At 43.1% G+C, this 144,179-nt stretch overlaps 1 protein-coding gene and 1 pseudogene across 2 annotated transcripts; both read left to right on the forward strand.

Moving 5' to 3' along the window:
* The first annotated feature begins 32,711 nt into the window (after nt 1-32,711).
* LOC149441379 (U2 spliceosomal RNA) lies at nt 32,712-32,827 on the forward strand (annotated as a pseudogene).
* A 15,111-nt stretch (nt 32,828-47,938) lies between these two features.
* On the forward strand, nt 47,939-110,074 carry LOC149441380 (uncharacterized). 2 transcript variants are annotated; one of them, XM_089657414.1, is made up of 4 exons: nt 47,939-48,185; nt 73,992-74,107; nt 100,225-100,294; nt 109,346-110,074. In XM_089657414.1, the coding sequence occupies exons 2-4, from the start codon at nt 74,003-74,005 to the stop codon at nt 110,041-110,043; spliced, it is 873 nt and encodes a 290-aa protein (XP_089513540.1). In that variant the 5' UTR covers nt 47,939-48,185; nt 73,992-74,002; the 3' UTR covers nt 110,044-110,074. The 2 variants fall into 2 exon arrangements, with proteins under 2 accessions (XP_089513540.1, XP_089513541.1); XM_089657415.1 differs by lacking the exon at nt 73,992-74,107 and having other exon boundaries at nt 47,955-48,185.
* Nucleotides 110,075-144,179: the final 34,105 nt, after the last annotated feature.

The following is a 144,179-nucleotide window of genomic DNA, read 5'->3' on the forward strand; positions in this document are numbered from 1 at the left end:
CCTGTTTTGGGTTTACTGGTTTCAAGAAGCACTGTCTGATGTGAACCATGCCTCGCAGAAAAGAGCTCTCAGTAGACCTACGATCAAGAATTGTTGACTTGCATGAAGCTGGAAAGGGTTACAAAAGTATCTTCAAAAGCCCTGATGTACATGTGTCCACGGTAAGACAGACTGTCTACAAATGGAGAAAGTTTAGCACTGTTGCTACTCTCCCTAGGTGTGGTCGTCCTGTAAAAATGACTGCAAGAGCACAGCGCAGAATGCTGCATGAGGTAAAGAAGATTCCCAGAGTGTCAGCTAAAGACCTACAGAAATCTCTGGCACATGCTAACATTTTTGTTGACACATCTACAATAAGGAAAACATTAAACAAGAATGGAGTACATGGGAGGACACCACAGAGGAAGCCATTGCTGTCCAAAAAGAATATTGCAGCACGTTTGAAGTTTGCAAAAGAGCACCTGGATGTTCCACAGCACTACTGGCAAAATATACTGTGGACAGATGAAACCAAGATTGAGTTGTTTGGGGAGAGCACACAACACTATGTGTGGAGAAAAAAAGGCACAGCACACCAACATCAAAACCTCATCCCCACTGTAAAACATGGCGGAGGGTGCATCATGGTTTGGGGCTGCTTTGCTGCCTCAGGGCCTGGACGGATTGTTGTCATTGATGGGAAATGAATTCCAGAGTTTATCAAGACATTTTGCAGGAAAACGTACGACCATCTGTCCGCCAACTGAAGCTCCGCAGAGGATGGGTGATGCAACAGGACAATGACCCAAAGCATACAAGTAATTCAACAAAACAATGGCTGCAACAGCACAGAATACGCCTTCTGGAGTGGCCCAGTCAGAGTCCTGACCTCAACCCGATTGAAATGCTGTGGCATGACCTTAAGAGAGCGATTCACACCAGACATCCCAAGAATATTGCTACACCGAAACAGTTTTGTGAAGAGGCGTGGTCCAAAATGACTCCAGATTGTTGTGCAGGTCTGATCTGCAACTACAGGAAACGTTTGGTTGAGGTTATTGCTGCCAAAGGAGGGTCAACCAGTTATTAAGTCCAAAGGTTCACATACTTTTTCCTCCCTGCACTATGAATGTTTACATGTTATGTGCAATTAAACCATGGCAACATATAATGTTTATGTAGTATTAGGTTCAGCAGACTGTGTTCTTCTATTGTTGTGACTTAGATGACGTTCAGAGCACATTTTATGCAAAATTCATGCAAAACTCCATGTAATCCCAAGGGGTTCACATACTTTTTCTTGCAACTGTATATAGCGCCAATGGTTTGCTCAGTGCTTTACATTATAGTGGGAGACAATACAGTAACAATACAGTTCAATACAAGAGGGAATTGAGGGCCCTGCTCCTTGGAGCTTACAATCTAGGAGGGAGGGGTGAGTGGTACAATAGGTAAAACTGTGGGGGATGGAGTTGTTGGAAGCGTAGAGGATTCCAGTATTAGCAGGCGGCGGGATAGGCTTCCCTGAAGAGATATGTTTTTAATGATTGCCTAAAGGTAAGTAGAGTAGGTGATAGTCTGATAGATTGGGGTAGGGAATTCCAGAGGATGGGTGATGCCCTAGAGAAGTCTTGGAGACGAGCATGGGAGGAGGAGATAAGGGAGCTAGAGAGTAGGAAGTCTTGCGAGGAGCGGAGTGTACGGTTTCGCTGATATTTAGATATAAGAGCGGATATGTAAATTGGGGCAGTGTTGTGGATGGCTTTGTATGTCATAGTTAGTGTTTTGAATTTTATTTGTTGGGCAACTGGGAGCCAGTGGAGGGATTGGCAGAGAGGGGTGGCAGATACAGAGAGGTTAGTGAGGTGGATGAGTCTGGCAGCAGCGTTCATGATAGACTGAAGGGGGTATAGCCTGCAATGAGGTAGGCCAGTGAGGAGGGAGTTACAATAGTCGAGGCGTGATATGACAAAGGAGTGAATAAGTTGCTTAGTGGTTTCCGGGGTTAGGAATGGTCGTATCTTGGAGATGTTGTGGAGGTGAATACATGATTTTGTCAGCGATTGGATCTGGGGCTGGAAGGACAGATGGGAGTCTAGGATTACACCTAGTACCCTGGCATGAGGGGATGGACTAATGATTGTGTTATCAATATTTATGGTGAAGTCAGTGGAGGTGGCATGGGCAGGGGGGGAATACTAGGAGCTCAGTTTTGGAAAGGTTGAGTTTGAGGAAGTGGAGTGACATCCAAGTCGATATGTCACTTAGTAGGCTAGCAATGCGGGTGGAGACTAAAGGGGTGAGGTGAGGGGTAGACAGATAGATTTGCGTGTCATCAGCATAGAGATGGTAATTGAAGCCATGGGAGTTTATCAAGTGACCAAGGGAGGAGGTGTAGATGGAGAAGAGAAGGGGTCCAAGGACAGAACCTTGAGGGACCCCTACAGAGAGAGGGAGTGAAGAGGAGGTGGCAGCGTTATAGGTAACACTGAAGGAGCGCTGCCATAGATAGGAGGAGAACCAGGAGAGAGCAGAGTCTCTGAGGCCAAGAGAGTGTAGTTTTTTGAGGAGGAGGGGATGGTCACTGTGTCAAAAGCCACGGAGAGGTCAAGCAGTAGGAGTATTGAATAGTGGCCGTTGGTTTTTGCAGTTAGTAGGTCATTCGAGAGTTTTAGTAGGGCAGTTTTAGTGGAGTGTAGAGGACAAAAGCCAGACTGTAAAGGGTCAAGTTGTCAGTGAGGTGGGAGCTCAGACGATTGTAGACTAAGCATTCTAGGAGGTTAGAGGTAAATGGCAGCAGGGAGATGGGTCTTAGGTTGTTCAGGTTGGTGGGGTCTAGGGAGGATTTTTTAAGTATGGGAGTGATGTGCGCGTGCTTTAGAGGGGAAGGGAAGGCACCTGAAGAGAGGGAAAGATTGAAGATGTGAGTGAGGGAGCATAGGATGGAGGAGGAGGCTGACCGAAGGAGTTGTGAGGGGACAGGCTCCAGGGGGCAGGTGGTGAGGCAGGCTTCTGAGAAGACCTTGAGGACCTCTTCGGTGGTAGTGAGGTCAAAGGAGGAGAGTGTTGAGGGAGGTATGGTATGAGGAATGCTAAGTGGGGTGGTGTCTGTGAAGTGGCGATGTACCTATGAATTGCGTCAATCTTGTTTTGGAAGTGGTTTGCAATCTCGTGGGCAGTGAGTGAGGCGCTGGGTGGCGGTGGGGGGCGGAGAAAGTAGAGAGTTAAAGGTAGAGAAGAGCCGACAAGGACTTGAAGAGAAGGTATTAATGAGGGTGACAAAGTAGGCTTGTTTGGCAGTGTGAAGGGAGGAAGTGTATGTTAGGAAGGCAGATTTATAATGGGTGAACGCTTGGTGGGATTTGGTTTTACGCCATAATCGCTCCAGCGCGTGACTGTTATATTATATGTTATATTATATCACTATAGATAATTATATCACTTCATTAGTGCAGCAAATGATTCCTAAGTTTTGGCAGGCAAACGAGGGCCCTAAAATAGGAGACTGGTTAGATAGAATGGGAGATATTATGAGGATGGAGGAATTGTGACTTATGGAAGAGGACAAAATGAGAAAGTTTAAGAAAATATGGTATAGTTGGAGGAAATTTAAAACATCTGAGAAATATTTTGAATTAATTAAAACAAGGGGAATAGTGTAAAAATTAGAAGGGGGAAGCCTTATGTTGAGAAGGTATAGAAATTTTGATACAGATTGAAGAAGATCAGATAGAGAAGGGGGGGAGGAGGAAGGAAGGGGGGGAACTAGTTAGTTTTAATGGATTAAAGAGGAATAAAATTAAAAGGTTATTTATGAACTGGTTTATACATGCGATGTGTTTTTGTTCTTGTTATTTTTGTTTTGTACAATAACTAAATAAAAATAAAAAAAAAAGAAGCATCCAAAGGAAATTAATGATTCAAATTAATTCAGTAATAGCTGGCTATTAAGGAGCAGGGCGGCCTTCCAGCTTCAGTGCCCTTAACCAATTGCCCTCTGGAAGATGACCGGGCCATTTTTTTGCTATTCGGCACTGCGCTATTTCATCTGGTAATTGTGCGGTCATGTAATGTTATACTCAAACAAACTTTCTGTCCTTTTTTTCACACAAATAGAGCTTTCTTTTGGTGGTATTTGATCACCAATGGGTTGTTTATTTTTTGTGATATAAATAAATAAATAAAGACCGAAAATGTTGAAAAAAAAAAATGATATTTTTTACTTTCGGTTATAAAACATTCAGTAGACTCAAAGTTAGACATACATTTAGGCCAAAATGTACTCTGCTAGATGTCCTTGGTAAAAAAAAAATCCCAATACGTGTATATTAATTGGTTTGTGTGAAAGTTATAGCATCTACAAACTATGTTATACAGTTAGGTCCACATATATTTGAACACAGGCACAATTTTAGATTTTTTCAGGTATTTACCAAAACATATTCAAGCTATAATTATATAATGGGTATGGGATAAAAGTGCACACTCTCAGGTTTAATTTGAGGGTACGCATATCTAAATTGGAGGAAGGGTTTAGGAATTACAGCTCTTAAGAGTAGCCATCCCCCCTTTTTCAAGGCACCAAAAGTAATTGGACAGTTGAAACAAAAGCTGTTTCATGGCCAGGTGCGGGATACTCCTTCGTTATTTCTTCATCAATTAAGCAGGTAAAAGGTCTGGAGTTGATTCTAAGTGTGGTGTTTGCATTTGGAATCTATTGTTGTGAACCTACATCATGCGTTCAAAGGGGCTGTCCATGCAAGTGAAGCAGGCCATTGTAAGGCTTAAAAACAAATCCATCAGAGAGATAGCAGCAACATTAGGAGTGGCCAAATCAACAGTTTGGTACATTCTGAGGAAAGAAGAACACACTGGTGAGCTTAGCAACATAAAAAGGCATGGATGTCCATGGAAGACAACAGTGGTAGATGATAGCAGGATCCTCTCTATGGTAAAGAAAAACCCATTCACAACATTCAGACAAGTGATGGACACTCTCCAGGAGGTGGGCGTATCTGTCAAAGTCTACAATCAAGAGAAGACTTCACGAGAGCAAATACAGAAGGTTCACCACAAGATGCAAACCATTCATAAGCCTGAAGAGTAGAAAAGCCAGATTAGACTTTGCCAAAAAACATCTAAAAAAGTCAGACCAGTTCTGGAAAAGCATTCTTTGGATGGATGAAACTAAGATTAATCTGTACCAGAATGACGGGAAGAAAAAAGTGTGGAGAAGGCTTGGATCAGCTCATGATCCAAAGCACACAACGTCATCTGCAAAACATGGTGGAGGTAGTGTGATGGCATGGGTATGCATGGCTTCCAGTGGCACTGCGTCATTGGTGTTTATTGATAATGTGACAGAAGACAGAAGCAGCCGGATTAATTCTGCAGTGTTTAGAGTCAGCCCTGATTCAGCCAAATGCAGCAAAGTTGATTGGATGGCGCATCACAGTACAGATGGACAATGCTCCAAAACACACTGCAAAAGCAATCCAGGAGCTTTTAAAGGAAAAGAAGTGGGATATTCTGCAATGGTCGAGTCAATCACCTGATATCAATCCAATTGAGCATGCATTTCATTTGCTGAGGGCAAAACTAAAGGCAGAAAGACCCACAAACAAAGAACAACTGAAGACAGCTGCAGTTAGAGCCTGGCAAAGCATCAGAAAGGAGGAAACCCAGTCTTTGGTAATGTCCATGGGTTCTAGACGTCAGGCAGTCATTGCCAGTAAAGGATTCTCAACAAAATATTAAAAATGAACATTTTATTTATGATTATATTCAATTGTCCAATTACATTTGGTCCCTTAATAAAGGGGGATGGCTACTCTTAAGAGCTGTAATTCCTTAACCATTCCTCCAATGTGGATGTACATACCGTCAAATTAAACCTGAGAGTGTGCACTTTCACCCCATATCCATTATATAACTATAGCTTGAATATGTTTTGGTAAATACCTGAAAAAATCTAAAATTGTGCCTGTGCCCAATTATATATGGACCTAACTGTATATAATGGCATTTATGTAGCTTTTACTTTCTGACTGCCTATCACATTTCTTGAGGTGCTAAAATGCCAGGGCAGTACAAACACCCCCAAATTACCCTTCTTGGAAAGTAGACACCCCAAAGAATTTGGAAGTTGTCATTTAAATCATATATTGCTCACACATGCCATGGGTATATGTGGAATAACACCCCAAAACACATTCTGCTACTTCTCCCAAGTATGGGGATACCATATGTCAGAGACTTTTTGGCAGCCTTGCCAACTCCAGGTTTTCAAAGGGCATATTTCCTCATACCTATCAAAGTTGCGGAGGCCCTAAAATGCCAGGATAGTACAGACACCCCTCCAATTGAACCCTTTTTGGAAAGTAGATACCCCATGGAATCTGATAAGAGAGATGGTGAGTATTTTGCAGATATCATTTTTGTCACTGGATTTAGAAATTTAAAAAAAGAAAAGAAAATATACATTTTAATTTTCTTTCTTTGTTTTACAAAAACTTGTGGCAACAAATGAGATCTGCAAAATACTCACCATGCCTTTTAGCCAATACCTTGGAGTGTCTACTTTCTAAAAAGAAGTAATTTGGGGGGGGGGGTTGGGGGTGCTTCTACTATTTTGGCATTTCAGGGCCAACATTAGAAGCTGGTGCCACACATCACCCACTTTTCTAACCACTTGAAGAGCAAGCCTTTTTGGACACTTTTTGTTTACATGAAAAAAACAGTTTTTGCTAGAAAATTTTAACCCCCAAAAAGATATTATTTTTTCAGATTGATTCATAAAAACGTTGTTGTCATTGTGACACAGTGGACGTGGGGGGGGGGGAGAGTTGCGCGCCCCTCTATGTTGGTAAAGCACCAGTGAGGTGTGGGTACATCGCTTGTCCTGTAGCTGCTGCTTGTCCGCAGTACATTGCGGGTGGGTGCTCTAAAAGTGAGTGGTAATGGGATAGTTCACCTTTACCAGAAAACTGCCTAAGCAGATAAGGGGTGTTTGTAGATAAAAACAAACAGTGCAGCTCTGACTAAAGTTGAATAATACCCTCTCTATAGGTGTAGGCCATTTACATACCTCATGAACCTGACTGAAATAATGCCAAGACATTGCTAAGTGAGGTCTAGTCATTACTGCTCACCTCCTCCATCACCGGAGTGAGCTCTCAGATGCTGAATTCGGAGCTACTACATCAGAGGAGAAAAAGAGCCTATGAGGGGGTCTGAAACAGAGAAAAAACTCACTCCTGTGATGGTTGGGGTGAGCAGTAAATGACTAAACCTTACTTAGCAACATCCTGGAAGTACTTAGCAATGTCCTGGGAGCATCCCAGTCAGGCTTCATGAGTTACGTAAATGGCCTACACCCATAGCAAGGACATTATTCAACTTTAGTCAGAGACACACAGTTTGGCTTTATCCACAGACACCCCTTACCCGCATAGGCAGTTCTTTGATGAAGGTGAACTATCCCTTTAACAAACATGACTCATCTGCTGTCAGTGTGATTCCCCGCTGACAGCAGAATTTAAACAAAGCAGTGCCAGCATTTATACATTTTTTAAAATGTATGGATCTGGTATGGTATGGATTGTGAGGACACCCAAGTGCCAATTTTCCAAGCATGCAGCCCGGCAGGCCAGGAAATGGGGGGACAAGCAAGTGTACCCCCATCCTGAACCATACCAGAGCCCTACAAAACAGTATGCAGGAGCTGATAGGGGAGAGATCTGTGCTGTTTACACACAGGTCTCTCCCCTGTTGGTAACACTCGGTGATTACCAAGTGCCAGTGAGGAATCACCGTCTGGGACCTGGTGATTGACAGCTGAAGCCGCGAATGGCACACGCCCCCTAACCTACTCGGAACTGCAAAATCACATATTTATACATGATTTTGCGCATCCGTTCCGCCCTGTAGCAGTATTTCCGCTATAGGGTGGCGCGAAAGCAGTTGAAGTGTTAATAAACCCATGACCCTGCCTTCACTATATCCGGTCTCCCACAGTACGCAGAACATGGAAATGCAATTATTTTAGTAACTATAAACTGCTAAATATTTTTTCTCATCGGCAGTTAGAGCAGTCTTGTGACTTCTATCAGTGTCCAGCAGATCACTGGTTAAAGCTTGTAGGAGGAGTTTTCTTTCTGCCTTAGGAGGATGCAGAACCCTTGACCTCTGTCTAGACAGTGCTGATTGGCCCTGTGTTGATCACATGCACTCTCCCAAGAAAAAAAAAAACCTCTCTAGCAATACGCACCTAATTGAACATGTGCAGAGTGTCTCCACACAATATGTCTTATCAGGAGATAAGAGGGGGACACTGGAGGAAGGGGAGGATCAGAGAAGTCAGGATCAAAAAGCATTTTTACACAATGTAGAGGATTAACCCCTTAGGTTCCACAATGTGTATAACAAGCATGCTTTGCTGCATATACAGACTGATTTTACTGTTGTGGGTTTAGTAACACTTTAACTGAACATCCTCTCTAGAAGTGTTGCTAATGCTTTCTTTTTCTATCTGCCCTAATAAAAAAGAGGTGGTAATTGGTAATTGGTTGGTTGTTGTGTACATTCACAAGTTTTACTTCTTTCATTTGTATATAAAATTTGCTCTTGTTGGATTAAACTAAAAAGCAATATCATCTTTATTTGTATACACAGCAGTGCTCCCCTTGTGTATGTGCTATGTGAGCTGAATGCTCTTCAACCAGAGCTCAGCTGGCATTAGAAAAATGGTTCCATTAAAGATGCAATTACAGCAAAAAGGCAGGATAGCAAATTTAAACCAGTTAAAGGAGAAGTACAGGCAAATCTCTTTTGGCTGTACTTCTCCTGTGCATCACAGGAGTGCAGTTCATTCTGCACTCCTGTGAGCCGTTATCAGTTGACAGCGGACTGAAGCCCACTGTTGGCTGACATCACTCAGCCGGTCCAGGCTGGGGAAAAATCCTGACTTTAAAGTTAGGATCCACCCCATAGTTTGGAGCGGCACATGGCTCAGCCTCTCAGCGATCTGAGAGCCTGAGCCAGCCATTCCCTACCCCTCCACAGCCCAGTAAGCGATGGGGGGGGAGCAGTCACCGCAGTGGTGACAACTCAGCGATCAGCGGTCATGTGATCACTGTCCCCCCGGCAGGGGACAGATGCAGCATCGGACTAATGCTCCATCCACCTAGGTAAGTATAATTTTGCATTAAAAAAACTATCCCATACTTCTCTTTCAAGTGTTCACATCAATATATATATATATATATATATATGTACACATATACAGTATCTTCTTTTCTTTTTACTGTAAAAGCAAGGTACTGATGCATGATATTATTGGCATTATAGAAACCTCAATATAACTGCACATATAAGATCAGATGTGAGCATCAGATAATCCATATTCATTATTTAATATCTGTTTTATATTATTACATGCCCCTACATTATGATATGACTTGAGACTTCATCTCCTTGCCTGTTGTTGAAAATCTCAAGCTATGTCTTTATCCTGAGAAAGGAAATCAGGGATTGATATATAAGACCATTCACTGTATCCACAGTAATCAAGCACTGTATATAGACTAATATAGCTTGTTAGATTTAGAAAAAAGAGAGTTAGATTTGCAAAAAAGAATCTACCTCCGAATGATTTTTTTCTGAAATTAAAGCAGACCTTCACCCCCCAAATTGACTAAGACTCTGTGCATTACCACTATACTCCTCAATGTAAACTGCCAGGTTTTTCTTTGTGCTTTACATTTAGTTTTACAACTGGCCCTGCCCATCCACCGCCATTCTCACCTAGGTCAGAAAGACATGTCCCTTCTGCCTCAGCCTCCTGCGATTCTATGTCACATATCCCAGGAGGCTGCAGAAGTAGGGATTCACAGCAGCTGGTGGATGGAGCTGTGGTCATCTTCGGAGGCCAGCTGCCTAAACCCGGAAGAAGATCTAAGAAAGAATCCAGTCCTTTTTTTAAAGCAATACACTGAGCTGGCCAGAACCAACTCTTGAGGGAGTCTATTCCACATTTTCACAGCTCTCACTGTGAAGAAACCTTTCCGTGTTTGGAGATTACATTTCTTTTCTTCCAGACGTAAAGAGTGCCCCCTTGTCCTCTGTGATGACCTCAGGGTGAATAGCTCTACACCGAGTTCACTAGAGAGGATTTTGCTCGCTTTAGAATTCGCAGCTTGACATTGCATGCCATTATTAAGCTTGTGATCTACCAGAACTCCCAGATCACAAGCTTAATAATGACAGCTTCGGATTACTAAGGATGCATATCTCCACACACCAAATAAGTTCTGGCGATGCACGCCGGAATCGGCATGGTCTTCCATGAGGGGAGGAGGAGCCTTTCTGTCCCTATATAATCCAGGATGGGGCATGATTTAGAAGTGATGCTGATCCCTGTGAAAGAGGTCTATTTTGGAAAAGATAGAGGTGGGTTGTGTGCTCATGGATGTTAGCTTGGTGGAGTGGTGAACAGTCCTATATGCTGTGGTAATCTGAACAGGACTTGAGTATATGTGCCCTTGTGTTTTTTGGCTATATTGCCTACCTGAATTTGGCTTTTCATCTCCCCATGGAAGGTGAATTAATGTTTCACTAGGGTTCCAGTTACTGCAGGTATAGTTTTTGTTTTTTTTTTACTTGGTGCATGATTTTAATGCACACAGTTGATTGTTATAATGTCATGATAGCCATGAATTAAGAATATTTTTCCTCGGGCAGTGTGGTGTGCCTTGGCCCAGGAGATCCCAGCAATATACAGTCCCATTATACCTGTCTCTTTCTCTCGGAGTCGATCTTTGGTCTGGGCAACCGTCAGTATGGGTAATTTATATTATCATAATTATGTAGATTAATGTTGGTTATAACAAGGGTAACTTGTGTTGTTATCTAGATTGTGATGTGAAGAAAAGAATTAGTATTGTAATATACTGTATTTCATGATCCCTTCTGCATTCACAGTGTTTTCCCTTCCTCTGAACCCCTGAAGAAGCCAACTCGGTGAAACGCATTTGGATTTACCATCATATCACCTTCCCATATTGATGCTTGTTACACTGGTGACCTTTAGGTCATGGTTCGGTATTGTTAGTAAAGGGAAAGTGTGATATGGGACTCACTGAACTGAAGGGTTCATTTTCTTACCTGCTTTTATGGGAGGGTGTGTATGTTCCATTTTATTATGTGTAATAAACGTTCATAATTTTTATACATTTAGTGTGTCAAAGTTTTTCATCCTGAGGGTATACGAGCACCTTTAAAGTACTTCACTCCTCTGTTTCTATTTGTATATGTACCGTATGTACGTGAACGTGGTGCTGATGGATCTGACATACCATTTGTGAATATTGATTACTAAGGAGGACCAAGATGGCAGCACGAGATCTGGGCTGCAGCACCAGATCAGTGGATTGCAGCAGTGCAACACTGGATCTGCCAGGCAGGTGAATATCTGAATTCAGGACAAGTTAGGCTAAAAAAATCAGAGGAGCAACTGAAGTTTCCATCCTCTTCCTGCTGCCAAAATTACGGTGCTGAGGGGGCTGACCATCTGGAGAGTTAGAGTTAAAGACTATCTCTTTACAGCTGCTACACGAAGACATTTACCTATTGCTTATGCTCAGAGGTACCTCTCAGGGGACATTGAACCAATTCCTAGCCACTCTCTAAACTAGTTATAGTATTAATTTTTTACATTGCAGTTAATGCTTATATGCACTGTTTGTTGCTGACTTTGCTGACTGAGTTAATTCCAATCTAATGGTACAGAACTCTATTCTAAGTTATTTGGCATAGTGATTATACTATCAGACTGTGTCTGAACCTATCTCTGTATAGTCCTTTATGCTCAAACCTAGTGGCGTATCATTCATGGGTGCAAGGTATTCACTGCACATGGGCCCCAAGGAAGGGGGAGCACTATGCTCTGACCCTCAGTACACTAATGGATGAGCCGCACTTGTCACTCTGTGGCTCCTATCAGCAATGATGTGTCAATTTGCTTTTGCCTTCTCTTGGTGTTTCTCCCTGGGGGCTGATGGTGGGCATAATGAGACACACAGGATCGGCAAAGCAATGAGCATATGCGAAGGCTGAATCTGCTAAGCCCCAGACTCCACCCCCTGACATGCCATACCATCAGTGAAAGGATTGTGGAGGCAGCAGATTTGAGCAGTTCTAGATCCTGGCTGCTTGAACCTCTGGGCCATAAATGGTGAGTGCAGAAGGCACAGCTGTCCTAACTCAGGTAGACAAGAAGGAGAGTACAGAGCTAGCAGTGTCATCTATGGAACTGTCAGAGCAGAAAGACAGCAGCAGGCTAGGTGGGAGAGGCTCTACTGTCCAGTGGAGCAGGGGCCAGCCTTGGCAGAGCAGTGGATCACCTTCTTCTTTACTATCTGCATCTTCTATGGGCTCATGGGTAGGAGATTTCCCAGCACTCTCATTCTCTATGCCTGTCCTATCCATTCTGCTCCTGTCAGGAATGGACTCAGCACTGGTGGTGGGACTCACATGCCGTGTGGGCTGCAGTACCAGGGCTGACCAGCGGGTGCTCTCAGCAGCCAGAAGCTCACTCCTGCAATCAGCCAATCCTGGGGCTGATTGCAGAAGGTGTATTTAAGGCATGACCAGGCCTGTGATCAGGGCCTTGGTGTATGTTTTCCCATGAGCCCCTGTTCCTGGTATCCTGTGTTCCTGCTTCGTTGCTGACCCTGCTTGATCCTGACCTCTGCTGACCATCTCCTGTTGAACCCCTGGCTTGCCTGACCATCCTTCTGTCTGATCCCCTGTACCACGCTGCCCGTGAGTTGCTGAACCTGGCTTGTGACCCCGACCATTCTCTGCCTGCTCCTTTGGTACCTTGCTGCCCACACTTTGCTGACCTGGCCCGTCTGACCACGCTAACTACTCTGCCATCCATTCATCCTGCACGGATCCAGCCGTCCCTGCTCACACCTTCTGCCTCTTCACATCAGGCTTTCTACCTGCACATACCTCTGGCGGATCCCTCTACCACTAGCAGGTGTACTCAGGGGCCGCGACCTGGTTCCTGTCTGCTCCAAGTCCATCCCCACCATCAGGGGCCCTGGTGAATAAGCAGACTGGGACTTAGACTCCGCGCCCTGGGGAATCCTGTCCTGAGGACCGCTAGAGGTACCACCAAACGGTCATTACAGAACCCTACGGCCGGCCTGACCATTCCACCTCTCCAGCCCTGACTACGCCTGTGTGCACGTCCTAAGATTAGTGGAAGGTTGGTTTGTTCACTGTGAGTTATATATCTGGATGGCTAATCATAATTATACTATACCTGAAACCTGCGTTTCCCTGTGTCAGTCCACACCTTTCTGGTCACTCCTAGATTCCTGACACTGCTCCTCTCCACAAGGAGAATGTTTACTGCTAAGCTGAGTTCTGATGTACCATCCATTTTGTAGCACCCACCTAGGTAGCTAGGGGGAGCTCTAACTCTAATTGTCAGTCAGGAGGGCTGAGTAGCAGCCTGGGTGTAATAGCCAGGTGGGTCAAATTCAGGTCAGAGTTGAGGAGTGGCTAGTCTGTACTCTTAGAGGATTCCGGCCAATCCCCAACAGGAGGCTTGACAAGGGGTTAGGACAGCTTTTAAGAGTAAAAGAGCCTGCTCCGAAGCAGGAGATTTGTAGGAGAGTTCAGGTGGAAGAAGAGGATGTGAAGCTGGAGAGTAGGAGCCTGGGAGGGTGCCCAGATGAGAGGGGGGCTCACCTTCAGGCAGGAGGACCTTGGAAGGAGGAAAACTTGGAACTTCACCGGCCCCTAAGGTTGCCACCTCATCCCTTTAAAACCGAATGCATAATAATTACACGGGTTCTGGGGCTAATTTATTGCAGTTACGGCACTAGGTGAGTTTAATTACCACCTTAATCAATCACAGAACCTGTGTAATTAATATGTGTTCGGTTTTAAAGGGATGAGATGGCAACCCTACCGGCCCCCTGAGAGAGGACCACCTGTGTGTCAGGGAAGAAAGAAGTGGCCCAGCTAGAAGGCCTGCTAGCAGCCACTGGCCCACCAACAACACAGAAGAAGGACTAAGTGAGTAGACCTGCACCCTCTGGGCCAGATAGGGAAAGGAGCACTCTAATGGGAAACCAGTTTAGCAACTACTCAGGACTGTCTTACTCTAACTTGGCAAGCACTGGATCCTCTGCTCAGGGAGTTCCCTCAGATAGCTGGATGAGAGGAGGATTCTTCTGGAGTCTGTGGTGATACTGCAGGACATGCTGGCTAGCTCTCCAAGAAGAGGATTTTGCTGTAAAAACTTGTATATATTTCCAGAAAGTTGTCCTTGGTTTCTCAGTTCCATTGGGCATCCCATACACCCCTAACCCTATCCAAGCTCTAAATCCCCTAATAAAACTTCAAAACAAGCTCAAGGACTGGCTACTGTTTTCTGGAAGCAAGTTGATGTGGAAAATGCGTGTTTCCTGGCTGTGCAGGACTATAGGGGGACCCAAACTTCATTGAAGTTCCTAAGGGGGTAGTGCTAAACATGTATCTGAGTGTCTCCCTAATGTCCCACGCTGGAGGGGAGCTGGGCTTTGCTGCTGCCTTTGGTCACTCATTTGCAACTTTTGTTTCTAAATTGGAACTTCATTCTCTCAGTCAACATGGACAATTTTGAATCCTTGTGCTGCTAGCATTAGTAAACTCTAGCATTAGTAAATAGAAAAGTTTATCATACTGTAATCCTTATTGACCCTACTAGACATCTTTCGCACATACTGTAAACTGTATACTGACACTGTACTAATGGCACTGGTTGGGTGACGGGGTGATCAAGGGTTTATAGGGGCCATCAAAGAGTTAAATGTGCTAATCTAATGTGTGTGTATAAAATGTAGTGCTTTTACTCAGTGTAGTGTTCGTTGTTCTCTCCCTGGATGGCATAGGGGCAGGGCGGGGCTCACGCATGGGCACACACACTCGGAAATAGAAAGGGATGTAAGATTAAGTCACTTTGCCCAGAGCTGCTGCTTGCCTGCACATTGTTAGCGAGCGGGTGGGCAGCAAGTAGTTAAAGAAAAAAAAAATTTTAGAACATTTTTTATTTTTCTAAACATTATTTTTTTCTTTTTTACTATTTTTTTTAAATTTTTATCAGAGTAGTGCAATGTTACCATAGTAACAGTGTACGACTCTGGGGGGGGTGATCAGGGATTTTTTTTTTTCTACAAAGCTTGCTTTGAACTGTCATGAATGTGTTATGTTGATGATAATTCAATATAATAGTGATCTATGATTGGCTCCAGCTGGTCACATGGTACAAGGTGCTGTGATTGGCCCCATGTGCAATGTGAGAGCTATGGACCAATCACAGCTCTCCGGGAACAGATTGATTCATAAAAGCTTTGTTGTCATTGTGATCATGTGATCGCACAGTGATCACATGATCACCGCATCCTGATTACCAAGATTCTCATTCCCCTGGGACATGGGGAGGAAAGGCTGCACAGACGTCACCACGTACCCGACTCCTATGCACGGCGAGTACAGGAAATGTGTGTCCACACGCCGTTCAGACTGGACACTGTACACTAATTCAAAGCGATTTTATGTTTTTAAATTTGTAAGTGCACAATTGGCACCAATAAATTTATATTTTTACCAAGGATAAGGCACTATTCCTTTCTCTTTTTCCTCCTGGCAATATGCGGAGTAACAGGGAGAAAGCAAACAATATCTGTTGGAGGGAGGACCTTACCCTGGACTCATTCACAGCAGAATAGCAGAAGCAAAGAGGAGAACCATTCAGCTAGCTTCTCATGGAGGAATACACCAAGTAACTTATGTTATTTTGAGCATTTCTATTAGAATATCCTGAATTATGTGAACAGTAAGTTACAGTAAATAGTCCCATTTTGATGGGATTCCACTCAAGATTGGACTTTTACTTATATTGGACATTTATTCATTTCTGATATATTTATTTATTTTTGATATATTTATTTTTGACATATATATATATAAAAAATTTATATTAATGAATTGCATTTTTTACAATAATGAATTGCATATTTTACATTTGATTAATTAAGGTTAATTTCTTTATTTAAATATTGTGTTAATTCATCTTTACACGGGCACAATATAAGGGCGCGGCACCATTTTTTATTCTTTGTTTGTCAAAGGCTGCAGGCCCACTTGGGCGTGCAGCTCCCCCCTGTGTTGGCAAAGCACCAGCAACATACAGGTACATTGCAGTCCTGTAGCTGCTGCCTGTCAACAGTACATTGTGGTTAATTGGGCAACTATGTGACAAATGAGGTTTAATGTTGATAAATGTAAGGTTATGAACTTGGGGGCTAAAAATATTCATGCATCATACACACTAGGGGGAGTACAACTGGGGGAATCAATGGTGGAGAAGGGTCTGGGAGTTTTGATAAATCATAAGCCTAATAATAGCTTGCAATGCCAGGCTGCAGTTTCCAAAGTGAATAAAATCCTATCTTGTATTAAAAGAGGTATAGACTCCAGAGAGAGATATATCATTTTACCACTGTACAGATCATTAGTAAGACCTCATCTGGAAGATGCAGTTCAGTTTTGAGCACCAATTCACAAAAAGAACATTGGGGAACTGGAGAAAGTGCAGAGAAGGACAATCAAACTGATAAGAGGCATGTAGGAGCTCAGCTATGAGGAAAGATTAGAGGAACTGAATTTATTCTCTCTTGAGAAGAGGAGATTAAGGGGGACATGATCAACATTTATAAATACATAGGTGGTCCATATAGTGAACTCGGTGTAGAGTTATTCACCCTGAGGTCATCACAGAGGACAATGAGGTACTCTTTACATTTTATATTATATATTAATCAATTTTTTCTCCAAATACAGAAAGGCTTCTTCACAGTAAGAGCAATGAAAATCTGGAATGTGAAACATTATACTTTTTTGAGAGAAGATCACACTTTATAGGATTGTTCACCCTGAGTATACATAATTTTAATAGCACTGTCTTTTTTAACATACACCAGACAATATATGTTTTACACTTGTAAGGGTTCCAATACTGGATTCTGTGACAAACCCAACCAGGAAAGGGGCTTTTGGAGGGGACTAGGGGCTGGGGACTCTTACACGGATGTGGCGAGTCGCTTACGCACCACATCCGTGTAAGACGCACATGCACACCACGCAGTGGACTAAAGGACTGAAAGCTGACTCCTACGAGTCTCTGGAGGATCTCATGATACGAGATCAGGTCCTGCATATCTGCCCGGCAGACGTCAGACAGTTTGTCTTGGAGAGAGAACCAGCATCTAGTAAAGCTGCAGCCGATCTGGCAGATACCTATGTCCACACGTGGGTGTCTGACCCTCGCAAGGCTTCTCCAAATGGCTGGAAGGGAGGGAAATCACCCATAGTAACCACACCTACATCGGTGAGTCAAGCTTCCCCTCACCCAACACCTGCAGTACTTGGGGCCAAGCCACCCGTCTGACAATCACAGATGTTACACCTGTGGGAAATCTGGACATCTCAGGATGCAGTGTCCTGAGCAGAAGCAGACAACATCACCTGGCCAGCCAGCCAGCAACTCTTCTTCAGTGCTATTTGTCCACAGGAAGATGCGGCTAACCCCCGCCAACTTGCAGCCAGTCACTGTGGACAACCGGTCTGTAACTGGTTTCTGTGACACCGGAGCAGAAGTCACCTTGATCCGACCAGAGGTGATTGAGCGAAGCAACCTCATCCCAGGAAAGTTCCTTACCCTCACGGGAGTTGGGGGGACCCGTTCACGCATACCCTGTGCATTGTTGGGGGTCACCCACAGTGCTGTGAAGTGGGCAGAGGTACAATCTCTGGGTGCTGAGCAAAGGGATGGTCTGGATAGGCCTTTTCCTTGCTCCGGCTCAGAGGATGCTACCTTGATAACTGCCCAGCCGCTGTCCTTGCATGGTACACAACAGCCGGCTGGTACTTGTAGTCCCATGGCCAAGGCAGCACTGAGGAGTGATCAAACTGTGGACTTCAGCAGGCTAGCTGTGAGCTTCCCCGCTGAAAAAGATAAACAATGGCTTGACGAGGACAGTGAAATGAATGGTCTATCAGCAGGGGACTTGGGGACTGAAAGAGTGTCACCTGATCTGGCCTGTCAAAGTGTATGAGGAACATCTGAAGCCAGGGAGGAAACCCCCTCCAACTATTTCTAGCTTAGATTTGCTTCCCAAACACCAGGCAGACAAATGTATGTCATGGGCAGTGACAGCACACCTGGATTGGAAGTGCAAGGGACCCCAAGGGAGTTGATAGCAGGCCCTCAGAGAGGGAGCTGCGGCCTTCAGCTCCAATCACCTTTCCTTTCCATTCAGGTACAGAAGCTGCTGGCAAGGCCTATGGTAGATGGTGCCTGGGTTCAGGGAAACCCGGGGAGAGCTCACCGTGCTGTTCATGAGTTGGACAGCAGGGTGTATCCTTTCCTCATGCCTTCGGCCCAACGCATCTCACAGGAGGTGCAGATTGAATGGGCCAAAGAGACAGAGGGAATATCCCAGTCAGGGATCCAAAGGTCCCGCAGGGTCTGGGCATCAACGATAGTCTCGGTCCCCAAACAGGATCAGATGACCAGGCTTTGTGAGGACCTTGGAAAACTGAGCGCCAGCCCTGTGGTTGTGGCCTACCCCATGCCCAGGAGCCATGAGGTAATGAAGCATCCGGCAGGTGCCTGCTGTCTAACCATCTTGGACCTGAGCAGAGGGTATGGGCCACCATCTCTAATCCAGGAGGCTCAGGACTAGTCAGCCTTCACTATCCCGTGTGGCTTGCCTGAATTCACGGGAAAGCTAGTTGGGGGTTGAGAAAGCACCAACCACCTCCCCAGGGGTCAGGAATGACCTACAATGTGGAGTGGAACTGTGTGCAGTTGCCCACTTTAGGGGCCTTGCAGTGTTCGGCCCTGTCTGGGAAGAGCAACTTGGACCCCTGTCACTAGTCAGGAAAAAACTGCCCCTGCCTAGTCTGACAGTCAAAATTGGTAACTGTCAGAGGGGCATGTCAGTGGTTCAGCACTGGGAACCACCAGTAGGAATAGACCCTCCAAGGTCTGGAAATGGGAAAACTGACGCAGTTATGGCCTGGCCTACTTCCCAGGCCAAAAAGCAGGTTACATCAGTCTTGGGTGCAGCTGGCTATGGTAAGACGCCTGGGTGCAACTATCATGGCTCAGCTGCACCTGTGACTGACCTAGCAGACAGGAAACTGATGGAAATGGGGTCCTGGATGCTAGCAGGTAAAGAGGACTGTTCATCTTAGACGAAGGTACCTGTGGACGCATCTGGAAGGCAAGTTCCAGAATTCGCCTGTCCGGTTCCGGTGCACACAGGCGCCACTACCTTCGGGTCAGATGTAGTCCTGGGCCTGAGGAAGGAGATTGGAGAGGGAAATCTCATTCTCTACCTCTACAAGAAGCTACATCTCAATATGTTAGCATATGACATCCCTGAACAGAAGTGTTTTGTGAACAGGTGGGCCCCGCGGCAGTCGCCACGATATCTGGGTAGTCACAGCCAACTGGTGCTCACCCCTGACAACTCGCTTGGTTGGCACAACAGTGTTGCTGGGGAGAACAGCACCCTTCTCAGAAGGAACCTGGTTCTCCTGCAGTGCAGTTATACCAGATCACCCCAAGGTGAACCTCTGGGCACAATGTGCCCTGATCAGCCAAACCAGCAGCAGGTGTCGGTTGCGCCAGAAGGAAATTGCAGTTCCCTTCCATGCAACCACCTGAGGGGGGAGGTGTAACAATTGTGCATACAGAGATTGACCGCGGTCACCCATCTTGCTAAGGATCCTCCATCTTGTATCATATCTACTCCCAAATCAGCTTCCCTCCAAATCCCCCCTCCCTCTCTGTTGAGTGCTGAGTTCAAAAGGCATCAAGGCCCAGTGGGAGAGCTCATGGTTATAAACCACAATTAGCCTGGCTCCCGTATGTCTGCGAGACTCTTGCTGGAGAAGGATCATAAAGCCATAAACCAAGTCCTTCACTGAGCTTCAAAGACATTCCAGATAAACCATAAAACAGACATCACATTCAAAATCCCTTTTCCCCTATGATTTCATATCTTGGAATATGGAAGACTTACAATGAGACCAGGTCACTTTAATACAAGTCGCCTGATATATTACACCCCCTAGCTGACATCTACAGGAGAGCAGAAAATGATATCTCCTTAACCGTCTCAAGAAGGTATGTCATATTTCATATCTAGACGTTCAGCAGATGCTTCTGCATACTACTCTACTAGTGGCTAGGCTGCTACAGGCACCGAGGGTAAGTTATAGGTCATGATATAAGCTGGGAGGGATTTTGGTTCTAGCTTGGGTCTCCGCCTGCAACACCCTCCCCAAATGAGGCGAATGGTTCTCTGCTTCAAGGAGACACCCTGCTGAGTTCCTAGAAAGGCTGTGATGCTTGGAGCAGAAAGTTAAGCTGAGTTGAGCTAAGTTGAAGAATCCTCCCTTGTAACATCGGAACTAACTTGGGGAGATAAGGGACCCTTTTGCTCAGGAAACTTGAAAGCTGCTTAACCCAGGACTTTTGGCAAGTACTTTACCTCTCTAAATTCCTTTCTGTTATCTCTTTTCTGTGTTATTGCTCTCTGTATATTTATATATATATATATATATATATATATATTGGCTACATCTTTTCTGTAAATATTTTTATTGCACCCTTTTGACCTTTTAGTAATAAATCTTACTTTCTGAAAGTAGTGAACTGTTTCTAAAGCTCTTTAATGCAAACTAAGAATCCCTGCCTCTGAAGAGCGCTACTGTGTGTTTTAAAACGTCTGCATACATCTGTCTGCGGTGACATTGTGTATACAAACGATTATTCAAACATCATAGTGTTATTGCTGATATTGCCGAGTTTCCTCATTCTCTGTACAAAAAGGAGGTGGTGGCAGTGTGAAGGGTTAATTGCATAATTAACCTGACCCAGTAACAATCGCTCCCAGGCTGCAGGTACACAGATTGTGGTCCTTTAGCTGGAAAATCTTTGTGCAGGGTGCAGCTGGGCGTGGCATTGTTACGCACGTGACAGCGCGGTTTTAGATTGGCTAGTCCATTGGTCACGAGTTTGGTGACAAGGGCTGGGGTCTGAAACCGCGATCGTCACACTTCTACCTACTGATTATGGCACATGGAGAGAGCAGATCATTCTCTAATGATGAACAACATGATGAAAGCTAAGAGTGAGGTTTGATTAATTAAGACAATACAACTTTCCTGCTGTAGTGGATGGAAAGGTGTAATATTAATCCTATACAAGTTAATGGTCAGAGGAAATATGGGGCCTTCCTGCAGAGTTGGTTGGAAAACCTCCTCCACTTGACACATACATATTTATCAACAATCTCCCTCAAGGTATAAAGATGGATAAATTCCACTTTTTCAGACTGTTGGAATATTGTATGAGTTTTGTCTTATGATGGACAGATTATACAAGTGAAAGCAAACACCTGAAAGACAGCATGTGTAATGTACTTGGTGTATTCAGGGTTGGAGGTGCAGAGCTGCCTGGGGTGGGCTCCCTGGCTTGGCTGAGTGCTTGGCTGTCGATTAGCTTCCTGTTAGTTAGATTGCTGTTACATGTTAGTTGCTAGCTGTTGATTATCTTACTGTTAATTAGATCACTGTTAGCTGTACTGTTTACCGTTTGACCTGTTTAGGATAATGTGATCAAGGTCTTACCTAATCAGTGTGGGATGTTTATTCCAATGTGTAATATTTGTTTTTATGGATCATGTGGGAGTTGGTTCTGTGTCCCAGCGGCGAAGCAGTTCCCTTACGGAATCACCCAATCAGGGTGACAGACGGTCCATCACATTTGGTGGTAAGCCATGGGATTTTCTTCCTCCCTTCAGAGCAATCCAAACTACCACTGGGATTGTGGATGAAGAAGGACAAGAAATGGTAGCTGAATTACAGTGGAGATTGCAGGAAGCCGTGGCCCAGTTTGATGGCCTTGTTTTGGCAGAAGGCAAGGTGGACTGGAAGGATGTGATTAGAAGAGAACTGTGGAATGAGGCCCCTGAGGATGTTTCGGGTAGAATTACTTCCAACCACAGAGTAGCAATTTTGTGATCAGCTTGCATTGCTGATACCATTCCTAGGAGAGCATTCTCATGAGGAATGGCTGACAGAGCTAGAGAGGCTAGTTCAGATGGAAATGGTGCTGGATGATGGGTATCAGGCACTGCAATGGTATGCTACAAAAGAGTGTCCGTAACTGAAGAACAGCGATTCCATAGAAGTCTATGACTTTGAGACACTTCAGGATGATCCATATTTCAGTAGTGCAGCGGAGTGGAGATGGGAGGACATCTGAGATTTTAGGGAGTTGGAACTTCCCAGTGATCTTGGATTGAGAAGTGGCCTGGAATTTATAGTTACACAAGAATGGGAGCTGGACCAAGGATATAAAAGACTGTTCGATGAAGCTCAACAGTATGCCCCAGCACTCATGGATATTATGGATTATGAGTTACCCACCGAAGTGCTGACACTGGGCCCAAGTGCTACCAGCCCGTTCCCTAGATTTTCAGCAATTCCAGAGATTGGGGATTTAATAGACTTTTCTGCAACCCAGTGAACCTCCAGCAGAAGAGCTGGCATCTAGGCAGAGTGCTGCTGACCTCTGCCTACAACAATCGGTGGCCCTGGAGGATTTGTGTGAGGCCACCGAATTTGCATATTTCTTCCCAGTGGAAGAGCTATCATCAGGGCAGAGCACAACTGACTTCTGCCCAGCACCAACAGCACTCCCAGAACTCCTAACCCAAGCAGAAGCGCTGGCGACAGGACAGAGGATCCAAGACCTCTGCCTTAAACCCGCAGCAGTTCTGGAGGCCCAGGGAGAGGAGGTGGTCATCCTCCCTCCCCAGCGGCAGTTTAGGGACTCTGGAGGGACAAAAATCATCTTCGCTCTACAGCAGAGTCCAGAAGTCCTGGAGATGGAGCAGCAAGCTTATCTCCCCAGCTGCTGCTGGGGAGATAAGCTTCCACAGTCCACAGTTCCACAGTCCAGGAGAAGAGGTGTCCTCCTCCCTCCCCAGTGTCAGGTTCACAGTCCAAGAGAGGAGGTGGTTGTCCTCACTCCCCAACAGTCAGCCAGAGTGGAGGAAATTGTTTTCCCTTCCAAAAAAGGATCTGTGCACCTGAGGGACAGTACCAGAGAAATGTCATCCCAGCAGCTGGATGAGGGTATGGGAGATGGAGCAGATGACCCCTCTACCCAGCGGCAGTTGAAGAACCAGGGAGGGGAGGAAGTCATCCTCCCTCCCCAGTGGCAGTTCCACATTCCAGGAGAGGAGTTGGTCGTCCTCCCTCCCCAACAGTCAGCCAGAGTGGAGGAAACTATTTTCCCTTCCCAGCAAGGATCTGGGCACCTGGAAGACAGTACCAGAAAAATGTCATCCCAGCAACAGGATGAGGGTGTGGGAGATGGAGCAGCTGGCTCACCTCCCCAGCGGCAATTCAATGACCAGGGAGTGGAGGAAGTACTGGAGAGTTTGTGGGAGTTGCAGATTCATCACAGAGGCAGACAATGTAACCTTATGCTGCACAGGACTACAGGACCAGGATGCTTTGCAAGGAGGAGGGTTGAGGACCCATGTGTGCCTTTGCAGAGGAGCTAGTCTGCAGCCCCTACTGTTGAAGTACACTGACACTGTTTCCAGATCAGCAGCAGTTGCTAAGGACAATGGTTATCTACAGCAGCTGAAGTCAGTAGCAACTGTGATCATTGGTAACAGTCACCAGCGACGGCAGTTAACGACAGCAACGACATCTCCCACCACAGAAAAAGAGGTCAGAGTGTTAGAAATCGCAGAGGAGGCATGTGACCATCCCAGGTGAGGCACCTCAGAGATTGTGCAGCACCGACAATTGACAACAGGAAAACACTAGCCAGAGAGACAGAGCCCCATTTATCATCCCTGGAGACTGTTCTTCTTGGACGCCTTGAGCACCTGCAAATGACATGTCAGTCCTTAAGATCGCTTCACCAAATCACTAACACAGACAGACTCACACAGTGTTATAATCCTACAGTATACAAGTGAATTTGGGACTGAGCCTAAAGAGACGTCAGTTTAGCTGGGGACATATTGCTGCTGTAGTTGCAGGGGGGTAATACTGATCTATAGCTATACCGGTATATACGTATATACATGAATATTGTGTTTATTGATGTTATTGCAATTCTAGAAGGTTTGTGTATTTAGTGTATTTGACTGCTTTTTTCCAAGTTAATATGCAGTCTATTTGCAGAGTTTTAGCTCTCTTATTAAACCTGTTATAAAACTTCCCACAAGGTGTACTGGTGTGCTGTGGATCCAATATACAGTGAGGAACAGAAGTATTTGAACACCCTGCGATTTTGCAAGTTCTCCCACTTAGAAATCATGAAGGGGTCTGAAATTCACATTGTAGGTGCATTCCCACTTTGAGAGACAGAATTTAAAAACAAAAATTCTGGAAATCACATTGTGTGATTTTTAAAGAATTTATTTGTCTTGCACTGCTGAACATAAGTATTTGAACACCTAAGAAACAGCAAGAATTCTGGCTCTCAAAGACCTGTTACTGTGCCTTTAAAAAAAACACCTTTACTCCACTCATTAATCTAACTTAGTAGCACCTGTCTGAGTTCTTTAAAGACACCTGTCCACCCCACAGTCAGTCAAATGCCAACTACTACCATGGGCAAGACCAAAGAGCTGTCAAAAGACAACAGAGACAAAATTGTGGACCTCCACAAGGCTGGAAAGGGCTACGGGGCAATTTCCAATCAGCTTGGTGAAAATAGATCAACTGTTGGAGCAATTGTTAGAAAATGGAAGAGGCTAAAGATGACTGTCAGTCTTGCTCAGACTGGGGCTCCATGCAAGATCTCACCTCGTGGGGTATCACTGATGATAAGAAAGGTGAGGAATCAGCCCAGAACTACAAGGGAGGAGCTAGTCAATGACATGAAGAGAGCTGGGACCACAGTTTTAAAGGTCACTGTTGGTAGAACACTACACCGTCATGGTTTCAAATCATGCATTGCATGGAAGGTTACCCTGCTCTAGTCATCACATGTCCAGGGCCGTCTGAAGTTTGCCAATGACCATCTGGATGATCCAGAGGAGGCATGGGAGAAAGTCATGTGGTCAGATGAGACCAAAGTAGAACTTTTTGGTCTAAACTTCACTCGTCGTGTTTGGAGGAAAAAGAAGGATGAGTTGCATCCCAAGAACACCATCCCTACTGTGAAGCATGGGGGTGGTAACATCATGCTTTGGGGGTGCTTTTCTGCAAAGGGGACAGGACGACTGCACTGTATTAAGGAGAGGATGAATGGGGCCATTTATTGTGAGATTTTGAGCAACAACCTCCTTCCCTCAGTCAGAGCATTGAAGATGGGTCGTGGCTGGGTCTTTCAACATGACAACGACCTGAAGCACACAGCCAGGATAACCAAGGAGTGGCTCCGTAAGAAGCATATCAAGGTTCTGGAGTGGCCTAGCTAGTGGCCCAAGGTTCTCCAGGCCTAAATCCAATAGAACATCTTTGGAGGGAGCTGAAACTCTGTGTTGCTCAGCGACAGCCCTGAAACCTGACAGATCTAGAGGAGATCTGAGTGGAGGAGTGGGCCAAAATCCCTGTTGCAGTGTGTGCAAACCTGGGCAACAACTACAGGAAACGTTTGACTTCTGTAATTGCAAACAAAGACTTCTGTACCAAATATTAACACTGATTTTCTCAGATGTTCAAATACTTATGTTGAGCAGTGCAAGACAAATAAATTCTTTAAAAATCATACAATGTGATTTCCTGAATTTTTTTAAAATTCTGTCTCTCAGAGTGGGAATGCACCTACAATGTGAATTTCAGACCCCTCCATGTTTTCTAATTGGGAGAACTTGCAAAATCGCAGGGTGTTCAAATACTTCTATTCCTCACTGTATATGGTTCATCATTGAAGGACAGAAGTGCCCATTAATTCCAGCGGTTCCTGCGGGGGTGAGTACTACAGTAGGAAATTTAATGGTTATCCCTTCTCACATACAGTATAATAAAGCATTCTCTGTGACATGCACATGTTCCGTACATCAAAACATTCCTACACTACACCCTTGCTCCCATGTATATGTACAGTACACCCATATTAAACCAATCTCTATTATTTCTAACCTTGCAACTTGTTAAAATATAGTTATACAAATACCTATTTACAGTGTCTAATGGAAATTATACATAAACCCCTCATAAGGCAACAACAGTCAGCCAGAGCGGAGGATGAGGGTTCCCCAGCTGAAGCACTGAAAACAGGACAGAGCGCCACTGGCCTTTGTCCAACACCTACCACGTCTTCATGGCTCCAGGTAGTTGGCCCCTCTCCCCAGCACCAGACCAAGCCCTGGAAAGATAAAAACTTCCTAGCTGAAGTGTTAGCAGCCGGACAGAGAGTCCAAACCTTTGCCCCACAGTGAAAACCAAGGGGCTGCACGCTAAGGTGAACGATAGGTGTCTAATGAGCATCAGTTTGTGGTATGAATGGCAAAACACAGCAGCTCACATCATATGAACCAGATGAAGAGAAGTACACATGTATAAAGAGCGCCAGGGGTTAGAGCCCACAATTAAAAATATTTTGTCCACCCAAGGTGTAAATGGAGGTAAAATGTATATGACACATTGTTTTGAAGCCAAGCAAAAAAGCACTGGTGCATAAGGTCACAAACCTTACATGAGGTTGTACAGAAGCCTGAATTGCCTTGATGACTGCTGGTGATAGAAACAAAGGGATAGGAATTTAGTTCAAGCTAGAGAACTGGACTAAAACAGAGAAAGAGAAAATCGTTAACCCCTGGACACCGACCTCCCATAAATATGCGGCCTCACTCCAGGGGCGTAGATAAGGGAGGGTCAGGGGGGTTCAAACCAGAGTCTCCTACCAAAATGCCCAGTCAGTGTCTCAACAGAAGCAGTCAGAGCTGCAGTGATCTGTCAGCTAAAGGGCTGTTGATAAGGTGATACAGGGGACCCCCAGAGACATGAAACTCTAGCTCCAGGCATCTACCAGCCATCTCCTTGAGGTACTCGGAATGCACAGACAACGGGAAATGACAGAACACAACCGAAGGATCTCGGACTCCTTCTCAGCTCTGTGTCCTAAAACACAGCCAAAGGGAGACCGGGGATGCAGAGGTTGTCCTGCCTTGTGAATCTGAAGTCTGGTAAGTGGAGAGACATAGACCTTCTGTTTGGGGGGAAGGAGGGGGTGAACATTCCAGCTGGGAGGAGTCTCTTTTGGAGGGGGATTAGGAAAGGGGGTGTATTTGCTTTTGGGGAAGGGGGGAGTTTCTTGTGGGAAAGTTTACAGGGGGTTGTAAGAGCAGGAACTTGCTTCTGGGAGGAGAGTTTACTTGAATGAAGGGAAGATTTCTTCAGGATTAGGAATTGTTGCTGGGGAGGGGGGTGACTGAGGCAGGTACTTTGGGGGGGTTAGAGAGGGGGTTTAATTTTGTGTGGATATTTGAGGGAGGGAGGTATTTTGCACTGGGGATCTTTGCTTGGGGTGGGGGTGTTTCTTAGGAGAGAGGGAGGGGGAATGGTTTTCCTTTCATGGGATGCTTGAGGGAAGGGGGGTATCCTTTAGGAGGGAGATTTGCTTGGAGGGGCATATTTTTGTTCTTAGGGGCTTGCTGGAAGGAATGGGGAGTTTTTTGCAAACCTTTTTAACTGGCGTAGTGGGGATTTTTAATAGCAGATATTTTTTATTGGGGGGAGATAGTGTATTTGCTGCTATTTAGCCACTTGCCGGTGGCTGTAGGCAAAATGATGTACTGATACGTTGCCACCTACTTGTACCCCCCACCCGGCACCCACTGTAATTGCACAGGGAGTCTGTCAGCAAGTCACGGCCAATGCTCCACAGCCAGAACCTGCTGGTCATCTGTGTCCAGTCACAGCACAGAGCTCTGTATTGACAATCAACACGGAGTTCTGTACAGAGGGAACAATCTCTCTGCAGGGATGAGAAACTGAGAGATCATTAGTAAAAAACACACTTTGCAGATATTACACACAGTTAGGCACACATTTAACCCCTTGATCTCCTTAGATGGTAACCGCTTCCCAGCCAGTGTCATTAGTAGAGTGACAGTGTATAGTATTATCACCGATCACTGTATTAGTATAACTGGAGATGCCAGTGGCAGTTAGTCAGTTTCCCCCCCCCAGCCCCAGCGTCAGTTTGTGTAAGATTGCCTGCTGCAGTATCACAATCCCATTATACGTTGCTGATTGCCGCCATTAGCAGTATAAAAAAATACAAATTCCAGTATACACTACATTGCCAAAAGTATTTGGACACCCCTCCAAATCATTGGATTCAGGTGTTCCAATCACCTCCATGCCCACAGGTGTATAAAATCAAGCACCTAGGCATGCAACTGCTTCTACAAACATTTGTGAAAGAATGGGTCGCTCTCAGGAGCTCAGTGAATTCAAGCGTGGTACCGTGATAGGTTGCTACCTGTGCAATAAGTCCATCCATGAAATTTCCTTGCTACTAAATCCTCCACAGACAACTGTTACTGGTATTATAACAAAGTGGCAGCAACTGGGAACAAAAGCAACTCAGCCACAAAGTGGTAGGCCACATAAAATGACAGAGTGGAGTCAGCACATGCTGAAGCACAAAGTGCGCAGAAGTCACCGTCTTCAGAGTCAATAGCTAAAGACCTCCAAACAACGAATGGCCTTCAGATTATCACAACAACAGTGCATAGAGAGCTTCATGGAATGGCCGAGCAGCTGCATCCAAGCCTTACTCTAGAGCAGTGGAGATGTGTTCTCTAGAGTGATGAATCACACATGTCTGGCAATCCGATGGACGTGCCTGGGTTTGCCGGTTGTCAGGGGAATGGTACATGACTGACTGCATTATGCCAAGTGTAAAGTTTGTTGGAGGGGGGATTATGGTCTGGTATTGTTTTCCAGGGGTTGTGCTTGGCCCCTTAGTTCCATTGAAGGGAACTCTTAAGGTGTCAGCATACAAAGACATTTTGGACAATTACCGTATTTTTCGCTCCATAAGACGCACTTTTTTCCCCCAAAAAAAGGGGGGAAAATGTCAGTGCGTCTTATGGAGCGAATATGGAGCGGCCGGTCCGGTATTTCCACCGCGACTGTGTCAGAATACCGGGCCGGCTGCTCAGCTCTGCAACGGGACCTTATGGAGATGACTGCTGACCTTTGGGGAGGTGGGGAGCGGGTACCTGAATTTGACAGGTACCCGCTCTTACTTCTTTGTTCTTTGATCTTACCTGTTCCTCTATCCAGCGGCGCGCTGTCTTCCGGCTTTTGTAGTGTGGGCACTGGGCATGACAGCCGGGAGTCAAGTGCTCATGCGCACGAAGCGGTGCTTTTTGTGAATGGTAAGGCGGTACCTGGGACACATGACAGATCCCAGAAGCCGCCGGACCAATCACAAAGCGCAAGTGCTTCTCGCTCATGCGCACTGGGCACCCGGCTGTCATGCCGGGCACCATTACAGAAGCCGGGAAGACAGCGCGCGTCTGGATCGAGGAACAGGTAAGATCAAACAAAAACTCTGCGGAAGTAAGAGCGGGTACCTGTCAAATTCAGGTACCCGCTCCCCACCTCCCCAAAGGTCAGCAGTCATCTGTACTGTCCGCAGTCTCTGGTCATCCCTGTGCTGTCCGCAGTCTCTGGTCATCCCTGTGCTGTCCGCAGTCTCTGGTCATCCCTGTGCTGTCCGCAGTCTCTGGTCATCCCTGTGCTGTCTGCAGTCTCTGGTCATCTCCTATACTATGTCTGCAGTCCATTAGTTCAGAATTTTTTTTTTCCTGTTTTCTGCCTCTAAAACCTAGGTGCGTCTTATGGTCAGGTGCGTCTTATGGAGCGAAAAATACGGTACATGCTCCCAACTTTGTGGGAAGAGTTTGGGGATGGCTCCTTCCTGTTCCAACATGACTACTCACCAGTACACAAAGCAAGGTCCATGGGTGAGTGAGTTTGGGGTGGAGGAAGTTGACTGACCTGTACAGAGCCCTGACCTCAACCCAACAGAACACCTTTGGGATGAATTAGAGCGGAGACTGTGAGTCAGGCCTTCTCATCTGACATCAGTGCCAGACTTCACAAATGCGCTTCTGGAAGAATGGTCAAACATTCCCATAGACACACTCCTAAACCTTGTTGATGGTCTTCCCAGAAGAGTTGAAGCTGTTATAGCTGCAAAGGGAGGGCCAACTCAATATTGAACCTTACGGACTAAGACTGGGTTGCCAGTAAACTGGGTTAAAGTTCATGTGAGTGGAAAGGCAGGCATCTCAATACTTTTGGAAATATAATGTATATACTATAGTTTGTAGACGCTATAACATTTATGCAAACCAATCAATACACACCTTATTTGGATTTTTTCTATCAAAAACATGTAGCAGAATATATTTTGGCCAAAATTTATGAAGAAATTTGATTCTTTAATTTTATAGCAGAAAGAAATATGTTTTTTTTTCCAAAAACAAATAAACCCAATGGTGATCAAATACCTCCAAAAGAAAGCTCTATTTGTGTGAAAAAAGGATAATAAATTTTGTTTGGGTACAGCTTTGCGTGACAGTGCAATTGTCAGTTAAAGTAACACAGTGCTGAATAGAAAAAAATGGCCTGGTTATGAAGGGGGTAAATCTTCTTAAGGGCAAGTGGTTAGCTAAGCCTGACCTCTGTATTCTATATGGCTGTACATAGCATACTCCTGATCACTGGACCATGTATACTGGGTTGTACTTTAAAGGCAAATTCCACCTTTTGCAAAAATGTAATAAATGCACTCAGTTTAATAAAAAATTAAATAAAATGATGGGAGTGCACTGCTTACCACAATGTATAGCCCTCTGCAATGCTCCAGTTGCACAGTAAGGTTGGCTGTTATCCAGTCGTAATGTGCCACCCGAGCAGGTGCCAGGGTTACCACCTCATCCCTTTAAAACAGAACATATAGAATTTACACAGTTTCTGAGGCTAATTTAGTGCAGATAAGTTACTAAGTGAGTTTAATTATCATCTTAATCAGCCACAGAACCTGTGTAATTAATATGTGTTCAGTTTTAAAGGGATGAAATGGCAAACCTAACAGGTGCAAAGGGGACCATATTGTGGTAAGCAATTCACTTCATAAAATTCCTTATGATACACAATTTTTAAAAAGTAAAAGAAAATCAGTGAGTGCACTGCCTGCCATAATATGATGCCACGTGCACCTGCTCAATTTGCACATTAAGGCTAGGTTCACATATGTGTGGGTGGTGCCGCTGCGGATCCGCATAAAAATCCGTGCACCCACACCACCCACACAGAAGAATGCGGACCTGTGGGCGGGTGCCATTACTTCTAATGGCACACCGCCCGCTCTGGAAATCGCAACCACACTGGGAACCGAGGTTCTCGTGCGGGCTGCGGTCTCCAAAGAAGTCCAGGGACTTCTTCCCTGTGTGCCCCGGGGCATGGGAGTCCATTCAAATGAATGGGCTTTCGTGTCTGTGCAAATCGGGGCCCACATGGCCGTATATATGTGAACCAAGGCTTAGACTGAATAAGAGCCAACCTTACTGACCAGGTGTAAAAAACACACAGTAATGAACAGTAAGGTCAGCTAAAATCCAGTCTGGGTTTCATTCATACATCCTAAATGACCATGGTGCCGCAAGTATACTGCAAGTACCTGCATCCGGGTTCCCGGGTGGTCCAATCATCGGCAGCTGCTCAGCCTGTACAACAAGGTGATGGACTGAAAAGAGCCAAGCCTGCCTGCTGCTGTAATCATGTCTCCGCATGTATCTGCACATCCAGTGGTTACCTGCAGGTAGGGATACATGTCTGCCCTTGGACAAAATCTCTGTGCATCCAGGGTAACAGCAGGTAACCAATGGATGTGCAGATAAGGGTGGATACACAGTGAAATAATGCAGTAGGTACCAATTATAACTCTTTTTTGAAAACACTTTATGTCTACAGTGTTAAAAAAAAAACTAAGTATGGATCCAAGTAAAACATTAGTTCAGGAAGGATATAGCTGGTGTATATTTAAAAACCTTAGGATTTCAGCTACATAAACAGTTAGGGCTAGTTTTCACTAGTGTTGCACTCTAAAGAGGATCTGTATTGGGATTGCTCTTCAGAGAGCAATTGGCAGGCAGTGAGGAGGCACTGTGTTGCTTTTTCACCACCATTTTAACCACTTTAAACCCGGCACTAACGTGCCACAATCGCGTGCATTGTGTTACTGCTGGGTGCCCCCATTCAGTTGAATAGATTGCGTTCAGCAGGTGGTACTGGCTGCTGAACTCTACAGGGGGATCATTTTTGCCAAGCTGCAGTGCAAAGCTTAATGGCTCCACTTTGCTACCACACGTTTTTACCACCACCAAACACAAGTAAACTTAAATTATCTACAGCTCTGCCTCACTGCACTGGGATTTATGTCATGGTGCAGCATATTTGCATATCTCCCATGCAGCATGCTGCTAGAACAAAGACCAGGGTTTCACCATGAGCCCCAGGTCTTGTACTAACTATCAGGACCCGGAACTCCCGATTCTGGGTCACCTGATCGCTGTGATAGCCTGTGATTGACTATCACAGTCGCTTCTCGGCCTTTTGGCTAAGATCAAGTGTAGTATCTGTTCTTATCAGTGTCCAGTGGGGGTGCTCCCGACCATTCTAGCTTTGCGGGGATGGTTGTTGTATAGTACCCTCACTGGTATGATGGGGGTCCGGAAGGCTAGTACCGGAGGGAGAGAAACCGGGGAGCGCCACGAGTTAAGCTGGGGCCCCGGGAGTAATTCCTCTGAGAAGACTGGAAGGACCCAGTACCTCCTGATTTGGACGGATCTACCTTGGTCTGGCCTGGGGCTGGGGACGCAAAAAGTCCGCAAACTCAGTGCCCCCTGAGTAGTCGCCTCAGGGGTGTCACTAGTAACACTTGGGTGTGGGACCCCACGGTGTGAAGATGACACATGGCCACTGTTTTTCACCTCTTTTTGCACAGCGCCCTAAGGACCAGGCCTTTTGGCTAAGTTCAGGGCAATTTTTGCTACGGGCCTCAGGGCCTGGTCTGTGCACAATTCGGCACGGTACCACTTTTTTATTTTTTCTTTCTCTTATTTATTTATTTATTATGCACTTACCCACGTTTGTCACTTTTTCTTTGCCTTATGTGTGTGTTTTTTTTCACGGATGGAGGGTGTGGGTCCTCGGGCCTACCCTGAAGTCTAGGGGGAGGATGTGTGGCCATACGGTTCCTTCCTCCCCTGATCCCTAGAGGACTCTTCTTCGGGAGAGTCCCCTTGCCTAGTACTGAATGTCCGGCTTCGGCTGGGCATAGGGAACGGTGGTCCACCAGGCCTTTTGGCCAGGAGGACCAAGTGGGAACCTTGTCCCCGTCAGGAGCTTCGTGCCCCGGGGGATCAGGGTAAGCGGTCCAAGCCCCTTTAGGGGTAGGACACAGCACACCCCTAAGTGCACTTTTTGTGTGGTGTTTTGTGAAACACTTACGGGTTTTTCGTTATAGTTGCACGTTTGCGGACTTAAAAAAAAAAAAAAAAAAAAAAGTGATCAGTCACTGTGAATCCTGCCCCTGTGTTTTCTCTCTCTGAATGGAGAAGAGAGATATATTGTATCTCTTTCTCTCTCTTTCTTTCTCCCTCTATCTTTCTCTCTCCCCCCCCCCTCTCTCTTTCTTTCTCTCTCTCCCTCTCTCCTTTCAGAGAGAAAAAAGTGTTTAAAATAAATAATATTAAAAAAGAAAGACAAAATACCTAGATCAAGGTTTGTTCTAGGTTAGTGATATGGTAAGTGTTTGGGTCAAGAGATGGTCAAAGGTCTAGGTCAGGGTCAGTATATTTTGGGTAGCATTTTTTTAAATTAGCATCAATATGAGGGCGCATGCGTGGAGGCTGAAGATGGCGGTCGCACACTAGCCTCACTCCGCTGCATTGTTCTTCTAGCTCCTCCAGAGCAATCAATAGCTATTCGCAGCAGAGGAGCACAGTTACAGAACTCAGCATTACTCACGGATCCCCATGGGCAAAATTGGGCACCAAAAATATCCTCCATTGCCCGCCTAACATCAGCGGCCTAAACATACGGATAAATGTGTCCTGAGCCGCATCCCTGGCCTCAAGTGATCATGCTATCCCAGCGGCAGAACCGGAAGATCTGACAGGCCGTGCAGCGGAGGTAACACAGCACACTGCTTTATCTCCCTCTTCCCCCATCCCCTATCTTACTGTAGATATTCTGGATGATAAGATACATGATCTTCTGCAAAATCTAACTCATACAATTTCTGCGGCAGTGGGGAAAATAGCTCAAGAACTTAGAGGGGAGATAGCGTTGGTGGAGGAATGCACAGATCATCTAGAAACCAAATTTGATGATTTGGTGCAGTATGTTCATGTATTAGAGGAAGACAACCATACTTTTGAAGCAGCAGATGTCTCAGCTGCAATCACTACAAGAAGATTTGGAGAACAGGGAGCGAAGACAAAATCTCCATATACTGTACGTGGCATCCCTGAATCTATAGGTGATGCTGACCTACAAGATTATCTAAGGGGTTTATTCACTGCATTGGTCCCTGCTCTTCTGGAGATAGATTGGCGAATGGATAGAGCACATCGCTCTCTTGCCCCAAAACCCCCACTGGGTGCGAGACCAAGAGACATCATTGTCCGGTTTCATTACTATGATAGTAAGGAATCCCTGTTGAATTCTACACGTAATACTGCATCAGTGGATTTCAGAGGGGAAATAATTCAAATCTACAGTGATCTGTCTCATATCACACTATCCAAGAGACGTACACTTCGGCCGATCGCTCTTCACCTTCAACAACACCAGACTATATACAGATGGGGCTTCTCCTTCAAGTTAACCGTGACCAAGGATGGCACTCAACACGTAATCAGAGATCTTCAGGGGGGAGAGGCATTTTTGCGCAATCTGGGCCTACCACTCCCTTCCGGATGAGGCCCTAGCGTTGCCCATATCCAAGCCTAGAGTGGCCAACACTCCCAACAAGATGTGGACCCCAGCAAAATCCAGAAACAGAACATACCTACTGATTCCTCAATGGTCTCCTGCTTCGCGGATATCCTCTGCAACTTGATGACGTCTCCCATGATGCAGCTGGTGATACCTAATGTCTATAGACATGATTTGCCCATTAATTTTGTTCCTTTTTCTATCCCTATTGGGATAAACCCGACATCCTAACGGGATCTTTTCAGGCTTCTTCCTGTTGACTAATGTTTATTTTGGAAGAGAGGGGTGAAGCCACCGCCTGGATTTCATCCTCCCTATGTTGTCCCCAAGAATCAACATCTATTGCTGTAGATGCCTGAGTTGCTTCGACTACTCAGGCCTCTTCCATACTCTGGTTTATTACTGCATACGCAGATCCTTTTTGGATTTCATTGTCATGCATTTGCTGGTTTTTCTACGACACATTGAATGTGTCACTTTCAGTCAGTGTTTTATATGTTATATTTTGTTAGTATAGCATGGTCTGCATTGTCCTGCATACATTTGCTTCATGTGTTAAATGTTTCAACATGTCTTTACGATTATACTCCTGTAATGTTAAGGGTTTGAATTCAATGAGGAAGAGGTTGTTAGCCCTGAGGGAATTTCATCATTCTAAGGCTGATATTGTTCTTGTTCAAGAAACCCATTTTAAAAAAGGAAGCTCATTTAATTTTACCCTCAAATATTTTCCTACGACATATTCTGCAGTAGATAACACAGGTAAAGCAGGTGTTGCTATCCTTATCAGGAAAGGTTGTCTTATCCGATTGTTGTCATCTGTACTTGACGCCCAAGGCAGATTTATATTATTGCAATGTCAACATGGCATTACCTATATTACAAGTATTAATGTTTATGCCCCTAATACTAATCAATTAGTGTTTTTTAGGGATTCTATTTCTCCCCTGTTATCATCCTCACATCCTTTCACGATTGTTGGAGGTGATTTCAATTTATCTGTATCTCCTACGAGAGACAGGAAGTCCCTTTGGGGCCATCTGCCCTCAAAACAAGTTTTGAAACAATCCACCCCCTTTTGTCAGTGGATTAGAGGACATAAGCTGTTTGATGTTTGGAGAATACAACATCCGAATGCTAATCAGTGTTCGTACATCACATTTACACCAGATTAAATTACTTTTTATTATCATCCCCTTTGCTTAAGCAGACGGTGGACTCTGATATTGTTACAAGCTCTTGGTCTGATCATTCTTTTTTTAGGTTTAGATTTGCTTATTGATCAATCATACTCATGCACATGGCATTGGCATCTAAACCACATATTTTTGCGTCAAGCGGACGTTAACGCTTCTATTTCGGTGGCACTGCGTGAGTTTTTTTAACTCAATACTGGATCAGTGCCTAAGTCCTTCACTATGTGGGAAGCTCATAAAGTGTTTATCAGAGGTTAATTCATAGTGGAAAGCTCAAGCCTTAAAAAGTCCTTGCTCCATCAGAGAACAGAGCTTATGAAACAGTTATTTCAGGCAGAAAAAAAGCTTGTAGTGTCGCCCTCTTCCGCTAAACTTCGGTTAGTGGTACAGCTTAAAAACCAACTTAGGGTACTTGAGGCTAGTTCTGCAGCAAAGAGACTGCTGTGGATGAGACAGAGGTTCTATCAATACACTAATAAACCGCAAAGACTGTTAGTTAATAAATTGATTACAAGTATTAATGTTTATGCCCCTAATACTAATCAATTAGTGTTTTTTAGGGATTCTATTTCTCCCCTGTTATCATCCTCACATCCTTTCACGATTGTTGGAGGTGATTTCAATTTATCTGTATCTCCTACGAGAGACAGGAAGTCCCTTTGGGGCCATCTGCCCTCAAAACAAGTTTTGAAACAATCCACCCACTTTCGTCAGTGGATTAGAGGACATAAGCTGTTTGATGTTTGGAGAATACAACATCCAAATGCTAATCAGTGTTCGTACATCACATTTACACCAGATTAAATTACTTTTTATTATCATCCCCTTTGCTTAAGCAGACGGTGGACTCTGATATTGTTACAAGCTCTTGGTCTGATCATTCTTTTTTTAGGTTTAGATTTGCTTATTGATCAATCACACTCATGCACATGGCATTGGCATCTAAACCACATATTTTTGCGTCAAGCGGACGTTAAAGCTTCTATTTCGGTGGCACTGTGTGAGTTTTTTTAACTCAATACTGGATCAGTGCCTAAGTCCTTAACTATGTGGGAAGCTCATAAAGTGTTTATCAGAGGTTAATTCATAGTGGAAAGCTCAAGCCTTAAAAAGTCCTTGCTCCATCAGAGAACAGAGCTTATGAAACAGTTATTTCAGGCAGAAAAAAAGCTTGTAGTGTCGCCCTCTTCCGCTAAACTTCGGTTAGTGGTACAGCTTAAAAACCAACTTAGGGTACTTGAAACTAGTTCTGCAGCGAAGAGACTGCTGTGGATGAGACAGAGGTTCTATCAATACGCTAATAAACCGCAAAGACTGTTAGTTAATAAATTGAAAGCAAATTCAATTAATTTAGCTCCTGAATATTTGTTTCAATCAGATGGCACTCCCACGTTTTGTCCCCAACGGATAACCCAACTTTTCGGAGACTACTGCCGTAAGCTTTATTACTGTCTATCGCCAGATCTACACCCAATCTTGCATAAAGACTCCTCTGATGCTTTCATTTCTGATGATTTCACTTCACCTTCCCAAACTTAAGTGAGAAGACAGACTAATCTTGAATACCTCCATTACTATGGAGGAATTATGTGCAGTCATTAAGGATTTACCGACCCAGAAAGCGCCAGGTCCAGATGGATTCTCTTATGCGTACTATAAGCAGTTTATTGCAGATCTAGGCTCCGCCCTACTAGATCTCTATTCTTCCCTGTTGAGGGGGGAAGAGCCTCATCCACAATTTCAACATTCTCACATCACAGTCATTCCCAAGCTGGGTAAAAATCCAGCAGCTCCAGCCAGCTATAGGCCTATAGCCCTATTGAACACAGATTATAAAATCTTTACAATGCATTTAGCTAACCACCTAGCTCCTTTGCTACCCAAGATCGTACACAACGACCAGATAGGGTTTATTTTGGCAAGACAGGCAGGTGATAACACTAGGCGCACGGTCAATTTAGTTGACATACTCAATGTCTCACATACACTGTCTTTTTTGTTGAGTTTAGACGCTCAGAAGGCCTTTGACAGGCTGGGATGGCCTTATATGTTTGCATTACTATGACAGGTGGGAGTGCAGGAACCTTTTTTAAAGAAATTACAGTGCTATGTTTGCAAACTACTGCACAGGTTAAACTTTCCTATGCCATGTCCGACACTTTCCCCATGTTTAACAGTACAAGACTAGGGTGTCCTCTGTCCCTGCTTTTATTTGTGTTATGTCTTGAGCCTTTGGCGATAGTGATTAGGGCACACCCTGACATAACGGGAGTAACTGTAAGAGGGAAGCAGTATAAGCTCTCTCGTTTTGTAGATGACGTACTATTGGCAATTATCAGGCTATGCCTGCCTTACGTAAACTTTTACAAACCTTTAGTGACCTGTCGAGCTATAAAATAAACACTTTAAAGACAGAAGCTATATCTCTTAATATCTCACCCTGGGACCTTTAACTACCACCCGTATCATTGGTGTACGTCTTCTATCAAATATCTTGGTATTCATATAACTCCAACTTATGCCCATTTATATGAAACTAATTCCCCCCCCCCCTTGTTTTGGGAGATTTATGCCCTCTTGAGTCAATGGGATGCTTACAATATCTCTTTTTTGGGTAGGGTGAATGTGCTGAACATGTCGATTTTACCAAAGCTCCTCTACCTCTTTGAGACTCTCCCTGTGGCAGTACCGCAGTGTTAACTGTGGACTTTGCAGCAAGTGTTCCTTAGATTTATCTGGCATGCTAGGAGGCCCAGAATAGCGAAAACGATTCTTCTGTCCTCCAAAAATAGAAGAGGTCTGGGGTTCCGGGCATTACCAAATGCTACCTAGCTACTCATTTAAGACAAACGCTGTCCTGGTTCACTCAGATTCCCCATACCCGATGGTCCGAGATCTAAATAAGCTATATATACCCAGTCCATGCTTGTTCGTTCTAGTTATCCTTTTTCCCCATCCTCCCCTCCTTTCATACTCAACTCTATGAAATTTACCCTTAGAATATGGTCACTTTGTGTGAGAGTTCTGCAGCTGTTGTCTGCCTGCTCTCCCTTGTTGAATATTTTATATAATCTGGAACTTCCAGATAGTTTATTTTATCCGCGGCTGGACTCATGGGCAGTCAACGGGATATTCCAACTCCGCAATTTGACTAATCCGGTCACATGCAGGATTAGGTCATTTGAGAAGATCAGGGTGTGGAAATCCACCATACCTTTGTCAGCTCGGTATACTTACAGTTCCGTCATTCTTTCCATAGCCTAAATCCCTCTTTAACATTAGACCGTCCTACAGACTTTGAGAGGATTGGCATTAGAGGACCCTCCCAACAGCATCTTATCACTTCCTTATTTAAAATAATTCTTAGTACTGATTCTCCTGCTGAAAACTCTCATCGCTATATGAGTAAGTGGGAGGAAGAACTTCATTGCCCAATCTCTCTGAAATGTTGGCAGATGATATGGAATTCAGCTACTAAGACTTCTCAATGTGTTATGTATAGAGAGAACATATATAAAATAATGATGCATTGGTACATCACCCCTGTAGTGCTACATGTGATTGACCCGAATCTGTCTGAACGCTGCTGGAGGTGTTTGGGTAGAGTGGGCTCTATGTCACATAATTTTTGGCTTTGTCCACAGATTACGGGTTACTGGGAAATAGTTAGAAAGGTCTTGGAGCAAGTACTGAATGTAGCTCTCCCCTTAGATCTGCTACATTATCATCTGGGTCTTCCCTTTAGGGGTATTCCTAAACACTCTAAAAAACTAGAAATGCATATTCTGACTGCTGCTAGATGTACAGTACCTAGATTCTGGAAATCAGTTGACGTTACGTCACTGAATCATCTATTGCAAGCGATTTCTGAAGTGAGAGAAATGGAATATCTTCCCGTTTGTGTAGCCTAGACACCTCTCTGCTCATCCAATCACTAGCATGGACTGTATTCCATTTGCGTGCAGGTTTATGTCATTTTGTGTTGCTGCATTATACAATATGCCATGCTGTTCATTTATGTTTATGTTTACTGTTTTGATTGTTGTTTCCATCATTCTCAACGTTCACACCTAAGGTGTTGTATTTTCTTGTTGTTTTCCTTGTTCTCTAAAAAACTAAGCCTTGGCCTTCAATAAAAATTTACAATATAAAAAAAAAAGATTATGTCAGGGTCAGTGTGTTTTATGTAGGACGAAAAAAAGAAATTATGCACTATTGTTTCTGGGCTGTAGTACGGGTACAAACAGCAAATAACATACACCTATGTATCATTGCTGCGATCATCAGGAGCAGGAGAATTTATTCCCTTGCAAGTGGACACTGTGATGATCCCGGATGTGCCCACATGTCCCATTGACACTGCTACTCCAGTGCCTGTTGAAGGTTGTGGACCGGAGATGTGCAAGTTCACTAGAGGGCTCACTTTACCTCTGTTCCACTCAGTATCGCATACCCACGCTATGGTCAATTTTTCCTCTTCCATCAGTAGTCCCGCCCGTATTGAGTCACTCACCTTTTCCAATTCCACTTGCAATACGTTTAGCCCTCTTTCGCGTGACTTTGAATCATTTACCAAAAAGAGAACTCACCACTTTACCATACATCCTAGTACGAGTTCCTCATCCACACCTTTACCAACATCAATCCCCACAGAATCTTTTTTAGAGATACCATCTTCCAATAAGGGGAAAGAAAAAGGAAAACACATGGAGGGAGAAAAGGAGGGTGGAGAAGTGAGGGCAAAAAAAAAGACAGAAAGGAGAGTCAATAGCTCCTATGTCCAGTACCATTAGAATTTTTAATTTATCCTCACAACTAATGATGCAGGATTCTCTCCCCTTAAAAAGGGCATCAGCTTTGCCCCACACATTACTGCTAATAAATGTAATCTTTTTTAAGATTTAAACCGGTTCATATTCAATTTGACAGTCAAGCGTCATTTCATTAATGATAGTGACCCTGATAAAGCTCCTATTGGAGAAGAACAGGTAGAATCCGTAGTAGAGAATGACTCTTCTACTCTACATGCTTTGATGGAATTATGAGACGAAGGACATATAGATAGTCAGCCTATTGAGAACTGGCTTGATCCCCCTATAGAACATACCAATTTCTGACCCAAGTCCATCTTTTTTCCCTCCCAATCCAAAGGTGCATGTTATGAGACCTTTTATCAAGCCACCTATAGAGACCTGATTAAATTATGCAAAAACAGGTCCCTGAAAGTTTTCCCAAATTTTTTGGGGCTCTAAAAAGTCTGGAAAGTAGCAAAGACATTATAATTAAACAAGCTGACAAGCGCGGTAGTATTGTCACTCAAGATCATAATGACTATTTGAAGGAATCCTTCAGACTCTTTTCATACACTAGCACATGCATTTCCCTTAGTCAGGATCCCCTCCCAGATTTTAAATCTCAACTTTGTCAGCTGGTTCAGCAAGCAGGTAGGGAAGGAGTACTCAAAAAGAAGGAGCAACAATTTATGTTGCCTCCTAGTTGTACCACTCCTTATATCTACCACCTACCAAAAATACACAAGTCTATAGACAACCCTCCTGATAGGCCCATTGTGGCAGGTACAAATAGTTTTTCAAGCGGCCTGTCACAATATATAGACCATTTCCTACAGCCCATTGTATGCCAACTGCATTTATTTATTCGTAACTCCTGTTACATAATATGGGTACTCCAGAATTACAGATGGGACGATCATTATTTCTAGGCATTTCTCAACGTAAGCTCTCTTTATATGTCAATTCCTTATGAGGTTGGATTGCTAGCATTGAAATATTTCTTGTGTACAAATTCTGATAACTACTCTCATCAAGCACAATTCTTGGTTGACGGAACCACGTTTTGTCTTGAACACAAATTTTTCACTTTTTTTGGACAAATTTTGCTTACAATTAAGGGAACCACTATGGACGCTAATTTCGCCCCCTGCTACGCCAATATCATGATGGGCTATTGGGAAGAGTGCTAGAATTGGCATAGTAATTCCTATGCCAAATACATTGTCTTTTTTGGCCGTTATATTGATGATGTGCTTGTGATATGCGATGGCAGCAGGGAGACCTTTTTGGAGTTTACATCATATTGTAATCACAACAAGTTGGGTCTAAGCTTCACTCATGTAATCGATTCCACCAGTCTGGTGTTCTTGGACTTGGAGTTGGCCCATGAGGATGGGCACATAATCACTAGAAACTATAGCAAACGAACCAGTGACAACTCATACTTGCTGTGACGATCGCGCGTCAGACCCCAGCCCTTCTCACCAAACTCGTGACCGAAGGACTAGCCAATCTAAAACCGCGATGTCACGTGCATTACAATGCCACGCCCAGCTGCACCCTGCACAATGATTTTCCAGCTCACTGGACCACAAATCGATGTACCGGCAGCCTGGGTGCGATTGTTACTGGGTCAGGTTAATTACGCAATTAACCCTTCACACTGCCACCACCTCCTTTTTGTACAGAGAAAGAGGAAACTCGGCAATATCAGCAATAACACTATGATGGTTGAGATAATCGTCTGTATAGCACTGTCACCGCAGACTGGTTATACAGAGGGTTAAACACACACAGTAGCGCTTTTTTAGAGGCAGGAATTCATAAGTTGCAATAAAGAGCTGTAGAAACAGTTCAACACTTTCAGAAATTAGGATTTATTACTAAAGTCAAAAGGGTGCAATAAAAATATTTACAGAAAAAAGATGTAACCAATATATATATAAATATACAGAGAACAATAGCACAGCAAAGAGGTAACCGAAAGGAGGTTAAAGGATTAAAGTACTTGCCAATCAGCCTTGGGTTAAGCAGATCAAGTTTCAGAGCAAAAGGGCACCGTCTCCCAAGTTGGTTCTGATGTTAAACGGGAGAATTCTTCAACTTCTTGTCTTAGGCCTGAAAGCCTATTTTGTAGTCCCCCAGCAGGGGGTATCTCTGAAGCAAAGGACCAATGCCTCATTTGGGGAGGGGTTGTCTGGGTGGAGACCCAAACTAGAACCAAAATCTCTCTTAGCTAATATTTTGGCTCATAACTCTTCCTAGGCACAAGTACCATTCCACCCATGGGTAGATTAATATGCAGACACATCTGAGGAATGGTTAGATATGAAATATAACATACAGACTTGAATGGTTCAAGAGATGTAAATTTTCTGCTTTCCTATATATTCCAGCCAAGGAGAGTGACATATCAAACTGTTTGCCTTCTCGTGGCCAATCTGAAGATATGCCTGTTTTTTTTGCAAGTCTCTCATATTCCAAGATATGAGACATAGGGGAAAAATGGATTTTAAAAGTGTTATCTAGTTTCTTACTCCTCTGGAATGTCTTTGAACTCAGGGGAAGGCTTGGGTTATCCTTTTACGATGTGCTGGATTGCACAGGTTCTTTAGACAGCGAGGCCCCAGCTCCCTTGGGGGTGTTATAGCTCGGAGCTCCCTGCTGTGCCCTGGCCTGCCTGTGACACTTCTCATTACTCAGGCCACATGTCACTGTAAATGAACAGAGAGGGAGGGGAATGATCTAAGAGGGGGAGAAGGATCTACAAGATGGAGGGTTTGGAGCAAAATGGTTGAACTGCATCCATCTCTGTGGGCATGATTGCTACACTTGCATTATACGAGTTGCCACCAACCCTCCTGGAAAAGGAACATCCCTAAGGGTCGATTCCACGGATTAAAAAGAAACTGCACTATGGTTCAAAATTATGAATCACAAAGCTGCATTCTTTTTTGATAAATTTAGGGAAAAGGGTTAACCTGAGGACCTTTTCATGGACGCATATACGACCTATTTAGGGGGACAGACAATTACCAACAAGGAGATGGAACCTCCGTAAGGCCCTGTGTTAGATTGTTCACAGGTTATAGTGATGACTATAGAGCCATCACTTATATTCTCAAATGACATTGGCATATTCTACAATCTGATCCCAAACTAGGGCCCCCCTTTCTCAGGTCCTACAGGTAACTTTTAAAAGAGCACAGACCATTAAAAACTGTATAGCCTCCAGCAAATTCTATCCATCCATCTAAAAACAAACATAGTGATATCAGACTTTATTTTGACACCAAAATATCGATCTTCTCATGTCGCAAGCTGGGCTGTCTGGCATGTCAGTTTATAAAACATGGATTGTCAACCTTTACTGATAGTACTGGTAATCTTTTTTCTATTGAACAGTTTATAACATGCTCTACAGAGTATGTGGTATATGTCTTGCAGTGCCCTTGGGAGCACCAAATGTACCTTATGCAAGAGAATTGGAGAACACATAAGGCCGATAGAGCAGGGAAAGGACAAATAGTATTCCAGGTCACTTTTCCTCTCATCACAACAAAGATTGTAAAGCCCTAACTGTGTTAGTAATTGAGCATATTCCCCATAACTGTTTGAATGATAATTAAAGGTTTATTTGTAAAAACTCTTGGCGGGACCTCTTGATGACTCATCCCCCTGGCTCTATATAATACTTCCTAAGCCAGTTCCTGTCAAATGACCTGAAAAAGGGGTGTGCCCCGAAACATGTTGTCGTCTTAGTAACTGGCTGTTTTATACTCTGCTTGTGCATTGGCTTCAGCCTGATATCCAACCCAAATTTGCCCTCGTTCCGGATGTCCGGCTCAGAATTGCACCAGGACCATGATGTAATATTTGGCTCGAAGGCCCAGCTGCTTCCTGTCCAGTGGCCAAGACTTGGGAAGACACAGGAAGATCTCTTCCCCTTCTGCTCACACGGTCTCCCTCCGTCGGCTTCCTGCCAGCTTACTGACACACTTCCAGTGCGACGGCAGCATTGTCCCCAGTGATCCAGTGCCGGATTTCGTCACTGCTGGCAAGCTTCCATCCTTGCAACTGGACATCACCAGTCAAGACAATTCAGGCTTCTGTACAACCTCATGTAAGGTTTGTGGCCTTTGGCACCAGTGCTTTTAATACTTGCTTGACTTCAATAAATGTGTCATATAAATTTTACCTCTATTTATACCTCGGGTGGACAAATTTGTTTTATTGTGGATTTTAATCCTTGGCACTCCTTATACATTTTAACCTTTGCCTCACACCTACCGTTGACAAGTCTTTCCTGAGGCCAAGAATGGAGATCACACATCTGTGTGAAAGAGGCCAAAAACTGACCAGTGTGAAAGGGCCCTAAAGAGCTCCCTTTCCTGCCATGTTAGGTCAGAGGGGAATGTTCAGTTGGGGTAAAGCTGGATGGACTTGGTTTAGGTTATCTTTGGCTTTCTGAACTGGGCCTGTATAGTGAAAGCTAGGTCATTAACCTACATTTGTAATGTTATGATGTTATAATAATGTAAAATGGTTTAGGTCACCCTGTAATAGAATGCCTTTGTCTTTCCAACCATCTATTTGGTCCATAGCTCCCAACTGTCCCTCATTTGGAGGAAATGTCTTCCCTCCATCCTTCTTTCCCGCTCAGTTATCCCTCTTTTTTGGACTGATATATAGACTATTTTACCATAAAAATGTTGTATTACACCTAATATTTCACCCAACCTCTACATTATTGTATTTACCATGTTGAAAGTCCATTACAAATTTTGCCTTACTTTTTAATATATTTAAACAATATAGGGTCTGGGATTAAAAATACCTTTTCAGTCTTTGCAGATGACACCAAGCTGTGCAGTGGAATAACATCCTTACAGAATATCTTCAATTTACAAGCTGACCTCAATGCACTGTTTAATTGGGCAACTATGTGGAAAATTATGTTTAATGTTGATAAATGTAAGGTTATGCACTTGGGGGCTTAGAATATGCATGCATCATACATACTAGGGGGGGTACAACTGGGGGAATCAATGGTGGAGAAGGATCTGGGAGTTCTGGTAGATCACAAGCTTAATAATGGCATGAAATTCTAAGTTGCGGTTTCTAAAGCGAGCAAAATCCTCTCTTGTATTAAAAGAGGTATAGACTCCAGAGAAAGAGAGATATCATTTTACCCCTGTACAAATCATTAGAAAGACCTCATCTGGAATATGCAGTTCAGTTTTGGGCACCAATTCACAAAAAGAACATTGGGGAACTTGAGAAAGTACAGAGAAGGGCAACTAAACTGTTAAGAGGCATGGAGGAGATCAGCTATGAGGAAAAATTAGAGGAACTGAATTTATTCTCTCTTGAGAAGAGGAGATTAAGGGGGGATATGATCAACATGTATAAATACATCAGTGGTTCATATAGTGAACTCGGTGTAGAGCTATTCACCCTGAGGTCATCACAGAGGACAAGGGGGAACTCTTTACGTCTGGAGGAAAATAAATGTAATCTCCAAACACAGAAAGGTTTCTTCAAGAGCTGTTAAAATGTGGAATAGACTCCCTCAAGAGTTGGTTGTGGCCAGCTCAGTGGATTGCTTTAAAAAAGGCCTGGATTCTTTCTTAGATACATAGAACATAACTGGATACTAACATTTATAGGTAAAGTTGATCCAGGGAATATCCAATTGTCTCCTGGGGGATCAGGAAGGATTTTTTTTTCCCTGCAGGAGCAAAATAAATGTAATCTCCAAACACGGAAAGGTTTCTTCACAGTAAGAGCTGTGGAAATGTGGAATAGACTCCCTCAAGAGTTGGTTCTGGTCAGCTCAGTGGATTGCTTTAAAAAAGGCCTGGCTTCTTTCTTAGATACACAGAACATAACTGGATACTAACATTTATAGGTAAAGTTGATCCAGGGAATATCCGATTTCCTCTTGGGTGATCAGGACGGATTTTTTTTCCCTGCAGGAGCAAATTGGATCATGCTTTGCTGTTTTTCTTTGCCTTCCTCTGGATCAACTGTGGGTATAGGATTATAACTTTTTTTTTTTTTAAATTATTGAACTGGATGGACTTTTGTCTTTTTTCAGCCAGACTAACTATGTAACAAAGAAAAAGATAAGGAAATAATGAGCACTTGTGAGTACAGCCAATATTTTTTGGGGACTTTGTGAGCCATGGTAAGGTCCCTTGCCTAAAGCTGACCATAGATGACTTTCTTTTTTTTCAATCAGCCATGATTCCCTCCATCCACACAAATGATGTAAGTGGAAGAATCCTCCCCACTGTGCCATCGTGTTCTGATACTTCTCACTCCTAACAAGCCCGTGCAACATCAGTTGATCATTAGATTGACTTATTTGACATGGAAGTAATCACACATGGTTTGAAATTCAGCCCATCCCTGCTGAAGCAGCCATATTTTGATCCATCTATGGCCAGCTTATAGACGTCCCTCTTCCTCATCTCACAAAGTCAGGAGTTATGTTGGCCCATTGTCCATTTTTTTATTCCACTTTATTTTCCAAGATAACATCCCATGACTATGCTGCCTGGCAGAGATTTACGAATCACAAGTGTGGCTGGACAGAATGACAAATCCAGTATATTTTGCTGTTTTAATTCTGGGAATAAATAGCTGCTAGTATATACCAGTGCTGCTCTTTCTACATTTTGGATGGAAGGGTAAATAGACACAGGCAACGGGAGCTGCAGTTAGGGATGAAAGAGTTAAGAGCTGGCATCTGCTGTGAAGAGCGATCGTGTGGAAGCTTAGTCCCCCCCACCCTCCTGTGTCTACACTGCTGACTTCTAACATTGCACACCCTCTTTCTGTACAGGATCCCATACAGGAGAAAGGAGCACAGGGCTGGAAGACCACAGCACAGACACCACCATAGGATGACATAGACACCATTCCTCTTGTAACACCGTCCCTGACATGGAGACAAAGAAAACTACATCTCCCAGCAGGCACTGCATGAAGAAGTGGCAGTCACATGGGCTGTCGTAGCCAATCAAAGGTGAAACTGTGCTGTCTGCTTCCTAAGATAACAGACAGGAGGATACAGGTAGGATTGTACTTCATTTACTAAGGAGTGTTAACGGATGACATGCTCAACTGTCACTATAGGTGCTGCATTCTAACAATCTCACTTCCTGTATACTACAGCTAGGCTATTGTTTACCTACAATACTGATAATAGAAATGCTGCAGGACCTCTTAAAGTCAGGACTAGTTCTTCCAAAATAAAAACCATTAGTCTCATGGACGGTAAGCTTTTTGCATAACGTATATAGCTTTCAGAGGTGTGCTTATGTATGGTTGTGGGCTGTCCACAGACACTGCTGGATTTTCGTGACTTTACTGCACCATTCTTGGTTTCATCTGCAATCAACTTCACGATCAACGCATGTTTTTATATTACATTATTATCCTCTAGAACCCAAATATTTGTGTGTGGCTTCACAGTAGTCCATAAGGTAGCGTTTTAGGCTACATCCACGCCATTGCGCTACGTGAACATGCGCAAAATCGCAGTTATAAAAATGCACAAAAAAGTCGCACTTGCAGTACAATTTGTTAACATTTCTTTTTTGTGTTTGTTTTTATTTGAAAATCAATAACAATCAGTACATATATAGAAGATTTTATGGAAATAAAGGAAAAGTTCACCTTTTGTAACATGTTACACTCATATTCAGGGTGCAACATGTAACATGTTATAAATAGACAGCTAGTGGGGATCTTCTCCTCCCTGCTAGCTGTCACAATTTGTAACTGGTTGCCCTCCTGAGGATTTACCCCTCTTCCTGACCAGGCCATTTTTTGCGATACGGCAGTACGTTACTTTAACTGACAATTGCGCGGTCATGCAATGCTGCACCCAAATGAAGTTTGTGTCCTTTTTTCCCCACAAATGGAGCTTTCTGTGCGTGGTATTTGATCACCCGTGCATCTTTTTATTTTTTGCGCTATAAACAAGAAAAGACCAACAATTTTGAAAAAAGCAATATTTTTGACTTTTTGCTATAAAACATAGCCAGTAAAAAAATGTGGCATAAATTTAGGCCAAAATGTATTCCGCTGCATGTCTTTGCTAAAAAACAAATCCCAATACATGTAAATTAATTGGTTTACATGAAAGTTATAGCCTCTACAAATGGCGGCATATATACTGGAATTTTTTTAAACCGTTTTTTCTACTAGTAGTGGCAACTTATAGCAGGACTGCGACTGGCATTCTGACATTAGGGGAGAACTGACTAACTGCCACTGACATCCCCAGTGACACTAATACAGTGATCAGTGCTATTAAAAAGCACTGACACTGTACTAATGACACTGGGAAGGAACGGGTTAACATCTGGGGCAATCAAAGGGTTAACTGTGAACTATTTTTACTATGTAAGCATGCTGCTTTGTATTGCTCGGCTAATGGGCACTGATATACTGCACTGATGGGCACTGATACGCTGCACTGGTAATCAGGGCATTACTGATCAGTGCCCTGATTATCAGTGTAAATGTGTGCTGCCAGGATTGCCAGTTATCGGCTCTCCCTTTCTCACACAGTGACAGTGCATGAGGAAGGAAATGCCAATAACTGGAAAGTTTGTTTACGTATGCTCTGTTGTGATTGGACACAGCTGATCACATGGTAAAAGGCCACTGTGTGGCCCTTTACCCTAATCTGTGATCAGCTTTGTCCAAAGGATACAGAGCATCCAGAGGGGGGCGCAGGAGGTGGGGTTCTGGGAGGATGTTTATAGGTGCCCTCCCAGGCTAGACAACTGCGCTCTGTAGCTATCTTTCATTTCAGCTATGGTGCCGGTCGGAGGTGGTTAATCACAATGATGTCAGCATACAGGAAGGCCAGCTTCACACTTCCCCCTCTATGCCTAATCCAAGGCTGGCCATACACGTGTAGATTTTTGGACAAGAATATTCGTAAGAAAAGTTGTACAAAAATTCTTTGAACATTCGATGAATGGACAAATGTCATTCGAAAATTGTCTTTTTGCTTCTAATATTCGACTTTAACCACTTGCCTATAGGGCACTTATACGCCCTTCCTGCCCAGGCCAATTTTCAGCTTTCAGCACTGTCACACTTTGAATGACAATTGCACGGTCATGCAACACTGTACCCATATGAAATTGTTATCATTTTTTTGAGACAGAGCTTTCTTTCGGTGGTATTTAATCACATCTGGGTTTTCTATTTTTTGCTAAACAAACCAAAAAGATCTGAAAATTTAGAAAAAGAAGTTTTCCTACTTTCTGTTATAAAATTGTGTAAATTGAATGTAATTTCTGAACTATAACCAAATACACTGGTTGAAAATTTGATTGAGAAAAGTTTTCCTTCACCCCCCTTCGAATTTTCTCGTCACTGCCATCGTAAATGAACATCAATTTGAACCCACTAACGAATAGAAAATCAAATGAATATTCTTGAAACGAAAATTCCCAAACAAAAATCTATACGTGTATGGCCAGATTTACTCACAGCTAACCCAAGGTTTTCATATGGGTTAGCTGTGCTTTCCCATAGGCTTGTATGAAGTCTCTCGGTTTTGGTGTGGGTTAGTTGTGCTTTTCCTTAGACTTCAGTGAGGTCCTGTGGTTTCTGAAATCCCTGCATGCTGCAACTTTGATGAGGTTTTTGAAACTGCGCTGAAACTGCAGGACATTGTAAAAAAACATGGGACATCCTAAAAGTCTGCGGGAAAGTGCAGCAAACCCGCACAAAAGCTGCAGGATATCATAGAAGTCTATGGGTAAGCATAGCTAACCGCACAAAAAAGTATGACATCATAGAAGTCTATGGGAAAATGCAGCAGACCTGTATGAAAACCACAGGACATCATAAAAGTCTATGGGAAAACGCAGCAAACCCACACAAAAACCAAAAGAACACCGCGGGACATCATATAAGTTTATAGGAAAACTCAGTTAACCCACAAGAAAACAGTGGGACATCATGGAAGTCTATGGGAAAGCACAGTTAACCTGCATGAAAACCATGGGACATCATGGAAGTCTATGGGTAAGTGCAGCTAACTGCACAAAAACCATGGGACATCATAGAAGTCTATGGGAAAGTCCAGCAAATCCACAATAAAAACATGGGACATCATAGAATTCTATGGGAAAGTCCCGCAAACCCACACAAAAACCATGGGATATTATAGAAGTCTATGAGAAAGCACAGCAGACCCATACGAAAACCACCGGACATCATAGAAGTCTATGGGAAAGCGCAGCAGACCCATACGAAAACCACAGGACATCATAGAAGTCTATGGGAAAGTGCAGCAAACCCGCACAAAAACCACAGACTTCATAGAAGTCTGTAGGAAAGAGTAGCAAACCCACACAAAAACCACAAGAACACCGTGGGACAACAGCGGTTAGCTGCAAAACGCAGTGTGAAGCCTCTCTAAGTCCCTCTAAGTATTAATGTACATTGATGGTGTGATGACAACTGCATTTCAATATAAACCTTTGTACAAAATAGGGAATAACTGGACAGTATCTCATGTCGCTATTAAACTATAGCATAGTTTGAATGAGTAAAGCAAAAAAGAATAGGTGTGGGGATAAAGTTTAGACCCATTTGATAGAAACAGATATATGTACACACCAGAGGTTAACATGTCTGTAAGCAATTAACATGGTAGAAGAGTAATCAAGTGATTATCTCAGGTGAAGGTGGTGGAGCATATGGAGAGCAATCCAAGGGTGCCCATATATTCAATAACTCCAGTGTGCCTTGATCTTGGGCTGTAAGATGTTCAATACCCTCAATGTCTGCAATAGTCTACAGTGTATTAAAGTTGTTGTAAATGCTGAAGGTAAAAAACCTTCTGTGTGCAGCAGCCACCCTAATACTTACCTGAGCCCCATTGTGATCCAGCGATCCAAGAGCCTCTCATTGGCAGAGACAGTGACGGAAACCATTGTCAATCACAGCCAGTGAGCCAATGAGTAGAGAGAGTGGGTGGGGCTAAGCCGTGGCTCTGTGCGTGAATGGACACGCAAAGCAGCAGCTCACAAGTGGGCCATGCTTGGGTCCCCCTATAGCAAGCTGCTTGCTCTGGAGAATGCTAGGCAGGAGCAAGGGGCCATTAACACCGGAGAGGGACCTGAAAAGGGGAGGATCGGGGCTGCTCTGTGCAAAACCATTACACAGAGTAGGTAAGTATAACATACTTTTCCCTTCTCTTTAATATATTCCCCATGGTGTGGTCTAAATATCAATCTCTGGTTATACCTTCACAGCCTGATCATAGACGATAAGTGAATCTCTATAAGAGGGACATCCAGCGCATATGTTGCAGAGTGGAGAGTTACCTAGCGTGTTAGACCCACTGAAAACGGGTATGATCTTGCGGTGAATAAGGGGGAGCACGTGTTGGAGCACTAGTCCTATTTTCTTTCACCGCGCACAGAAGCACAAGCAATATATGTTTGATGGACTAATTTTGCATAAGGTTCTGAAATTGTTATATGCATGGACAGTCTAGTCACCATTATCATTGTGTTATTATTTAGTGTTTGGATGTTTGGATTTGAGTTCAATATAGAAACATCTGTGGAAGATTTTATAGCACCATGCTGTAGTCATGGCTGACTAGGTGCTGATTTGGCAGCTGATTGGTGGGAGTGACCGCTTGCTTTTGGATGAGCATGAGTTTGGACCAAACTCATGCTCATCACTAATGATGGATCCAAAAGAAATTGGATTGTAAAGTATATGGCCAGATTAAGGGCCTGTTCACACCAGGAGTGGTGGGACTGCACTGGATAAAATGCCTGGTTTCTGATTGGCTCAGCTCACACCACTGCATTGGGAATAAAGTACACTGAAAAAGGTACGGAATGCAGTACTTGATTCCAGCACCACACGGTGCTGTGCAAATTAATGTGCTGTGGTCAAGAGAACATAATGAAGTGTTACTTTGTACCATTTCAATAAAGTTTGCACAACAAAAACACTGCAATGAGGCATGATCAGTGCATCACCTCCACTGTCATCCAACTGCACACCAGAGAATGTGTTCTGGTGTAGCCGCTGACATGAATGGGCCCCTAAATGTTTGCATTAAATGGGAAAAAAAGGATAATATAATCCATGTAAAAGGCACACCATGCTTAGTCCATAACATTTCTGTTTTACAAATAATATTGTAACGAGCTTGGCAACATTGTTTTAAAAGTGTTTATACACTGATCAGCCATAACATTATGATCAATGACCGGTAAAGTCAATAAAATTGATTATCTGGTTACAATGGCTTCTTAACGTGGGTGGAATATATTAGGCAGCAAGTAAACCTGTTGCCCTTGAAGATGTTGAAAGCAGAAAAAATGGACAAGTGTAAGGATTTGAGTGATTCTGACAAGTGCTTAATTGTAATGGTTAGACAACTGGGTCAGATCATCTCCAAAACTACAGCTGTTGTGGGATGTTCCTGGTCTGCTGTGGTCAGGAACAGCCAAAAGTAGTCCAAGGAAGGAAAAGTGGTGAACTGGCAACAGGGTCATGGGAGGCCAAGGTTCATTGATGGACATGGGGAGCAAAGGCTGGCCAGTGTAGTCTGATCCAATAGAAGAGCTACTGTAGATCACATTGCTGAAATTGTTAATTCTGGTTCCGATAGGTGTCAGAACACACAGTGTATCGCAGTTTGTTGTGTATGGGGCTGCATAGCTGGTCGGGTGTCCATGCTGACTCGTGTCCACAGCCGAAAGCACTTGCAATGGGCACATGGACATCAAAACTGGACCACAGAGCAATAGAAGAAGATAACGAATCACTTTTTTTTTTACAATATTTGGATGACTGGTGTATATAGACAATTATGTATATACAGTATTTAGCAAGATTCAAATTATTACACGGTGAGAACCTGCACAAACTTGCAGGCATTCCTGAAATGGAAGAAAAACACGCTGCTCTTTAGCAGATGCATGGGGTGCAATTCATTCATAATGGTCATCTGCTTTAGTAAAACGCATGCACCAAACCGTATGGTGTCTTATCACCATGCAGTTCAGTGCTGTGCAAATTTAAAAAAGGGTCAGTGACTTCATTTCTCATGTTTTTTTGCAGATAGGGCAACCCATTGAAATGAATGGGCTGTTGTACCTATGCCTTACACATGCAAATGCGCATATATGAATTAGGCCTTATATTTATTATTTTACTGACATACCAGAAAAAGGAACCTAAATAGCTAAGGCAGAGAGGGACATCTATCATATTTATTTCCCCAAAGATGGCGTAAATTATTGCATTTAGTTTTATACATTTTGAAGACACTAGCACTTTAAAAGCAGGTATAAAAGTGCATTTATATACACTATATTGCCAAAAGTAGTGGGATATCCCTCCAAATCATTGGATTCAGGTGTTCCAATCACCTCTATGGCCACAGGTACAGTTGTGTTGAAAATAATAGTAGTCAGACATCACTAACCTGATCAATCACTGTTTTTGGTAGAAATTATATTTCTACATGGCAAATAATTTACTAGCGGGTGTTATGATCCGCCAGGTGGTGCCTCTGGCTGCCCACTTGATAGACCTACCCAAAGCATGGAGTCTAAGTCCCGGTCTGTGCTTTCACCAGGGCCCCTGATGGTGGGGATGGACTTGAAACAGACCAGGACCAGGTCACGACTTCTGAGCAGGCCCGCCAGTGGCACAGGGAACCTCCGGGGATGTATAGGTACCGAGAGAGCCAGATGTGAGGAGGCCGGCAGGACCTAGCAGGATGGATCACGAGTAGTGATCCCGTGGGGTAGGCGAGGTACAGAATCGGCAGGCGGAGAATCGTCAGGTCAGACGCAGGGTCAGCAGGATAAGTCAGTCCGTAGATAGGTCAAACAAGCCGGGAGTCAGGATGGGAGAAGGCAGAGTAGTCAGGACAATCCGGGTCAAATACAGGAGAAGGCAGAATAGTCAGGACAATCCGGGTCAAATACAGGAGAAGGCAGCGTAGTCAGGGTCAATCAGGGTCAATAGCTCAGGTACAGGACTCAGGAACTCAGATAGACCTTGCGGCGATCAGTGACGGTGCAGCTTTAAATATTGCGCCCTGCACTGTCATTGGGCGCCCAGGACGCGCCCCCGGGCTGTCATTGGCCGCCCGAGGCGCGCCCGCGGCTCCTACTGTGCATGCGCGGCATCCTGTCATCTACGGCTCGCCGGGACCTGGTGCTTGTGTCCCAGCGTGAGCCGTCGCCAGTGCGCGTGTGCCGGCCGACAGGACGCCGCGATCCCTGACAGCGGGTGTAGTAGAGTAATAGAAATCCAACAGACCCAACAGTCATGACCAGGGGCGGACTGACAACTCATGGGGCCCCTGGGCAATAGGGGATCATGGGGCCCCTGTGTCCTTGCCCATACCAATGAAAGGTACCAGGGGCATCTCATGGGGCCCCCTACTGACCCCGGGCCCTCGGGCAGTGCTCGAATGGTCAGTCCGCCTCTGGTCATGACATGCATGCTGCTGATTCTGTGTAATTGAATCACTAATTGAAAGGGGCATGTTCAAAATAATAGCAGTGTGGAGTTCTATTAGTGAGGTCATTCATTCTTTGAAAAACAGGTGGCAATTATTGCCCTTATTTAAGTAAGGAAGGCAGCAAATGTTGTACATGCTGGTTACAGTGCATTTCTCTCTGAAATTCTGAGGAAAATGGGTCATTCCAGACATTGTTCAGAAGAACAGCGTACCTTGTGAAGAGGTTACAATTTGCCAAAGAGCACATTGACTGGCCTAAAGAGAAATGGCGCAACATTTTGTGGACTGATGAAAGTAAGATTGTTCTTTTTGGGTCTAGTGGCCGGAGACAGTTTGTCAGACGACCCCCAAACATTGAATTCAAGCCACAGTACACTGTGAAGACAGTGAAGCATGGTTGCGCAAGCATCATGATATGGGGATGTTTCTCATACTACGGTGTTGGGCCTATTTATCGCATACCAGGGATCATGGATCAGTTTGAATACATCAGAATACTTGAAGAGGTCATGCTGCCTTATGCTGAAGAGGAAATGCCCTTGAGATGGGTGTTCCAACAAGACAACGACCCCAAACACACCAGTAAACGTGCAACATCTCGGTTCCAGACCAACAAGATTGACGTTATGGAGTGGCCAGCCCAATCTCCGGATCTTAATCCAATAGAAAACTTGTGGGGTGACATAAAAAATGCAGTTTCTGAGGCAAAACCAAGAAATAGAGAAGAACTGTGGAATGTAGTCCAATCTTCCTGGGCTGGAATACCTGTTCACAGGTGCCAGAAGTTGGTTGACTCCATGCAACACAGATGTAGAGCAGTTCTCAGAAACAATGCTTATACAACTAAATATTAATTAAGTGATTCAAAGGAAAGCAAAATCTTCAAACATTTTTCAGTTTATATAGTGAATGTCTGAGTTTGTAAAGAAGAATACAAACACTGCTATTTTTTTGAACAGTCTAATATTCACTTTTCTTAAATTTTTTTAGAGGAACAACACAAATTTGATATATTTTTCTTCATGTTTTGATTTGGAATAGAATGTGCACTGTTCCCAATGCATTTATGTGTATGGAAATAAAAGCTATTAGAAGGATTTTGAGCTTTATTCTCTTTTTTCAACACACTGCTATTATTTTGAACACAACTGTATATAAAATCAAGCACCTAGGTATGCAGACTGCTTCTACAAACATTTGTGAAATAATGGGTCACTTTCTGGAAGGGGGGGGGGTGTGGCTTGACTTGCAATGAAGACAGGTGCACACTAGAGGAGCTCTGTGCAGCCCGAGGCAAATTGTCTCACTACTCTTCAGGGTCCCGCGCCCTTTGTCCCTTGACATCTTCCAGTGCCTGTAGCACTTCAGAAATCTTTAAATCCCAATCCGCTTCTGAGGAACTGGTAAGAGTGGCAGATATCTCTGACCATCCTCTCACATACTCTGACATGACTGTGATTGCTGCAGACATTAAAAATACCCTCTCCTCACCTATTACAGAACTCAAGTAACAAGTAGGTGCTACGCCCAGAAATAATCCCCAAGGATGTGGAATGTCCGTGCTCTGGCTCTGTGTGTCTTCACAACACAGAGGCACCTGAATGATGAAGATTGGTATAGCCGGCACTCTTTTTCCTGAATATTAAACTTTATTGAAGGAGTAAAATGTGTATATAAAATGGCTTACGTGTTTCTGCAATAAGTCATAGCCATGTCTTTCACTAATTGTAAATAATATAGATCCTCCACCAAGATTGTCCTATTTGCTATGGACATATACGTAGTTATATTTAGTGTTCAATATTCTGAATGGTAAAATGTAGCTTTTCCTTTGAACTGGTGACTCATGGATATCTCACTGAGCCAGGCCCATATATTGGACAGTCCCATGGGTTTTGTGACTGAGAATGGAATTTAGCCCTTCCCACTCTTCATTGAGCTGATTAGTATCTCATTACAGTTCTTTGTCAGGAACCTCCCACTTGCCCCCACAAGTGGATTGCAAAACATATTCATAGTTTATTCAAGTTGGTATAGTATTAATAACCTAACTGACTGAACCTCTTGCAGACCTCCCTGGCTGAGGGGTGTTGTTTTTCTATCTTACTCTCTCTTCTCCCGCACCCCTTTTTTTTTTTTATTTGTTTCTTTTGGGCTGACATTTGTGCATTTACTATACAATGGCATATGCCTCTCTCAGGAAATGCCCTACATTAATTTCCCACAATGTTAGGGGACTAAATGTTCCAGAAAAAAAGAGTTCAACTTCTCCATGAGCTTAAGAAAGTCAAACCCTCTTTTGTTTTTCTGCAAGAGACCCACTTCCTTGCACGCGCTATACCAAACCTCTCTATAATAAATTCTTTCCTACAGTCTTTCGTGCCTCTAACTCCCACACTAAATCTAAGGGTGTTTCCATACTACTCAGCAACCATGCAGACTTTGAGGTGTTGCAACATCTAGCTGATCTTGAAGGTAGATTCCTATTTGTCAGCATCCACAGTACTCTTTTAAACCTTGCTAATGTATACTTCCCTAATTCAGCCCACATCTCCTTTTGTCACAAAGTGGTGGAGGAACTAAAGAGTTTTGCTACAGGATGCATCTTGCTGGGGGGTGACTTTAATGTACCGCTAAACCCTATACAGGATACCTCCAACGGCAAAGCTTATGCAACTTATAGGATCTTTAAGAGACTTAAATCCCTATTGAGCTCCTTAACTTTACTTGACGCATGGCTAACGGTTAACCCCACAGGCAGAGATTTCAGTTTTTGCTCGCCACCACATAATAAATATTCCTGCATTGATTGTATTTATTACCAGAAGACTCTTTTATTCTGAAATCTGCATCTATAGGTCTTCAAACTATATCTGACCATGCCCGTTTCTGTTTTTCCCTGAAGTTTTCTAACCTTCCCTCCAGATCATGCAATTGGAAACTGAACCCTTCCTTGCTCACAGACCCTTCAATACTTACTCATATTTCAGACTCTATCCAGTCGTATTTTAACCTAAACTCTTCCAAAGAATTGTCCCCCTTAACACTTTGAAAAGCACATAAATGTGTTATTAGTGAAGAATTAATTAGCCTGGGAAGTAACCGTAAGAGAGACTCTGAAAATTAGATTTCAAAATTGGTTGAGACAATCACTCATTTAGAACTGCAGCATAAACAATTGTTAGCACAAGATACGGCTTCTGAACTGTTAGTGGTGCACCATAAATTGCAATCTATATTAGATCTAAAGGCTAAGAAATGGATTACATTCTATTATGAACACAAAATCAAGAGTGGCAAGTTCCTTGCTAAGACCCTGAAATCGAACTCCTTGGCATCAAACATTTTTGCTATTAAGACCCAATATGGTAAATTGACACATTACAGAGGAAATAGTTAAGGAATTCCACAATTATTACACAATTTCTATCTAAACATATTGTCCCTGAACAAGTGAGTTTTATGCCAAGTGGGGAAGCTAAAGACAATGTAACTAAAGCCCTCAACATGATCCATAGAGCTAGTAGGGATACATTCAAGGGCTTTCTTGTGTCCCCAGATGCGGAGAAGGCTTTTAATAGAGTGACCTGGGACTTTTTACTAGCAGTCTACAGATACATAGACCTCCCATCTCCATCTAATATGATGTCATGGATCTCTTCACTTTATTTTAACCTGATGGTCAAGTTGAAAATCAATGGCATTTTTTCTGATGCAGTGTTAATAAGAAACGGGTCCAGGCAAAGATGCCCTCTGACACCCATCTTATTCATTCTGACACCAGAACCCTTTTGTCTGTACAGTAAACCAACTCACTTCTATTAAAGGCTTTCTGATAGGGAACAGGACTTATAAGATAGCGGTTTACGCAGATGATCTTTTGTTCTTCCTAACCTATCCCCATACCTCTATCCCACAAAATACATTTCTTTACATTTCTTTCTCAGTTGGAAACTCTCTGCTTGTGGGGCGAACTGGTTGAAAAAATGACCTGTTCGATATGTACAAGTTTGCAACATTCCACTAAGCATGACACCCACAGATTCTGAGTACAATGGGAAACTAGACTTAACACCAAATTTTCTGGTGGTCAATGGACCAATACTTGTATTTTGGCACATAAATGCTCTATAAGCTCAAGATCTCAAGAAACTTCCTACAAATTGCTGACTAACTGGTGTGTTACCCCCTGTTAACTCAAAAATGGTTCCCACATGTCTTGGATATCTGTTGGAGATGTGGACATGATGTTGGCGATCTTTTGCATATCTGGTGGGACTGTCCCTTGATAAAACCTTACTCAACTGATTGTTCACATCTCTTACACCTGCCTGCTGCCTATTACATATTTCTGACTATCCCCTGAAATGTTACAAACGTTCTTTGACTATACATCTACTGAATGCAGCTAAGGCCATAATACTTCACCACTGGAAATCTGCACAAACCCGAACTATTAGGGAATGGCTACACGAGGTAGATAATGTTTATGTGACGTGGAAGAAACGGTAGCCACTGAATTGACCGAGAAATACCGTAAACTGTGGACTGCCTGGTTTTTGTTTCGATATTCTGAGGATTTTGATCAGTGGGTTGCTGGATAATGTATACTTTAATGTTTTGTAACTCCTTTTTTATATGGCTTACTGCCCTGAAATAACCCTTTTATACTGCTTACAGTTATTTATCTACTTGCTAATATTTTGTCATTGTGTATGCTTGCAACTCTACGAATTCTTCATTATGATCACCCAAGACATTGGTCACTGCCATCATTGTCAAAATTTGTTTCTTCTTCTTATATTTTGGATAACGTTCCTGAGCCATTGGTTTGAGGCTGTTATTTCTTATTCTGTGATGTTGATACTTACCCAAACTGTGTCCATATCATGCAATGCTAATGGCTGAAAAGTATCTCAATCTCGTTGTGTCTACCCTTTTTCTCTTCTACCCTTAAATTGTGCATTCTGTACTTTTGTATTTTGTTTGAAATAAAAATTCTATTGTAAAAAAAAAAAAGGGGGCCACTCTTAGGAGCTCAGTGAATTCAAGTGTGGTACCATGATAGGTTTCTACCTATTCCACAAGTGAAATTATCCTGCTACTAAATATTCCATGGTCAACTGTTAGTGGTATTATAACAAAGTGGAAGCAACTGGGAACAACAGCAACTCAGCCACAGAGTGGTAGGCCACCTAAAATGACAGAGCAGGGTTAGCGCATAGTGCGCAGAAGTCACCAACTGTCTGCAGAGTCAATAGCTAAAGATCTGCAAACTCCATGTGGCTTTCAGATTAGCACAACAACAGTTCATAGAGGGCTTCATAGAATGGGTTTCCATGGCCGAGCAGCTGCATTCAAGCTGTACATCCCCAAGTGCAATGCAAAACGTCAGATGCAGTGGTGTAAAGCACACCGCCACTGGACTAGAGAGCAGTGGAGACTTGTTCTCCGGAGTGACGAATCTCTGTCTGGCAATCTGATGGACGTGTCTGGGTTTGGTGGTTGCCAGGAGAACGGTACATGCCTGATTGTATTGTGCCAAGTGTACAGTTTGATGGAGGGGGGATTATGGTGTGGGGTTGTATTTCAGGAGTTTGGCTTTGTTCTAGTGAAGGGAACTCATAAGACCCCAGCATACCAAGACATTTGGATGATTTCCTGCTCCCAAATTTGTGGGAACAGTTTGGGGATGGCCCCTTTCCTGTTCCAACATGACTGCACACCAGTGCACAAAGCAAGGTCCATAAAGACATAGATGAGCGAGTTTGGGGTGGAGGAACTTGATTGGCCTGCACAGAGTTCTGACCTCAACCTGATAGAACACCTTTGGGATGAATTAGAGTGGAGACTGCACCTCACAAATGCTCTTCTGGAAGAATGGTCAAACATTCCCATAGACACACTCCTAAACCTTGTGGACATCATTTCCAGAAGAGTTGAAGCTGTTGTAGCTGCAAAGGGTTGCCAACTCAATATTGAACCCGACGTACCAAGACTGGGATGCCATAAAGTTCATGTGTGTGTAAAGGCAGGCATCCCAATACTTTTGCCAATATAGTGTATTTTTACTACATAAAAATGTGCTGCAGTAACTTAAAAACTACATAACTACATACAAATGTGCTGCGGAAGTCCAGTCAAAATTAAAAAAATAAAATAAAAGCCAGCAGCTACAAAAACTGGTATGGTCTTGTATTGGTTTTGGAGGGGACCCCACGCCATTTTTTTTTTTTCAATTTTGGCATGGGATTCCCCTTTAAAATCCATACCCACTCCTTGACAGCCATGCTGTGTAATGGTTTTTAAGAACGCCGGTGGACACCCACTCCTTAGCAACCAGCTAAAGTCACAAACTGCATAAAAATGCAAAAAAAACCCCATAGCAAAAATAGGTGTGAAAAACAAAATGCCCCCAGAAAGTGAATCAACCACCATTTGTATATATGTGAACCTAGCCTGAAACAGCCATGCTGCTGTTTGCATGTGTTACATAACCTCCAACATCTGCCATAGCTGCCTTTACATGTATTAAATCTAATGACTGGCTTCATCGCACTGGAGGCATAGCTGCAGGAGGAATACTAAAGAAATGTACATAGGCTGACTACCCTACCATAAGTTGGTTTTGGCTTGCTACTTGTTCCAAATGCTTACAAGTGTACATATTTTTGAACTATTGGCTGGAGTATCCCAAAATACTCTTGAACTACTAGACTGTCCTGCTTCATATTTCATGTCAGTTGAGTCCTTTACCACAGTAGGGAGATTTTGTGATTGAGTAACTGCTTTTTAATAACCTGGGATGATGGTGTGCATTTTTGTACCAATCACACTACTGGGTGTCTATGCTGGACCACTAAACAAAGAAAAAGAACTGTGGCAATACAGACACAAACTAAAGCTATTCTTTATGAAAATATAAAAAAAAGTGTTTTTTATGTCAATGCAATAAAACCAGGCAAACCATCAATATACAGTATCTCACAGAAGTGAGTACACCCCTCACATTTTTGTAAATATTTTATTATATCTTTTCATGTGACAACACTGAAGAAATGACACATTGCTACAATGTAAATTAGTGAGTATACAGCTTGTATAACAGTGTAAATTTGCTGTCCCCTCAAAATAACTCAACACACAGCCATTAATGTCTAAAGTGCTGGCAACAAAAGTGAGTACACCCCTAAGTGAAAACGTCCAAATTGGGCCCAAAGTGCCAATATTTTGTGTGGCCACCACTATTTTCTAGCACTGCCTTAACCCTCTTAGGCATGGAGTTCACCAGAGCTTCACAAGTTGCCACTGGAGTCCTCTTACACTCCTCCATGACGACATCACAGAGCTGGTGGATGTTGGAGACCTTGCACTTCTCCACCTGCCGTTTGAGGATGCCCCACAGATGCTCAATAGGGTTTAGGTCTGGAGACATGCTTGGCCAGTCGATCACCTTTACCCTCAGCTTCTTTAGCAAGGCAGTGGTCATCTTGGAGGTGTGTTTGGGCTCGTTATCATGTTTGAATATGCCTGTGACCCACTCCCCGAAGGGAGGGAATCATGCTCTGCTTCAGTATGTCACAGTACATGTTGGCATTCATGGTTCCCTAATGAACTGTAGCTCCCTAGTGCTGGCAGCCCTCATGCAGCCCCAGACCATGACACTCCCACCACCATGCTTGAATGTAGGCAAGACACACTTGTCTTTGTACTCCTCACCTGGTTGCCACCACACACGCATCTGAACCAAATAAGTTTATCTTGGTCTCATCAGACCACAGGACATGGTTCCAGTAATCCATGTCCTTAGTCTGCTTGTCTTCAGCAAACTGTTTGCGGGCTTTCTTGTGCATCATCTTTAGAAGAGGCTTCCTTCTGGAATGACCGCCATGCAGACCAATTTGATGCAGTGCGCAGCGTATGGTCTGAGCACTGACAGGCTGACCCCTCTCCCCTTCAACCTCTACAGCAATACTGGCAGCACACATACGGCTATTTCCCAGAGAACCTCTGGATATGACGCTGAGCACGTGCACTCAACTTCTTTGGTCGATCATGGCGAGGCCTGTTCTGAGTGGATCCTGTCCTGGCAAACTGCTGTATGGTCTTGGCCCCCGTGCTGCTGCTCATTTTCAGGGTCTTGGCAATCTTCTTATAGCGTAGGTCATTTTTATGTAGACCAACATTTCTTTTTTTTCAGATCCTCAGAGTTCTTTGCCATGGGGTGCCATGTTGAACTTCCAGTGACCAGTATGAGAGAGTGATAACACCAAATTTAACACACTTTGCTGCCCATTCACACCTGAGACCTTGTAACACTAACGAGTCACATGACACCGGGGAGGGAAAATGGCTAATTGGGCCCAATTTGGCCATTTTCACTTAGAGATGTACTCACTTTTGTTGCCAGCGGTTTAGACATTAATGGCTGTGTGTTGAGTTATTTTGAGGGGACAGCAAATTTACACTGTTATACAAGCTGTGCACTTACTACTTTACATTGTAGCAGGGTGTCATTTCTTCAGTGTTCCCACATGAAAAGATGTAATATATTTACAAAAATGTGAGGGGTGTACTCACTTCTGTGAGATACTGTATAATGAACATCATAATACACACACCTGGTCCTTCCCCTGTTCCCTCCCAACCTCCCCCCCCATATAAGACCACCCAGTGACCCCACACCACAATCCTCATACTCCAGATGATATATGTGATGATCACAAATCGGCACCAAGACCCTAATAAGTAAGGAACCACCCTATCTAATAAACTAACATGGTAATTGGAGGTCAGCGCTCAATCTGAATCGCATTTCAATGTCACACCCACAACATCTGATAACGAAAAACAAATGTCCCCACAAAATAAAAGGATGGGCAATCCTGTTATGCAGTTACTTGTGAATCTATAATGATGGGGATGGCTGGAGCAAAGTCCACTGAACAGATGTGGCAGTTCAGAGCAATTGTAGCCGGCTGATGCAGTTCATGCACAAAGGATGGCACCACATGGATGGCCCAGGCTGCATACCTATACATCTGTGTGCAAAAGCACTCAAACAGTTTTCACCCCTCTTGGTGTTCTGGATATCGATACTGAAATTTTATAGATGGGCAACTCCTATCCTCATATTGATTAGTGGTTCCAAATTAATTACTGCAGTAGGGAACAGACGCAAAAAGATACTCAGCATCTTTCCAAATAACTGTTCTGTTTATTCAGCACAACTGAATTTTTTTCATACACATGATTATGTAGGTATCACATTAATATTTCATTGGTACATTTATGGTAACAAGGGGTGTTACATAGGCAGGCTAATTTCTAATCAGGATTTGAAGGAATGCAAACATGTAATGAAAACATTATTAGTGCCGTGTGCGCAATGAGTGCAGTGTACAACACGTAGGCAAAACATACAAAATAGAATACAATTTTATGCTAAATTACAAATTTCCTTTACACTCGGGACTAAGCTGTCTCCAAATGCAGGCTCCAAGGCAGTGATGGTGAAGTAGCCGCTGTATAACAGGAGCAGGTGCAACGAGGAGTCCCTTCGCTATGTATGCAGCCAAATCCAGCTCTAAACCTCTCAACCCGCTGGTATAGAGACTGATCAGAGCTGCTATGGCCAGCTAATGCAGTTTGTGCATGCTGGACCTCTGGCTGGATGTAGCTGTATACACACTTTAGGCACTAGCTTGCCTTGCTGAATGTGTCATGTTGGAGAAGGATGCAACTATGGGAATCTGTGACTTAACTAAATGATTTTACAATGACAGAGACCAACACTGATTAAGGAGGAACATGGTAGGAACAAGGAGAGTTTACCTGGAATGTACCAAACAGCAATAAACGGAAAGTTAGAAACTGAACAGGTAAAACAATAACAGCAAGATACAGTACAGTTCAATGCAGAAACTGAAAAATACTTATAGGCTGGACAGAAAATCAAACATTTCAGGTTGACCATATAGGCTAAAAGACTTTCTCATTTACAGTGCCTTGAAAAAGTATTCATACCCCTTGACATTTTACACATTTTGTCATGTTACAACCAAAAACGTAAATGTATTTTATTGAGATTTTATGTGATAGACCAACTTAAAGAGGCACATAATTGTCAAGTGGAAGGAAAATGATAAAAGGTTTTCAAAATTTTTTACAAATAAATATGTGAAAAGCGTGGCGTGCATTTGTATTCAGCCCTCCTAGTCAATACTTTTGTAGAACCACCTTTTGCTGCACTACAGCTGCAAATCTTTTTGGGGATGTCTCTACCAGCTTTGCACATCTAGAGTGAAATTTTTGCCCATTCTTGTTTGCAAAATAGCTCAAGCTCTCTCAGATTGGATGGAGAGTGTCTGTGAACAGCAATTTTCAAGTGTTGCCACGGATTCTCAATTTGATTTAGGTCTGGACTTAGACTGGGTAATTCTAACACATGAATATGCTGTGATCTAAACCATTCCATTGTAGCTCTGGTGAACCTCCACCCCAGTCTCAAGTCTTTTGCAGACTCTAACAGGTTTTCTTCTAAGATTTCCCTGTATTTGGCTACATCCATCTTCCCATCAACTCTGACCAGCTTTCCTATCCCTGTTTAAGCAAAGCATCCCCTCAACATGATGCTGCCACCAACATGTTTCACGGTGGGGATGGTGTGTTCAGGGTGATGTGCAGTGTTAGTTTTCCACCACAAATAGTGTTTTGCTTTTAGGCCAAATTGTTCAATTTTGGTCTCATCTGACCAGAGCACCTTCTTCCACATGTTTGCTGTGTCCCCCACATGGCTTCTCGCAAACTGCAAACAGGACTTCTTATGGCTTTCTTCCAAAAATGCCTTTCTTCTTGGCAGTCTTCCATAAAGGCCAGATTTGTGGAGTGCATAACTAATAGTTGTTAATAGTTGTGGATCTCTGCAGCTCCTCCAGAGTTACCAAGGCCTCTTGGCTGCTTCTCTGATTAATACTGTCCTTGCCCACCCTGTCAGTTTAGGTGGACTACCATGTCTTGGTAGGTTTGCAGTTGTGTCATACTCTTTCCATTTTCGGATGATGGATTGAACACTGCTCCGTGAGATGTTCAGAGCTTGGGATAATTTTTTATAACCTAACCCTGCTTTAAACTTAACATAACTTAACAACTTTATCCCTAACCTGTCTGGTGTGTTCCTTGGCCTTGATGATGCTGTTTGTTCACTAATGTTCTCTAACAAAACTGTGAGGACTTCACAGAACAGTTGTATTTATACTGAGTTTAAATTACATACAGGTGGACTCTACTAAATAGGTGACTTCTGAAGGCAATCAGTTCCACTAGATTTTAGTTAGGGATATCAGAGTAAAGAGGGCTGAATACAAATGCACACCACACTTTTCAGATATTTATTTGTGAAACATTTTGAAAACCATTTATCATTTTCCTTCCACTTCACAATTAGACCAACACAAAGTGGCACATATCACATAAAATCCCAATAAAATACATTTATGTTTTTGGTTGTAATATAACAATGTCAAGGGGTATGAATATTTTTTCAAATAAAAAACATAAATGTGCAGCGCTGTTAAAACCAATAAATAAATACATATATAAACATGTAAGAAAGTGCACACAAATATATAAAGTGACACTGTGCATCTATGTATGTGCCACTAGAATATGTGGCCAATATAAACGTGAAAGAAACACTGTGTCTAAAACATAAGTTCAGAGTGCAGGTGTGAACAAGATCTCAAATGATCTTCTGGTATCCAAAAGACACAGATTGTGGATAAGGTGAGACAATTAAAGTGTAGATTGCGCACTCACCAGATACGCAAACTTTTTGCGCATTTGTATGATATAATAAGGACATCAGACATCAGACATCTCATCAAAAAGGTCTGGTCAGATCTGGTCAATGCCTCCTTCGCTATCCCACGGTTTGCACTACGCCTTCCCAAATGGTAACCACTCTGCGGATGTACCTGGCTCCCACAGGAGCTCAGAAAGAAACAACAGAGGAGGCCAGTAGTGCAATATTGCCTTAGGATGTTTATTCCACACAATGGGTATGTATACAGCAAGAAAGCAAATAAAATAGATTACTGACCGATTGCAAGCTGCTGCCGGGACCCCTTGTGGTGCCGGCGGTAAGGCGTCAAAACAGCTACAGCCTGACTCTGACGCGTTTCGAGCAAGTGCTCTTAGTCATAGGGTGTCCTGGCCATGAGCTGTTGATGCCGCACTGTCCTTTAAGTAGTGGGAGTGGTGCGTGTATCATTGCCACGCGCCATCTTCCCAGAGATAAATGTCCTCACAAGCGGCGCTATTTTGGCGTAGTCCGGACTGACTGCACATGTGCGAGCGTGTGTCAGATCCCGGAAACATCGCTATACCATCATATAGGATCACCAGATAAAAACATGTTACCATGGAGATATTACAATCCAGTGTAAGTCCCGGACCCAATTTCAAATAAATAAATAAATACCAAAAATGGGGGGTATACCAATTAAACGGCAATTCTCTCAGGTATGGCTACATAAAAGAAAACTTAATTTATCCTTATTAAAAAGGACTTTATTGTTCCAGTCCAAGGATAAAATAATACTTTAAAATTAAAATTATATCTAAGCATATAGCTACATATAGCACAGGTGATCCTATATTGGTAATGTTACACATATTGCACCTTGCAAAAAGATTTTTTATGACTTATTGCAACATGATCGTACTTGATATAAAGGATATTCATAAATACATCAAAGCAAAGAGATATATGTCACACTAAATATCTTATTGTGTGGCATTTCAGAAAGGCATTAGTATGATTTGTTAATATTATCTATCTAATAAAACTACATATGTAACTATGCAGTACCTATAGGCATATTACAATAGTATATGTATATGCATGTATGCTATTATTTATGATCTATAGCACATTTATTATAAGATATATAAAAATAAAAATAAGATATAAAAAAGGATAAATATAAATATCCCGTATCTTATAATATCTTGTAAAAATGCATATATACATGCATATATAAAATCTGTCAATAATTGTAAACGTATAGTGATACATATATCGTATATAACGTATAGTGATACATATATCACATAAATATCCCATATCTTATAATATCTTGTAAAAATGCATATATACTTGCATATATAAGTGGACGCTGCAATAACCTATTCCATCAGATGATTACGCCAAGTAAATAAATGGCTAAAAAATAATAAACTACATGGGCCTGATGGCATTGTGGCAGGTTACTACAAAAAGTTTGCTGACCAACTCATTGCGCACAAAAGCCTTCAACAGTATCTCGAAGGGAGGTATGTTCAGGAGGGAGGCATTATTTGTTTCTATTTCTGTGGTTCCTAAACACCTTTTTTTTTTTTCTTTTTTTTTTTATTTAAATATTTGTATTTGTAGTATTTGTATTATAAAATACATATTCTATCATTACTCACATATACCATACAAAATCATTCCTTTTATCCCTTTCTATCATTATTCCCTTACCCCCCTAAATAGAAACCCCCCACTCTGCATTTCTCCATAGCATCTTTTCCTTAGTAAGAGGTACTTCCACCTATCCCACTCTACTGCTTCATATTTTTCACCTTGGACACAAAATCTTCCCATTTTCCCCACCTCCCATAATATAACCCCATCTTGTCTTCTTGCATATAATACAATTTCTCCATCTTGCATATCTGATTCACTCTTTCCACCCAATCCTCTTCTCTCGGCACCTCTGAGTTATGCCAAAACTTAGGTATCAACCCCTTTGCCACATTTAGATAGTACCATATACCCGAGTCCTTATATTTGTTCACTGATAGCTCTATTATGTAATAGACACAACTCTGGATCCAATCCTATCTTTATCCCAGAGATTTTCCCAATTAAATAAACCACTGTCTGCCAAAAATCTTGAATCTTTGGACACTCCCACCATATGTGCCTATCTTTCCACACCCCTGGCAACACTCTGATGTATTCTCCCCACACATCTTATATTCAACATTCGGTGAAATGTGCCATCTTGTTAAACACTTATAATTAACCTCCACCTCTCTCATGCTTACATTTTCATGTGTTAATCTATATATTTTTCTCTGTTTGTCTTCATCGATTTCTATCCCCAACTCCCTTTCCCATTTTACTATATACATTGGTTTTGTGTGTGTATCTAACTCAGTGAGAATCTTATAAACTTTTGCCGTGCCCCGCTTCCCATCCCCACGTGACTCCAACAACCTCTCAAACAAGTTCCAATCTTTTCTCGATCTCAAAGGTTTCGGAAGACTCCTAACAAAGTGTTTTAATTGGTGATATCTCCACTCGTCTATCTTAATAAAAAGTTCCCTTTTATCCTTTTTCAAATCCTTAAGTGTTCTCAATTCCTGCCCTTCCATGATATCCCTCAATTGGATATCCTCCTTTTTAAACCATTTTCCTGTGGCTTCCTCCCTACCTGGAGGAAAATACTCCGTGTTCCTTAGTGACATTAATTGTGAATTAAAATCCCATTTCATGAGCTTATGCAAATTATCCCAAACCTTTAAAATATTTACTGTATAAACACTCGTGGTATCTTTTAATCCTCTATATTGTGCTGAAACCCATATGATTTTACTCAAATTAACTCCACTTAATTCGTTTTCAATTTTAACTCACCTTTTCCCCTCTGGGTTGTGTGTCCAGTTATAAATTCTTGCATGAAGTGCTGCTCTATAATACCTCTTAAAATCTGGCACTCCCAATCCTCCCTTCTCTTTATTTCTACTCAACAGATCATAAGATATCCTGTTTTTTTTATTTTTCCAAATATATCTTATTAGCATCTTTTTAATCACCTTAAAAAAAACCTCTGGAAGTTTAATTGGGATCATCTGGAATTTGTATAGGATTTTAGGTACTATCACCATTTTTATCAGATTTATGCGCCCCATCCAAGACGGGTTACCTCCTCCCAATTTCTTAAGTTCCTCCTTAATCTCATTTAAAAGTGAGATATAATTTATCTTGTACAAATCCGTATATAAAGCAGTGAGTTTAACCCCTAAATATTTTATCTCTCTATCTTTCCATATAAAAGGGAATTCTTTTTGTATCTTTTCTTTTTCACTATTTGGTAGATTTACATTTAAGATCTCAGCCTAAACCCCAAATTAATACCACCTCCTGGTCTGATTACAGGCTAATCTTCCTCCACAACTAGGATGTTAAATTGCTAGCCAAAATACTAGCACTTAAGGATCAATTCAGTTGACAATGTGTCAAGCTGGGATCATGTATGTAAGATCATACACCTCACTTACCATGTCAAAATCAAGAATATCCTTATCTTCTTCTTCCATCCTTAGATCTCAGAAAAGCTTTAAATTCAATATGATGGTCTTGTCTTTCATATCTATTGCCTAAACGGAGATTAGGTCCTAATACTGTATCTGTAGTTGGGTTGCTTTCTTATATACTTCCCTGTATGGTTACGTCTGATAGTCTGGTTTCAAGTCAACCACCGTTCCAGTGCTTAGTGGCACTAGATAAGAATGCTTTCTTTCCCCACTCCCTTTTCACCTTTCTCATTGAACCCTTGGCTCAGTTAATAGGAGCAAATCCAATTGTTACAGGGATTTCTGTTTCAGACACTGATCATAGGATAAGTTTATTTGGTGATGATGTGATCCTTCATCTCACCAATCCTGTTACCTCCTTGCCAATTCTTTTAGCTATACTCTTTAGATTCATTTTAACTCTAGTCTTTGACTGAATGAGCCAAGTGTAAAGCACTCAATATATCCCTTCCAACGCCACAATTCCTGTGGCTTCCTGAATATTTACCCTATCTAGGAATATCCTTCATAACATCCAATGATACTCCTTATTCCACAAATAATCCTTTGCTGATACGTAGGCTTACAGCCTGGAATAATTTACATATCTCCTGGTTGGACAGGGTAGCAGTAATTTAAATGACCTATTTTCCTGGTTAGGTTAGACCTCCCAAATATAGCTAGATACTACCGGCCTGCTCAGTTGGCCCTGATCCCTAAATTACACATGACATCCAAATCCCCTCTCTGGGTTGCTCTAGAGGTGCCGGATTGGGATCCAGTCTGCATACATAACCTTGTAAGGCTGGCTCCATATAGTAGACCTCACCTGGTAAACCCCATTGTGGAACATACAATGCAGGTGTGGGATGCCAATAAATATTCTGGAGGCTTGATGTCGCCAAATATACCTCTCATGTCTATGGTGCAAAACTCACCTTTTCTTCTCGCATATCATTGCTGCTCAAATTTTGCAACATGGATTAAGCCGGACACAACTAGTTCCATCAATGGAACTGTTAGATCTCACCAGAGTAAACCCTTTTTGGAATGCAGTATTAAATTCCCAGAAGGTCCTCCTGTATTTCACACCCTTCAAACAACATTGTAGAGATACCTGCATGCTCCAGGTTTAATATCATTTATACATGCTTTACTAGCTGCCCCTACTACATCCCAATTCCCGACGTGTAACTGACAAAGGCATACTGATTTAGGGTTGACTATAGAGGAAGAGGAATGGTACCAACTCTTGGAAACTGTGAAGCTTAGTTCTCAAAATGTGCTAGCTATTGAAACTAACTATAAGGTCCTGACAAGATGGTATATGGTCCCTGTTTGTGTTGCCTATTATGTACCTGGCTATACATCTCTGTGGCCAGTTGGGTACCTTCTACCAAATCTGGTGGTCCTATCCAGTGGTTTCGTTATTTTGGATTAACAGTCTCTCACTCCTTGCCAATTTTATGGGAAAATTGATCCCCCAGATACCAAAAATTGCCCTGGATTATGGTAAGCCACCAGGCCTTTTTTAAAGCACAATTTAGACTTCTGGGACACATCCTCACTCCAGTGAAACCTTTTTTGTGGCAAAAAAGCCCCTCAGAAGTGTCATTATTGTCCTTTTTTTTTTTCCAGAATTAAAAAATAGACTGTGGAAAAAAAAGTAAATACACAGTTTAAAGTACCAGTACAAAAATAACATATCAAATACACTAAAAATGGGAAGATTGTCAGTGTTCGAAGCATGTTTATACACCTGTCTGATACATCTGCTCTTCTCTCCTCCATTTTGTTGCATTCTTCCAGATATTTTCACACAACGTACCTCGGAAATCAGGTCTCATGCCCTTAGAAGATCCAGCCAGGTGAAGAATATTGACTGATTCTATGCAGATTCTGCAGAGTAAAGATGATGTCTAGGGAGCGATGAGGAGATGGGCCTAATTGTACTAAATGCTGGACTTGCATGTCTGGTAAAATAACAATCTTGTAAATATCCTTTTGTTTGTATGCAAAGGAAAATAATCTTTTGAGTGCAACTAGTACATTTTGATCTAATCAAAATATTTTTAGCTTTTACCCCTAAATTTCTTGCTAATAATGAACCACTCTGACTTTCTGAAGTGGTCTAGTTTAACTTCATAATCAAAAATCTCTTCTGCAATGTGTAAGCAAACTAATGGTGGGGGGTTCAGTGTTTTTCTATAGAGGACTGAGCTTAACATGCACCTGGGTAAAAAAATGAGGTACTGCTACAACGGTACACAAACTAGTTCTGAACCAATGAAAGGTAAAGCAACAGGTTCATCTTCCATCAACTGCTTTGACTTGCTTTTCCTTCAACCCCGATTCACTCCATACCCTGGGAAAGATAAGAGAAACACCCAGTACTTCTAGGTATGGGGGAGCATCTGACTTGTGACAATGCTGTTACTTGGTGATTGGCCATTTAGACACCGATGCTCTGTCATGGGATGTGGAGTCCCTAGCCCTGTGCAAGGATTTACTTGGAGCTTACACAGGATATCTTCTCCTTGCTTCCACGGTTAAAAAAAAAAAAGGCAGAGGAGCAAATGAACGTAAGCAGCCTTGAGGCAGAAGATCTTCTACAGACGACCACATAAAAAATAACTAATACAGCTCTTATAAATCAAAATCTTCCACACATGCTGTATAATATTTGAGTAGATATCGGTCATTGTTGAAAGTTTGCAGATGACCAAACATGGAGCATCAGCTGAGAATGCCTACTGTAAGTAGTCATAATACACATGTGCGCCTTTCAAGGGTTGTATGCTGTATATTCAGGCCACACAATGGCCATGTTTTTTTTAGTGTCATTACTTGCACTGAAATGCGTGGTGTTTCATGTTCCCTTACCAGAAGACAAACATACATAATGTATATGTTGGGCTCTGTCGGTTGTAAAATGTAAATTATTGTCTCTATTCAAGTGTATATAGTAATCTACACAAATATGGCATTTTTCAGTTACTGTGAAGATGACAGATCAAGGTATGATGAATAAAATGACAATGGACATGTCGGATTCCATGTCAAATGAATGCATCAACATTCCCATAGCAGAAAATGATACATCTGTAAAGGTAATGTACAATACATTTTAATGGGGAAAAGTTGATGCTGCCCGTAGTTAGCAACTGACAGGCATGTGTTCGTTTGCTAACCTGCTTTGGAAAAAAAAATGTTTCTTATAAGTATATAGAATGGATTTAATACAAAGCACTTTTACAGAGTTCATCAAACAGTTTATATCCATCTCTGTTCATTGAAGAGGTTCACAAAATGCTTTCTCAACTGCACTAGGGACAGCTTGGTCAATCACTAATTACCCAATTTCAATAATCCTGTTTTTGGTAGAAACTGAAGCAGATAAAGGAAACTCAGACAGACAAACATGGCTTTGGTTATTGTGCTGAGGGTTTAGAACTTAATTTTAGAACTGTTCCTGCACCTCTGTGTCTCTTCCCAGCAGGATAATTGGGCAGACCTTTTATCCTGTTCTTCATTATTATGGTCTTCATTAGAGATGAGCGAAGTATTCAAAAATTCGATTCGACTGATTCGGCGAATTCGTGGAAAAATTTTGATTCGAGTCGAATATATTCGCTGCGAATTTAACTTATAAAAGGGTGTTTCTAGGCTTCAGAGAGCCTTTATATTAGTGCAGAACACTGTACCTTTAATTTAAATGCCCTTGGAGTCTGCTGGGGAAGAGAAATAATACTGACAGTCAGTATGACATGCAGATGAGTGCCGTCGATCTTAGAATCACCGCACACTTCACTCATTTGGGCAGTCACGGGGCCAAAACCAGAGTGTGGAGCCACAGTGTGGCGGTGGAGGCAGCAGCAATGGGAGGCCATACAGCACCCTATGACAAAAATGGAAACCACCAGCAGTGTGAGGAGACCTGAAAGTGGCACATGGCAGAGTGTGGCAATGGAGACAGCAGCAATGGGAGGCCGTACAGGGACCCATGACACACTCTGGACCTGGCAGCAGCATGAGGAGGCGGTACAGGGGCCCATGACAGATTACGGGCCTGGCAGCAGCATGAGGAGTAGGTACAGGGGCCCATGACAGATTACGGGCCTGGCAGCAGCATGAGGAGTCGGTACGGGGGCCCATGACACACTCTGGACCTGGCAGCAGCATGAGGAGGCGGTACAGGGGCGCATGACAGATTACGAGCCTGGCAGCAGCAACTTGGACAGGAGGACGTTCAGCTTCTGCACCGTCGGGTGCGTGCTCGCAAACTGTTGTCTCTTGGAAACGTATTCCAAGAAAGACTGCTGACGGAATCTGTGAAGAGGAGTAGCAGGAGAAGGAGCATCTGAACGAGCGGAATATGCCAACAAGCGACAACAGGGGCCCATGACAGATTACGGGCCTAGCAGCAGCATGAGGAGTCGGTACGGGGGCCCATGGCAGATTACGGGCCTGGCAGCAGCAATGGGAGGCCCGTAATCTGCCAGCACCCTATGACAAAAAATGTAACACACCAGCAGTGTGTGAGGAGACCTGAAAGTGGCACATGGCAGAGTGTGGCGATGGAGACAGCAGCAATGGGAGGCCGTACAGGGATGCATGAGAGACTCTGGACCTGGCAGCAGCATGAGGAGGCGGTACAGGGGCCCATGGCAGATTACGGGCCTGGCAGCAGCTATGGGAGGCCCGTAATCTGCCAGCACCCTATGACAAAAAATGGAACACAACAGCAGTGTGAGGAGACCTGAAAGTGGCACATGGCATGAGACACTGTGGACCTGGCAGCAGCATGAGGAGGTGGTACAGGGGCCCATGGCAGATTAGGGGCCTGGCAGCAGCTATGGGAGGCCCGTAATCTGCCAGCACCCTATGACAAAAAATGAAACACACCAGCAGTGTGTGAGGAGACCTGAAAGTGGCACATGGCAGAGTGTGGCGATGGAGACAGCAGCAATGGGAGGCCGTACAGGGACCCATGACACACTCTGGACCTGGCAGCAGCATGAGGAGGCGGTACAGGGGCCCATGGCAGATTACGGGCCTGGCAGCAGCAATGGGAGGCCCGTAATCTGCCAGAACCCTATGACAAAAAATGGAACACAACAGCAGTGTGAGGAGACCTGAAAGTGGCACATGGCAGGGGCATGATTCATGGCGGATTTAGTCAGTTGTGTCAGGAACTGGTGGTTTGAAATCCAGACTAATCCACGCCTGATTCATTTTCACAAACGTGAGTCTCTCCACACTTTGGGTGGACAGTCGTGTCCTCCGCGGAGTTACAATACCTCCTGCCGCACTAAACACGCACTCCGATGCCACGCTACTGGCCGGGCATGACAGCCTTTCAAGGGCAAATTCAGCTAGTTGGGGCCAAAGGTCAAGTTTCATTGCCCAGTAGTCAAGGGGATTGTCTACCTCGGTTGGCAGGGTGCTGTCCAAGTAGGCCTAAGCCTGTTGTTTGAGGTCCTGCTCCAGGTCCACCTGATGCTGCTGCTGCTGCGGCTGGTTAGTAGTTTCCTCACTGCGCTGGTGAAGAAAGCTACTCATCATCGACTGCAGACTGAGGCAGCCGCTGCTGTTGGAGCTGCCACTGCTCCTACCACCCCACCCCTCCCCTGCTGCCATGGCAGCGGAACGCGAGCGCACAGGGCCCACAGTGTCTGAGGATGGACGTTGGCGCAGAAAGGCAGAGACCAGCTGACTCCATAGGTGGTTTTTATAGTACGTTATTTTGGCCTCCCTCTCAGCAGGTGTGAAAAAGGTCACCATTTTTGAACGGTAGCGAGGGTCCAACAAGGTGGACAGCCAAAAGTCATCCCTCTGTCTGATGGTTATTATTCGGCTGTCGCTACGCAAGCAACCGAGCATGCTATGGGCCATTTGTGCCAAGGAATGCGAGGGACTCCCTGCCTCCATCTCCACAGCATACTGCCACGGTGCGTCTGGGTCCTCTGTCTCCTCCTCCTCCTCCTCTACCAGATGCTCCTGCTCCTCCACTCCTGTCCGCTGAGTGGAAAAACCACCCATTTCACTCAATAATTCCTGAGCACCAATGTCCTCCTCTACCTCCTCCTCTTCTTCCTGTCCTGCCCCCACAGGGGTCATGTGGCGTTGAGATCTGTGCGCCACATCTACCGCACCCTGACCGGCTGGAGACAGCAGCAATGGGAGGCCGTACAGGGACCCATGAGAGACTGGACCTGGCAGCAGCATGAGGAGGCGGTACAGGGGCCCATGGCAGATTAGGGGCCTGGCAGCAGCTATGGGAGGCCCGTAATCTGCCAGCACCCTATGACAAAAAATGGAACACACCAGCAGTGTGTGAGGAGACCTGAAAGTGGCACATGGCAGAGTGTGGCGATGGAGACAGCAGCAATGGGAGGCCGTACAGGGACCCATGAGACACTGTGGACCTGGCAGCAGCATGAGGAGGCGGTACAGGGGCCCATGGCAGATTAGGGGCCTGGCAGCAGCTATGGGAGGCCCGTAATCTGCCAGCACCCTATGACAAAAAATTGAACACACCAGCAGTGTGAGGAGACCTGAAAGTGGCACATGGCATGAGACACTGTGGACCTGGCAGCAGCATGAGGAGGTGGTACAGGGGCCCATGGCAGATTAGGGGCCTGGCAGCAGCTATGGGAGGCCCGTAATCTGCCAGCACCCTATGACAAAAAATGTAACACACCAGCAGTGTGAGGAGACCTGAAAGTGGCACATGGCAGAGTGTGGCGATGGAGACAGCAGCAATGGGAGGCCGTACAGGAACCCATGAGAGACTCTGGACTTGGCAGCAGCATGAGGAGGCGGTATAGGGGCCCATGGCAGATTAGGGGCCTGGCAGCAGCTATAGGAGGCCCGTAATCTGCCAGCACCCTATAACAAAAATGGAACACACCAGCAGTGTGAGGAGACCTGAAAGTGGCACATGGCATGAGAGACTGTGGACCTGGCAGCAGCATGAGGAGGCGGTACAGGGGCCCATGGCAGAATAGGGGCCTGGCAGCAGCTATGGGAGGCCCGTAATCTGCCAGCACCCTATGTCAAAAAATTGAACACACCAGCAGTGTGTGAGGAGACCTGAAAGTGGCACATGGCAGAGTGTGGCGATGGAGACAGCAGCAATGGGAGGCCGTACAGGGACCCATGAGAGACTCTGGACCTGGCAGCAGCATGAGGAGGCGGTACAGGGGCCCATGGCAGATTAGGGTCCTGGCAGCAGCTATGGGAGGCCCGTAATCTGCCAGCACCCTATGACAAAAAATGGAACACACCAGCTGTGTGAGGAGACCTGAAAGTGGCACATGGCATGAGACACTGTGGACCTGGCAGCAGCATGAGGAGGCGGTACAGGGGCCCATGGCAGATTAGGGGCCTGGCAGCAGCTATGGGAGGCCCGTAATCTGCCAGCACCCTATGACAAAAAATGGAACACACCAGCAGTGTGAGGAGACCTGAAAGTGGCACATGGCAGAGTGTGGCGATGGAAACAGCAGCAATGGGAGGCCGTACAGGGACCCATGAGAGACTCTGGACTTGGCAGCAGCATGAGGAGGCGGTATAGGGGCCCATGGCAGATTAGGGGCCTGGCAGCAGCTATGGGAGGCCCGTAATCTGCCAGCACCCTATGACAAAAAATGTAACACACCAGCAGTGTGAGGAGACCTGAAAGTGGCACATGGCAGAGTGTGGCGATGGAGACAGCAGCAATGGGAGGCCGTACAGGGACCCATGAGAGACTCTGGACTTGGCAGCAGCATGAGGAGGCGGTATAGGGGCCCATGGCAGATTAGGGGCCTGGCAGCAGCTATAGGAGGCCCGTAATCTGCCAGCACCCTATGACAAAAAATGGAACACACCAGCAGTGTGAGGAGACCTGAAAGTGGCACATGGCATGAGAGACTGTGGACCTGGCAGCAGCATGAGGAGGCGGTACAGGGGCCCTTGGCAGATTAGGGGCCTGGCAGCAGCTATGGGAGGCCCGTAATCTGCCAGCACCCTATGTCAAAAAATTGAACACACCAGCAGTGTGAGGAGACCTGAAAGTGGCACATGGCATGAGACACTGTGGACCTGGCAGCAGCATGAGGAGGCGGTACAGGGGCCCATGGCAGATTAGGGGCCTGGCAGCAGCTATGGGAGGCCCGTAATCTGCCAGGACCCTATGACAAAAAATGTAACACACCAGCAGTGTGAGGAGACCTGAAAGTGGCACATGGCAGAGTGTGGCGATGGAGACAGCAGCAATGGGAGGCCGTACAGGGACCCATGAAACACTGTGGACCTGGCAGCAGCATGAGGAGGCGGTACAGGGGCCCATGGCAGATTAGGGGCCTGGTAGCAGCTATGGGAGGCCCGTAATCTGCCAGCACCCTATGACAAAAAATGTAACACACCAGCAGTGTGAGGAGACCTGAAAGTGGCACATGGCAGAGTGTGGCGATGGAGACAGCAGCAATGGGAGGCCGTACAGAGACCCATGAGAGACTCTGGACTTGGCAGCAGCATGAGGAGGCGGTATAGGGGCCCATGGCAGATTAGGGGCCTGGCAGCAGCTATGGGAGGCCCGTAATCTGCCAGCACCCTATGACAAAAAATTGAACACACCAGCAGTGTGAGGAGACCTGAAAGTGGCACATGGCATGAGACACTGTGGACCTGGCAGCAGCATGAGGAGGCGGTACAGGGGCCCATGGCAGATTAGGGGCCTGGCAGCAGCTATGGGAGGCCCGTAATCTGCCGGCACCCTATGACAAAAAATTGAACACACCAGCAGTGTGAGGAGACCTGAAAGTGGCACATGGCAGAGTGTGGCGATGGAGACAGCAGCAATGGGAGGCCGTACAGGGACCCATGAGAGACTCTGGACTTGGCAGCAGCATGAGGAGGCGGTATAGGGGCCCATGGCAGATTAGGGGCCTGGCAGCAGCTATGGGAGGCCCGTAATCTGCCAGCACCCTATGACAAAAAATTGAACACACCAGCAGTGTGTGAGGAGACCTGAAAGTGGCACATGGCAGAGTGTGGCGATGGAGATAGCAGCAATGGGAGGCCGTACAGGGACCCATGAGAGACTCTGGACTTGGCAGCAGCATGAGGAGGCGGTATAGGGGCCCATGGCAGATTAGGGGCCTGGCAGCAGCTATGGGAGGCCCGTAATCTGCCAGCACCCTATGACAAAAAATTGAACACACCAGCAGTGTGAGGAGACCTGAAAGTGGCACATGGCAGGGGCATGATTCATGGCGGATTTAGTCAGTTGTGTCAGGAACTGGTGGTTTGAAATCCAGACTAATCCACGCCTGATTCATTTTCACAAACGTGAGTCTCTCCACACTTTGGGTGGACAGTCGTGTCCTCCGCGGAGTTACAATACCTCCTGCCGCACTAAACACGCGCTCCGATGCCACGCTACTGGCCGGGCATGACAGCCTTTCAAGGGCAAATTCAGCTAGTTGGGGCCAAAGGTCAAGTTTCGTTGCCCAGTAGTCAAGGGGATTGTCTACCTCGGTTGGCAGGGTGCTGTCCAAGTAGGCCCAAGCCTGTTGTTTGAGGTCCTGCTCCAGGTCCACCTGATGCTGCTGATGCTGCGGCTGGTTAGTAGTTTCCTCACTGCGCTGGTGAAGAAAGCTACTCATCATCGACTGCAGACTGAGGCAGCCGCTGCTGGTGGAGCTACCACTGCTCCTACCACCCCACCCCTCCCCTGCTGCCATGGCAGCGGAACGCAAGCGCACAGGGCCCACAGTGTCTGAGGATGGACGTTGGCGCACAAAGGCAGAGACCAACTGACTACATAAGTGGTTTTTATAGTACGTTATTTTGGCCTCCCTCTCAGCAGGTGTGAAAAAGGCCACCATTTTTGAAAGGTAGCGAGGGTCCAACAAGGTGGACAGCCAAAAGTCATCTCTCTGTCTGATGGTTATTATTCGGCTGTCGCTACGCAAGCAACCGAGCATGCTATGGGCCATTTGTGCCAAGGAATGCGAGGGACTCCCTGCCTCCATCTCCACAGCATACTGCCACGGTGCGTCTGGGTCCTCTGTCTCCTCCTCCTCTACCAGATGCTCCTGCTTCTCCACTCCTGTCCGCTGAGTGGAAAAACCACCCATTTCACTCAATAATTCCTGAGCACAAATGTCCTCCTCTACTTCCTCCTCTTCTTCCTGTCCTGCCCCCACAGGGGTCATGTGGCGTTGAGATCTGTGCGCCACGTCTACCGCACCCTGACCAGCCATTGTTAACAGCATTTGTTCCAGGACGTGCAACAGAGGAATGACGTCGTTCATCCCATAGTCCTGCCGACTCACGAATAGCGTGGCCTCCTCAAAGGGCCTGAGCAAGCGGCAGGTGTCACGCATGAGCTGTCAATGGCTGACATCGAAGTTACACAGGGGAGTACCTTTATCCGCTTGTAACATCAGGAAATCGGTGATGGCCTTTCGCTGTTCGTAAAGGCGGTCTAACATGTGTAGGGTTGAATTCCACCTTGTTGCAACGTCACAGATCAGGCGATGCTGTGGAATTCCGTTCTGCCGCTGCAGCTCAAGGAGGGTGTGCTTTGCGGTGTAGGAATGGCTGAAATGCATGCAAAGTTTACGTGACATTTTAAGGATGTCTTGCAGTGGGATGGTGGATTTTAGGAACCGCTTGACAACCAGATTGAACACGTGAGCCATGCATGGCGCATGGCACAACCTTCCTTGACGCAGAGCAGACACCATGTTCTTTCCGTTGTCGGTCAACATGGTTCCGATTTTCAGTTTGCGCAGAGACAGCCATCTGTCGATTTCTCTGTTTATTACACTCAGAAGTTCCTCCCCTGTGTGACTACGTTCGCCAAGGCATACCAGGTGCAGCACAGCGTGACACCGTTGCGCCCTGCACATGTGATATGCCGGTCGGGTAATGGGACTTGGCACGGGGGTGGCGGCTGAGGACACGGCGGAAGAAGAGGTGGTAGAGGCGGACATCTTTTGTGGACCAAGGACGTGCAAACGTGGAGGCAAAAGCGGCGTGACCTGTCCAAGTTGCTGGTGCGGCTGTGACGGCACCACGTTCACCCAGTGGGCCGTAAATGACATGTACTGTCCCTGACCGTAGTTACAGCTCCACACGTCGGCGCTGCCGTGCACTTTGGCAGAGACCGACATGCTTAAAGACTGGCCCACCATCTCTACTACATGTGAATGCAGGGCTGGCACTGCCTTTTTGGCGAAGAAATGACGGCTTGGCACTCTCCACCGCGGCGCGGCACAAGCCATCATTTCTCGGAAAGGTGCTGAGTCCACCACTTGGAAAGGGAGGGACTGCAGCACCAGCAACTTAAACAGGAGGACTTTCAGCTTTTGCACCGTCGGGTGCGTGCTCGCAAACTGTTGTCTCTTGGAAACGGATTCCAAGAAAGACTGCTGACGGAATCCGTGAAGAGGAGTAGCAAGAGAAGGAGCATCTAAATGAGCGGAAGATGCCAACGAGCGACAACTCCCCTCAGCAGAGGTGTTGGAGCCTTGACTGGCTGATAGAGGGCGATTGACGTCGGGTGACGGAGCAAGTAACGGAGCGGGTGATGGAGCGGGGGCTGGGGCAGGCAGAACCGCCGTATCTTTATCACGGTTTTCCCAGGCCACCAAATGGCGATGCTGCATATGCTGACGCAACGCTGTAGTCCCAACATGGGCCCCCTGGCCACGCTTGACTTTCTGGCCACATAGTCGACATACGGCTACGTTTACTTCCTCGGGCGGCTTGACAAAAAATTGCCACACCGCGTAGTAGGAAACTTTGCCCCCGATACTCCTCACTGGCTGACTGCTGCTTCCTCCGTGCACACCGGCACCACTACTGGCCGTGGTGGCAGGCTGCAGTGGAGCTGGTGCTGTACTCCATGGCCGTTTGCCTCCACTGACACTGCTGCGACCCTGCTGCCTCCTGGGCAACCCACCGACTGTTTTGCTCGCTGCCAAGCTGCCACCCTCTTCTCCTGATGATGCGGAAGCAATAGCCTGATGACGACGAGGCTGCCAAGTGCGATCAGCCTCCTCATCATCAATTAGGGTCTCCGCCTCACTACTAGCCCCCTCGGCTGCGTGTGGGTCAGGAGACAGACCTGTCTCTAGACCGGCTACTGAGCCACTCTCCTCGCCACTACTTCTTCGCCTGGCTGCTGAAGAGGCGGATGTCTCCCCCCGTTCCTGACCGCCCTCTGTTAGCTCTTCCTCACTGTACAGTGGGGCTGAGCCCACAGCATGCGATACTTCGCTTGGTGAGGGAACACCAAAGGACAGGGGCAGGTAGAGGACACGTGATTTCAGTGGGCTTGCTCCCGGGCCATGCCAACTAACGGTTGTGTCTGACGTACCCACCGACCGTTGGCTGTAGGTGTCAGAGGTGACCTGGGAAGAGGAAGACGACCGAGCCAACCAATCGATGACGGCAGGGTTGTCGGTGGAGACACGACCGCTGGATGACACCGGGAGCACTGGCCTCTGGCTGCGAATAGTGCTGCCTCGACCCCTTCCTCTGCTGCCACGTCTGCTCGCTCCTAAAACATTGCCTCCTCTGCCACTCCTCTGCATGTTGTCTGACATACTCTTTAATTAAACGATTCTGTGTCCCTGAGTAACAATTCTGTGTCTGTCCCTGAGTAACAATTCTGTGTCCCTGAGTAACGTTTCTGTGGCCCTAAGTAACAGTTCTGTGGCCCTCAGTAACAATTCTGTGTCCCTCAGTAACAATTCTGTGTCTGTCCCTGAGTAACAATTCTGTGTCTGTCCCTGAGTAACAATTCTGTGTCCCTCAGTAACAATTCTGTGTCCCTCAGTAGCAATTCTGTGTCCCTCAGTAGCAATTCTGTGTCTGTCCCTGAGTAACAATTCTGTGTCTGTCCCTGAGTAACAATTCTGTGTCTGTCCCTGAGTAACAATTCTGTGTCCCTCAGTAACAATTCTGTGTCCCTCAGTAACAATTCTGTGTCTGTCCCTGAGTAACAATTCTGTGTCTGTCCCTGAGTAACAATTCTGTGTCCCTCAGTAACAATTCTGTGTCCCTCAGTAGCAATTCTGTGTCCCTCAGTAGCAATTCTGTGTCTGTCCCTGAGTAACAATTCTGTGTCTGTCCCTGAGTAACAATTCTGTGTCCCTGAGTAATGTTTCTGTGGCCCTAAGTAACAGTTCTGTGGCCCTCAGTAACAATTCTGTGTCCCTCAGTAACAATTCTGTGTCTGTCCCTGAGTAACAATTCTGTGTCTGTCCCTGAGTAACAATTCTGTGTCCCTCAGTAACAATTCTGTGTCCCTCAGTAACAATTCTGTGTCCCTCAGTAACAATTCTGTGTCCCTGAGTAACTATTCTGTGTCCCTCAGTAACAATTCTGTGTCCCTCAGTAACAATTCTGTGTCCCTGAGTAACAATTCTGTGTCTGTCCCTGAGTAACAATTCTGTGTCTGTCCCTGAGTAACAATTCTGTGTCCCTAAGTAACGTTTCTGTGGCCCTAAGTAACGGTTCTGTGGCCCTCAGTAACAAATCTGTGTCCCTCAGTAACAATTCTGTGTCTGTCCCTGAGTAACAATTCTGTGTCCCTAAGTATCGTTTCTGTGGCCCTAAGTAACGTTTCTGTGGCCCTAAGTAACGATTCTGTGGCCCTAAGTAATGTTTCTGTAGCCCTAAGTAACGTTTCTGTGGCCCTAAGTAACGTTTCTGTGGCCCTAAGTAACAGTTCTGTGGCCCTCAGTAACAGTTCTGTGGCCCTCAGTAACAATTCTGTGTCCCTCAGTAACAATTCTGTGTCTGTCCCTGAGTAACAATTCTGTGTCCCTAAGTAACGTTTCTGTGTCCCTAAGTAACGTTTCTGTGGCCCTAAGTAACGATTCTGTGGCCCTAAGTAACGATTCTGTGGCCCTAAGTAACTTTTCTGTAGCCCTAAGTAACGTTTCTCTGCCCTAAGTAACGTTTCTGTAGCCCTAAGTAACGTTTCTGTGGCCCTAAGTAACGGTTCTGTGGCCCTCAGTAACAATTCTGTGTCCCTCAGTAACAATTCTGTGTCTGTCCCTAAGTAACAATTCTGTGGCCCTAAGTAACGTTTCTGTGGCCCTAAGTAACGTTTCTGTGTCCCTAAGTAACGGTTCTGTGTCCCTCAGTAACAATTCTGTATCCCTCAGTAACAATTCTGTGTCTGTCCCTGAGTAACAATTCTGTGTCCCTAAGTAACGTTTCTGTGGCCCTAAGTAACGGTTCTGTGGCCCTCAGTAACAATTCTGTGTCCCTCAGTAACAATTCTGTGTCTGTCCCTAAGTAACAATTCTGTGGCCCTAAGTAAAGTTTCTGTGGCCCTAAGTAACCTTTCTGTGGCCCTAAGTAACGATTCTGTGGCCCTAAGTAACGATTCTGTGGCCCTAAGTAACGTTTCTGTGGCCCTAAGTAATGTTTCTGTGGCCCTCAGTAACAAATCTGTGTCCCTCAGTAACAATTCTGTGTCTGTCCCTAAGTAACAATTCTGTGGCCCTAAGTAACGTTTCTGTGGCCCTAAGTAACGTTTCTGTGGCCCTAAGTAACGGTTCTGTGTCCCTCAGTAACAATTCTGTATCCCTCAGTAACAATTCTGTGTCTGTCCCTGAGTAACAATTCTGTGTCCCTAAGTAACGTTTCTGTGGCCCTAAGTAACGTTTCTGTGGCCCTAAGTAACGTTTCTGTGGCCCTAAGTAACGATTCTGTGGCCCTAAGTAACGATTCTGTGTCCCTCAGTAACAATTCTGTGTCTGTCCCTGAGTAACAATTCTGTGTCCCTAAGTAACGTTTCTGTGGCCCTAACTAACGATTCTGTGGCCCTAAGTAACGTTTCTGTGGCCCTAAGTAATGTTTCTGTGGCCCTAAGTAACGATTCTGTGGCCCTGACTAACGTTTCTGTGTCCCTAAGTAACGTTTCTCTGTCCCTAACTCTCTCCCTGAATACAGTCAGGTCTGCCTCTGTTGAATGACTGGAGGCAAATGGAGAATTCTAAAATGGCCGCCATTTATAGCTCGACCATTACACTGTGCTGGCTGGCTGGCTGCTGATTGGCTAATGCGATCACATGTCATGAATGAATGCATTATGGGTCAGCGCGCCTTGTCTGCGCGCCTTCCCAGACATCCCCGCTCCGTCGCCGCCATTTTAGGAAAAATTTTCCTAATATTCGAAACGAATTCCACTTCGCCTACTTCGATTCGCTCATCTCTAGTCTTCATCCCAGGATGCTTACCCTTTTTTTTCCTAACTGTTGACTTTGACTTGACTTTCAAGGTTTTTGAGAAAATGTGAGGAGGGCCAATAGGAAGAGGAGACCAGTGCCATTTTTTTCTCCAGGGTAACAAGTTTTTAAATTCCACTAAATATTATCTTTGGATACATTCTGCAAAACATGCTCCTCAGTTTATCAAACCCTTCACAGTTCCTGCCAAAGGTAGCTGCAATAACCTATAAATTTCAGTTGCCTCCATTCCTTTGTCTCCACAATTAATTACAGAAGTCCCTCCTCAAAATGATAATTTATGCATTATCACGGATCTACCCCTCCTTGCCCTGTTTCATGGATCTGGAAAATTAGTACACAGTGGAGCAAATTCCTGACTTCAGGTTTCTACTCTTCTTGAAAAGGCTATTGATCTGAGGAGCACTCTTGGGTCTTCAAGATGGACTTACATGCTGCCTGACTGCTCAAATGCTTCTATCTTCGGCATTCAAAAAAACAAGGAGCCCTAAGAGGGGGTATTTTGATGGGTCAGTCCCAACAAAGCGCCAGTCAGATTTCTGAGAAATATTGATTCGTAGATTTCTTTAACGCTGCTGTTTATTCTGTGTTTATTCCATGTCCTATGCCTACTTCTAGTTCACTGTACCTGCTACCTGTATTATGTTCTACCATGCATGGTACCCTGCTTCTTCTACCCTCGCTTTGTTTGGTCCCTACTATACTGCTGACTGATCTCCTGGTTATCACACTGCCTTGTTTGTGCTTTATGACTATACCTGCACTGACCTCCCGCCGACTATGTCATCAACTCTGCATTTGCCTGACAATTTAGTACCTTGGTTTTGATTCCTGCACCATCTCCAGTAGGGCAAGCCTGGGGTTTGTTCCCTTGGGGAGTTCATCACACCAACACACATGAGGGGTCTGCTAGCGAAGACCAAACTTATTTTGGTTCTTGCATCCCCAAGAATGCTTCTGCTAGAAACACAGGAGCATCCACTTACTAACCTGGTACATTACAGGATTCTAATGGAATTCATTTCAGGGGCCAGTCAGAGGAAAGTAAGAGATTTCTTTTACCACCTCATCAGCCGTAAGGCCCATGTCACATTAGTTATTCTATTACTTTTAGGTCTGTCTAATTACCACAGACTTCAGAAGGTACATGAAGTGCAAATGTATAAGCCTGATAAGAATTGGGAAGGCATGTAACTGGATTGGTGTGAAGGCCAATGTGGTGCCAATATTTAAAAAGGTGTCAAAATCTATGTCTAGTAATTACAGACCTTTTAGTTTAACTTCTATAGTTGGGAAGATACTGGAGAGTCTAATAAAAGACCACATAGATGAGTTCTTGCTGGAAAAAATATTTTAAGCAATTGACCACATGGATTCATGAAAGACAGAAGTTGTCAAACAAATCTGATTTCATTTTATGAGGAGGTGAGCAAAACTTTGGATACAGGGTTGGCTGTGGACGTGGTATACTTGGATTTTGCAAAAGCGTTTGACACCGTTCCCCATACACAGCTAATGTGTAAGGCAAAGTCTACAGACTTGGGAAAATCTGTATGTAAATGGATGGAAAACTGACTAAAAGATCGTATTCAGAGAGTAGTGGTTAATGATTCATACTCTAAATGGTCTAGGGTATTCAGTAGTATACCCCAAGGTTCAGTGTTGGGACCCTTACTTTTTAATATATTTATAAAGAATATAGGGTCAGGGATTCAAAGTCCCATTTCAGTCTATGCAGATGACACCAAGCTGTGCAGTGGAATAACATCCTTACACGATGTCTCCAACTTACAAACCGATCTCAATGCACTGTTTAATTGGCCAGCTATGTGGCAAATGAGGTTTAATGTTGATCAATGTAAGGTTATGCACTTGGGGGCTAAGAATATGCATGCATCATACATACTAGGGGGGTACAACTGGGGGAATCAATGGTGGAGAAGGATCTTGGAGTTCTGGTAGATCACAAGCTTAATAATGGCATGCAAAGCCAAGCTGCAGCTTCTAAAGCGAGCAAAATCCTCTCTTGTATTAAAAGGTATAGACTAGAGAGAGAGAGATATCATTTCACCCCTGTACAAATCATTAGTAAAACCTCATCTGAAATATGCAGTTCAATTTTGGGCACCAATTCACAAAAAGAACATTGGAGAACTGGAGGAAGTACAGAGAAGGGCAACCAAACTGATAAGAGGCATGGAGGAGCTCCGCTATGAGGAAAGATATTAGAGGAACTGAATTTATTCTCTCTTGAGAAGAGGAGATTAAACGGGGATATGATCAGCATGTTATCACGTAACTGGTATTGCAGGCCAATGGAGAGAGAGCTTCCCTTGCGGATATTTTCCAGACTCCCCTGGATATGGGACAGAAGGAGTCAGGCCCAAAGTAGCATGGGTCACCTGTAGGAGTGCTTGTCAGAGGTACACCCAGGAACACAGCTGATGCACTGCAATGGTGTCTGAAGACAGGTGGCGCCCGTGAGAGGTATGCAGGCCTTCAGGGTAGCAGAGGACCACAGAGTAGTCGGTTCAAAGCCAAGGTCAGATGCCGGGTGGAGATTGGAGCAGATGTAGTCAATAGGATACCCGAGGTCATACACAGGAGAGCAAGTGAGGATATCCGTTAGCCAAGTCGGGGTCAGATGAGGAGAGCAGGTGAGAATATCTATTAGCTAAGCCGAGGTCAGATCAGGAGAGCAGGTGAGAATATCTATTTGCCAAGCCAGGGCCAGATCAGGAGAGCAGGTGAGAATATCCATTAGCCAAGCCAGGGTCAGATCAGGAGTCAGGCAGAGAAGACAGGTCCAAGAACAAGCCAAATCGGCAACAGCAGATCACAGTAGCAAGGGAACACGGACAAAGGCACTGAGGAGCCAGAGATCAACCAGCAATTTGAGGGAGTCATGAGCTTCCTTATAAAGGCCGAATGGCGCCAAACTGAGCTAATGCATGCATGTTCCGGCTCGCGTCCGTGCGCCAATGCGCATAGATTTTCGCCAGCATGCATTTCTGTGGCCATGCAAGGTACTGGCAGGAATGCCAGGTCTCTGAGTACCTCTGCTGTGGACAGAACCCTGACACATGTATAAATACATCAGTGGTTCATATAGTGAACTTGGTGTAGAGTTATTTACCCTGAGGTCATCACAGAGGACAAGGGGGCACTCTTTACGTATGGACACAGACACAGAAAGGTTTCTTCACAGTAAGAGATGTGAAAATGTGGAATAGACTCTCCCAAGAGTTGGTTCTGGCCAGCTCAGTGGATTGCTTTAAAAATGCCTGGATTATTTCTTAGATACACAGAATATAATTGTATACTAACATTTATAGGTAAAGTTGATCCAGGGAATATCCGATTGCCTCTCAGGGGAGCAGGAAGGATTTTTTTCCCCTGCAGGAGCATATTGGATCATGCTTTGCTGTGTTTTTTGTCTTCCTCTGGATCAACTGTGTGTGTAGGCTTTTAACTTTTTTTTTATGGTTGAACTGGATGGACTTTTATCTTTTTTCAGCCAGACTATGTAACCTCTCTATTGATGTCCACCCACTCTTGTTCTTCGCTGACTACTCCTTGCGCCTAAGCAAGGCTTTTTCTACAGTCTGCTGTGCACTTCAGTGCTACCACATCAAGTTTACTCTCATACCTCATACTAAATCTCCCTTAACACTTTCCTCTTTTGACCTTGCTGCTACTGAAGAGGTCACTAAGGTTTTCTAAGACACCAGTCTCACTACCTGCCCCTTGAATCCTGTCCCCTCACAACTACTACGGTCACCCTCTTCTTCCATCCTATGCTCCCTCACTCACATCTTCAATCTCTCCCTCTCTAGCCGTGCCTTCTCCTCCCCTCTAAAGCATGCACACATCACTCCCATAATTAAAAAGCCCTCCCTGGACCCCATCAACCTGAACAACTTAATACCCATCTCCCTGCTCCCGTTTACCTCTAAACTCTTAGAACGCCTAGTCTACAATCGCCTGAGCTCCTACCTCACTGACAACAACCTTCTTGACCCTTTTTACAGTCTGACTTTTGCTCACTACGCTCCACTGAAACTGCCCTAATAAAACTCACAAATGATCTACTAACTGCTAAAACCAATGGCCACTACTCCGTACTCTTACTACTTGACTTCTCTGCGGCTTTTGATACTGTTGACCATCCCCTCCTCAAAAAAAACTCCACTCTCTTGGCCTCCAAGACTCTGCTCTCTCCTGGTTCTCCTACCTAATTGCAGTGCTCCTTCAGCATTACCTATAACTCTGGCTCCTCCTCTTCACTCCCTCTTTCTGTAGGGGTCCCTCAAAGTTTCGTCCTTGGACCCCTACTCTTCTCCATCTACACCTCCTCCCTTGGTCACTTGATAAACTCCCATGGCGTTAAGTACCATCTCTATGCTGATGACACACATATCTATCTTTCTACCCCTCACCTCACTCCTTCAGCCTCCTCTCGCATTACTAACCTACTAAGCGACATATCAGCATGGATGTCACTCCACTTCCTCAAACTCAAATCTTTCCAAACCTGAGCTCTTAGTATTCCCTCCAGCCCTTGGCCCCTCCCCTGACTTCTCCATCAAGATCAATAACACAACCATCAGTTCCTCCCCTCATGCCAGGGTGCTAGATGTAATCCTAGACTCCCATCTGCCCTTTCAGCCCCAAATCCAATCACTGTCCAAATCTTGTAGACTTCACCTACGCAACATCTCCAAGATACGCCCGTTCTTAACCTCGAATACTACTAAGCAACTTATTCACTTCCTGGTTATCTCTCGCCTTGACTATTGTAACTCCCTCCTTATTGGCCTACCTCATCGCAGGCTATCCCCTCTTCAATCTATCATGAATGCTGCTGCTAGACTCATCCACCTTACTAACCGTTCTGTATCAGCCACCTCTCTCTTCCAATCCCTCCACTGGCTTCCCATTGCCCAATGGATAAAATTCAAAATATTAACAATAACATGTAAAGCCATTTATAACTATTCCCCAAATTACATCACCAATCTTGTCTCCAAATATCACCGAAACCGTACTCTCCACTCCTTGCACGACCTCCTGCTCTCTAGCTCCCTTGTCTCCTCCTCTCATGCTTGTCTCCAGGACTTCTCCAGAGCTTCCCCCATCCTCTGGAACTCTCTGCCCCAATTTATCAGACTATCGCCTACTCTGCTCGCTTTTAGGCGATCTCTGAAAACCTATCTCTTCAGGGAAGCCTATTCTGCCCTCAGCTAATAATGGAATCTTCTACTCTTCCTACCAGTCCATCCCCCAAAGTTACTACCTTTTTGTACCCCTAGCCCCTACCTAGATTGTAAGCTCCAAGAAGCAGGGCCCTCCTATCCCTCTTGTATTGAACTGTATTGTTGATGTATTTTCTCCCTTTATATTGTAAAGTGCTGAGCAAACTGTTGGAGCTATATAAATCCTGTATAATACTAATAATAATAATACTCTGGCTTACCCTGGGGTGCTGCACATTCAGCCTTCTACAGGAGCTCGCATATCCTTCACTTCTCCTTCTGAGGTGGATCACTACCTTCTTACCTCTGGCATAGCTATAAAGCTATGAACCAAGGGGAACTTTCCCCTCTGCCCTCTTCTCCGCCCTCAAGAGCACAGTCTTCATTTTCATGAGTGCAGCAGAGCCCTCGTGCCTTCCTACAAGTGGGCCCGCTTTGGTCACCAAGATGGGTATTCTGAACACTGTTGATCTCTATGCCCAAGCACATTGACTTTACCTTCCAGTGGACTCATAGAAGCATACTTTCTTTTTCCTTGTATATTTGTGGTTTATTTACCAGTCCACTCCCTTGCCATGGATGTTTCTCCCCAGGGGGATTTTAGGCCATTAACTGCACCACTTCTTCGGATCTAGTCCCTCATTCCCTACCCTGGCCTATCTCCTTCGCCAACTAGCTGCTGATTTGGGAGCTTTGGTTCCGTTTCCCCCCCCCCCTTTTTTTTCTCTTTTCTCTTCTCCTTCCCCTCCCCCCACCTTCTCCCTCTCCTCCCCAGCCACCTTTACTCCCAGAGTGCCACACTATAAATCGGTACATGTAAGAGTTTTTCTTAGGCAGGTGCACCATGTAGATTAGCTTCATGTGAAAAAAAGTGAAGTTCATGGTGTTTGCTACAAGGTTTTCCTTCACTGTTCTTCTCATGATATTTGTATGGTTACTTGCTTGTTATTTTGTCAATTGTTTGAGTATTTACCCTCTATGGGGAAATCCAGGACATGGTGTTGCCCTATTTCAAGCTACATTACCACTTTTCACTACAACAGACAAGCCTCCATGCAGGTGATGGGGATTAATAAAAAAATTATAAATATAAATAGATATGCAGCGCTAAGAAACAATATAATCTAAAATACTGATCATATAAACTTAAAAAGCAGGTGGGCGCTGATATTAGCACAAAGTTAGTGCAATGATGACCACGTCTAAGAGCAACGCTTTGATATAGTATAGACCAAATTATAAGGTGACAGTGATGGTGAATCCAATCACAAAATGACCGATTTCATAATACGTAGTGCTCCGTGTTCCATGGTGTTAAATGCTGATGTTAAAATCCGGTACAATAATGTACTTACCAGAAGTATATATAATGAGAGCATTATATGTATATCCTAATATTGGTGTCATCTAGGTCTGTTTTAGGGCTGTGGGGTCATCTGGCTCAGCAGTGGACTCTCGAAGATGAAACAACTCACACTCGGGGGTCCCCCTCCGCTCACAGACTTGTCAAGACAGCTCTACACACTGGTTACACCTTCACAGATGGCTCCGCCTTACAAGGCTCGCAATAACCAAGCTGTTTTTGAAAGTTTCACGTGCTCAATAGTCTGCCTAGTGCAAACACCAAGATCATGAAAATTGCACCTTCTGCCACCTCATTCTCTTATTGATAAGTCTTGAAAACCAGCTGAAATAGTCAACTCTGCTGTTTGTGGTCTAAATGCCACAGTTTTCTGGCGACCACGCCCAACCAGCTCAGTGTCAATGGATGGTCCTGGCTGCTCAATGCTAGATGAAGGTTTTAGTTCCTGCACTGCGCTCTCCTCTCAGATGTGCCTCCTTCTTCTTTCTCTTCAGACTACCGAGGAGAGCACAGTGCAGGAACTAAAACCTTCATCTAGCATTGAGCAGCCAGGACCATCCATTGACACTGAACTGGTTGGGTGTGGTCGCCAGAAAACTGCTCCATTGGCATTTAGACCACAAACAGCAGAGTTTACTATTTCAGCTGGTTTTCAAGACTTATCAATAGGAGAACGAGGTGGCAGAAGGCGCGATTTTAATGATCTTGGTGTTTGCACTAGGCAGACTATTGAGCACGTGAAACTTTCAAAAACAGCTTGGTTATTGTGAGCCTTATAAGGTGGAGCCATCTGTGAAGGTGTAGCCAGTGTGTAGAGCTGTCTTGACGAGTCTGTGAGCAGAGGAAGACCTCCAAGTGTGAGTTGTTTCATCTTCGAGAGTCCACTGCTGAGCCAGATGACCCCAACCAGACCTGGATGACACCAATATTAGGATATACATATAATGCTCTCATTATATGTACTTCTGGTAAGTATATTATTGTACCGGATTTTAACATCAGCATTTAACATCACGGAACACGGAGCACTACGTATTATGAACTTGGTCATTTTTTGATTGGACTCACCATCACTGTCACCTTATCATTTGGTCTATACTATATCAAAGCGTTGCTCTTAGACGCGGTCATCACTGCACTAACTTTGCGCTAATATCAGCGCCAACCTGCTTTTTATGTTTATATGATTAGTATTTGAGATTATATTGTTTCTTAGCGCTGCATATCTATTTATATTTGTCATTTTAAGGTACTGAGGTTTACCTTCATATGCTGGCTGCTGTTCTATACGCTGCGCTCGCATTTGCCCTTGATATAATAAAAAAATGATATCTTGGAACGTCAAGGGGTTCCGCTCACCAAATAAATGCATGTGGGTTCTACGATGTTTAGTACTCTTACGGGTGGATATTGCTCTTCTCCAGGAGACCCATCTGGCTGCGGCTGATCCATCTTGGTAAACTAGGGGTTGGGGAAGTACATGGCTCCCTGGCCATTGGGCGCAAAGCAAGGGTGGCCATATTGCTTCAAAAAAATTTATGGCACGCCCGACGTTCTGTTAAAATTGATTCGTGAGGCCCCAGACTGACCCTATACTGAATGATTGCCTCTCGTGACATAGTCATCTCCAGTATTTATACTGTCACCTGCCTGGGACAATCCTTCCTCTAGGACGTAGTCCTGGGCCATACAGATCCCTGAGCCATATAATTTTCTGGGGGTGGTTAATTATGTTATGAATCCCAATGCTGATTGTACTGGTAATCATTCAGGATCCCACTGACCATCTCTTCTACCCTCTGGCCCCACTATTTTAGCTCAAGCAATCTCTTCTCTAAGGTTTGCTTGATGTTTGGCACCAGGCCCACTTGACAGAGCAAAATTATTCTTTCTTTTTGCCCCCTCATGACTCATTTTCACTATTTTATTAGTTCCCAAGTATTACTCCCCCTCTTGCACGACACTGAAATAGGTGATATGGCCATTTTTTACCACAAGCCCCTTATCTTACAGCTTTCTGGTCTTATGTCCCCGCAATCTAAGGATGGCCATACACTATACAATTTTCTTACAATTTTCTGTCCAATTTCCTTTAGATTTACCTTCAACTATGTAGTGCAAGACCCTGCCTATTTGGATACAGTTGAAAGTGTTGTTTGGGTTTGACCTCATATTATATGGTTTTTGGTAACTCTAAAGCAAAAATATCAAGAAAATTGTATAATGTATGGCCAGCTTAAGGCTTACTGGCACTTCCCTTCCTACTTTGCAAACAAAGATGACTTTAAACACACTCTATACTCTGCGTGGGAGGAATATACTACCGCGCATAGAGCCAATTTGACCCACGCCAACCTCTTCTGGGAAGCAGGTAAAGTATTTCTCAGAAGTCATATTACTTCCTACACAGCTCAATTCAAGAAGCGTTCCAGACTTCAGTACCAATGGGCCAGCAAGTTTCTCCGCCTGGTGCATAAGGCTTTGTCTCAGAATTTCTCCCTGGTCAACAGGCAGACTTGGCAAGCAGCTAAACTTATGTTTAACTACTGGATTGAGCAACAGGAAGCAGCCAAACTGCATACTCCACTTTGAGATTATATAGATACGGCAACAAGGCGGATAAGCTACTGGCAAAACTTTGTTCGGACCCTCGCCACCTCACATATTCCTCAGCATCACGGAACTCCACAGACTCAGTCAAAACACCCTCTGAGATCAATACATTGCTCACTGCTTTCTACACATCTCTCTATTCAGAGGATCCAGTTGAAACTATAGCTGATGCTGATTTGCTGGAAAAGGAGCAATTACCAAAAGTTTACCTGACCCAGCTTGAGGCTCTGAATGCGCCTATTACCCTGGCAGACATCCAATCCACTATTAAACTGCTCCCATCAGCCAAAGCTCCAGGACCTGACTGTTTTACCACAGAATTCTATAAACTCACGAATGACTTTGCTTTGGACACCCTTCTCAATGTATACCGAAAGATTTGGGCAGAAGGCCTCTACCTACCAACTGGCTACCAGGCCCATATAAAACTTTTATAGCGAAAAGATTGAAAGGTCCCTTACAACCTGGATTGTACAGACCAATTTCTCTCATCAATGTAGACAGCAAAATCTTTTCCAAAATGATCACGTCCTGTTTGGCAAAACTACTCCCATCCATCTTACATCCCACTCAGTCGGGTTTTGTCTCAGGACACTCTGCAACCTTTTACATATGCAAGTCTTGTTGGCGCTCAAGAATGCCAAAGCTCACCCTACCCGAGATCTTGCTCTAATTTCTCTCGATTCTGAAAATGCTTTCGACAACATCAGCTGTGCTTGGTTATTTATAGTAATGAGGACGCTTGGCTTCTTGGGCCCCATACTGGACTTCAAAAGATGTATGCTTCTCCCACAGCTCGATTAGTGACCCCTGACTTCATGTTGGCAGTCATTCCTCTAACCAAGGAGACTCGACAGGGCTGCCCCCTCACTCCCCTTTTCTTTAATATTGCAATAGAGCCAGTGGGTTAAGTGGCGTAACGATTGACAATCACACCTTACAATTGGCCGTATTTGCCCATGATGTTCTACTTTTCTCCTCCAATGCCTCATCTGATTTTACAAAACTGTGGGAACTATTTGCGACATTCCGCACCTGCTTGGGGGTGTGGATAAACTTTGAGAAAAGCAAAGTACTAGCTCTGAACCCGCATGCATCTACACATTGGTTATCGTCTTGCCATTCTGCATAGCACAATAATTTACCACCTATTTGGAAATTTAAATTGAACGGGAGCCATCTTCTTTGTACCACCTCAACTACCCTCCCTTAATTAACAAGGTTGTCCAGGCATTGGAAGCATGGGCAGCTCTTCCCGTTTCGCACGTTACCTTTTTTAAAATGGTATCATTATCTAGACTACTTTACCCGATGCAAAATATACTCACCATTTTAAAATACTTGGATGTGCAGAAAATTAACTCCGCTCGCCTGGCCTTCATATGGTGTCATAAGAAGCCTCGCATTGCCCTTCAAAAAGTGAATATTGAGCTGGTCTGCCCAACATTAGATTTTATAATCTTTCCTGGTAACTGAGACAGAACTATACTGATTAACGGGACACTCCCGTTACTCTACTTATATGCTAGAGAGTGCTCTGGTATCCCTGTTTTAACCTCCCGGCTGTTCTTCATTCTAGACTAAACCTTTTCCTTGTACTTTAAGATCCAACATTTGTTAACAGAGACACTGTTTTAGCTTTGAAGGAAGTGCAGAGACTCCTGGGTTTGCCCTCAGCCATCTCTCATTTCCTACCTATTCAAGGCAACCCCATGTCCCCCCCCCCCCCATCCGAGGACCATAAAGAATGTCACCAATGGACACTCAGAAGGTCTCATTAGGGTTAAAGTGATCTCCAATCATGCCCTGGGTGCTTTCAAATCATTTATGACTTGTCTACCAAGTACTCCCTCCCTTGCTTTCACATTTTCCACTACCATCAATTACTTAGCTACGATAAAACCTGGTATAGCAACAACAAGATCCTATGCAGTAATCATTTGAGGTAGTGCTCTGCAATGATAAGTACTCCATTTCTGACCTCTACTCTTACCACATTACTCATCAAACAGCAAAATATCACCTCACTCCTTTTAAACCTTGGATCTCTGTCCTCCGTAAGCAGCAATTCAGAAACGTTGTGACAACCAACTACCAAAAAATTTCCAATCTTATAATCAGTGAAACATGATGAGAAACTCAATTTAAACGTGTGCATCATGTCATGCCTGCTATCCTTTTAGTATCAGTAAGGCAGAACCATCACACTCCAGCTGCTGATGGTGCCCTATTTCTTGATCCACTTTATTCCACCACCTTTGGGAATGCCTGTAGATTTCTGCATTTAGGGACAAAGTCTTGGCATATATAGCAAAATTCTATGCGGTAGAAGCCCTCAAGTACCACATGCTCTGTATCTTCGGATTTGAAAACTCACCGACCTCTGAGCACTCCTCTATGCACCACTATCTCCTTCATTGGGCTCACAGTTGTCTCTTGGTGGACGCAGGTAAATCCTGCAAGCATGGATCCAGCCCTCACCACCACTGCTATCAACTATCAAGCAGGCCCTAATGATCTTGTTTGCTACTGAGAAACTAGACACTATTGTCCAAAACTTCAAATTTACTCAACGTTTCATTCTCAGATTTATTTATTATTTATTTGTGGAGATGGAGATGATTTATGAAATACTTTTTCTCCCCAATGGAACTGTCCTCCCACATGCAACCTTTCCACTATACCGATTGGTACCTAAAAGCTGAACACATCAATTCCCTAGGTAAACTCCAGTTAAATGTGGAGCCACATTCATCTGCTTCTTCTACTTAATCCCCATATCCATGTTGCCTTTCCGGTCAATAGCCCTTCCCTAGTAGCCCATTGTCTTGCTGTGTCAATTAATTACTTATGGGTATGTTTACTCCTTTAACTTACTTTCTATTACTTTGCTTCCACTCCTAAGGGTCAATTATAGTCAGGTCCATAAATATTGGGACATCGACACAATTCTAACATTTTTGGCTCTATACACCACCACAATGGATTTGAAAATGAAACAAACACGATGTGCTTTAACTGCAGACTGTCAGCTTTAATTTGAGGGTATTTACATCCAAATCAGGTGAACGGTGTAGGAATTACAACAGTTTGCATATGTGCCTCCCACTTGTTAAGGGACCAAAAGTAATGGGACAATTGGCTTCTCAGCTGTTCCATGGCCAGGTGTGTGTTATTCCCTCGTTATCCCAATTACAATGAGCAGATAAAAGGTCCAGAGTTCATTTCAAGTGTGCTCGTTTCATTTGGAATCTGTTGCTGTCAACTCTCAAGATGAGATCCAAAGAGTTGTCACTATCAGTGAAGCAAGCCATCTTTAGGCTGAAAAAACAAAACAAACCCATCAGAGAGATAGCAAAAACATTAGGCGTGGCCAAAACAACTGTTTGGAAGATTCTTAAAAAGAAGGAACGCACTGGTGAGCCCAGCAACACCAAAAGACCCGGAAGACCACGGAAAACAACTGTGGTGGATGACCGAAGAATTCTTTCCCTGGTGAAGAAAACACCCTTCACAACAGTTGGCCAGATCAAGAACACTCTCCAGGAGGTAGGTATATGTGTGTCAAAAACAACAATCAAGAGAAGACTTCACCAGAGTGAATACAGAGGGTTCACCACAAGATGTAAACCATTGGTGAGCCTCAAAAACAGGAAGGCCAGATTAGAGTTTGCCAAACGACATCTAAAAAAGCCTTCACAGTTCTGGAACAACATCCTATGGACAGATGAGACCAAGATCAACTTGTACCAGAGTGATAGGAAGAGAAGAGTATGGAGAAGGAAAGGAACTGCTCATGATACTAAGCATACCACCTCATCAGTGAAGCATGGTGGTGGTAGTGGCATGGCGTGGGCATGTATGGCTGCCAATGGAACTGGTTCTCTTGTATTTATTGATGATGTGACTGCTGACAAAAGCAGCAGGTAGAATTCTGAAGTGTTTCGGGCAATATTATCTGCTCATATTCTGCCAAATGCTTCAGAACTCATTGGACACCGCTTCACAGTGCAGATGGACAATGCCCCAGAGCATACTGCAAAAGCAACCAAAGAGTTTTTTAAGGGAAAGAAGTGGAATGTTATACAATGGCCAAGTCAATCACCTGACCTGAATCCGATTGAGCATGCATTTCACTTGCTGAAGACAAAACTGAAGGGAAAATGCCCCAAGAACAAGCAGGAACTGAAGACAATTGCAGTAGAGGCCTGGCAGAGCATCACCAGGGATGAAACCCAGCGTCTGGCGATGTCTATGCGTTCCAGATTTCAGGCTGTAATTGACTGCAAAGGATTTGCAACCAAGTATTAAAAAGTGAAAGTTTAATTTGTGATTATTATTTTGTCCCATTTCTTTTGGTCCCTTAACACGTGGGAGGCACATATGCAAACTGTTGTAATTCCTACACCGTTCACCTGATTTGGATGTAACTACCCTTAAAATTAAAGCTGACAATCTGCAGTTAAAGCACATCTTGTTTGTTTCATTTCAAATCCATTGTGGTGGTTCATAGACCCAAAAATGTTAGAATTGTGTCGATGTCCCAATATTTATGGACCTGACTGTAGTAGAGCTTTGTTTGGTCATTGTGAAGGCGGTTATGATCTTCCTCTGATGCCTTCGCACTTGTTTAGTATTGATTTTTAAATGAAAATTAATACAGATTTGGCAAAAAAGTTTGTAAACTCTTATAAATGTTTGTGTTTGCTGAACATTCTTTTCTTTTGAAACAGCATTTGGTATCCAGTAATTTCAAGAATGAGAAAGAAAGTTCTTTTTGGATTGAAAAGAAGCCTGAAAAAGGTCTGTTTTTTTGTGTGTTTGTTTTTTTTTATCAATGTAGTCAACATTTCTAGTTTTGAGGTTATATTGAAACAACAAAGTTAAAATTTGTCTTGTGATGGAATAATAGAATAATATATTAAAGGAATAAAGTTTACTGACAAATGTGCAATTTATACAGAAAAAAATATTCATGCAAAAATTAAGCAGCACAAAGGAAAATAGTAATATAGTAGGCCATTGGACTGCCCTTTTCAGATCTGCACATACCTCCTGCAGACATGTTAGGCAGCCAACCTAACTTAAAGTGTTAGTAAAGTCGTTTTTTTTCCTTTGTACCTACCTATAATGAGGCTTACCTGTAGGTACTGTGAATATCTCCTAAACGTGCACTGTTTAGGAGATATTTACTTGTAAAAGACACCGGTGCATGTGCTCTGAAGGAAGCTGTTCCTTCAGAGCTATGTGCCGTAAAAAGTGACTTTTGCACGCATGGGCAGGAGTGACATTATCGCTGCTCGGCCATTCAAGCCACTGGAAGCCCTGTCAGCGGTGATACATACTAGCACATTATGCCATTGTCTTGCAGGTTTTTTTTTTTTTTAAAGATCACGGTTTACTACCACTTTAAGAAGCGCAGGCAGCCAAACTTAACCACTTGCCTACCAGGCACTTATACCCCCTTCCTTACCAGGCCAATTTTCAGCTTTCAGCGCTGCCGCACTTTGATTGACAATTGCGCAGTCATGCAACATTGTACCCATATGAAATTTTGATCATTTTTTTCTCACCAATAGAGCTTTCTTTTGGTGGTATTTAATCGCCACTGGGCACTTTACTTTTTGCGCTATAAATAAAAAAAGTGCAAAAAATTTGAAAAAAAAAAAAGTTTATTTGTTTCTTTTATAAAATTTTTCAAACAGGTATTTTTTCTCCTTCACTGATGTGCGTTGATGAGGCAGCACTGATGGGCACTGATAGGCGGCACTGATGGGCACTGATAGGCAGCACTAAAGGGCACTGATAGGCAGTACTAATGAGGTGGCACGGATAGGCGGCACTGATAGACAGCACTAATTAGGGGTCACGGATAGGTGGCACTGATATGCAACACTGATAGGCGGCACTGATAGGTGACACTGATTATGGGTACTGATAGACGGCACTGACTGGCATCACTGCTGGGCACTGACTGGCGGCACTGACTGGCACAACCCCTGGGCACTGACTGGTGGCACTGACTGGCAGCACTGCTGGGCTGCACTGGTGGGTGGCACTGGTGGGCAGCACTGGTGGGTGGGCACAGGTGGGTGGCACTGGTGGGCACAGGTGGGTGGCACTGGTGGGCACAGGTGGGTGGGCACAGGTGGGTGGCACTGCTGGGCACATGTAGGTGGCACTTCTGGGCACAGGTAGGTGGCACTGCAGAGTGGCACAGGTGGGTGCACTGCTGGGCACAGGTGGGGGCACTGCTGGGCACGGGTGGGCGGAGCTAGTGGGCGCACTGCTGGGCGGAACTTGCGGGTGTCACTGCTGGGCACCGATCATCAGGGCACTGACCATCAGTGCCCTGATGATCGGTGCCGATCCCCGCTCTGACAACTGCCAGTTCTCGGCAGTACTTTCCTCACGATCTGACAGCGTGAGGAAAGTGCAGCCGAGAACCGGCACTTGCATTTCCCTGTGATCAGCGTGTCATTGGACACCGCTGATCACGTGGTAAAAGGCCGGTATGATCGGCCTTTTACCACATCTCGTGATCAGCTGTGTCCGTAGGACACAGCGATCATGGAGATCGCCGGGTGCGCGCCCCCTGGGGCGCGCAGGAGAGCGCGTTCTGGGAGGACGTCATATGACGTCCACTCAGAACTGGCCGGCCGTGGTGAAGCCGTCATTCGGCTATGCGCGGTCGGCAAGAGGTTAACTGAACTAAACAAACATGACAAGCTGACAATACTGCTTCTAATTGTGACGTAGCTACTTAGTGCTGTCAGCCTCTAATAAAATGTGAATTTACTTTTTTTTTGTTTTTTTGTTTAGAAGCCTGGAAAGCATTGTGCCAGTGATCAGCAGATCGCTGCTGCCATGAAGGACTCCTGAAGACTGTCAGTGTGATCTGTCTGTTTCACATTGACAGGAAGAATCAATGAACCAACACAGTGCTCAACAGCGTTGTGGTAGTTCACTGAGAACTACCAGCCAACAGCTGCAAAGGATGTTGGTACTAGTAGTTCATTCATTCACAGAACTCTGTGAATGAATGATGCGGCTGTGTAGGTGGAGCCCCGCACGGCCACGCTCTTTTCAAAAAGTGACAACTGGTATGGGGAACTTATCCCTGTACTGCTGTTACACAGAGGGCTCAGATTCCTGTGTGACTGCAGGAGCGGGAACATGTTATATGTTCCACCCTAAAATGGATGGAACATATAACGTTCCCGAAGGTGAACATATCTTTGAGAAAGCTGTATGCATTGAGACATGGTGCCAAACATAATGAAAAAGGAACTAAATTATATATTATATCCCTACGCTATGTCAAATAACAATATCAAACCTAGTGCAATGTGAAAAATTAATCTACCAGATTACCAAATCACACCAGTAATACAATATCAATAAATATGTGAATAGTAGAAGATTCTAGACCTACTGCTGTTTGTAAAGAATGAATGAATTTATAACTTAACAGCGCTGCTCTTAATATATTTTTTATCAAATGACACACAACTTCTAAAATTCAGTCCATGTGCTTAATTGTCCAATAAAGTGAAACAAGTGCAGTCCATAAACAAAGTGCAACAGTGCAATGACTTTTGATGGTGCAGTGATCATGCTGTGCTCCCTTCCTTTGTTCCCCTACTCACCAACTGGTGTTGACCCTTAAATACTAAGAGTCAAAATGCACTTGTATAAACAACTTTAAGTGTGGGTTCTTCTCTCCATCGTTCCTCCAATTCACAGCAGGATTCACAGATAATCATATGCATAGAGGATCACAGAAATATACATAGTGTAATTCTGTTGTTTTATTAAAATTATTTGGGTTACATTCACAATAATATCGGTTATGTATATCAGATATGTATACATATAATATCAGAAAGTTCATCACGTGTAGTAGTACACACGTTCCGTATTTATTAGAATGTACGTGTGGGTTACAGTATGTGGGCAGAACAACCAGAGGGTTGAGAACCAGGTTGAGGGAACACATAAATAATATTAAAAAGGGGTTCCGCTACCATAGCCTTTCGGACCATTTCCGTAGGTTTCATAATAGGGATCCAACACTACTTAGATTCTGTGTAATAGATAGAATTGAAAAACATTTCAGAGGTGCCACCATGAGAAAAACTATCTCACAAAATGAAACCAAGTGGATTTATCAGTTAGATACGATGATACCCAGAGGTTTGAATGTAGAAATAGATATTAATTGTTTTTAAATTAATTTTTAATAATCGGGATCCACAGAATATTGTGGTTATTACGAAGAGTGTTTTTAATTAAAATCTGGGCTTATATGAAATACATCTCCCCTAGATAAATATGCACTGTATGTACATTCATAAAAGAGTGGGTATGTACATATATATAATTTTATATAATAATTTAATATATTGCATGCCATACAGGATTGGTATGGGAAATGCATTGAGTAGAATATAACAATGGTATAAGGAGACGGTATATTTTATTTGTATTTAATGAGATGAGATCGTATTGGGTAGAGGTTATTAATGATTTTATTTGGTATTTTGTTGTGATTTTATATACGTATTAAGAATATATTTGGTGCACCAATATGACGACCGGTAGTTTGTAAAGTAGAATGTGCATGTGAGTACAACCAAAACATACCATCATGGCCGCGGGAGTAAGGTTTATTGGGTGGAGATTTGGGGAAGAGCAATAGCGGCGAGTAACATAAAAGAACCATTTACCTGCAGCCCCAGCTTCTGACGACGCCCTGTGGAAGGGGTGAAATGTGTTAGGCGGGGACTTCTGGTGACATCACATCCAGCTGGTGGGATGCACGCTGTGGAAGCGCTTTCGGTTTAGCATTACATGCCTCTTTAATTGATATTATTGTGAGTGTAACCTGATTTTTAAATAATTTTAATAAAACAACAGAATTACGCTATGTATAGTTCTGTGATCCTCTTTGCATATAATTATCTTTGAATCTGGTGTGGATTGAAGGAATGATAGAGAGAAGAACCCACACTTAAAGTTGTGCATTTTGACTCTTAGTATTTAAGAGTAGTTGGTGAGTAGGGGAACAAAGGAGGGGAGCCCAGCACGATCCCAGCACCATCAAAAGTCATTGCACTATTGCACTTTGTTTATGGACTGCACTTGTTTCAGTTTATTGGACTATTAAGTACATGGACTGAATTTTAGAAGTTATGTGTCATTTGATAAGATATATGTTAAGAGCAGCGCTGTTAAGTTATAAATGTTATAATGAAAAATAGATTTGGGGTTTACGTATACTTTAAAGGCTAATGCAACTCAGAACTTATAAATCAGTTTAGAGTTTACTCGTTTCCAGTGGGTTGAATCTTGCACTAGTTTTCAAACATCTCCCGATGATGTATTATAATGAACAATCACTGTTATTTTAAAACAACAACCAAGCAATACCCAGAATGCCATGCGCAGTGCTATAGTCATATACTGTGTTAGCTGATACATCAAACAGTATAACCAATAACATGAACAACATATTTCCTATAGGCAGTGGCTTACCTAGTATATTTGACGCCCAAGGTGTATATTTTTAATAAATTTTAGTTCTACTCAAAATTATTTTCAGCAATTGTCAAATAGAAAAATATAAGTTGGTGACAATCTTCTTGTTACCTAAACCTTGAATCATGGCGGTAAAAATAAATAAATACAATTTGAAAATGTAATACCATTTTATTTGATAGTGATAGGCCTGCTTGGGATTACATTATAGAAATATTGTCTGCTAAACAGCAGTGATATGACAATATGTAGAGTCATGCCTGGCAATTCATGGGCTACAAACTGACAATCATATACAATACTCAGGCAACAAACAGTCACTGTTGATAGACAATAGTTGGGCAACAAGACAGATAGGCATAATACAAAGGCAACAAACAGGAGACTGTTGAAGTAATAATCGGGCAACTGTAGCAATATACTGGCAACAAATGTGCAAATGTAATAATATGCAAACAAGCAGGAAATAATAACCACATAAGGGTAACTTCAGCAGCACCAATCAACTCCCCCCCGCCCGCCTTCACAGCCAGGAGTCGGCTTACCCAATCCCTCTCCCTCTATTAAACAAAAAAAAGAAAACAAAAAATAACAAAAACCCTTACTAGACCTAAGATGCAAAGCACCACCCAAATCAGATTGAAGGTATGTCCTTTCTAGCTTTCCTTCATGGTTTTGTGTCGTGATGCATCAAAACCAATTAGAAACTTATGAAAGCTTCCCTCCCCTCTGCATCTGAGGTCTTACCACTGTGTGGGTGGTCCTTCACAGCCATGAGCAGCACAACCCTGGTTTTGCAAGGACACCTCACATAGTGGCAATGTGCAATACAGGTGTCCACAGGGCCAGTGGTTGCCCCATCATGGAGCAGGGGTGATATGCCAACAACGTTCTCCTCAAAGTGTAGTGCTAATGCACTGGTCATGTCATCTTCATGGGGCAGGGGCTGCTCAGGTCTCACATCCCAAAGGCTGGCCTGATCTTGTACTTATCGGAGTTCAACTCAGTGAATTTGAAATAATAGCTATGTGTATTGGAACGTAAGAATTCATGAAATAAGACCATGCGAGTCACGGAGAATTGTCACTTCCAGCACAAGTTTTGGAGATGTTTAGGCTTTGTGATTCTTTTTAAGTAAAATTCACATTTAGTGGAATCTGGTGGTTGAAACAACTTCTCATATCTTGCAGGGACTTAAAGCAGCTGATTTTTCAATTTTCCCAAATGCAAAGAATCTTTTTATCTTTGTAATGGAACTGCAGAAAGAAAGATACCGATGCTGAATTCCCCAAGGTTCTAGAAAACCATGACTGACCCATCTGCATTCACTTACAACTGAAATATCCATTTTTTATTATGCTTTAAAAAGGTTATGCAAAGACCCCTGCAGGATTAAGTCAAAGTTAAAAGTATGAGTGCAGTGCATAATTACTATTATCTTCTGTATATAGTTTATAAATGAACTTTTACAAAAAAGGTCTTGATCTGAGAAGTTACTGTGCTATTTATATCATAAAAGAAAACCATGTACATATTCTAAATGCTTTGAAGCTGCTTTAGTTACAGAATATTTTTTGAGAAACAGCAACTATGTATGTGTGGAAAATGCAGTTGGCTGTTTTATTTGAACATCAAGAATATACCCTGATAGCATATGGCTGTATAATAACATATTTATATATAGTCACTTTCTGGACGCTTTCCAGGCCTGTTTACTGTTTGACTTGGAATGCTTTCCGGGTCCAGTGTCATGGAGCAGCCTGTTGTGTGACCCTGTCTTTGATGACTCACATAGTGAGTAAAGCCAGGTGAGCTAAAGCATTAGGAGCAATTGGTACTGTTGGGTGACTTTTTAAATTTCCTGCAACTGTTTTTTTTCTCACGATAAGGGTTGAGACTGAGGAAATTGAGTGCTGATGTCATCCAGCCTACCTTCCACTGAAACTGCAGATCTTAAAGCTAGAAATTTTCTTTTCCCCCTGTTCAACATTCTGCTTGAAAGTGTACCCCCACTTCTGTAAGTGAGGGGCACCTTGGTTTCATGATAGTTTGCCTTCTCTGCATTTCGGTGCTTAGGTTTCCCCCTTCTAGACCCTTGAGTCAGCCACCTCCTTTAGTTAGCCCTGCTCAATCTTCTGGTATCAAGCAACAATTGTGCATTTTTCCAGGTTTGTTTGGATTTCTTGCACCCTGAGTTCTCTGATTACTGCAAAGAGGAGTGTGAGCTTAAATGGGATACCAGTCTCAAGGAAATGCTTTTACTAGAGTAGGAGACTCCTTTTCTCTCACAGGTAGTTGCACACACTGCAGTGCTTGGCTCTTCTAAAACCTATCCTTCTTAACCTACAAGGTAGACAGAGATCAGTCCCTACTGTTCCCTTCTCTAGTGAGGAGCAGATTGTTCAGTATCGTCTGCCAGCATTTAACTCTGCTTATGACCTAGGGCCTTATGTCCATCCTAGTGTCTTTTTTATTGGCATCTTCCTTGTGAATTGCTCAGGACCGGCTTTGAAGATGAGGGCCAGTTTCCTAGATGTTTGCACTGTCAACTGTACAGGGGGTCTTATTGTCTGCAAACCTCATTTAAATGAGGCTTGTCCGGTGTCTAGAATTAGTACTGTTGAGTTGCCTTTTCAGGGTTTGTAGAATTGTTGGAGTATCCCCACTTTAGAGGGCATTTACCTTCACATATGGTGTCTCAATCCCTTTTAGCCCCTCCCTCTGGGTTTGGACATTAGGAATCTATGCAAGACACAAAGTTGGTCTCTTTTGGACCATGATCTCCTGGACATTATTTGCCATTGGTTCTTTCCCTTTATCCTGTGAGGACATCTCTAATGGACATATCCTTTTGCATAGCCCTTGAGAACAGACTGTTCCGGAGTTGTCAGAGGTTCCTTCTGTTGGACAGTCCAACCTCTGCTGGACATACTCTGGATTCTGCTAGGCCTTGACCTTCGGAAAAATGTGAGAATTCCCCCTAAAGGGGATAGTGCGAGTCCAGATGCCTTCTTGCGACCTAACTGTTGGGAGTCCTCCTACTGTGGCAGAGTTGCAGTCTTTTTAGGAAGTCTCCTTATGTCTCTTCCTTTTCTTGTATTCTTTATCAGGTGAATGTTACTAATACTAGGATTCCATCCTCTCACTCCTTGGTGAAGGATTCTGCTCTTTACAGGGGTAGGTTGAATGGATCTTAGAATCCTATAGTTCATAATGGCTGAGGCTTTCAGAGTATTTGTCACACTACAGAAAAAAAAAAACTAAGTACAGTATTAGTTAAATGCAGTTCTACTCATCCTTCTAGTGTTCTTGTACACCAGTTGGGGTACAATGTATCCTTATCCCTGCTTTCATATTTATGCAGGTGCTGTTCATCACTCTACCCTCTCCCTAAAGAAAATTCAGATGTAACGCCCTTCACTTTTTTACAGCTTAAAACCTAACTCCAGGTTTCCTATGACCTATAAATAGATTGTTTGGACCAAGCTGGACCAAAGGAACTATTTCCATATCTGCCCACTCGGAGCACTGTATGCAGTATACAGTGCTGCATTCTGGCAGTAATACAGGGGTTTTTGGCTCTTTGCACTCCTTACTCACAAAACAAAGGCATTAGAAGCAGGGTTATATAGGTGCTGGCTGCAAATTTTTTTGTTTGCCATTGTACCAACCTTCTGTATGCAACAGTATAAGGCTCCATGCACACTAGCTTAAAAAACACTCCTAGCAGCAGCTTTTGAGTGTTTTTTTTTTCTACCTCTAGAAGCAAATTGTGTAATTGTATGTGTCCATAGACACTATTTTAGTCTAGAGGTGGTTGTTTAAGCCTCAGTGTTTAGAAGCAGAAAAAACAATTTTTTTGTTTGCGTTTTTGGGAGTAATTTTCCGGCAGAAAAAAAAATGCTAAATGCTCCTAACTGCAGCTAAGCACCGTCTTCTTTTTTTTTTCTTAACGGGCTGCCACCAGCATCCTTGAAAACCACTTACAGCAGAATGTAAACAAAAGAATTGCTGACAATTAAAACTTGAGGGGAAAAAAACAGTTGGCTAGCTATTTTGCAGTGTCACCTGCTAGGGAAATGTGATTTGAATGTAAAATACAGCCCTCAAATGATAATTCTCTATCAAAAGCCAGTGTAATTTAGTGGTACAGTTTCAGTGTGCCGAGCAGTATGACAAATGTGATGGGCGCTGTGTGCTGGTGGTGATCTGTACAAATTATTACATACTGTGGTCTGAATTACATATCCTAGTACTATTGTTATTGTAATTATTACATTTAACTGTCCTGATTGCTCTGATTTTGGTTTTCAGGAGACATACCTGGCAAGGAAAACACAGATCATTCCAATGAGAATAAACTTTTACCACTAGAACAAGAATCTGGAGTAAAGATATCCTATCCTGCTGAGGGAGCAATCAAAACTGTATCCATTGAAGAACCATGGAAAGACATGCCATTGTATAATTCACAGGACCTCAGCAGTGTAGTCTATGCCAGTGCTGCTACAACTCACACAGAAAGCACTGACCTCAATGCATTCATCTGTAATAGGTCAGACTTACCACTGTGTGATACTGAAGCAAACCCTAGCACTGGACATGACAATTTATCTTATCCACCAACCTTGGACAGTACTGAGGGAAGAGTCATGGAAGATAAACCATATGGGTGTAAGTATTGCATTCGTAGGTTTGCCCATAGCTCAAGTCTTTACCGGCATCAAAAAAGCCACATGGAAACTAAGCTTCATAAATGTATCCTATGTAATAAAGCCTTTACCAGTGCCTCAAATCTCAATGTCCATTCCAGAATTCACACTGGGCTAAAGCCCTATGAGTGTAATGATTGCGGGAAGAGGTTTACACGCAAATTTGGACTTGACCAACATTTAAAAATCCACAGCCAAGAGAAATTATATATTTGCTCTCACTGTGGAAAGACTTATACTGACTACTTCTTTTTAGTAAAGCATCAACAAATGGAAAGAGCTTCTGTTCCATACTCTTGAGATTGTTCGGAAATAAAGCATGCGTGCCAAATATTTGTATTTTTGTGTTTTTTAATGTCTCACAAAACCGGAAACCACCCATCATAGATTTATTTTTATAGTTGTATACTTAGGAAAAGACTGCAACTTGAATTCACAAAATTATATTACAAAAATTAGATAAGGAAATGGTTCACTCTGCAAGCCCCTCTTTTGAAAGAAGACAAAGCATCAGAGATATTTCTTCATGTTAAAGAACATTTAAAACCGCTTGTTTTTTTCCTTTCAGAGTTAGGATAAACAGGCAGTTTCCATGCAAGTTTCCATGTTAAATAGATATTTTTTAACCGCTTCAATACTAGGCACATTTATCCCTTCCTGCCCAGGCCAATTTTCAGCTTTCAGTGCTGTCGCACTTTGAATGACAGTTATGCTGTCATGCAGCACTGTAGTGTTTATCATTTTTTTTCACACAAATAGAGCTTTCTTTTGGTGGTATTTATTCACCACTGTGTTTTTATTTTTTTGCTAAATAAATGAACGTACTGGAAATGTTGGGGGAAGAAAAATTTTTTCTTTGTTTCTGTTGTAAAATTTTGCAAATAAATAATTTTTATTCATACATTGCTTTGGTGAAACTAACCCAAATCAGTGTTTATTATTTAGTCTGTAGGAAAGTTACTGTATAGAGTCCACAAACTATGGTACATATCTGAAAATCAGTCACTCCTGATGTACTGACAGCATATCTCTTGAGGACCAAAAATGTAAGGGCAGTACAGATAACCCCCAATGACCCCTTTTGGTAAGTAGATAGTCCAAGGTAATTGATAAAGAATGAGAGTGCAGCGCTAACCCAAATAGCGATTAAACATATGATAGACCACATATGATAGTGGATCAGTAAAATGTCAGTGTAAGTTCATCAGATGTGCTGAAAATGCATACAGTCTCCAATATGTAAAGAACCAAAAGTAGTGACTTTCAGAAATGATAATAGCCAAATAATGCACTAACCAGATAGCGCATATTAAAGCGCATGGAGCATTTAAGACCTGCCCCTGGTGCTCAGCCACTGTATCACTGGAGCCAGGAGATGTCATCTATAGGGTGACCACTAGATGTCATCTATCCGGATGGAGGCTGAGTCCAGCCACTGTATTAGAGGATCAGGCGGATGTCATCTATAGGGCGACCACTAGATGTCATCCGTTCCAGGAGGAGCTGTGTCATGGATCCAGGGATGTCACTTGCAGATGTGTCCTTTGCTAAGCACAGCCCCAGGACCTTCAGAATTACAGGCTCCCCAGAAATAAAGAGCCCGTGGAAAAAGGCCTCAAATAGTGTGATATCGTTTATTAAAGTAGGTAAATAATCAGAAAAGAACTTACTAACAACGGTTCAGCTGCTCATAAACAGCCAGACCAGAGGTACATGTACACAGGATATAAATAGCTTGGCACTTCCCTAACGCGTATCGTGTGAGTACACATCATCAGAGGGCTGATGATGTGTACTCACACGATACGCGTTAGGGAAGTGCCAAGCTATTTATATCCTGTGTACATGTACCTCTGGTCTGGCCGTTTGAGGCCTTTTTCCACGGGCTCTTTATTTCTGGGGACATCTAGTGACATCTAGTGGTCGCCCTATAGATGACATCCGCCTGATCCTCTAATACAGTGGCTGGACTCAGCCTCCATCCGGATAGATGACATCTAGTGGTCACCCTATAGATGACATCTCCTGGCTCCAGTGATACAGTGGCTGAGCACCAGGGGCAAGTCTTAAATGCTCCATGCGCTTTAATATGCGCTATCTGGTTAGTGCATTATTTGGCTATTATCATTTCTGAAAGTCACTACTTTTGGTTCTTTACATATTGGAGACTGTATGCATTTTCAGCACATCTGATGAACTTACACTGACATTTTACTGATCCACTATCATATGTGGTCTATCATATGTTTAATCGCTATTTGGGTTAGCGCTGCACTCTCATTCTTTATCAATTACTTTGGAGGTTCCCGAGGTGCCTTTTTGTGCAAGCAGCTACCGTACTTACACCTATACACTGCGCTCGATTTTATATATAGATTTTATATATAAGTTTATTTTATTCGTTTAGATAGTCCAAGGTATTTAGTAAGAGGCATGGCAAGTTTTTTTGCGTAATTTTTTTGTCATCATTTTTTGGATAATGAAAAAAGGGGGTACACTATGATGTAAGGGAGGGTGGGGGACTCTTGACTGCTAATGGTGGGGGGACTCTTGACATCTAGTCTTACAGATACAACCTGCTCTTTGAGGGTAACCATATACAGTTAGGTCCATATATATTTAGACACAAGCACGATTTTCATACTTTTGGCTCTGTATGCCACTAGAAACAGGGCTTAAAATTTCAAGTCTAGACCTACTAGCCAGGCACAAACCTTACTCTCCACCAGTTGCCCCACCCAACCTTGCCCAGGGCCGCCTCCAACCTCACCCCCGCCCTGTCCCCCAACCATGCCCCCTTAAAGCTTATGAAATTACATGTTTCTTTAGAATAAAGAGTCCAAAATATAAAAAAACTGCAATTATAACATATGTTTAAATTGACATAAAGTTAACAGCAATAGCTTAATAGCAATAGGATGCAATCACAATATCAAGTTTTACAGCTTTAAACCTGTAGTGAACATTTTTTTTTAATCTTCTGCATCTTTAAAAATAAACTTTTTAATAAGACAATATGATTTTTGTTAGTGAGCACATATTTTCAGTTATTATTGCAGTTTTTCCTTAAACTGATTTTTGTATAATACTTTAGAAACAATTAAGTACTGTCCGTGATACTTTTTTTATTTGCACTAACATACAATTTTGAGGACAAGCTTTCGGGGTATGTCCCCTTCTTCAAAGTCAAAGCAGTACTATACAAATCACAAAGTTTCAGCAGAATGTTGGAAGGGATGAAAAAAAAAAAAAAGGCTAGAGATAAGATACAACAAAGGTGAAGGGGGGAATACTACACTCACACAGAGGGAGTCAAGCTTGAGCTAATAGTCATAAAACTTGGATAATGAGTGAGGAATCCCATATCCAAATTCAGGCCATTATCTCTTGTGTCAAATAGAATAATCCTTCTTAGTTCAAATGTTTTTCTTTCCTGAATGGATTTGGAATTTCCTTTAAGGACTAAAATATTGAGGTCTCCCATTGTGTGGCCTGGTTGTGCGAAATGGTGTCCCACAGGTGTGCAAAGGTCATCTTCTTTATGTTCCTTGATGGTATGTCTGTGCAAATTCATCCTTGTTTGCAACTTCTGTCCTGTTTCGCCAACATAAGATTCTTTGCTGCATTTTCTGCACTGGATAAGGTACACAACATTACTGGATGTGCAGCTGTATGATCCGGAAATATTGAAGATCCCTTTTGAGTGTCTGACACTTTTTCATGGATTGATTTGGTTGCACAGTTTGCCACGTTTTCTATTGCAGGGTGTGCTTCCATTATTTGTGACATCATGATCAGAAGGAAGTTTCCTACTGTTTAGTTTATTTCTGAGGTTGGGGGGTTGCCTGAAAGCTAGTATTGGGGGTTGTTGGAATATTTCTTTCAGAATTCCATCCTCTGTTATGATGGGTTGTAAATCTTTGATTATTTTTCTTATCCCTTCTAGTGCTGGGTTGTATGTGGTTACTAGAGGTACACGGTTGTTTGTTTTTTTTTTCTTTGTACTGAAGTAGATTTTCCCTTCGTGTTCTCAAGGCTGTGTTTATGCTGGTGTTGATAGAGTTGTCCTTGTAACCTTTCTTATGGAAGGCGTCTGCAAGTGTCCCGAGATGTTTATCTCTGTCTGTTAGGTCAGAACATATTCGGTGGTATCTAATGGCCTGACTGTATGATGGCACATTTCGCATGTATAATACTTTAAATTTTTTATTATTCATTTTGTTAGTCCAGTCATATTTTAGCAGAAAATTATACAAAGAAGAGCAATGTGTTTTGAAACAGTAAATAACAAGTGTCTTACAGTTTATTTTGTAGCCCTATGCTCAGAGGTATACTGCAGTATACTAAGGCCACTGAGCTCTGTGTGAGGGCAGTGCAGTAGTTTCTCTACAGTGATCCCCCAAGGCGGTGGAGAGCAGGACTCTCCTCGAGTCCTTCGTGGCGGTGGAGAGGATGTCTCCTCTCAGTGGAGGAGAGCGGACCTCTCCTACACCTGTCCCCTCAGCGGCGCTGCCAATGTAATGGCGGTGCCGAAGTTGGAAACCAGAACTCGGCTTCACAATGAGGCTTGGAGTGCAGGTGCAGCCGCTCCATCCATCATCTGTGCTCTCCGCTTGCCACACAAGAATTTCTCCTCGAATTTGGCAAGCGGGCGGGCGGCTTTTTCAAACCCTGCACCAGAAAAAATTAAAACGAAACAATCCAAATGAATTTGAAGTGCAAAGTTTCAGCTTTAATTCAAGGGGTGGAACATAAACATCAAGTACAAATTTTAGGAACTGTAACCATTTTTATACACAGTCCATCCATTTTCAGGGGCTCAAATAAAATTGGACAAATGAATATAATCATTAATAAAATGTTCATTTTTAATATTTTGTTGAGAATCCTTTACTGGCAATGACTGGCTGAAGTTTGGAACCCATTGACATTACCAAAGTCTGGGTTTCCTCCTTTCCGATGCTTTGCTAGGCTCTACCTGCAGCTGTCTGCAGTTGTTCTTTGTTTGTGGGTCTTTCTGCCTTTAGTTTTGCATTCAGCAAGTGAAATGCATGCTCAAATGGGTTGAGATCAGGTGATTGACTCGGCCATTGCAGAATACTTCACTTCTTTTCATTCAAAAGCTCCTGGGTTGCTTTTGTAGTGTGTTTTGGATCATTGTCCATCTGCACTGTAAAGTGCCGTCCAATCAACTTTGCAGCATTTGGCTGAATCTGGGCTGACAGTATATCTCTAAACACTGCAGAATTCATCCGACTGCTTCTGTATTCTGTCACATCATCAATAAACACCAGTGACTCAGTGCCACTGGAAGCCATGCATGCCCATGCCATCACACTGCCTCGCTTTGGATAATGAGCTGTGCCAAGCCTTCTCCACACTTTTTTCTTCCTGTCATTCTGGCACATATTAATCTTAGCTTCATCTGTCCAAAGAATGCTCTTTCAAAACTGGTCTGGCTTTTTTAGATGTTTTTTGGCAAAGTCTAATTTGGCTTTTCTATTCTTCAGGCTTATGAATGGTTTGCACCTTGTGGTGAACCCTCTGTATTTGCTCTTGTGCGTCTCTTGATTGTAGACTTTGACAATGATATGCCCACCTCCTGAAGAGTGTCCTTCACTTGTCTGGATGTTGTGAATGGTTCTTTACCATAGAGAGCATTCTGCGATAATTCACCACTGTTGTCTTCCGTGGACGTCCATGCCTTTTTTATGTTGCTCAGCTCACCAGTGTGTTCTTTCCTCAGAATGTACCAAACTATTGATTTGGTCACTCCTAATGTTGCTGCTATCTCTCTGATGGATTTGTTTCATTTTTGAAGCCTTACAATGGCCTGTGTCACTTGCATGGACAGCTCCTTTGAACGCATGATGTAGGTTCACAGCAATAGATTCCAAATGCAAATACCAGACTTAGAATCAACTCCAGACCTTTAACCTGCTTAATTGATGAAGAAATAACGAAGCAGTAGCCCACACCTGGCCATAAAACAGCTTTTGATTCAATTGTTGGCATGCAATGCCAAGCTGCGGTTTCTAAAGCGAACAAAATCCCCTCTTGTATTAAAAGCAGTATAGACTCCAGAGAGAGAGATATGATATTACTCCTGTACAAATCATTAGTAAACCTCATCTGGAATATGCAGTTCAGTTTTGGGCACCAATTCACAAAAAGAACATTGGGGAACTTGAGAAAGTACAGAGAAGGGCAACTAAACTGATAAGAGGCATGGAGGAGCTCAGCTATGAGGAAAGATTAGAGGAACTAAATTTATTCTCTCTTGAGAAGAGGAGATTAAGGGGGGATATGATCAACATGTATAAATACATCAGTGGTTCATATAGTGAACTCGGTGTAGAGCTATTCACCCTGAGGTCATCACAGAGGACAAGGTGGCACTCTTTACGTCTGGAGGAAAAGTAATTTAATCTCCAAACACGGAAAGGTTTCTTCACAGTGAGAGCTGTGAAAATGTGGAATAGACTCCCTCAAGAGTTGGTTCTGGCCAGCTCAGTGGATTGCTTCAAAAAAGGCCGGGATTATTTCTTAGATACACAGAATATAACTGGATACTAACATTTATTGGTAAAGTTGATCCAGTTAATATCTGATTGCCTCTCGGGGGATCAGGAAGGAATTGTTTTCCCAGCAGGTACAAATTGGATCATGCTTTGCTGGGTTTTGTGCCTTTCTCTGGATCAACTGTGGGTATAGGATTATAACTTTTTTTTTTTTCTATGGTTGAACTGGATGGACTTTTGTCTTTTTTCAGCCAGACTAACTATGTAATGCCATTAGAATGCCTGAGGGTGATACTTGGATATTAGGCCACTCTATGCAGATAGGCTGTGAAAATGCCTCCCCATACTCAGAAAAGCAGAATGTGTTTTGGGGTGTAAATATAAGTATGCCTATGCTGGGTGAGAAATTACTTGTTCAAATAGCAACAATTGACATTATGTCTATGGGCAAAGACAACTCCCTCTGAATGTCAAAAGCAAAAGATGAACAGAAGTAGGAATCCTGCTCTGCTCTGCAGAGAGGGAAATGGACTTGTTGATTTAGCTGACACTCCCGTATCTTGGTCTGTAACTGTATATCTTGTGGTCAGCTTGAATGATAACTGTACTGCAGATATAATCCAACAATTGCGCTGGTATAACTAGTCCGCAAACTAGGGCAACTTTATGTAATGTTCACAACTATGTGCAGGTAGATAACTGAGGTGGCAAACTATTAATGTTCACTGTGTTAGTGGATGCATGGGTCTCTCTCACCTGATCAATGTGGTTCAGCAGATTGCCACAATCTATCTTTCCTGATGGACAGAGACAGTCCACGGGACCTCTGGTTCAGATTTGGCATCCCGTTCGGTCTCCTACACCAATTGCATGGCCACTTTTTTTTTTCTCTCACGTTTGTTTCACTTTCACTTGTGTGTGTTTTTTTTTTTCCTCACTGGACTGAGGGTGTGGGTCCTCAGGCCTGCCCTGAAGTTTAGGGGAGGATGTGTGGCCCTCAGGTTCCTTCCACCCCCCCAATCCTTGGTCTCTCTTCGGGAGAGCCCCTCAACCAAGTACTTGGTGGTCGGCTTCGGCTGTTCACAAGGAAAGAGGTCCACCAGACCTTTTGGCTAGGTGGACCATGTTGTAAACCTTTGTCCTTATCAGGAGCCTTGTGCCTCGGGGATCAGGGTAGAAGTCCAGGGGAATGGACTAAAAGCACACCCCTAAGTGCACTTTTTTTGTTTGGGGGTTTTTGCACTTGCACCTTTTTTGTACACTTATCGGGTTTTTGTTTTTGCGCACCTCCACGGAGTATAAAAAAAAATAAATCCCACTCAGTCTCCTGCTGTCAGAGTGTCCTGCTTAGCATTGTGGCAAGCTGGATGGTCAAAAGTTCTTTCCTTCCTCTAGGCTCCCTGGCCTAGTTTAGCCAACAGCACTTCTTCAATCTCTGTCCGCACTCTCCTGGCCAATCTCCCGGGCTTTGATATTTATAAGCTCACACACACACATACACACACGCTACGTCTCCTGGGAAATGTAGTTCCAGACACTCTGCTTATTAGCCAAGTCCTGCCCCTGCCATCTAATGTCCACTTTAGTGTATTGCAAGTAATACCATTTCAATGGGTTGCAGTAAATTGTACTTTAATTTTTGGGAGTAGGGTTACTGTTAGACATTGAAATCCCCATGAATACTCAATGTTACAAAGTAAAATAGAAGACAGTATTGATCCCAGCAATCATGACTCACATTGCCATTGATGCCAGATTTATTTGAAGACTATAGGCCCTCAGAGATGAACTCAAAGGGTTATACCGCTTTTGTGAAAAATAATAGCAAATTAAAAAATAACATATGGAGGCTTGGCTTGGAGCCAGGCGAAGATGGCTTCACATTGAGGAGCTCCATGATCCCACTGGTTTATAGTCTTCTCCCAGGCTCCGAGGGAGTCAGATCATGGGGAAATTAACCTGACACACACTGCAATTCCGCTCCCGGTCTTGTCCTCCTCGGCCTCAGCGAGGAATATAATGGATATCTTCCAATCACAGTCCTCAGCCAGGAACAACATGGCCTCTAGTAAGATGCCACCAGCCTGCCAGGATGAGGATTTCAATGAAGACCTTAGATGGCATGGGAAGATGTATTGAGAGACTCTGCTCATACTGACAACCCCTAACCTTTTCTGATATGACAGCTATAGCAGCTGATATCAAAAGCACATTATCAGCGGCGATCACAAATCTAAAAGCTGGTATTTTAGTACTCACAGAACAAATTACCTCAATGGAAAATGCAGGAAGGAGATACAGCTATTCAGAGATTAGAACATGTCACTGACTCCTTTGCCAAGCACCTAATTGAAATGAATAGACATATAGAGGATCTAGACAACAGGGATCCCCCTCACACTTATGTTATTTCTTCTGCCTCTAAGTCAGTGCTACCTGAACAAATGCCACAAGCACGTCAAAAGGTGTTTTATAACATTACTGAGGAAACAGCAGACTCTGAAATAGAGTTTGTGCGAGCACATAGAGCACTGAGAACCAAGGGCCCAGAATCTGCTCCTAGGGATATTGTTTGTTGCCTCCAGAGCTTCCCTTTGAAAGAAGAGATCTTGAAAAAAGTGAGACAAAATGAAATGATAACCTTTAATGTGGACTCCATTTCCTTATACCAGGATTTATCACCCATCACACTTAAAAACAGGAGAGTACTGCACCCCCTACTCTCCAGTTACACTATGAGAGAAAGGCTTAACATACAGGTGGCGCTTCCCATTTGCTTTAGGCGTTACACTACAGGGAAAGCAAATATTGTTACGCAACCCTGATGATCTACCAGACTTTTGTACTGCATTACAAATACAACAGCCTGAGCTGCCTGAATGGTACTAGGAGTTTAGACTCCCACCGTATGTCCGTAGCCCACCGAGATCACCTTTCTCCACTCTGGACAATTAAATAATCAAAAAAACATAGGGCTCCAAACCCTGGATTGGATGGAAACCCCCTTGCCTCGTAACAAGACTCCTAGAAAAGGTCTGAACACTTGAGAGGATGACTTCTAATAGCTGAATCATTTCAAGATCCACCACTACTATTTTCCTGTTGTTTTCTATGACTGAACAAAGTTAGAAGAGTGGAATAAGAATGGATATTGCTCTCCTTCCTCTTATACAAAAGTTCTTATCTCAATAGCTAAAATATGATAGCTTTTGAAAGACACGCTGGGATTTATGTCTCCCGAGCTTCAATGTAAGACCCCATCTTAACAGTCTTTCAATCTTAAGTTGAACTACAATTGACTTAATTATTGTTCTTACTGTTTTTCTTCAGGAGCACTAATTGATCTATTGGTTATTGTTTAGGTTGCTATTATATGGAAAGAAACTTTTTACCAATAAGGTCACCGATGGATAACACCTGAGGTATGCACAGCCCTATAACAACACATTCTATAAATCATAGATCATTACACATTCCATCACTCTATTCTAGCAACATGTTGCTCAAGAGTCCTACATTTCTATTATTATAAATAAAATCTTGCGAGCTGCTATGAAAACCTATACAATTAATAGTGCCAAAAAATAGGTGAAAATAGTAGATCGCTTACACCATACACATACCCATACAAATGTGTCATCAATATGCACATATCCTTCTAAGCGGAGATCACTGCATGTACTACTACCACATCTTGGCAGTCATTTCCACATCTACTATTTTAATGGAAACCTATAATAACGCCCTTGAAGATATATATGTAATGTTGCCCTACATAGCTAGTTAATGTATTAAAAACCAAACAATAAAACTAATCAAAAATATAAAAAATATATAAAAATTAAACTAAATAAAATACATAATTATAATAAATTATGTCATTTACTATTGAGTATTAATTAGTGATTATTTTTAGACCCTAATTTGTATACTCATATTTACATCTAAATTAAGGTATAAGTGAAATTAAATATTACTGAAACAGGAAAGGAATATAAAATAAAACAATTCATATAATGTGAAACTAAAGGACTAGTATACGCTGTTAAATGTCCCTGTGATCTTATACACCGCGTTCCAAATTATTATGCAAATTCTATTTAAGTGTCACAAAGATGAAATAGTTTGTTTTTCAGTTTAACTCATGGATGGCATTGTGTGTCAGGGCTCTTTTGATCACTGAAAACAATCTGGGACACCTGTGATAATTAGATTGGCCGGTGAGCCTAATTTAAGCAAAAACTACTAAAGGACGGTGTTCCACATTATTAAGCAGAGCACCATTTTCAAGCAATATGGGGAAGAAAAAGGATCTCTCTGCTGCCAAAAAGAGTGAAATAGTTCAATTCCTTGGATGAGGTATGAAAACATTAGATATTTGACGAAAATGTAAGCGTGATCATTGCACTATTAAGAGATTTGTGGCTGATTCAGAGCACAGACGGGTTCATGCAGATAAAGGCACATTGAGAAAGATTTCTGCCAGATCCATGCATCGGATCAAGAGAGCAGCTGCTAAAGTACCATTACATAGCAGCAAACAGATATTTGAAGCTGCTGGTGCCTCTGGAGTCCCACGGACATCAAGGTGTAGAGTCCTCCAGAGTCTTGCAACTGTGCATAAACCTTCTATTCGGCCACCACTAACCAATGCTCACAAATAGAAACGGCTGCATTGGAAAGAAAAATACATGAAGACTAATTTTCAAACAGTCCTGTTCACTGATGAGTGCCATGCAACCCTGGATGGTCCAGATGGATGGAGTAGTGGATTGTTGGTGGATGGCCACCCTGTTCCAACAAGGCTGCGACGTCAGCAAAGCGGTGGTGGAGTCATGTTTTGGGCTGGAATCATGGGAACAGAGCGGGTTGGCCCCTTTAGGGTCCCCGAAGGTGTAAAGATGACCTCTGCAAAGTATGTGGAGTTTATGACTGACCACTTTCTTCCCTGGTACAGAAGGAAGAACTATGCTTTCAAAATCATCTTCATGCATGACAATGCACCATCTCATGCTGCAAAGAATACCTCTGCATCAATGGCTGTTATGGGGATAAAAGGAGAGAAAGTCATGGTGTGGCCTCCATCCTCCCCTAACCTCAATCCTATTGAGAACCTTTGGAGCATCCTCAAGCAAAAGATCTATGAGGGTGGGAGGAAGTTTACATCCAAACAGCAGCTCTGGGAGGCTATTCTGACATCTTGCAAACAAATTCAAGCAGCAACTGTCCAAAAACGCACAAGTTCAATGGATGCAAGACTTGTGCAGCTGCTATCAAATAAGGGGTCCTATGTTAAAATGTAACGTGACCTGTTAAAATGTTTAAAAAGTTAAAATGTTGTTAAAAGTTTGATTGAAATAGCTTTTAATTTCAGTAAATATGCTGCAAACACAACAAATGACAATTTTCAGTTCTTTACAACCTATAAAGTGTTTTGAAACTTACTGTGCGTAATAATTTGGAACAGTGCATTGTAAGTGTTTTATGTTTAAAAAAAATACTGTTATCATTAGGAGGTTTGTTCAATAAAATTTGAATTATACTCTTAATAGTTGATAACATGAGAATTATGCTGACTGTTATTTACATCAATTATTTAGGTAAATGACAAAAATATAATTTGCATAATAATTTGGAACATGGTGTATATATAGGTAGAACAAAAGAGCCCTGTAGGATAGGATGAAGGAATATGTATATAATATAAACAGGGGACATAAATATCATCAATTATCTCAGCATTTTCGCACTACTCATAATAATGATGCCAGGCAATTCAAATTTTGTGGTATAGAAAAGCATATTAGTCACTGGAGAGGAGATAATAAAATTAGAGAACTACGCAAAAAAAGAATCAAGATGATAAGTCGAACACTATTGGGTTTGAATAAAGAATTTGGTCTTTCATGCTTCGTCAGTAATATTAAATTTCACTTATATCCTAATTTAGATGTAAATATGAGTATACAAATTGGGGTCTAAAATGTATCACAGATTAATACTCAATATTAAATGACATCATTTATTTATAATTATGTTTTTATTTTATTTAATTTTAATTAGTTTCATTTTTTTGTTTTATACTTTAGAATAAAGTTTTATTGTTTGGTTTTTAATACATTAACACTGATACACTAGCTAGGTAGGGCAACATTACATATATATGCAAGGGCATTATTATAGGTTTCTATTAAAATAGCAGATGTGGGAATACTTAAACAGTGGGGTCTTGTGAGCTACTATGGTGTGAAAATAATTATCTTATTGTGTTAAATCAATCTTGTGCTGTGAATGTTTAACCAATAAAATAAAATAAATGAAATGAAAATAGTGGGTCGCCTACACTCTACACATACTCATACCAATGTGTCATAGCAAACTCAATATTATATATAACAGTGTCACGCTCCACTGACAATCATAATATGTGATATCAAAACAAGATACAATCCAAAACAAATTATAGGTGAAATTACAATAGCCCTATTGCTGCAAAAATGTCCTTACTCAAACCATGACTTCACACTCCTTCTGGTGATGTGATAGAAATTATTTGCGGGCATTTCACCAATAATAAAATGTGCACCTTGACCGGCTGTGCTCTCACCTGGTATATATGACCAAACCTTTAAATGAGGTCATATAAGGCTTTTGTCCCTTTAATTGTACTTAGAGCTGGATTAGAATGTCGCTCTTCACAGTTAGGGGTCCCCTCACTACGTTAGGACTCTTCCTCCATAAGTAGATGTACCATGAAGTGTAATAAAAAACATAGTGCCTTATCTTCTTTTTAAAACATTTATTAAACAAAGTAGTGCACTCACATGTAATTAGAGTTAAAATCGTTTTAAAACATTGTAAAAGCAATCCACGGTGTGCTTTTGTAATCTGTAGTATACTTGCTGTGTGTTGCCTTTAAGCGTCGTGACGTCAGAGCCCTCCCCTACACGTTATGCCACTGGGTCACGTGACTTCATCAGGGGGAAATGATTGCACTGCACTCATTCATTTGGAGCCTGATTCCTGATTAACTGCATTAGAATACATATAGCTGATGCTGGGGATTTAACATGGGTATTAAGTTTGATCTCCCTCCAGCAGTACTCTGATTTATTTTATTAACCCATGTGTTGTAATATAAAGTAGAAATATTGATACATGTTATCTGGGGTGTACTTATATTCTACTTATGCTAATGGTGAACTAATTAGTGTCTCAGCTCTACATTTGTTTCACATCTGTGTAATTGAATGGCTCAGTTACCCAGTGGCGTAACGTGTAGGGGAGGGGCTCTGACGTCACGACGCTTAAAGGCAACACACAGCAAGTATACTACATATTAAAAAAGCACACCGTGGATTGCTTTTACAATGTTTTTAAAGCGATTTTAACTAATTACATGTGAGTGCACTACTTTGTTTAATAAATGTTTTAAAAAAAAGATAAGGCACTATGTTTTTTATTACACTTTATGGTACATATACTTATGGAGGAAGAGTCCTAAGGAAGTGAGGGGACCCCTAACTGTGAAGAGTGACATTCCCATTCAGCTCTAAGTCCAATTAAAGGGACAAAAGCCTTATATGACCTCACTTAACGGTTTGGTCATATATACCAGGTGAGGGCACAGCCAGTGAAGGTGCACATTTTATTATTGGTGGATTGCACGCAAATCATTTTCTGTTACATCACCAGAAGGAGTGTGAAGTCACGGATTGAATAAGGACATTTTTAAGCAATAGTAATTTCACCTATAATTTGTTTTGGATTTTATCTTGTTTTGATATTACATATTTCATGTCAGTGGTGCTCGACACTGTTACGGTATATATAATTTTGATTTAGCAGATGTGAGAATGACTGCCAAGATTTGGTAGTAGTACATGCAGAGATCATCGCTTAGGCAGAAGATCACTATGTAATTTTATAATAAATTCCATAAATTGTTCCACCCTTTAGTTTAGGTCCCACTGGAGGTCAACATGACACTGGTATTAAATTAAATATTACACTTAAACCAGCTTTTATGTTTTGGATCAAACAAGCAGCAGAACACCGCTTTAGTATATGGAATTTGGCTCCAAAAGCATGGCCACCACCTTGCGGACCACAGGAACATGGCGACTAATGATTCCCATATAGCCACGTGACGCGGTGGAGAAACACGTAGGTGAGGGGCTCTGAGGTCACGACGCTCATGCGTAAGGAGACAGACATAAACTAGCAAGTATATACTACTGAATCGCTAGCAAATGTGTGGAGTATTTTAACAGCGCTTTTTACAGCATTTACATGTGAGTGCATTATAGTGTACTAATAAATGTTTTAAAAAAGGATAAGGCACTTTGTTCTGATTATTTCTTATGATACACGGACCAATGGAGGAAGATCACTAAAGAAGTGAGGGGATCCAAACCCTTTAGGATAACAATCCCATCCAGCCACAGTCCACTTAAAGCGGAGCTCTACCCAAAAGGGGACAATCCCCTTTAAGCCTTTGTCCCCCACTCCCCATTAAGGATTGGCACCTTTGGGGAGCGGGTACCCGAATTTGACAGGTACCTGCTCCCACTTCTGCTGTGATCTCCTAGGCGATCGGAAGCGGAAGTTTTCCTCCCCCCATCCCTCCCCATAGTCTTCTAGGACCTGTCACGTGTCACGATGTCCAGTGTCCTGATGGCCGGTGAAACCAGTGGTGGTGAGGACACCGCTGAACAGAGGGACAGGTAAGTGTCCAAATTTTAAATGTCAGCAGCTACAGTTTATTTGGGTTTTCTTCAGCTGGAACTCCGCTTTAAGTGACACAAGCTAGTTATGACTTAACTTAATGGTTTGGTCATATTTACCAGGTGAGAGCACAACTGGTGAAGGTGCACATATGGTTGTTATGATAAAACATTAGAGGTGGACCAAGGACTAGTCGATTTGTCCATAATACTTTGAAGAAGTGTATTGTCACAGATGAAATATGGACACTATGTTTTAATTTACATTTTTTTGTAAGAGGTATACAAATTTTGGAAGAGACTTATACATTTTGAAGATTATATATATTTTTATATATGTTTATTAGTGGAGCGCAAGACTAATTTATTGTATTTGCACACTAAATTTCTATTATGTTTCCCATATATTGAATATTGTTTCAGGTCTGTGCAAACTATGGCTTATCCACTAAGAACTTTGTTGCAAAGAACGGTTGGACTAGAATACTTTGTAAGAAATATTCAACCTTGCTGTGGCCATATGGAGCTATAAATGGCTAGAGTTTTCTGTGCCTTTTTATACATATAATGTGTAAAAGTTCATCACTATTGTGGACCCAATGCTCCACTAGATGGCGGGGACCTAGGGACAACTTGAGGCTTGTATTGTTCTTTTTCTTTTGAAAAAGCCTGGGTCCTTCTAGTCTCTGTTTTACGTTGTGCTAAACTTAGCCTACCTGTCAGTTCATTACCGATCCTCCCACGATCCCCCACAAGTAGTCTTGTGAACTTTTGGTTTAATTCTTTTTCAATCTGGTTTTTACTACATTTTTGAACCTTTGAAGTATATAGTTATCTAAAGGTATTATACCCTTACTGACTTCCTAAGCTTCAGCTTTACTATGCTTGCAAACTCAAATTTCAAGAGTTTACCCCCTCGACTTACTTAACTTAAAGCGGAATTCCATTTAAAAGCGGAAGCTCCACTTATTTGCCTCCTCCCCCCCCCCTCCACTGCCATAGTTGGCACCTTTTAGAGGGGAGCGGATAACTGTTTTTGACAGGTATCCACTTCCGGCTCAGTTCGCCAATATGAAAGACTTACATAAACACCAGGCATATATTCAGACCGGTCACTTTAATACAAGTCGTCTGATATATTACACCCCCTAGCTGACACAAACAGGAGAGCAGATGACATCTCCTTAACCATCCTAGCAGGTATGTCATATTTCATATCTACACGTTCAGCAGATGATTCTGCATATTAATCTACCTGTGGATAGAATGTTACATTTACCTAGGAAAAGTTATTGAGCATAGTATAATTTGGGAGGGATTTGGTCATAGCCTGAGCTCCCCACCTACAACACCCCTCCCCAAATGAGGCAATTGGTTCTCTGCTTTAAGGAGACACCCTGCCGAGTTCCTAGAAAAAGGCTGTTATGCTTGCAGCTAAGCAAAGCTGAGTTGAGCTAAGTTGAAGTTTCTTCCTTTTAACATAGGAACTAACTTTGGGAGATAAGGCACCCTTTTGGCTCAGGAAACTTGATCTGCTTAAACCAGCACTTTTGGCAAGTACTTTATCTCTCCAAATTCCTTTCTGTTATCTCTTTGCTGTGTTATTGCTCTCTGTATATTTTTTATATATATATATATATATATATTGGCTACATCTTTTTCTGTAAATATTTTGATTGCACCCTTTTGACCTTTTAGTAATAAATCTTACTCTGAAAGTGTTGAACTGTTTCTAAAGCTCTTTAATGCAAACTAAGAACCCCTGTCTCTCAAGAGCGCTACTGTGTGTTTTAAACGTCTGCATACATCTGCGGTGACATTGTATATATAAACAATTATTCAAACATCATAGTGTTATTGCTAATATTACCGAGTTTCCTCTTTCTCTGTACAAAAGGAGGTAGTGGCAGTGGGAAGGGTTAATTGCGTAATTAACCTGACCCAGTAACAATTGCTCTCAGGCTACAGACACACAGATTGTTGTCCATTAGCTGGAAAATCTTTGTGCAGGGTGCAGCTGGGTGTGGCATTGTTACACACATGACAGCGCGGTTTTAGATTGGCTAGTCCTTCGGTCACGAGTTTTGTGAGAAGGGCTGGGGTCTCACCCTGCGATCGTCACAATGTCCATTGCCACCCCTCTGTCCAAGGTTTTGCTCACCTCCTCAAATTGGTTTGACAACTTCTGTTTTTCATGAATCCATGCTGCCTGTTGCTTAAAAAAAATTTTTCCAGCAAGAACTCATCTATGTGGTCTTTTATTAAACTCTCCAGTATCTTTCCAACTATAGAAGTTTAAGCTAACAGGTCTATAATTACTTGGTAAAGATTTTGACCCCTTTTTAAATATTGGCACCCCATTGGCCTTACGCCAATCCAGTGGTACTATGCCAATCATTAAAGAGTCCCTAAAAATAAGAAACAATGACTTTGAAATTACAGGGCTCAATTCTTTAAGGACCCGTGGGTGTATGCCATCCACTCCAGGTGCTTTATTCACCTTTATTCTATCTAAATATTTTGGATCAAATCAATTGTAAGCCAATGTGGATCATCTGGAGCTGTATCAATACCATGCCCATTATGGACAAGAGCTCCCCCATGCTCCTTTGTATACACAGAGCTGAAGAAGGTATTAAATAAATTTGCCTTCTCTTTGTCTCCAGTCACCCACTCTAGATTATTTTGTAAAGGGCCTACATGCTCAGACCGGACCTTTTTACTATTAATATATTTGAAGACTTTTTGGGGGTTGGTCCTGCTATCTTTTGCTATCTGTCGTTCATTTTCAATTTTTGCGGCCTTTTTTTTCTTTTTGCATATTCTGTTATGTTCTTTGTAATGTTTAAACAATGATAGCATTCGTTCATTTTTATATTTAATAAAAGCTCTTTTCTTATTATCTATAGCTTTTTTAACTTTGACCATAAGCCACATAGATTTGATTTTTAGCCTTTGGAATATTTTGCAGTGTGTTCACATGCAGTCTTTTTGAAGAAATCCCATTTCTGTGTTGTGTTCATTGATGCCAATATTTCCTCCCAGTCTAAGTCTTGGAGAGCAGCTCTCAGCCTTGGAGACTTAGCTCTCTTGAAATTGAGCATTTTTATTTTTCCCGTATGTGCTCGCTGTTTACAGCTAACAATAAATGAAATCATGTTATAGTCACTGCTACCCAGATGTTCTTTTATATGGACATTCGTAATAAGCTCTGAATAGTTTGAGATTACCAGTTCCAGCAGAGCTTCTTTCCTAGTAGGGGCTTCTATGAACTGTACAATAAAATTGTCCTGTAGTAGGTTTAAAAATTTTTGCCCTTTAACTGGTCCTGCAGTAGCATTACTCCAGTCAATTTATGGGTAGTTAAAATCCCCCATTATTATCAATGTCCCAGCCCTTGCAGCCCTTTCGATCTGTGCAAGGAGCTGAGTTTCCACCTCCTCATTAACCCTGGGAGCCCTGTAACAAACTCCAATGATTACCTTTGTAATACGCACCCCCATGTGCAGTTCCACCCATAATACTTCAGCCTCATCACACTCTCCATCAACTAGGTCCTCTTTCACACTCACTCTGAGATCACTTCTCACAAACAGACAGACACCACCACCTTTCCTATTTACCCTGTCTTTCCGAAAGAGAACATAGCCAGGAATATTAATGGCCCACTCATGTGAAGAATGAAGCCAAGATTCTGCAATACCAATTAAATCATAGTTCTGTTCATTCACCAAAGCTGCTTGCAGACTTCTGGCATTGGTGAACAAACACTTTAATGCATTGACACCTTGTACACATGTATTTTGCATATTTTTTATTTTCATACAAATGGTGCCAATTCCACTGGTTGTTTGTAATATGGAACCTTCTTATCATCTGCCATAGCCTTCCCCCCATCTTTCCCCATTCCATCCACCAATAAGCACTGACCCCTGTCTGTTCTGTCTGCCTCATTAAAATCTAATTCTCCCTCCCCGCTCTATCCTAGTTTAAATACTCCTCCAGTCTCCCCATAAACCTCTCCCCCAGCACAGCAGACCTCCTTCCATTTGGGTGCAAACCATCTCTTGCATATACAGTGGGGATCGAAAGTTTGGGCACCCCTGCTAAAAATTTGTATTAATGTGCATAAAGAAGCCAAGGAAAGATGGAAAAATCTCCAAAAGGCATCAAATTACAGATTAGACATTCTTATAATATGTCAACAAAAGTTAGATTTTATTTCCATCATTTACACTTTCAAAATAACAGAAAACAAAAAAATGGCTTCTGCAAAAGTTTGGGTACCCTGCAGAGTTAATATCTTGTACTGCCCCCTTTGGCAAGTATCACAGCTTGTAAACGCTTTTTGTAGCCAGCCAAGAGTCTTTCAATTCTTGTTTGAGGTGTCTTTGCCCATTCTTCCTTACAAAAGTCTTCCAGTTCTTTGATAATTCCTGGGCTGTCTGTCACGCACTGCTCTTTTAAGGTCTATCCATAGATTTTCAATTATGTTGAGGTCAGGAGATTGTGAAGGCCATGGCAAAACCTTCAGTTTACACCTCTTGATGTAATCCCCCGTGGATTTCGAGGTGTGTTTAGGATCATTATCCATTTGTAGAAGCCATCCTCTATTTAACTTCAGCTTTTTCACAGATGGCATCAAGTTACCATCCAAAATTTGCTTAAATTTTATTGAATCCATTTTTCCTTCTACTCATGAGATGTTCCCTGTGCCACTGGCTGCAACACAACCCCAAAGCATGATTGATCCAACCCCATGCTTAACAGTTGGACCGAGGTTCTTTTCATTAAATTCTGTGCCCCTTCTTCTCCAAACATACCTTTGCTCATTCTGGCCAAAAAGTTCAATTTTAACCTCATCGGTCCACAGAACTTGTTTCCAAAATGCATCAGGCTTGTCTATATGTTCATTTGCAAAGTTCAAATGATGATTTTTGTGGTGATGACGTATAAGAGGTTTTCTTCTGATGACTCTTCCATGAAGACCATATTTGTACAAGTATCTCTTTATAGTGGAATAGTGTACCACAACTCCAGAGTCTGCCAGATCTTTCTGGAGGGATCGTGCAGTCAAACGTGGGTTTTGAATTGTTTTTCTCACAATCCTGTGAGCTGTTCTGTCTGATATTTTTCTTGGTCTTCCAGATCTTGCTTTAACTTCCACTGTTCCTGATGACTGCCATTTCTTAATTACATTCCGAACAGAGGATATTGACATCTGAAAACGCTTTGCTATCTTCTTATAGCCTTCTCCAGCTTTGTGAGCGTCAACTATTTTCAGTTTCAGTTTTCTAGACAACTGCTTAGAAGAACCCATGGTGCTGATTGTTGGGGCAAGGTCAGATGAGTCTGGGCATTTAAAACCTTTGAGATTGACATAACCTGGTCTTCCCAGACGATGATTGAGAACAATCCATGACACTGGCAGGTCTCAGCTTTGCAAAGGGGGTAGTGCATGCTATAAATTCTGCAGGGTGCCCAAACTTTTGCAGACACCATTTTTTTGTTTTCTGTTATTTTGAAAGTGTAAATGATGGAAATAAAATCTAACTTTTGTTGACATATTATAAGAATGTCTAATCTGTAATGTGATGCCTTTTGGAGATTTTTCCATCTTTCCTTGGCTTCTTTATGCACATTAATACAAATTTTTAGCTGGGGTGCCCAAACTTTCGATCCCCACTGTAGGTTGCACCCCAATGAAAAGTCAGCCCAGTGCTCTAGAAACCCAAATCCTTCCCTCTTACACCAGGTCTTTAGCCATGAATTGAATTCTATAATCTCCCCATCTTTCCTGAGTTGCGCATGGCACCGGTAATAGTTCAGAGAATATCACCTTGGAGGTCCTTCCCTTCAACTTGCAGCCTAGTTCTTTAAATTGATTCTTAGGGAGCCTCCACCTTCCATGTATTCTGTCATTGGTTCCAACATGAGCCTAGACAGCTGAGTCGTGCCCAGCCTCTCCCAGTAATGTATCAACTCGGTCCACCACATACCGAACCCTGGCACCAGGGAGACAACAAACCATTCAGTTAAGCGATCCTGGTGACAAATTATTATATCAGTCCTTCTGATTCCCTACTACCTCCATCTGTCTGGGCCTTCCTGCACTACCCTCAGAACTCATCCCAGATAGTCTGCCCTCCCAGCTGTTACGGATAGCAGTGACATCCAGTGCTGTCACCCCTGAGCTTGCCACCCCCACATCTTCACCCAACTTGGTAAATCTGTTTGGGTGCTCAAACCCAGAGCCAGCCTTCCTTTTCTGTGAGCCCCTACTACTCCCTCTCATTACAGTAATCCATATTCTTACCTAATAATCCTGATTAGCCCCTCCGCATCAATCCCATTAGCTACCTACTCAGAGAGCATAAGACCCCTTTCAAGGTTGTCGGTTCTGCCCATTGTTGTAACTTGCTCCTCCAGATCTCTAACGCGAGTTTCCAGAAGGGCAAGCCGCTCACATCTGTCGCAGCGGTATCCATCCTGGAGCTGTTGTCCCATTGTTGCATACATGTGGCACACTGTGCACTGCACAAAACCTTCAACCCTGCTAGCACACATTATCCCAGTTACAATATTAACAGGAAATAGCAGTTATCACTTACAGGTTAGTAGACTCCTGTTATATGCTCCTGTTTTCAACTCCGGTTTTTTAACTCCACTTGTCAAATGTCCACTTAATCAAAGGCCCGGCAAGCAAAATACAGGCAAGCTCAGAGTGAGCTCTACAGCAAGTTATATAGGACTTGTATCACCTGTGACCAATTAACCCCTCCCCTTAATTAGCAGACTGAAGGAAGACAAGGAAAGGAAGAAAAAAAATGCTATTTAAAAAGTGATAGAAAAAGCGATTTAAAAAAGTAAAAGCTTATAGCAAGACACAAGGAAGAAAATAAAACTACTACAAGCACCAGCAATCACCAATAAATGTGTAATAAGATAACTTGTAAAGATGATGTGGGAGGGAGGAGCCTGAACATGGTGGTGTGGAGAGCATGATGTGAGCTCTCTCCGCTAGTCAGCCACCTGCACCTCAATAAGTGCCCAGAGATGCTGTCAAGTAAGTCCGCGGACTCCTACTTGTGAGAGGGGTGGTCTTGGCAAATGAGTGCGGAGGTACCGAGGCGGGACGGCTGGAGAGGATTAAGCCCTGGGTGTCCGCTGAAGCGGGACAGCGGGGGTGTCCACCCGGAGCAGAGGGTTGCCTGGAGACTGGAGGACACGGAGGCGACCTTGTGACCTCCCGCAGGGAAGCACTGGGAGGAGGAGAAGCCAGCCGGCGTTCCCAGGCAAAGGGAGACGCCGGTTCTCCCCCTGATTACACGTGGTCTGTGCTGTCAGGGACTGGAACCAACGGGCTGAATCTCCCCCTAAGAAAAAGGAGGAATATAATTGGAGAGGCTGTTTGAAATCACAGCCCACAGAAGGAAGAGCCTGAAGCCACCTCACATAAAGAGAGAAGACGGCAGGAGGGTGAGTGAGGCAAGGCATAATGCACTGCACAAAATTAACTGACATATGATGGGAAATTAAGGGGGGAGGTTGCCCAGAGGGACTAGTTGAAAAAGAGGACAAAGCCAAATAGTACAGGACCCCAGAAGAGATAGAACCCTAACGGGGGAATTTAAAGTGACAATACGGGACAGTAAAATTAAGTAACCCCCCCAGAGCCTGGATAAGTGTACCAAGTCTTTGACGGCATGAAAAATAAAGTGGCCAAAGGAGGTGGGCCCAAGGATTCTCAAACAGGTACGATTAAAAAGTGTATACCTTCACAGGGGAATCTGACTCCAGAAAGACAACAGGGAATGAGTGAAAGGAGTGAGCTGGAAATCAGTATGGAAGACAGTCCTAGACTATCCCTGGGAATGGCTAACAGCAGTCAACAAAGGAAATAAAGATTGGAAGTGGTAGAACAAGAAAAGGAATTACTAATGCCAAATAAAAAAGCAGAAATGTATAAAAGTCTTGAAAATCAATAAAACAACAGATGGGGATAATACAGAAAGACCTGGGGCAAATGATATCTAGAGTGGAAGAAACAGAGGGAATAGTGAACAAACAAGCCCAAATTATTTTGAAACTAAAAAAATGGATGATAGAAATGAGAAAAGAATAAAGAGAACTGCTATATAAGATAGAAGATCAAGAAAATATTGATAGGAGATGTAATCTAAGGATACGAGGAGTGCCAGAGATTTCACACGGGGCAGACCTAACGGGTTTAATACGTAAAATGTTCAATATTATAAGGGACAGATCTGCATCAGAGACTCTTAAATTGGACGGTGTATACAGAATAGGAAAGCTGCAACAAGAAAGGGGTAAAGAGAAATCGAGAGATGTAATTGTGCAGTTCCATAATTATGGGGATAAAGAAGAGATATGGAAGAAGATATGGAAGAAGATCAAAGGAATAACAGATATTAAATATGGAGAAATAAAAATTCTGATTTTTGCCAGAGGAATGGCAGGTAGTTGGAAGGAGAAATAGAGAGTAGAGAAGAAGAGAGGGAGTGGGAAGGGGAGAGGGAGGGTCCTCCTTTTTTTTTTTCCCTCTCTCTCTCTCCCTCACACCCTCATTCTATAATCCTTCCATTCAGATGGGTCACTGGAGACTCATTGGATGTAGAGAGTAGCAGGGCACGGAGGAAGATAGGTGGCTGGTGAAACGTACATGGTCAGAGCACCACCTTAAAGCTGAATCAAAAGTGGTATTAGGACCACAAATGACTTGTAGGCAAAAAGGTAGCCTAAGGGAGGGGGAGGGTAATGGGAGTGGGGGAGTCAATGGGTGGGAGAGGGATATGGGGAGACAATGGAAAGCGGTGGGAAGGGAGATGGTGGGAGGCGGGGTGAAGGGTATGTGAAGGGTATGTAGCTTAAGACTCGGCAATATAGTAGGAGATACAATAGTTTGGAGAAGTTTTAGGGAACGAAGGAGAAGTTTTGGACAAGGTAGGATGAGAGTGGGGATGGAGGAAAAGGAGAGGAGGAAAAGGGAAGAATGGAAGAAATTCACTTTGTGACTTATAATGTTAATGATTTGAATAGCCCTGGGAAGAGATATAGGATAATTAAAGAGATTCAGCATAGATTGTCCTCAGTGGTTTTTCTACAAGAGACACATTTGGGGCCAGAAACTAATGTGAAACTGAATTCCAGATATTATCCAATGTGGTTTTATGCAGATTCCCCAATTAGAAGAGCTTAAAGGAGTGGCAATAGGTTTTGCAAAAATATAAGGTTTAAATTGGACGATAGTTTGGTTGACCCTGAAGGCAGATTTTTGTTTCTGAAGGGAAAACTACAAGAAATAGATTGCACACTAGCAAATATTTATTGCCCGAATAAAAAAAACAGAGATATTCCTAAAAGATACTCTGAAAAAATTATTGGATTTCAAAAATGGTAGTTTAATTGTGGCAGGAGATTTCAATCATTGTATGGATTCTCAGATAGACATGACATCTCCTGTGCAGGAAAGAGGAAAGTAGATATCTGAGATCCTTGAAAAAAATGAGATATCAATGTCAACTTGTAGATATATGGAGAATTAAGCATATGAAGGACAGAGATAATACGTTTTACTCACATGCACATGAGAAGTATTCAAGATTGGATTATATATTGCTGGAACATCGACTCCTTGAGTCTTTGGTTAAAGTAAAAATAGAAGTGATGTCAATATCGGACCACTCTCCTGTCACAATGCAACTACTATGGGGCAAGAAGCAGAAGGGAGGAAATGGCTGGAGATTAAATGAGACACTTCTTCAGGATCAGGAGACTGATGAGAAAATAGAGCAATTCTTTGAAGAGAATGATTCGGAGGAAGTGGTAAAAAAATGTTACCAAGATTTATTTGGAGGAATAAAAAACCTAGCATAAGCTATGACATTTTAGGTAGAAATAAAGAGAAAGGTGGACTGGGAGTACCAGACTTGAAAAGATACTATAGCTTGGTAATAATGGTGAGAATGTTTGATTGGACACATAATGCAAAAAGGAAAAGTTGGGTTAAAATAGAAAACACATTAAGTTGTACCAATTTAAGTAAAATGTTATGGTTACCTTCACAATACTGAGGATTAGTAGATAGCACAAGTTTGTTTACATTAAATGTTTTAAGAGTGTGGGATGCTTTACACAAACAGATGGGGTGGGAATTTAATTTGGGTAAAGAAGGTATCACAGGGAAGTGGATAAAGAAGGAAGACGCACAATTAAGGGATATAATGGTGGGGGAGGATATAGAATCACTTAAGGAACTGGAAAAAAAAGATGGTTTCACAAAAATGGATGCGTGGTGTTACTTTCAATTGAAACACTTTATAGGGAAGCTTCCAAAGCATTTAAGAATAAGAAAGGATTGGGGCCCTTTTGAGCATTTGTTAGATACACGGGGAGATGGGAAACACGGAACTTCTAAAATATATAAGATTCTCACTGAAATAAACACTGATATAAGGCCTCCATTTATAAAAAAATGGGAAAGGGATATAGGAATAATACTAGATGTGGAAAAACAGAGGAAAATGTATAGAATAATCCATGGGAATGTAAATATGAAGGAGGTTGAGATGAATTATAAATGTTTGGCAAGATGCTATATCACACCGAGTGTGGTACATAGATTAAGTGGGGATAATTCACCTTTATGTTGGCGTGGATGTCGAGGTAGAGGCACAATGTATCATATATGGTGGGAATGTCCTAAAATCCAAGAGTATTGGGGGAAAATAGTAAGTTTGATTCAAAAAATTTCAGAAGTAAAAGTAATAAAAGACCCAGAGACTTGACTTTTTCACAGTACCAAGCTTTCAGTCAAAAAATATAAAAAATCTGGTTTATTGTATTATATGAACGCAGCAAAGGGATTGATACCCAAGTTTTGGAGGAGACAGGAGGTGCCAAAAATAAAAGATTGGGTTGACAGGGTAGATCAAATATGTAGATTGGAGGAACTTTACCATATGAACGAAGATAAGATGGAGAGTCACCATATGAGATGGAACAAATGGGATGAATTTAAAAAGTCAACGTTAAATTTGGAGTTGATGGGGGATTAATATAGAACAATAAGGCTTTTACTTGCTCCTTCCTTTGTTGAGATTGGGATCCCTAGAAAGGAATAAGAAATTGCAGAGTCGTGGGGGGGGGGGGGGGGGGGTTGAATAGGTAGGAGGGGAGGGCCTGGGAGGGGGGGATAAGATGAAAAGATTAAGGTTTTTGAAATTTTGATTATGTTTTTATAAAGGATATATATGTATAACTTGTTAATCTGAAAAACCAATAAATATTTAAATTAAAAAAAAGAGAGAGAACTTGTAAAACCTGGCTCCAAACAGAAAAAAGAACATGAAAAAGAAATTACAGCTCTTTTCCAAGAAATTTCCTCTTTGGAGAAGCTAGGCAAAGAGTCTGTGGCTTTGAAGGCCAGTTGTGAACTTTTAGAGACCCTAAACATGCTGCTAAATTTGTTAGACCTTAAAGCACAACAGGTACTTTTCTTCAAAAAGAAAATCTATTATGAACAAGGAAATAAGAGTGGAAAATGTTTAGCCAGATTTCTGAAAGATGCCACTGTGGTCAATAATATTTTCCAAATTCAAAACAAAGAGGACAAAATGGAACATGAGGCAGCGAAAATAGCTTTACAGTTCCACGTATTCTATTCCAAGTTATATAATCTTCCTCCTCAACATAAACCACAAGGACCCGTTTATTAGGTCAATTAATTTCATTAAGGGAATCCATTCATTAAGGGTTTTATGATTCATGGATGAGAGTTTAAAATAGCTGCTTATGTAGATGATTTATTATTCTTTCTTACAGAAAACCATATTTCAATTCCTAATCTAACACAAGCATTCACCATTTTTGACTATTTTTCCAATATGAAAATGAATTATAACAAATTAGAAGCCTTAAATCTCACTCTATCACCCAAGACCGTAGCTTTGATACAACAAAATTGCACCTTTAAGTGGGTTTCTCAAGCTCTAAAATACCTAGGCATATGGCTGACATCTAATATATAATCTCTTTTTGCCTATAATTGTATCCCCTTGCTTAAATCAATTGAGTAAGACCTCAAAGCATGGAATACAAAGTTGCTATCATTAAAATGTCCATACTCCCTAAAGTATTGTATACAATGTATGCATTGCCCATTGAGATTCCACATAGCTTCTTTAAACCACTTCAGTTGTTTCAGATTCAGTTATTATGGGCATATAAAAAACCAAGAATAGGATTTCACTTGATTACAAAACCCAAAGAACAAGGAGGTATGGGCTTGCGTTAAGTTATATTATTAGGCTACTCATCTCACTAGAGTGATAGACTGGCATTGCCACACCAGTCATAAAGATTGGATTAATCTGCAAGCTGGCTCTGCCCTTTTTCCCTTAAAATTTTCACCTTGGATACCTTGGTCAAATCTTCCCACATTAATGAAAATATACCCTCTGATTAGAGCAACCTTGGAAGTACTTCATTCAATTTCCAAAATAGACTCTTCTTTTTTAGCACCAGGACCCTTAACTCCTTTAGCACATAAACCTGACTGTACACCTGGGACCCTAAATCGTTTGCTTCCATGGATAAAGATAATCCAGTTCTTCCATTGTTTTCATAAAGGCAGTGTAAAATCTTATAACACTGAAAACTGATTGTAAAGTTCCTTCACTTCCTTTTTGGTTTCATCTCCAATTATACCGTTACTTGACTAACCATAAAACAAAAGTTTTCTAAGACCTTTGAATTTATTTGAAACTTTATGTTTCAAAGGTAATAAAGTTGAAAATTCCACATCCTTATCTTACTCATGGAGTTGGCAATCTAAATGATCTCATCCTGACAAATTTAAGGCCTTTTGGAAATCAGATATCCAGTGGAAAAAGGTATGTGTTCTAGCACACAAGTGCTCAATAAGTACCCGCACCAAAGAAACGTCATATAAAATACTGACACGCTACTCAAATCAAGGTTCAAAAATGGTACCCTCATTCATCTGGTGTATGCTGGAGATGTGAGAATGCCCTAGGTACATGCATACACATATGGTGTCAATGCCCTAAACTGCTGCCCTATTTGGATCTCATAAGACAGCTAATCATCCAGATTACTGAAACTACAATAGATCTTACCCCTGCATGCTGTCTAGTACATATATCCCCAGTTCCACTCCGCAAATATAAGCACTCTTTGACTGTTCCTTGATCTGCTTACTGTGGTTAAATATCTCATTCCTTTACACTGGAAGTCAACAGCCACTCCCTTCCTTTAAGAAATGTATTCAAAAAGTTGATTTAATATATGAGATGGCAAAAACTCTAACCATGGAGTCCAAAATTTGGAATGCTTGGATTCTATTTACTTTTCCTGTGGTGCTGTGGACATAGCATATCTTGATTGCAGCAAGGCATTTGATACACTTCCAAATAATGATCTAATACAAAAGTTGCACAAGCTAGGACTTAGCCCTAGGGTGGTTCAGTGGATATGCAGCTGGCTAACACATTTAAAATTAGGAAAGTGCCTGATCTTGGTGTGATCAGATACTTTAAGGGCAGAGGAGAGATCTAGAGTCTAATAGACCCCAGATTTCTCAGAAAAGAATACCTGTCATTGCCTATTGCTATCAAAGGGGGTATTTACATTTCCTATGATAACAGTAAAAATTATCACAAAAAAAGAAGGGGACAGTGTAAAAAATAAATTAAAAATTAAATTAAATTAAAATTAAAAGTAAAAAAAAAGAAAAATCAAAATTGAACCCCCCCCCCCCTTTTCCCATGTGCAAAGGCGAATGCAAGCATTGGTCCTGTGTTGGTATGTAAACAGAGATTGCACCGTGCATGTGAGGTATCACCACGAACGTCAGATTGAGGGTGGTGATTCTAGCACTAGGCCTCCTGTGTAAATAGAAAGTGGTGACCTGTAAAGGCTTTTAAAGCGTTGCCTATCGATATTACAAATTTACGTAGTTTGTCGTTGTTGCACGTGCATAAGCAAATTTTAAAGCATATCATGATTGCTATTTATTTATTTGACATAACATAATCTTTTATATGGTATCATTTGGGCAATTTATTGTGTTTTTGTGCATTAAGATTCAAAAAAAGTGTATTTTTTCCACAATATTAGTGTTTGAAAAATTGCCATGCAAACACTGTCTGGCATAACAAATTGAAACACCCACCATTGTATTCTTTAGGGCCATTTCTTTTAAAAAATATATAATGTTTGGGGGTTCAAAGTAATTTTCTAGCAAAAAAATGTTTTTTCAACAAAACATGTCATAAAAGACTTGTTCTTCAAGTAGTTAGAAAAATGGGTGATGTGTGACAGAAGCTTCTAATGTTGGCCTTGAAATGCCAAGATAGTAGATATTTTCTAAGGGGTATGGTGAGTATTTTGCAGATCTCATTTGTTGTCACAAGTTTTTGGAAAATGAAGAAAGAAAACAAAAATGTATTTTTTCTTTTTTTTTTCAAAACCCTGTGAAAAAAATGATGTATGCAAAATACTCACCATGTCACTTATCAAATTCCTTTGGGGTGTCTACGTTCGAAAAAAGGGTCATTTGGGGGGTGTTTGTACTATCCTGGCATTTTAGGACCTCCAAAACTGTGATAGGTAGTGAAGAAGTGATGTGAGGAAATATGCCCTTTAAAAGCCTGAAAGTGGTCATTGGATTTTGGGGGTCTGTATGTAGATAAGCTGACAAAAAGTCTCTCACATGTGGTATTCCCATACTCGGGAGAAGTAGCAGAATGTGTTTTGAAGTGCTATTCCACATATAGCCATGGCATGCATGAGCAATATATCATTTAAGCCATAATTTTATGTTTAAATATTTGTGGCAAAAAAATGAAATCTTTCATGGACACAACATGCTTCTCAGCAAATTCCTTGGGGTATCTACTCTCCAAAAAGGGGTAATTTGGGGAGTCTTTGTACTGGCCTGGCATTTTAGCTCTTCAAGAAATGTGATAGGCAGTCAGAAAGTAAAAGCTGTGTAAATTCCAGTATATATACCATAGCTTGTTGATGATATAAATTTCACACAAACCAATTAATATATACATATTGTGTTTTTTTTTTACCAAAGACATGTAGCAAAATACATTTTGGCGTAAATGTATGACCTGCTTTGAGTTTGTTGGATATTTTTTGTACCCGAAAATAGAAAATATATTTTATTTTTCAAAAATTTTGGGATTTTTTGTTCATATCACAAAAAATAAAAAACCCAGTGGTGATCAAATACCACCAAAAGAAAGCTCTATTTGTGTGGAAAAAAAGGACATACATTTCATTTAGGTACAGTGTTGCATGATTGCACAATTACCAGTTGAAATAGCGCAGTGCAGGATAGCAAAAAATGGCCTGGTCAGGAAGGGGGGTAAATCTTTCAGAGGACAAGCTGTTAAACTAACTGGAGATAAGTTCAAAACTAATCTCTGAAAGTACTATTTTACTGAAAAACTAGTTGATATTTGGAATAAACTTCCATGAGAGTTAGCAAGCCAGTCAACAGTAAATAGCTTCAAACATGAGCGGGACAAGCATAAATACACAGACAAAAAAAGTTAACCAAAAAAAAAAGGGCATACTCGATGGTTCACTCGGTCTTTTTCTGCCATCACTTTTCTCTGTTTCTATGTTTCACTTTACTAAAATTTGGAATGCTTTGTTTCTATTTTCTTTTTCTGCCACTTATACTAAATTAAAAGGCCTGGGAGGCTGAAACAGAAATAAAGGGAGAACATGTCCAATTTTCTGTCTTTTGACTTTCTATATTCAATTAGTGATGGACACACAGGGTTTCACGGATTGATCCACTTCTGTAACTCAGTAACAATAAGTGGGTACTTTAGATATAATATATACTGTAGTAAGCTAAATCATTGTATATAATGTTTCATCTAATTATCTCTTTAGCATTCAGCATTCTTGTTTAATTAACATAATTTGAAGACGTGATAATGAATGTATTGCTGCATATGCATCCTACTAATAACATGGTTGAAAGGTTAGCACCTTTGGAAGGTAGCTTTTTTTGCTAATTCTAATAGTTTTAGTATGACTAAGAAAGGGATTGATGTTTTTCTTAATAATGGTATCTGATATTACAATGTTATAAACGTTTGCATTATTGCTGTTATGAAAATAATGTACACATAGTGATATGCTTGCTCATGTGGCTTATGTTATCTTAAGTTTGTAACTAGAGATGAGCGAATCGAACATGGCGAAGTGGAATTCGTTTCGAAGATTAGGAAAAATTTGATTCGCGCCGAATCCGAAAATTAGCAAACTTCGGATGCACGAATCGAATTTTCCCAAAAATGGCGGCGACATGTGTGGCGACGGAGCGGGGATCTCTGGGAAGGCGCGCAGACAAGGCGCGCTGACCCATAATGCATTCATTCATGACATGTGATCGCATTAGCCAATCAGCAGCCAGCCAGCCAGCACTGTGTAATGGTGGAGCTATAAATCGCGGCCATCTTAGAATTCTCCATTAGCCTCCGGTCATTCAAGAGAGACAGACCTGTCTGTATTAGGGACAGAGTTAGGGCCACAGAGACTTTAGGGCCACAGAATCGTTACTCAGGGACACAGAATCGTTACTCAGGGACACAGAATTGTTACTCAGGGACACAGAATTGTTACTCTGGGACACAGAATTGTTACTGAGGGACACAGAATCGTTACTCAGGGACACAGAATTGTTACTCAGGGACACAGAATTGTTACTCAGGGACACAGAATTGTTACTGATGGACACAGAATCGTTACTGAGGGACACAGAATTGTTACTCAGGGACAAAGAATTGTTACTCAGGGACACAGAATCGTTACTCAAGGACACAGAATCGTTACTCAGGGACACAGAATTGTTACTCAGGGACACAGAATCGTTACTCAGGGACAGACACAGAATTGTTACTCAGGGACACAGAATCGTTACTCAGGGACAGACACAGAATTGTTACTCAGGGACACAGAATTGTTACTCAGGGACACAGAATCGTTACTCAGGGACACAGAATCGTTACTCAGGGACACAGAATCGTTACTCAGGGACACAGAATCGTTACTGAGGGACACAGAATCGTTACTCAGGGACACAGAATCGTTACTCAGGGACACAGAATCGTTACTCAGGGACACAGAATCGTTACTGAGGGACACAGAATCGTTACTCAGGGACACAGAATCGTTACTCAGGGACACAGAATTGTTACTCAGGGGCAGACACAGAATTGTTACTCAGGGACACAGAATCGTTACTCAGGGACACAGAATCGTTACTCAGGGACACAGAATCGGTACTCAGGGACACAGAATCGTTACTGAGGGACACAGAATCGTTACTGAGGGACACAGAATCGTTACTCAGGGACACAGAATTGTTACTCAGGGACACAGAATTGTTACTCAGGGACAGACACAGAATTGTTACTCAGGGACACAGAATCGTTACTCAGGGACACAGAATTGTTACTCAGGGACACAGAATCGTTACTCAGGGACACAGAATTGTTACTCAGGGACACAGAATCGTTACTCAGGGACACAGAATCGTTACTCAGGGACACAGAATCGTTACTGAGTGACACAGAATCGTTACTCAGGGACACAGAATCGTTACTCAGGGACACAGAATCGTTACTCAGGGACACAGAATCGTTACTCAGGGACACAGAATCGTTACTGAGGGACACAGAGTCGTTACTCAGGGACACAGAATCGTTACTCAGGGACACAGAATCGTTACTGAGGGACACAGAATCGTTACTCGGGGACACAGAATCGTTACTCGGGGACACAGAATCGTTACTCGGGGACACAGAATCGTTACTCGGGGACACAGAATCGTTACTCGGGGACACAGAATTGTTACTCAGGGACACAGAATCCTTACTCGGGGACACAGAATTGTTACTCAGGGACACAGAATCGTTACTTTCTGCTTCACAACCACTATTGAATTAAAGAGTATGTCAGACAACACGCAGAGGAGTGGCAGAGGAGGCAATGTTTCAGGAGTGAGCAGACGTGGCAGCAGAGGAAGGGGTCGAGGCAGCACTAGTCGCAGCCAGAGGCCAGTGCTCCCGGTGTCATCCAGCGGTCGTGTATCCACCGACAACCCTGCCGTCATTGATTGGTTGACTCGGTCGTCTTCCTCTTCCCAGGTCACCTCTGACACCTACAGCCAACGGTCGGTGGGTACGTCAGACACAACCGTTAGTTGGCATGGCCCGGGAGCAAGCCCACTGAAATCACGTGTCCTCTACCTGCCCCTGTCCTTTGGTGTTCCCTCACCAAGCGAAGTATCGCATGCTGTGGGCTCAGCCCCACTGTACAGTGAGGAAGAGCTAACAGAGTGCGGTCAGGAACGGGGGGAGACATCCGCCTCTTCAGCAGCCAGGCGAAGAAGTACTGGCGAGGAGAGTGGCTCGGTAGCCGGTCTAGAGACAGGTCTGTCTCCTGACCCACACGCAGCCGAGGGGGCTAGTAGTGAGGCGGAGACCCTAATTGATGATGATGAGGCTGATCGCACTTGGCAGCCTCGTCGTCATCAGGCTATTGCTTCCTCATCATCAGGAGAAGAGGGTGGCAGCTTGGCAGCGAGCAAAACAGTCGGTGGGTTGCCCAGGAGGCAGCAGGGTCGCAGCAGTGTCAGTGGAGGCAAACGGCCACGGAGTAGAGCACCAGCTCCACTGCAGCCTACCACCACGGCCAGTAGTGGTGCCGGTGTGCACGGAGGAAGTAGCAGTCAGCCAGTGAGGAGTAGCGGGGGCAAAGTTTCCTACTCGGCGGTGTGGCAATTTTTCGTCAAGCCGCCCGAGGAAGTAAACGTAGCCGTATGTCGACTATGTGGCCAGAAAGTCAAGCGTGGCCAGGGGGCCCATGTTGGGACTACAGCGTTGCGTCAGCATATGCAGCGTCGCCATTCGGTGGCCTGGGAAAACCGTGATAAAGATACGGCGGTTCTGCCTGCCCCAGCCCCCGCTCCATCACCCGCTCCGTTACTTGCTCCGTCACCCGACGTCAATCGCCCTCTATCAGCCAGTCAAGGCTCCAACACCTCTGCTGAGGGGAGTTGTCGCTCGTTGGCATCTTCCGCTCGTTCAGATGCTCCTTCTCCTGCTACTCCTCT

The sequence above is a fragment of the Staurois parvus genome, unplaced genomic scaffold, assembly GCF_062004578.1.
Source record: "Staurois parvus isolate SC_StPar_1 unplaced genomic scaffold, SC_StPar_1.0 ptg000996l, whole genome shotgun sequence".
In the NCBI taxonomy this organism is placed as follows: Eukaryota; Metazoa; Chordata; class Amphibia; order Anura; family Ranidae; genus Staurois; species Staurois parvus.

Coding starts and splice junctions, on each gene's coding strand:
- LOC149441380 (XM_089657414.1), top strand. CDS start 74,003: ATGACAGATCAAGGTATGATGAATAAAATGACAATGGACATGTCGGAT. Junction 74,108..100,224: donor AAAATGATACATCTGTAAAG/GTAATGTACAAT, acceptor CTTTTGAAACAG/CATTTGGTATCCAGTAATTT. Junction 100,295..109,345: donor TGAAAAGAAGCCTGAAAAAG/GTCTGTTTTTTT, acceptor TTTGGTTTTCAG/GAGACATACCTGGCAAGGAA.